We start from the raw sequence: 144,179 nt of genomic DNA on the forward strand, positions 1-144,179 counted from the left end.
AAAAACTGCCCTCAGCCCCTTTTTCTTCTCGAAATTAGGGATCTATGGCATGCCGTAGTGCCGCGCGACGAAAGATCCAAAGTACCCACAATTTCTTTAAATATAATTAATCAAGTGGAGCGTGTAACCTAATGAATGTATTTGATAACAGGGCCTATTCAAATATGAGCTTTATCTGGCTGCTGTTGGGTTTGCTAAACGCGTCTGCAGCGGCAGGAAACGCGGCGCCGTGATGCTTCCTGTTCGCGTCTCCTGCGTGTCAGCCGTTTACACGCTCGTCAACGAGAGGAGGGGAGACATGTGACAGCAAAGACGCTCACTTTAATTGCTGTAGATTAATAACAATTAGAGATGCTGGGTAGAGCAGAGAACTCGAGATGAGAAACATCACAGCCCTGGGATGATACACACACACACACGTCCAGCTTTCCTGAACTCTTATTATCTTGATGACATTCAAGATCTTCAGATCAATTAGGGACATGAATAAGACAATAATACAGAACAAAGTAGTGTGGTGTTACCATGGTGCAGTGATGGTACATGATATAATGCACTGGTACTTCTGTATTATACAGTATATACATTGTGCTGACTGATTACCATATCACAAAAGCATTATGGTATATATACCATGGTATATGCATGTGATATAATAATGCCATTGTATTGCCAGGGTATGTATGTATGAATGCATATGAATCCATGTATGTATGAATGAATGTATGAATACATATATATATATATATATATATATCATAGTAGATTTATTTTAATAATCTTTAAATAATATTATATAAACATTTAAAAATAATAATAAAAATTACAAAAACACACCAATTGACTAAAAATATAACTTACTAAAATAAAAATGAAAAATAAATAAATAAATACAAATTAATTCAAAATATCACAATGATAGTAAACTAACACTGCATCACCATCACCATTTTAGGTTGCGGTTGTTAGAATTATTTATAATAATTATTATTTAGTGGTATATCTATTAAAAAATAGTTATGGCACTGTTAAATAAGTAAATAAATAAAGAAATGTGTAAATATGTATGGTGTATGTAGTTCATAACACTAACAGTTTTTTAATTAATTAATTTTAAGTGTTAAAAGTGCAAATAAAAATCAGGATGAATCTATGTGCTGGTATACAGACAGTTACTTGCCCCCAGTATGAAGTGCTGTACTGTGTTAAAGTCCAGTTGGGGGTAAACTGCCCTGGCAGCCGCTGCTGGTCCAGCGCCCAGAATCTGAAAGGATGATGCCCATCGCCAAGCAGCACCCAGCGGGTAACTGGAGACATGAGCCTGGAACTCTGGACAGACTGCAGCTAGGAGGAACATGCACTTATAAAACATACATTTGAGCACTGTTTTCGTCTGAATTGATCTACTTTTTAATCTATCTGTGCACTATTTTTTAAATGTTCTGCACTGACAGTTTTTGAAATGGATTTAAATATAGCGAAATTTACAGTAGAGAGCCTTGAACTGTGCTGAAAAAGTGCTTTAACCAGTTATTGTTTCATATGGTTCCACTGGCTCTCCCAGCACCTGTCTCCAGTGTGATAAGTCTGTCTGACATGATAGTATGTGTTTCATCTCCCCGCTGATGGTGTGACTGGAGCTCCTCGTGAACTCCACCTCTGCGCTAATGACGCGGCTGGGAAGTTTTCTGTAATGAGGTCCCACGCAGGAGCTCTTGCAGTTGGGATTGCACATGCAGCCATATGTGGGGCCATTGTTGCATGCATTAACATACGGCAGGTCAAGTTAACATATGCAGACTAAGAAATGACTAATGACTTATCACATGCATATTATTTTTGGACTTTCCTAAGAGCGTGCAACATTTCAGAGGAGCAAGTGAGAACGCGAGAAGAAAAGAAATTAGTGTGTGCCTCCTCAACTGTCATGATTCCCATGAAGAAAGACAGGAGGAGGTAAAAATGACATGTTTAGAATGAGTCACAAGGATCTAATTACAGCATCAATTATTAAAAGAAGCTAAATCCAATTAAAGTTAAATTTAGCTAAATCTATCTATCTATCTATCTATCTCAAAGAGACTTTTGCCATGTCTTGTTTTGAACTTTTCTAGTTAAAAACTGGTCATATAAATTTCAAAACATTTTAATTCTGCGTCATTACATTCAAATTCGAATAGTGATTAAATTAACTTCAGGAACTGAACTGGAAATTAAAATGCATTCTCAGCAGTTGCAGCATAATTTTGATAAAACCACAAAAACTCATTTTCCACCTGTCCCTCCTTTTCTTAAAATAAATAAATAAATAATAAAAATAAATAATACATTCATAAATTATATAATTATACACACACACACACACACACACACACACACATATATATATATATATATATATATATATAATTTATTTATTATATATTATAATTATGTATTATATAATCTATCATATAATGATATATGTTTTGTTATATAATATAGCATTTTAAAATATTTATTTATTTATAATAAATATATATTAAATATAAATAATTGTACTCTTTGAGATCAAACTTGTTGTATTTGGTTGTTGTTGTATATATATATTTTTGGGAAGCACGTTAAAACCCAGAAACCCTAAAACCTAAATGACTGTAGGAAAAATGATTATTTACACAGCTTTACAAACCCAAATTTGTATGTTTTAGGATAATAAATAATGTAAGTGTTTTTATAAAACTATAAACTTCACTTTTCTGTTTTAAATCCTGCAAAAATTGTCCCTATTCTCTGGAATTGAGCTTAACTTGTATTTAACCCAGAATACACCCACACTAAAAATTAAAAAAAGGTGAAGAAAAAATTCCTAGTAAATTATTACAAAGAATCGGCAAGTGGCACATTGAATTAAACATGAAATTCTGAAGTAAAAAAAAAAAAGCTGAAATAGTATTTTCTTGTATAATAATCTTTGTTTAATATACAGCTTCAAAACATATATGTATATTTTTTTTATAGTGCAATATGCACTAATATGCTCCCTTTAGGGGTAGATAAGTTACGCAAGTGAGGGTGCTGTTACGGGTACAAGTTTTGAACATTTGTTTCAGAGAGTGTTGGATGTATTCGGTGTATGAGGTTTATTGCTTGTATTGAGTGTATTGGCGGTGAGGAGAAGCTTTCATTTGGCAGGCTGTAAAAATGTCTGTTTGTGTGTGTGTGTGTGTCAGGGCTTGAGTTTTTGTGATGGAGGAAGCAGGTATTAGCTCAGAGACCTCGGTGGTCCCTGCTAGCCATTAGTTTCCCCTACAGCTGCAGTAAGATCCGCACAGTGAATCTGCCACACTGCCTCATTCATCAGCCACCCCATCCGCACCAGCACACACACATTCCAATAACACACACACACGTACAGCTCGCCGCTCGCTAAAACTTCAGCACGTCCACTGCAAAGCGTTCCAACACAGAGAGAGATGAGCAGAAAGAAAAACACGGCGTGATGAAAGCCGTTGTTTATTACTTACGATCGGCACGCTTGCGGTTCTTTCATGCTCTTGACTGAAGCGTCTCCGGTCAACGGTGCAACTTCCTGCCGCCCGCCTGTCTTACAGGAAGTGTTTAAATGTTGGCAGGAGAGTTGTGGAATGGCCTGTGGAAACAGAGAGGACGGGGTCAGACCGGAGAGGTCAGCTGTCGAGACCCGCTGTATCTTTGTCTTTCTGTGGGCCTGATGCTACATCATTTGGTAGAGCACATTTGTACCGTCAAATCAGCCGGTTGCACAAAACTTAGTTAAGATCACTGGTTTATATGTTTATTTACTTTCAGATTAAGGGGTGTTGTGCTTCTGTGTCATATTCAGTTTATGTGCTTAAACTTTAGTTGCAGTTTTCAGTGAAGAACATTTCACCTTCAAAGGGATCAAATAACATGAAAACTACTTGAAAAAAATCTTTATATGAAAATAGACATAAGCTTTCACTTTAAAACATTATAAAGCATTTAAGAAAGCATTGTTTCAAGTTTAAATTTTGATTGGTTGCAACATTGTCTGGCAAACAGCCTACAATTCGGCACCTGGACAATTTTATAAGAGTATTGTTTTGTAAATCTGTCACAATAATGCAGTTGTTTCCCTTGCAATTTGAATGTTAGTATTTGTGTTATTACAGATCGTTTCAACCAAAGAGGTCAAATGTTCATTATTATATAAAATAAACAAAAGCTTGCACCTTAAAACACCATGAAGGATTACTGAATTATTGCAAAACATACAGAAACTTGCACTTTTACTTTCACATTCGAAAGTATTATAATAATGATTGTTCAAACTCCAAATTCTGATTGGTTGCAACATTGTCTAGTAATCATAAACAGTCTATATTTGTCTTATGAACTATATATTACTAAGCAGATTGTTTTGTGAATCTGTCACAGTATAATGCAACTTTGCAAAAATAATGTTTTGTGCAAGCAGCACTGTCATATTTCTGCTCTTGACCTCAAGAATCCACTTTATTGCAGAAAAACTACTTCATTCTTTATATTTTGTGATAAAAGAGATCACTACTGTGTGAAAATGTACTGAAACTTTCAATGTTAGTAAGCATTATAAAAAGAATTGTTCACTGGTTGCAGCATCGTCTGGTAATCAACCTATAAACAGCCTAGAATTCTGCTCATGAACTACTAAGCTGGTTGTTTTGTGAATCTGTCACAGTTTAATGCAACGTTGCAAAGGCAATGTTTTTGTGCGGCTGGCCCTACTTGCCATATTTACGCTCTTAAACTTTAATATCCATTTGATTGCAGAACATTTCACTTTTAAAGGGGTCAAATCACGTGAAAACTACTTTTTCCTAAATCTTTTGCAACAAAAGGGTTCATTGCAATGTGAAAATAACTATAAAAAGGATTGTCCAACTCTAAATTCTGGTTGGTTGCAACATTTCTTGACAACCGTAAACAGCTTACAATTCAGCTCATAAACTGTAAATGGATTGTTTTGTGAATCTGTCACAGTATAATGCAATTTTGCAAAGGAGCTCTACTTCTCTGTCATGTGCAGTTTATGCTCTTGAAATTTAGTATGCATTTAATTGCACAACGTTTAACTTTTAAAGGGGTCAGATTTACTTTTTCATTCATCTTTTGGGATAAAAGAGTTCACCGCAATATGAAAATATACAGAAACATACAGTATTATAAAAAAGGTTTGTTCACACTGTAATTTCTGATTGATTGCAATATTGCCTGGCAATAGTGAACAGCCACAGTTCAGCTCATAAACTATTTTTCTATGCGGGTTATTTTGTGAATCTGTCACAGCATAATGCAACTTTGCAAAATAAACTTTTTTTATTTTGCAATCGGGGCCTACTTTTCTGTCATATGCAGTTGATGCTCTTGAACTTTAGTACCTATTTAACCACAGAACACTTGACTTTTAAAGCGGTCAAACTACTTTTTCCTCAATCTTTTGAGATAAAAGTATTCATTGCAATATGAAAATATATATATATAAAAAAAAAAAAACACAACTTTTAAATGGGTCAAAAAGTGTTCATTACAGTGTGAAAATACACAGAAATGTTCCCCTTACAACATCATAAAGCACTATAGAAAGAATTTCTCCAACTCCAATCTGATTGTTTGTAATTGTGAACGGTTTAGAATTTGGCTCATAAACTACATTACCAAGCGAATTGTTTTGCAAAATTGTCACAGTAAATTGCAATCTTGCAAAGGAGCTGTTTTTGAAAGGCAAAAACAGTTTTTTTGAGGAGTGCAAACCACATTAGACCTGAAAACAAAGCATTCTTACTCTTTATTTTCACAATGCATGTTTGGAATCATCAAATAATCCATGCATAATATTCTTAATATACATACTGTAATATTTAATACAAATGATTTGGCCACATATTAAAAAACTTTCCTTGGCTGCCTGACGTCACCAAGAGTTGAGGGCAGTGAACATTTTAACCAGTAAGCGTTACCTGTCGACTCTTCACAATCCAATCAATTCCCGATAAAATGATGTCCTTCCCCTTATTGAATGGAACACGTCTGTGAGAATGATACAGAAAGTAAGACATATCACATTACAGCAATATAATTGTGCAGTAAAATACAGTTTCACATTGACAAAAATGCCTAGTTTAAGTGTTAAAAAATAAATTATGACTGCTTTGGTGCAAAAAAACACTAACATTATAAGTGGACCTCAGGGGAAAAAAATAAAACAAAATATATATTTATGATATGACCCCTTTAATAAACTGCAGTGAGGTTACAATTACGAATAAAAACATTTTTTTGATTTGTGCCAAGATAATTGCAGCTCTCGCAAATAAAACACAAAGCCCTGGCCCTTAATTTTGATCCTGGAATGAGCATTTCTTTGTCACACTTCACAAACACCCAGATAAATTAAATAACCGTGTGTGCAGTAAAAGGAAAATATGTGCATTCAAAGATGGCCTATACTGCCGGAGCAGTCTTATTTAAATTGGATGGGAAATTAGTGAAAAAGGCCTGGTCATTTTCGTGGAGAGAGCCGATCTGATGGCTGGGGTAATTATCCCGCTAAAGCGGCTAACTGACATGTATGGTCACATAGGTCAGTTAGTGTAAGACAGATTTTTCCCCTCTCCCAGTGCTTACTGAGACTCATTAAGTCCTTTAGACCAAACAGAAATAAAGAGTATTGTTAACATACAGAAGCCCTGGAAACTTACAGACTGTGGCGGAGAGAGAAAGCACGCCATCCGCACTGATTTGCTTTGTTTTGTTTTTTTCCCACAGAAAAAATATCTTGATGAGGCGATGAAATAAATCACAGGGGCTGAAATCCAGAGGTAACATCTTTTATGGACTTCTTCATGTCATCCATCTCCGGGCCAGGAGTGAATTATCAGAGCCACAAAAAAAGATCTATGTTTTCTGAGTTCCAATAATGGCTCGGGACAGAGATATATATTTATTTCCTCATAAGCTCGACAGGGCGACGGTGAGTGATAAGTATCATTATTGTTTGGCGAGATTGTAGTTTATGTCTCATCACCCGAGATGTTGGCACACGCGTTTTCAAAGGAGGAAACAGATCAATTTCAGCCTGACATCTAGGAACATATGCAGAATGTAATGAGGAAGAGAGAGACGATTACAGACCAATGCATCTCACATATACCTCCATAAACTCACATATGGATGCAATTTCTCTCTTCGTTTTGCATCTAGAGGAAGGCCGCGCAATATATCATGAACAAAAAGTCAATTTTGAAGTATAATCAGCCACTATATGAAGTATTCACTATCATATTCAATGTCACCTAAACAATCTAATAAGTTTTATTTGCGTGTTTGTGTTTGGGCAGTTCACATGAGAGGTCATTTTAATGTCCGTAATATTATTATATCATGTATTTTCATAATTTAGTTGGACAGTAAAAAAACAAAACCGATTTTGCCCATAAACACAAACTTTCATTTTCACACTTTTTAATTTCAATAAAATGTATAAATTGTCCCCAACTTTGAAATACTGAAATGTACCAAAAATATATAAAAAAATATAAATAATAATAAAAATAATAATAAATAAAGTAATATGTAATTTGATGACCAGTCAGTTTTGAAATCACAGAAAAAAAAAAAAAAAAAAAAATATATATATATATATATATATATATATATATATATATATATATTTTTTTTTTTTTTAAGGGGCAGAATTTTTATTTTATTTATTTTATTATTATTTTTTTTTATTCTCTTCTAATTGGGCAGTCTTTTGGTGATCCTTCACAATGTCGCTACCCCAAAAATAAGTAAATAAGACATGTTCAAGGTTATGTACAGTATTTGTACATGGGAGAGATTTGCCTCCTACTATGAATTACATTTGTAATGTTTATGAGGAACTACTTTCAAGTTAATTTATTTAATTTTGTGGTGTGATGCCTCCACATAAAAAAAAAAAAAAAGAGATTTTCAGCAATGATAAGCATAAAATAAGCTAAAGCTAATTTATTATTTATATGAATGCATCATATGTTTAACTTTTGCCAACTGTCAAAAAACAAAGAAAATAAAATAAAAAATAAAGATAAAATAATCCACCTGAAATAATGAAATAAACTAGTCATCTATATATATATTTTTTTTTTAAGGGGCAGAATTTTTATTTTATTTTATATATATATATATTAGTAAAATAGCAGAGCAAAACTAATATTTTGTTGCCTGCAATCTGCCTGGTGCATCTTCATTATGGATTTGGGATGGCTGGCATCATATCAAATCTAAAAATTATTGACACGAAAATGAAAATGAGTACCGCACAATCCCATCCGAACCAGTAGATGAAATGACAGATGTCCTGTGTTAATAATTATAAATCAAACATCATTTAGTACACCAATCCCATCGGAATAGTGCTTTTGAACAGATGAAAAACAAGGAAGCACACAAATCAAGGAATCAGACTCTGCCAACAACCCAAAATCTTGACTGCATGAACTTCCTTTAATTTAATTTCCTCCTACATACACACACTCACTTTCAGATCCAGACTCAAATTGAAAAGGTGAAGTGTGCTTTATTTCACGCTGACCCTGTCTGGATTAATACAGAGTATTCATGAATATAAACAGCGGCGCATTAGCGTGCATTAATGGCAATAATAAATGCATAACCTGCTGGTTTGCGGCCTTGACCGGTATGAGGAGCGCCTCTGAAGAGCGTCGCTCACCTCAGCGCTATCGTCTTTGCTCAAGGGGGGCTGCACGGGGCGGGATTCTATTACCACAACTGACCCCTGTCTCTCCAAAATGCCCCCTTCCCTCTTACTCGGCTCTGTTCCCCCCTGAAGAGCATCTTGGCGCTCTCTGTCGCGCTTTGCTCCTCTTCACCTCACTGCTCCTGTAACTCTGAGCTCATTAACCGTGCGGTTCCAAACGGCTGCTGGCATACATTGGCGCCTTTATCTCCAGCAGCCCCTTCGGACGCAGGCATTGTCTCTTATTTTTAATTAGATTGGTTCATCAGCAAGCTGACGGGGATGTTTGTGCACTGGGCACTGGTACAACATTGAACACACTGATTTCTGTCTGCACAGTATATATATATAGGCCTATATCATTTTGCAGTATGTTTGCAAATGTGTCATATTTGCCATGGGAGACAGGAAAAAAACAAAAAATAAATAAAAACATGTTTAGCTTTGATACTGTGCCAAAATGAGAATGCACTAGGCAGTTTGCGGGCAACAAGAAAATGAGTTCTGATATTTTATAAAGTATATTTTTTTTATTATATAGTATATATCGTTTTTCCAGCCCTTTCAGTCAACTTTTTAATGTCATTATTTTATTAGCTCTGCAGCATGACAAATAAAATCCAGCCGTTAATATAAGATGTTAATATGAAAATACAGGTTATGTCAAGCATTTTTTTTTTCTTTAAAGAGTATTTGATTGAAGTAATTTGACTAAAATGATGAAAAACATTAAAAAAAACTATCATTGCTGTTGAAATGAAAATAACTAAATGGCATCTGAAAATGTATCTTTTCCACACAGATTGATACTTTTACAAAATATTTTAACAGAAAATACTGTCAACTAGTGCTTCAGTTTGTAAAAAAGTAACAAAATGTGATAGAAATGCACGTACAACCAACTTGATTTGTAAGTGCAGAACTGCTTTTACACACCTGTACAAGTCCAAATTGTTTTATATTAATGAAAGGACATTAAATGTAAAACTTTGTTGGCATACTGGCCCATTTCTCTAAAACAAGAAAATCAAAATTGAACCTATTTAAATACACATTCATGGTCTTAAACTAATTTAAAAAACAAAAAAACATGTTGGCGTATCAAATATGTAATCATGTTGTGGAACAGCTTAAAATTAGACTCTCGTTATTTTTTTTACTGCTGTTGCAATTACAATATTTGTAACACTAGCGGTGTAAAAGTGTTCCAAGATAAGCAAACATACAGGAAATGTCTTTTATTATAAGATCCTGTCATGTCACTTGTTTAACACTTGACCTGCTGACTCTCACATGCATAAATCATGAATGAATAAACATGAGGATTCATAATACGGTTGGCATGTGTGTTTATCCTTTGCCAAGTCAAGGTATTAATGAAATTAACTGAATTTAATTAAATATCACTGTATGTAAATTAGATTTCAGACATTTGCAAATTAGGAGCATCCATGTTTGTTTTGTACATTATTATTCTATATATTTTCATTTCTTTAACAAAAATAAATAAATAAAATAAATAAATGTAATTTAATGGCAATCAAATTCTTCACAAGAATATGCTATAGAGCACATATATTTCACGTCAACATGTTTCTCCACCAAAGAACAAACTTGTAAAAAACTCTGAATATCTTTACCTGGATTCTCTGAAAGCTATAAAATATTAATCATCCCAAAGATGGCTCTTAAATTAGGGTAAATTCCTGAGAGAATGGGATCAGTCATTAAAACAACATCATTAGGATGTCAGCAGAGCCCCAAGGAGAGACCGGGCCCGACTGTTGATCATTTCTGCTATATTTAATGAACAGTCAACGATACATAACTTCAATATTGGCAAAACATAATAATGAGGCAATTTCACGGAAAATATGTGCAACCCCCCTGTTTTGTCACACTTTGATAATACACTTGATTGCTTAATCAAGCAACTTTGTGTAAACAAACAGTCTTGGGATTTCAGGGTTGGCACATTTGTTCAGTCACTTCTTAAAAGGTACTTTTTTAACAATTAAACACATTGACAAAAAAAAGAAAAAATACTTTTACAGTTGATTGACGCTGATTTTGCACTTCTGATTTAGCTCAGGCTTGTGACAGAAAAGGGAGAAAGATGTATATTAATGCATTGCTGACGAAACATATAAACCAAGTCTCAAAAGCAACTGCATGAAAGTGTCTGTAAGGGGCCACACAGGAAACACTCACATTCATTTTTCATTCAATCTCTTGTCCTTTGCCCGAAGCACATTATAATTTGAATGCAAATATTAAACTTCCTTTCAAAATCTTTTTTTTTTTTTTCCTGAAGTATGCCTTTACAGTTATGATGTAAGACTATAGCTCTACATAGCATTAAATAGTCTTTAATGGGCCGTGGCTAACTCCAGCGGTGTAAATTTCTCATAAAGTGACACTTTTATACCTTATTTAAGGAGGAGTAACCTGTCTTGTGCAATCCTTTCCAAAACAAGGTCCAAAAACAACATCAGCGGGTCCATATTTCAGCCCAGCAGCTCAGACGAAAAAAAAAAAAAAGTTATTTTCTGAATTACAAAGATGGATTAGAGCCACCTGAGAGGAATTTGGTGTGTGTCCGTTGACTAATATATTTCAAAAGTTCAGCTGTATCTAAAACATATTTCATTACAAACCCAGAGAATGATTTGAACAGGTGTATCCGGCAACCCTTTGAGACCAACGTTAATTTGAGTAAAATTGATGAGAAATTAATTTAAGATGTTCATTTAACCTTAAAGGTGAAGTGTGTACTTTAAAATACTTTCTCCTATCTGAGCGTAATGTGTAGAGACTATACAATTATAAAAAAAGCTTATGTCATCTTCAAACAGTAAGCAAACTTATTTTACTTCTGTTGTGTGTTATATTTTGGAATGAAACAAATGTAAAATGTAAAATTTTAGTCAAATGGCCAAAATATAAAATAAAATAATTTCTGATTATTCATTCTAAAAATAAAACTGGTTTTCTTTGGAATTACATGTATTGATAAATAAACAACTGATAAACAATAACAAAAGGGTCAAGTTTGATTTTATTTATGAAGCAAATTGCATTAAATAAATTAAATGAGATCCCAAATAAATAAATAAATAAAATTGAGTTTAAAATTATAGATACTATTTATACATAAAAACACATATAAAGAGACTAATATAACACTACTACATATATTATTTATATAGTCAACTTAAATCATAATTTATTTTATTCTGAAGGGGTATTCTGATCTATTTGTACCTATATATGTATACATATATATATATATATATATATATATATATATATATATATATATATATATATATATATATATATATATATATATACACACACATACACATATATATATATATATATACACACACAAATCATTAAGTATATATTTTACAAAATTTTTATATACATTAAATAAATTAATTATCTTGATGGTGAGCGAATAATGGCAATTTTAATTTTCAGAATATTTCTTTGAAAAAGCAGGATCTGCACTCGTAAACTTCTTAATGATTTGTAGAATTTTTTTTTTTTTTTTTGAAAAAAAAATGCACTGGTTTTGAAGGTCTGGCTTTCGTTTTCTCCACAATATGAAGTAAATTGCATACAAATAAACAGTCTTGAGAGTGAGCAAATAACATAAAATTTTAATTTAGGTGAAATATTACTTCAAAATAAAATACATTTTAATTTGATGTTGACTTTAAGGAAATAAAATGCACTGGTTTTGAAGGCCTAGCTTTAGTTTCCTCCACAATCAATCAAAATACAAGCGTCAAGCTCCATGATGCCGAAACGAAGCCATGAAATATGTGTGGTTATTTATTATGTCGGACAAATGCAGCCATGCCAGGCCAACAATAAACATGTCTACCTCGTGTCAGGCCTGCGGAGTGATAAACGGAATTAAGCCATAACACTCCTGGTAACGTAACCCCTTTACTTCTTGTAAATCCAGTCAAGTGTGAAAAATAATAAGTGACCAGAGGATGACCCACTCCCCAGTCTCACGGTGGATAGAACCTCCGCTGCTGGCTAATAAAACCGCACACAGATCAAATGCAATAGTGTGGCATGACACATGAATCTCTGTTTGTGGTCTATTACCTGCGAGTCAGCATTTGCGTTTGTGTAATCGGCTTCAGAGAGAGACGGAGAGATTCGTAGATAACCTTTGAGGAGAGATGACAGTGTTAACGACCATTATTATCAAAAGCGCTGATGGGCAAACCAAAGGGAGACCTGTGCGTGAGAGAAAGGACACATGCTGTAAACACTGCAAGTTAACTAGCACATTGAAATCTGCTTAAACATTTTACATGACCGTTCTGAAGCTTAAATTGTGCAGATAAGAGAAATAAAGATATTAAATTAACCATTTACTCACCCTCATTTCGTCCAAAACCCGTATATGACTTTCTTTTTTTTTTTTTCTTCCAAATCATCACATGTAAATAGGGATGGGGACTGTTAATCTCAATAATTCTTTAAAATCGATTGTGTTGTTATATATTTTAATAATCACAAATAATATAATAATAATAAAAATGTGTAAAATAAAATTACTATTAATTAATAATAAAATAAATATAAAAAAAATAATGAAATGTATCAAGCAAATTGCATAAAAGTAATACAATTAATAATGATTAATGCTGAAATAATATTACAAAAAAATACAATTTATGGAGCAAATGGCACAAAAATAATTAAATGAGATCCAAATAAATAAGTAAATAAATAAATCAAATATTCTAATTATAATTCTACAAATGTTTTAATTATAAATATTATGATATTATGCATCATGTAATAGTTGTAATAGTATATAATATATAGACAGACATATGCAAATTTCGAATGAATGAATGGAACATGAGGGTGATCAAATGACAAAATAACAATAATCATAATTAATTTTCAGGTGAAGTATTCCTTTAACTGCACACTCTGAATTCTGCTTAAATTAGCCTGTAAAAAATATCTCATGTGACCTTTTTGAAGCTTAAATGTTGCAGATAAGAGAATTAAAGTCAGAAATAGCAGTGAAATTATTCATCTTTACCCTTACTGACGATGAGTTATGTCATATATGCCGAGTTTAACTATTCATATTATGGAACACGAGTGAAACATGGAACGCAAAGGCCACAAGATGTTTGTCTGACACCGAAAGAAGTCTCATCAAGCCTCCTCTACCTCCATTACAGATTATCATAAATGTTTCACATTCACCTTTACCGTGGTGGAGATATTAAATCAAAGCAGACTTTCCCTGTTCCTCTCAAGTCAGCATTGATTAAAGATCTCCCGATAAAGGGTAGGCAAATGTCAGCTTAGTAGTAATTGAAAGAGTGTCTGGAGTTCTGATGTGCTGACCTAGGAATACAACAGAAAGCTTTTCCTGAGGATGTGCGGATGGAGATAATGTACGTGTGTAAATGTCGAAGGTCTGTGTAGACCAGCAAACTGCTATTACACTCATTAACATGTAAACACATAGATAAAACTAATTATCACTTCATATGATATTAGTTTTTCACAGAATGTCACCTGTTGTGGATGGTGGCATGCCTCAAAATGGCACTTTTGTGCTACAGACATGAATCATAAAGGAAAAGTAAGCCATTACTAATTGGACTCGCCTGGTGGACCAATAAAATGGAATGAAGAGGCAAAATTATATTTTTATGGTGGTTTCTGGTGAGTTGATTAAGAGTAGTTCATTCACTTTATATGCTTTAAACATGTAAATTATTGGGTGCTTTAATATTAGATTGTAATAGTATTCAATGACCTGGTGAATTGATGATTTGAACCAGTTCACTGAAACAAATTGTCTCAAAAGAACCAATTCGTGGAAAATAATTGAATTTCCCTGTTTGCATAAAGCTATGGATTACAGGTAATAATGTTGTGAAAAATATTCAGTTTCTTGCACAGGCTGATCGTTTCGCTTCATAAGACCTCGGTATATCATCAGGAGCTATGGGTATTAATTTAGCGTTGCCTGCAATGCTTTTTTTTTTACTCTTAAAGTGCCAGAAGTTGCTGACTTGCATTTTATGAATCATTAAAACCACAGTTTTAGCAAAAAAATTAAAATCTTTACTGGTATAATAAGGGGGAGGCGGGGTTGGGAAGTTACCTACATCTCAGATGGCCCGAGGGTGAGTAAATTTACTGTTTACTACAATTTTTTACAATTTTTGTTGTGTTTTCCATTACAAATATCTAAACATTCTTAAATAAAGACACATTTACTTGAGAAGCAAAATGACTTAAATATTAGGTGTTGTTTCCTGAAAAAGCCTGATCAAAATTTGTTGGTTTTTGCTTAAAACAAGAAAAAATATCTGCCAAGATATTTGGCAAGAAAATAAATATGATTTAATATGAATATGAAGTAAGGTTATTTCTCTTACCCCATTGGCAGATTTTTTTTCTTTCTTGCTTTAAGAAAATGTACAAAATTAATACATTTTTAGAAAACAAGACTTCATATAGTAAACAGTAAATTCATCTTGATTCAAGAATGTTTAGATATTTACAACAGAAAACAAGACAAAAAATACTAGGAAAGAAAATCTTAGGGCACTGTAAAAAAATCCCGTAAAATTTACAGTAAAAAATACGGTAGCAACGTTTTTGGGTTTACAGATTTAACTTAAATTTACAATTAAAAATTGTATTTCTTTAACTGATGTAATGTTAATATACCATGCTATTGAAGTTCTGAAATCTGATTTGTACCTACACTGATAACCATCAAAATCAGGTGGTGATGAGAGAGTCACACAATGAATCAAAGCTCACCACAAGCAGCTTTTCCACAAGCTGAGAAGGCCAATACTAATATATATATACAGGTGCTGGTCATATAATTAGAATATGAAATTTGATTTATTTCACTAATTCCATTCAAAAAGTGAAACTTGTATATTATATTCATTCATTACACACAGACTGATATATTTCAAATGTTTATTTCTTTTAATTTTGATGATTATAACGGACAACTAAGGAAAATCCCAAATTCAATATCTCAGAAAATTAGAATATTGTGAAAAGGTTCAATATTCAAGACACCTGGTGCCACACTCTAATCAGCTAATTAACTCAAAACACCTGCAAAGGCCTTTAAATGGTCTCTCAGTCTAGTTCTGTAGGCTACACAATCATGGGGAAGACTGCTGACTTGACAGTTGACCACAGTCAGTGATGGTTTGGGGTGCCATGTCATCTGCTGGTGTTGGTCCACTGTGTTTTCTGAGGTCCAAGGTCAACGCAGTCGTATACCATGAAGTTTTAGAGCACTTCATGCTTCCTGCTGCTGACCAACTTTATGGAGATGCAGATTTCATTTTCCAACAGGACTTTGCACACAGTGCCAAAGCAACCAGTATCTGGTTTAAGGACCATGGTATCCCTGTTCTTAATTGGCCAGCAAAATAGAAAATCTATGGGGTATTGTGAAGAGGAAGATGCGATATGCCAGACCCAACAATGCAGAAGAGCTGAAGGCCACTATCAGAGCAACCTGGGCTCTCATAACACCTGAGCAGTGCCACAGACTGATCGACTCCATGCCACGCCGCATTGATTTAGTAATTCAGGCAAAAGGAGCCCCAACTAAGTATTGAGTGCTGTACATGCTCATATTTTTCATGTTCATACTTTTCAGTTGGCCAAGATTTCTAAAAATCATTTCTTTGCATTGGTCTAATATTCTAATTTTCTGAGATTCTGAATTTGGGATTTTCCTTAGTTGTCAGTTATAATCATCAAAATTAAAAGAAATAAACATTTGAAATATATCAGTCTGTGTGTAATGAATGAATATAATATACAAGTTTCACTTTTTAAATGGAATTAGTGAAATAAATCAACTTTTTGATGATATTCTAATTATATGACCAGCACCCACCTACATATATAGAAGGTGCACAATGTCATTCACACAAACACCATCATGGTGAGACTCATTAAACTGAAATATGCAATAAACATTAATTTAACAACATTAGATGTAACATACAACCCTAAAAAAAACAGAACTGATGAGAAAAAACTAAGAAACCGTTATTTCAAAGAAAACACATCAAATTTCAAATGCAGCGCAGGGAATTCTGGGAATGAAAATTTACGGTTTTTCCCTGTAAATTTTACATTCTTTTTCACTTCCAAAAATGGTATTTTACCATAAAATTGTCTGAAATGTATATTACAGTTTTTTACCATATATATTAGGAGAACTGACTGTTAACCATTTAACAGGTTTTTACTGTAGCATTTTCACAGTTTTTACCGTTAAAATCACAGTAATTGTTTGCAGTGTACGAAAGAAAAAGAGGTATAAAATGACCTTAACAATACAAAAAAAGAGAAGAAATGTCTGACCAAACCATCATTAACCTCTGTCGTTGAACTACAATGATGTATCCATGCCACATGGTGGGAAATCCAGACATCAGTGATGCAGATTATCCTGAACCGTCTCACACAAGCACACACCGGTTTATACCCTAGGTGGTTGGGTGAGCAGCCCTGATCAATAGTCTTTTCCATATTTTTCGGAGTAAAAAAGGAGCTCGACTCAAGGTAACAGACATGCGATTGAGCTCTTCCATTGAAGTTCCATCTGCTTGCCTGACACACAGATTTGTTTGAATTCTCACAATTATGAGTGGCCTGTGAAGTGAGCAGCGTCCGTTTGTAGTGCTGTCTTTGAGAGGCAAACCTGCCGTATTAAGGACACTATGAAGGTGGGGTAGAGTAATGTCTTCTCTCCAGAGGAGGTCTTCTTTTTCAAAATCATCCCTTTCTTTCGAATACCTTGACACATAACAAAGTCTGCTTCCCACCAACCCCCCAAAAAAAAGGTAGAGAGAGGTAAAGGGTAAACTTGGTAAAGTTTTTTCTCAAAGTCATTTAGGTGTCACTTCTACAACATCAGTTTCATGCATATTTCATCATGTTCCTCACCAGCTCTGCAGAGTTAAACTACCGGGCTGAAGTCTTACAGTGTTACGGCGAACACGGTGAGGACCGTCGGTGTGTATATATTGGATTTTGTGACTTGTTTCCTCACGAGAGAAATAACACAGCCACAAACGCGTCTCTGTGCCGAGCTGCACTTGTGCTTGTCAGGAACTCCATCAAGTTCATTGGTGTTATAGATTCACAGGCAAATCAATACGTCTTTGCACAACCAAGAGTGAGAGAGAGTACGAGCAGGAACAATTGAGACAAAATAAACATTTATGTTTGAAAATGTGCACATGCATGCAAGATTTTTATTCAATTGGGTTGTCAACAGCACTTAGGCCAATGCAAAGTGATGCCCTCTCAAGAACCAGATGTAATATGGAGCAACTCAACCTGGGACTTTTTTAGCGTGTTTGGTCAGCACAACACAGACTTGTAACAGTTTTATCTTAAAGAGGTTAAGAACTTATAAAATACAAATTAATCTGTTCTTTGAGCATTGCATGCACAGCAGGGATGAGAATCATAAGGAAAGTATCGATTCTAGTTCTGATTTCTTTACAACTACATTAACAATTCTTTTAAGAAGTAAGTATCCCTCCAAAAGTAATATTCTTTTTTTATATTAATGTATGTGTGCTTTTTACATTTAAGTGCCATTTATAACATTAATATATATATGTATATATATATATATATATATATATATATATATATATATATATATATGTGTGTATATATATATATATATATATATATATATATATATATATATATATATATATATATATATACATATACATACATATATACACACACACACACCTCTATTCTGAATGTGGATCTTTAAGTCAACATATGAATACCTATAGTGAAACTGACTAAACCGATGTATGTCTCACAAACATTAAGTAGGAGTTCCCTGCAAACTTAAAGTCAAACGTGACAAAAGTATCGACTTGTGGTTCAGTAAAGGAATCGCTATGACTGATTCTGTGGGTGACTAGAATGATTAAATTTGATAACTTGATAAGATCAAGACTGACTCATTAAAAAGAATTTGCTAATAGGAGTCATACAATCACGAGTCAAACTACACTTGTCATGCTGTAAGTTTGTTCTTGAATGCAAACCAGTGGAAACCACACATTATTATATTGAGGCACCCAGTATTTCTCTCTTCAAGTTGAATTCAGACTGCAAGCTCACAACTCAGCTGAATAATTATTTTGTTTGCCATAGATAAGCAGACATAAACAGCCATTATTCTGGCCAAGAACTACATACTTAAAAATCAATTAGAAATTAGACAATTACACAATTAGAAACCATATGATTGACACGTAATGTGATCAATCATAGTGTGTTTAGAGGATGGGTGGATGGATGGATGAATGGATGGATAGAGAGGTGGCAGTCACTGTAAATAGATGTACATAAAACATCTTTAAAAAAAAGAAAAAATGTATAGAAACTTTCACAGACATAACGTAAAATTCTCTGCTCATGGTTATTTAGTTAATATTAGCTTTGATATAACTAATGTGGCAGACAACTTGCAAACCCATGTGGAAATGTAATATATGACATATTGCTCTATATCAAGAATCATATAATATATGTTACATATAACATATATATATAATTTTCACATATGTACATTCTCTGGGTAGATGAAGATAGGTATATAACAAATAAAATCCCCATAGTAAAATTTGTATGTATGTGTGTATATATATATATATATATATATATATATATATATATATATATTAGTGCTGTCAATCAATTTTTATTGCGTTAAATCATGATTAATCACAAATTTAAAATACTAGGATTTACCTGTAAATGTGTTGAAATGAAGAAATGCATGGCAAACTAGTTTAAGGAAACAGAACCTTTCACACTTCTGCCAGGTATGAGACATAATCCTTATTATTCTTTTATCATTATTCTTTTGTTTTTATTCAGCCATTATCAGCCTTTAAACTGGCAATAAAACGTTTACCAAGCCACATCACTTCAATCCCAGTATACATTTACCCAACTATTATCAAAAGTATTTCTAAATATATACAACAAAACATTTTCTTGCGACCTTACGTGAAGTATTATGACAAAATGCATTATGAAGAAGAAGACCTGTTCTGCAGATGCATTAGAGCTAACATTAGCATAATGCTTCATAAGACAATTTACTTCAAACCACCATCGAGTGTTTGTAATAACTTCCTTTTGAGATCACATGTGGAATTTGGTCGTTTACTGTTGTTAAAATATGCTATTTATAGCCTTATATATCGCTGCACAAATTAGCATTTCAGATGTACACATTTACTCAAGAAAATCACATACAAATATCATATCGTAATCGTGTGTTTATTATCTTATATAATCTATAGTGGCTGTTGTCATATTTATTTCTGCTGTGTAAAAGCCTTAACATGAATGCTCTGCTGAAACTCACATTGTCCGATGTTACAACCGCCTCTCCGTTCTTAAGTTGCCAGGGATACATTCCAAGTATAATACACATTAGTAAAAGGATCTATTTTAATTTTTATTTGTCTATATACACTTTGGGCGGCTGTGGTACCTTATAAAAGTAGCCCAAAAAACCGCAACCCACGGATCTGTAATTTTTAGATTAATTGCATGCGTTAACGCGTTAACTTTGACACCCCGAATATATATATATATATGTGTGTGTGTGTGTGTGTGTGTGTGTGTATGCATGTATGTATGTATATATATCCACTAATATTGGCACCCTTGGTAAATATGAGCAAAGGCGGCTGTGAAAATAAATCTGCATTGTTTATCTTTTTTATCTTTCATTCAAAAAAAAAACAAAAAAAACACAAAATTCCAACCTATCATTGAAGTAAAACAATTTTAAAGTGGGGAGAAAATCTCATTGTGAAATAAAGCTTTCTCTAGTTCATGTTGGCCACAATTATTGGCACACAATTATTGCAACGTCCTTTTCCCAGGGTAACAGCTCTGAGTTTTCTCCTGTAATGCCTGAAGAGTTTGGAGAACACCTGATAAGAGATCAGAGATCATTTTCTTCATACAGAATCTCTCCAGATCCTTCAGATTCCCAGCTCCACGTTAGTACTTCTCTTCAGTTCACCCCACTCATTTCCTGTAGGGTTCAGGTCAGAGGACTGGGACGGCCATGGTAAAAGATTCATTTTGTGCTCAGTGACCCATTTTTGTGTTTATTTTGAGTTTGTTGTCCTGGTGGAAGATCCAAACACGGCACATTATAAGATTTCTAACAGAGGCAGTCAGGTTTAGATTTTTTTTATCTGCTGGTATTTGATAGAATCCATGACGCCACGCATCTGAACAAGATGGTCAGGACCTCTGGCAGAAAAACAGGCCCACAACATTAAAGATCCAGCAGTATATTTAACCGTGGACATGGGGTACTTTTTTGTCCCTGTTTGTACTAAACTCATCTGGTGGGTTTGCTGCCAAAAAGCTTTTTTTCAGTTTCATCTGACCATAGAAGCCAGTGCCATTTGAAGTTCCAGTTGTGTCTGATAACTGAATTTGCTGGAGTTTGTTTTTGGATGAGTGAGGAGAATTTTCCTTGAAACCCTCCCGAACAACATGTGGTGATGTAGGGGATGTTTGATATAACTTTTTTTTGTAGGTTTCTGACCCCAAGACTCAACTAATCTCTGCAATTCTCCAGCTGTGATCCTTGAAGAGTCTTTAGCCAACTCTCCTTCTCACTGTGCATTAGGACGATATAGACACACGTCCTCTTCCAGGCAGATTTTTTACATCTTTAGTTGATTGGAACCACTTAGGGGCTGTTTAAACCTGGTCATTTCATGCGTTTTGTCTGATCGGATAGCTATCCGATCCTGAAAAGACCAGGTGTAAATGCCCTCCGAAACGCATTCGAGACGGATGAAAATCCTATCGCTCAAACCACTTCAGTAGGTGGTCTGGGCCGCATTCCAGACAAAACTGGACAAGTGTAAAGGCATCTGGTTGTTGAAACCAGTAACCAGGAGTAAATTTTACCCCTCCCAAAATGTTAAAATAATAAACTAATAAAAATGCCGCGAATGAAACTGAAAGTAAGATGCAGATGCTCAACACACAATCATCTTCATTAAAAGTAGTAAGACAAACTTATCTTTCCAGTGCTGATGCCGCGTGCTCTCCTATTGCGGTCTTTGAAGTTGAAATGAGCTGATAATTAATAAAATGCAGCGCTTATCTTTTGATTTCGTTGATGGAAACTCCGTTAAATTTAAATATAGCGCAGGAATTGAAGATCGGATTTATATCCATTTTGCGACGGCACATTTATGTGGCCAAGTGTAAATGGAAACGTTTTAACAAATCAGATAGATATCCAATCAGCGAAAACGCATGAAATGACCAAGTGTAAACAGGCCCCAGTTATTACCCTGATGGTGGAAATAGGGATTTTCAATGCTTTAACTCTTTTTCTTACAGCCACTTTCTATTTTGTGATGCTCAACAATCTTGTTCTGCACAGAACTATATTCTTAGGTTTTACTCCTTGTGATAGATGATTAAGGGAATTTGGCCTTTGTGTTCCTCATATTTATAATCCTGTGGAACAGGAAGTCATGGCTGGACAATGTCATGCTCCTGTTAAAAAAATGTAAATATGAATGGGAATATACTTCAGAGATATTTTACTCATAAGAATGTCTATGGGTGCCAATAATTGTGGCCAACATTCATTGGAGAAAAACATTTATTTCATCATAAGATTTTCTCCCCACTTTCAATTGTTTTACTTCAATGATAGGTTAGAATTTTGTGAATTTTTTTTGAGTGAGAGATCAAAAGGATAAACAATGCAGATTTATTTTCACAGCTGCCTTTGCTCATATTTATCAAAGGTGCCAATATTAGAGGAGAGCACTGTATATACATATACATTATATATATATATATATATATATATATATATATACTGTATATATGGTTTCTTATTCTTGAAAGTCAGCCAATCAGATTAAAGCTTACTAGATCGAGAAAGTGATTTGTGTAAACTAAGCAAACACTTTTATAGTATTTTACTACAATAGTACAGGAAGAATGCAGGTGTTTAAGAACCATTACCAAAATATTGGTTAAATGGTATTTTTTATTTTTTTTATTTACAAAAAGGTTAAAGTTCTCTGGTGTGCACATATAAGTATCTCAAAAAGACCTATCGTATTGAAAAGAAATCATGAGGATATCTGTTTTCCTTCCCTCTTTCCTTCTCTGCATCGTTCTGACACGGCACATCACCTGTCACCATGCGCAGATTCTGTTTGTTTAGTTGCTTTCTTCACAACTCCAGGAGGATTTTTTTCTTCCTAACACGTAAAACGCGCCTATAGTTGCTCTGTTTTCTGTTTTTTCAGACTTTTCACTTCCCAGAATCCTCTTGTGTCTCTTCTTGCATCCAACTCAATCAATACCTCACACTATGCCTGGGGCGCCATTCTGCAAAATACTACATCCAATTTACACACAGAAATAAGCAACTTTCCAGTGGGTAGTACATAATCACACAAAACAAAAACAGCCAAGACACACCGGCCACAGATTCTAAAGATGCCGCTGACCTCCATTTACATGGGAAAATCACACCTCAGCCTCTGTGCGGCTGGTGCCGGAGCCGCCCGCTCTCGTTTGGATAAAAGAGGCTGTTTTGGGTGTTGAGTCACACCTCGAAATGTTGCTCGGATGTGTTTGTGTCACGGTGGCGGAGCGGCTCGCTAGCGTGAACGTCGTCTTTATCCGCCGTGTTCTCTGAGGACCGTACCTGAGCCCCTCGCTGAGAGGAGAGCGCACTCGCTTTATCATCTCGTACACACGCCTGCACACACACACATAGATGCACATGCTTGTGTTATGAGCTTGTTCAAAGTAGGTAAACAGAAAAAGAAAGGTGGTTTGAGAAACAATAAGTTCCCTTTATGAAAATAAGGGAAAAGATGCGAAACTAAGTCAAATTAATGAGTCAACCAACATTATTTCATCGGAATGACTATAAATGCTACGAACTTTGTGAAAAAGATGAGTTTTATAAAAATCGTATGGTAAAAAAGTTGTTATCAGTAAGGTCCCTTACTAATTTTACACTACAATACTGTTAAACATACAGTTTTTGGAGGTGAAAAAGAAGCCATCTTATAATTTACTGTGAAAAAACTGAATTGACATTTGTGATACCTCACCATCATGATTGATGGTTTTTGACTGAAATAATTGTTGCAGTTTTGCACATGAGGGTTTCATGTTACATCTTATGTTGTTAAATTAATGTTTATTGCATTATTTAGTGTTTTCTTTGTTATGATGGTGCTTTGTATTTCAGTGCATCTTCTAGAGTATATAGTAGTATTTTTCTCTTTACCACCTGTGTTTCTAAGGAGGTTGTCAGTATATTATAAAGGTAAAAACAGAAATCTAGATACATTTACTTGAGAAGAAGTTGCTTGTTTTAAGCAAAAACTTCATTTTTATTAGTTTTTCAGAAAACAAGACTCAATATCTTAAGTCATTTTGCTTCAAGTAAATCTTGATTTATGAATGTTGAAATATTTATACTGGAAAACAAGAGTAAGAAAATAATTTTAGGCAGTGTAGTAATTTGGTACATTAACATTATTTCAGATAATATAATGTATGTTTTTTTACTGTAAATTTAATTTCTATATGTAAAATTTAAAATGATTCTATAGTATATTTTACAGTAAACCTCTTTTTCATCATACATTTCTCTGATTTAATATATATATATTTTTTTTACACTCACAGTTTATTCACACTCACACTGTTGTTTCAAACCGCCTCATGCTGCTATTGGACGGATTGTGTGTGACTGTCAAATTGTGAATAACAATAATTTATTTGTGTGTGTATGTGACATAAAGAAGAATGAATGGTCACCCCAAAATGCATTATTTATGGACCCCGAGTGTCAGACCAGACTGGTGAACTTGAACCGCCCCGTTTCTTCCCCTTAAATTGGTGAGATTTCATTTAGGACACTGCAAATGTGACGCGTTTCCCCGCCAAACATTCACAAAGACATGCATTACGCATTTGATTTACATTACTGGCCCTCTTACTGCAATAGAATAAGCCGTCAAATACAATGTAAGCCAATAAAACGGAACGGCGGCCGAATAAAACGCATAAAAGTGCACCTTGGAACCCTGTGAAATAAAGTTAGCACGAGCTTGACAACACAATGGTTCTCTCCTTGTGTGTACACATGTACCTCCTCTTGTCTCACCTCACGTCTGTGTCTAAATTTTCTTTGCATTGTGTTTACTGTATATGCCAATAGTGTAATATTAAACAAAACCAGTGTGTCCGGTGTCAGAATGATAGATTACGGCAGCCAGGCAAGGTCACCCCAGAGGGCCAAGGAGCCCTGTCTCACTCTTGCAGTTAACACTATATCCGTATTGTATGAGTGTCACGAGCAATCCAATGATTTATTGCTTGGAAGGGTCTGCTCAATTTTTTCCCCCCTCTCTCCCTGCCTCTCTTTTTCGTGCCTGACCAAATTGCACATTTTCTGGAGAAGGAGGCAAAAATATCCCAGCACATAGATTAGCCTGATCTTCTGCTTTGTTTGGATGGATTCGCCGTGTTGGGAGGAAAATTTAGGCATGCTGATGTGTCTGGGCCATTGTTAACAGTTTTTCATAGCTGATGTTTGCCAATGACGAATCATTTGTATGGCAAAGAGGACGACTGCGTTCCTGAGTGAATTTCATGAAACCTGTCAACAACGTGCCAGAATCATATTTCAGTCCACAATCAAACAAAATAAATAAGAAATTATAGTTTATATATATATATATATGAGTTTATTTGCAAAAACATAACGGTTTTTTTTCAAAAATCATGTTTTTTATTGTTTTGTGTTAGCTGTTTTTTAAAGTTATTTTTAACCTATTCTACATATATATATATATATATATATATTTATTTATTTTTTATTTTCTTAAAACTATTTTACTAAAATATTTTAAATACTTAAAATTATAGTAAAATGCTTATTAGAAAATGCCACCATACTCTTAATCGTATTAAATTCCTTTCAAACTGTTAAGTATTCATATATCATGGTTTAAATAAATAAATACATACATACCTTAATTATAATGATGATTTAATGAGGAAAAAAATGTCAGTATTTGTAAATAAAAACTAATTACATTAATGAGAAAATTAGAGGGTAAATTTAGCTGTCATAAAAATGCATAAAACCTAAAGGTCCTAAAACAAGTTTCATTTCCTTTAAACAAAATGTCATTTCCTAATGATTTTTAGGGGGATTTTGAGGTGAAATGTCAAATTCCATTAAAAACCAACTAAATAAATGCATAAACACTCATAATTACATAACCATCATACTGCAAATGATCATCCAATGAAGAAAACATTAGCACTGACCTCAGAATGAGCATTGTGTCACATTTCGGCGGCCCTGCACCAGGCCCATGATAAGATGAAGTATCGTTGCCTCAAAGGGGTTTCAGGCGGCCTGGAAAATAATGGTTTGCCACTTATCAAGCTGTAGTCACTCCTCACTTGCAAGCCATTTTCCTACAATCAATAAAAACACGAGGCTCTGATGCAATTAAATTGATTGCATTTCTTCTTCTTCATCTTCTAGGACAGCAAACAAACGCTCTGCCAAACCGAATAAGTTTAGAAGTGCTTACAATTAGACGCCCATATTTAACATTTAACATTTAATTGCTTATTAATGACACTTTAACCAGATCATGGACTGAATGTGTATGTCTGTGACTTACAGGATCTCTTCACTGAAGTGCACACATCTATGGAAACTTGTAAGTATGGCAAGTATGACTTTGTATCTCACAATTCTAACTGATCTCAGATTTCTAAGAAAAGAGTCCAAATTTTGAGACTAAACTCTAATTCTGACTTTTTAACAATTCTGAGTTTACATCTCACAGCATTATAAAATAAAAAATAAAATAAAAAATAATATATATATATATATATATATATATATATATATATATATATATATATACAGTATATATAATATTGCAACTTTTATCTCACAGTTCTGACTTGTTCTTGCAACGCAGTTTATATCTTGCAATTCTGACTTATTTTATTAGAGTTTTTAATCTCACAGTTCTAAGACTAAATCTGGCAAGTTTTTTTGTTCTTAGAACTGAGAGTAAAAATCAGAATTATGAGATATGAAATAAAAAATTGCGAGATATAAACTATAATTTAGTATTTATCTTGTTGTGAAAACAAGCTTCTGTGCAAATCTGTCTATTCAATATGCACTTTTTTCAATGTTTGCTTGTATGCAATACGTCTGTTGAAAGTTTGAACATGAAAATTTTGTGAATTTCCTCCCTTTTTAGATGTTTTGTACAGAATATGAAGGCAACCAGAACATGAAACTCTTTCTCTGCCCTGACCGTGGCTAACTCATACGTCTTTTACTTTCGGCCTGTAAATCTTGAATTTCCAGGCCCACGGTGGCTATTTTACAATCCTTTTTCAGTTATCACTATAACACATTGCAACGGACTTGGTCCACTTGGTGTGTACCAGAATAAGAGGTGAAACCTTATTCAAAAAGCCCCTAAAAAATCAAAACAAACCTCTCATACCAACAATCAATAAGTAAATTGATCAATAATTCAATTTCCCCCTGAAGTCTGACTGAAAATGAGGGTATTATAACCCCAGCTATAGTTAGACCAACATTTTCATAGGTTTCATGCGTTTTAAACTCCTCTCTTTTTTAATAAATGCACCCAATGTGAAGTCAAGATTCATGCTCACTTATTGAATTTCCAGCCATCTGCTCTGTTTAGATACTCGCAGCGTTTGGCCTTAATGAGTCCAATAGAGAGAGAACCTGTTGAATTATTAATCAAGATGAGCCAGAGATTAAAACAGCCCTCTTAACCACTCATCTTCAGATTAGTTACTGTAAAAACATATATGACGGTTATATAGGTGTTGCAGATCAGTTCAGCTGGCGCTAAACTTTAAAAACACAGTAGGCTATATTTTAAAGCAACTGCATGTAAGTTTTTACCTTGACATATCAGTTTCAAAAACATTCTGATGGCACATTGACTTCTAATAAGGCGAATAGCTTCTGTTTTATTCCTACGTTTTCTTTCAAACGTCTGTTCTGGAAGTATGTAAGTTTGAAATTCCGCGAAATAAGCGAATTGCTTTACGGCAGCAACAAATGCACGTAACCGCTTCACGACAGTGATTTACAACAGGGAATTCCATTCCCTTACTGTAGGGGGCTCTAAAGTCGCAAAAATACACAAAACTACATACAGTTGCTTTAAAGGAATAGTTCAAGCAAAAAAAAAAACATAATAAAAGATGTACAGTATGTTTGACATCAGCATTTATTCTGGTATCTCGTAACCAAATGACGTCACACGTGTGCCACATGAACTATATCTAAAAGAAAGAGAAGAAAATGTCTTCAATTTTAGTCTGTTTCTCACATAAATATATATTTAGACTTGGGAAGACAGTGCTTTTTGGGGCTCTATGAACTGCATGAAGATTTTTTTCTGAAAAAACTAACAGCATGCAGGTTGTAAACAACATGTGAATGAATACATTTTCATTTATTTATTAAAAACAACATGGAATATGGACTTTATGCAATGTGTCAGTTCAATCACTTTTTTCTTGTGCATTGGCACCGTTTAATTAACTGCAAATGCACTTCCTGTATTGCACATGTTGGCGTCAGACGGGGTTTGACGCAAACAGAAAGTGGAAACAGTAGTTTTGGGCTAAAGGGCAGATTTGTGTTGCCCTGATTTTCTAATTGAGATGAAATTATTCATTGAACGTTTGAAAATTACACCGCCCACTGTTCCCGCACAAACGCCTGAACTACCTAGGGCTTACAGAATTTAACATGTAAATTGCAGAAGAACATAGAAATCTCGCTCCAAGTCCCAGAAGATCGAGATTAAAATCGAACACACGGCAGCGGTTTCCTTTCCTCTCTGACACTGTTGTGTTGAAAAACTCTTCTGAAATGAGATGTAGGCAAGGTGAAGATGAGCCCTATAATGAGATTTTGAGAGGGAGAAAAAGCCGTCTGTCTTTATCTGTTTAACAGATTAACTAAGGATATTCACACACTTCAGATGTCTTTTCTCCTGAAAGTCCATAAGAATTAGCCAGTGTTTCATGCGGTTGAACACTTCAGATGTTGCTTTATGAGAATGAGAAAATACTGTTGTTAAGATAAACAAGAAAGATGCCAAACTTACACATGATGTTGTTTACAGATGGATCCAGCTGCATGATGATAATAATAATGCATATACAGTTCTTTATTGTTGTTTTTTTGCCTTACCTGTAGATTTCATGAGTCATGATTGTGATCATCTTTTACAGTGGGATATTCCCAAACAATAATAAGACAGAAAAGTATATTAGCAGATAAATTGTCTCAAAGGTTCATACTTTTTACTAACTAGTGTCTAAAATACTTTTAAAATAATTATACTATTCTTATTTAAATATATATTTTACTAAAATATTTTATGAAAATCCGTACAATTACACAAAAAAAACTACTTATAATTATACTTCACTGCAAAATCAAAAGTAAAACATTATATTAATAAAGTGAATTATATTTTACATATAATAAAGTGAATTATTGTTCATTAAGGAAGAACAATGAAGCAGTTTATTTATTTATTTATTTTGCACTGTGGCATTACTTTAAGTATATCTAAGCACTTTTTTATTGTATTACCATAGAATAGTCTGTTCTAAAATATTTCACAACTCAAACACATCTTTTTCTGCATCCTAGGCATGTTATTGACAGGTTTCGTGAGGTTCGACCTTTAATTGTTCTTTCTGAAGGGGTTAAAGCAGATAAAGACATTTCTCAAAGATAAGACCCTCGGTGCAAACACCTCGACATCGTTGCGAGTTCTTTTTGAGCAAATCAGATGCAGCGATATGCATTTTTCATGGTCACAAGGATGTCATACAGACGCCTTGCACTCAAAGCCTGAAACACGATGTTATCATACGCTCACAGGAAGGACAGTACAAGCAGTCAGAAGACCCAACCAAAGTCTCGGCTCAATGCCACCACAGGCGGCACGTCCCGCGGGAGAGAGATGGAGAGGAGCATTAAACCTTATCAAGTTTCCTCATGTAAATATTTCAGAGCCTTTGCCTTTTATTCCACTCGGATGCTCGCACCAGTCTAAAAGTGAAATGCTAAATTTTAATATTGATCAATTTTTAATGGTTGATAAATTATAGGCTGCTAGAGTGGCAGGGTAAAGTAATTGTTAATAGATCAGTGGTATTTGCAGCAGAGGATGGGGATAAAGCATCCGACTGCTGTAAAGATGACACGCTTAAATAATGCAGGGGAGTCTGAGCCGTCAAATAATTGACCTAAAATATGTCGCCGGGCTGAATCTGCTGAAGCGTGAGAGTGGATCTCTTCACGTTAGCCGTGCTTGCTCACTGTCCTATTAACTTTAATGCTCTTTTTTCTGATGTTTAAGATGTCTCAAACATGGGCTAAAGCTCACTTAATACATTCTCAAATTGACTCAATCTGTGTATTACCAAATAATTCTGTCTGCGTTCAACTTCCATTAGAGCTCGACACAGTTGCGCTGAATTTTGAATGAACTCTGGAGCAGAAGCAGACGTGTGACGCTGAACGGAGCCCTTTGCCAATAACCACTAAATCCCTGAGGTTTTGATTTTATCTATCAGCAGAAAATGGATTTGGGAGACTTTTCATGTTCTCCCGGCAATAATAATAAATCATTTGTTAGGTTCATCATGATGCTGAAATTAAAATTAATATATTGGAAATGAAGATAAAGTTGGTGAAAAGAGTTATACGCAGTTATCTTGGGATCAGAATATCCTTAAGACGTATTTGGAAAAGTAAGCATCAACCCTAGCAACCGCATTGTAGAAGATGGCATTCATATTTGCAGTCGGTATTTTATTTTATTTTTTATATTCTTGAGAAAATTCCCACCGAGCCTGCATTTATTTGATCAAAAAATACAATAAAATCATTATGAAATATTAGGTTACACTTTATTTTAAGGTGTCCTTGTTACAGTGTAATTATACATTTAAGTACTGAGTAATATTAATTAACTACATGTTAATTAAATCATATATGTTTAGGGTTAGGATTAGGGTTTGGTTTAGGGTTACTTGATATGTAATTATGCATCATTTACTGTTATTATAATAGTAAGTACTTGTAACGTGTAAAAAATAAAGTGTTACCAAATATTATTACAAATTTCAATGACTGTTTCCTATTTGAATATATGTAAAAATGTAATTTATTCCTGTGATGCAAAATTAATTTTTAGCATAATTACTCCAGAGAGCCACATGTTCCTTCAGAAATCATTCTAATATGCTGATTTGCTGCTCAAGAAACATTTATTATTATTATCAATGTTAAAAACAGTTGTGCAGCATCATATTTTTGTCATAATATTTTTTTTTTTCAGGATTATCTGATAAAAACATTTATTTAAAATAGGAATATTTGTAAAATTGTATTATTATTATGATTAATTAATTAATTATAATTTTTTTAACTCTCACCTTTGATCAGTTTTGATGTCCCTTTGATCAATTTAATGTCCTAATAAATGTTATTGACCCTAAACTTTGAATGGTATATATATATGTATATATATATATATATGTTCACATTTCAAACGCATTTACTATTGATTTACAAATCTAACCAACAGCAATGACATCACAGTGCTATTAGCGTACTGAATTGTGATTGGTCTCCTTTCTTGCATTTATATGCATCTTTCCTCTCATCTGTTTAACCCTCTCTAGACACCTTAACACTTTTAAGACAGTCTCAGGTTATGCAACAGAAAACAATACGTATGCTGAATTTCATGAAAATCTGATGCAAAGCAAATTTACACAAAAACAAAGCTTACCTAAAACTTCACCATTATTCTTTTGCCACTGCCAATTACTTTACAAAATGCCAATTTAAGTTAGTTAGCATTAGTGTTTACAAATAAAACATACATCTCAACACAATGTGGAGCACTGGAGTAGAATACGAATGAAATGTCGGGGTTATGCGGTGGTGAAGATGAGTTCAGCTGCTAGCAGGGGGCTGTGTAAAGGGGGTGCTGGGCTGGTTTAATGGTAGCTGTGTCCCCATGACCTCTGTGTCCACATTCATAAATTTTTCAGTGCATGAAATAGTCAGGCCACCCTGCTTAATGATGTCTGTTTTAGTGAGCACGGCAAGTCTCTCTCTCTTTTTCTTTCTCCCTGTTTTTCTTTCTCTCTTCCACAGATTGTCTTTGTGTAGATTGATGAAACCAGTGCAATTATTTCTTTGAAAGAAGTAAAATGTAAGATGTACTGTAAGAGACCGGGGCTAGTGTTATAAGTAACAATAAGGTTTCTTACCATGTTTACATCCATTCTGCAGGTAGATTGTTGCAACATATGCAAAAAAAAAAATAAAAAAAATTCCTGTAGATTCCATCTGGATCTGCTCATTAGTGACAGAAAGAGATGTAAATACAGAAAGAGAGAGAGAGAAAGAGAGAAAGAGGGGATGATGAATAATCGGAGGCGCTCATATTGGTGTGTAATGAATTACAGAGCTCACACCCTAACCTGCCTAACATTTTACAGAGGTTGTGCTTCTCTCCACAGCAACCAATTATATCATCATCCTGGCATTTACCTGGACGTGATGATTCACGGCCTCGTCCCTTCTCTGGCATAATTCACCGGCAGCCAACGGACAGCCTAAAATAAAATATTCATTATTGGCTAACTTCTGTCCAGTAATTAAGACTTCTCTCGCTGTTGTCCTTTAAATTCTGAGCAGCTGTCTCTATTAAGCACAGGGGAGTATGGGATAGCTGATTATTCTGCCATCACCAATGCCTGGCCTGGATTCATTTGGACCCGAGCTCTATTTTAAGACCTCCTGTTTGTCACTACAAATGCCATGTAATTTGTTACATGAAGAAATATGATGAATTTAGTTTTTGTTTTGCATGTTAATATTCACCTAACATACTTTAAAATGACAGGAAAAAAAGAGAAAAAAAGGAGTGTGAGGTTACTTAGGGGCCTCTTCTTATTATTTTAGTTTATTCAGAGGCACTTTGAATCTGACTTGGGCCATTTGCCAATCTGAACATCCTTCTTTTTTTCAATTGTTTCCTGTTACTACTACACTATACTATACTATTTCCAAACAGTGGCTATAAAAATAAATCCTACATGCAGACAGTTTTGTACAAACTCAATATTAACTTACATTAAATTCTTTAAACAAACCATTTAAAAGTTTGGGCTCAGTAAGGTTTTTTAGTCTCTTATGCTCACCAAGGCTGCATTTATTTGATGAAAAATACAGAAAAATCAGTTTAAATGTGAAATACTATTACAATTTAAAATAACTGTTTTCTATTTTAATCAAATTTAAAATTCATTTTATTCCTGCGATGGAAAGCTGAATTTTTAGCACCATTACTCCAGTCTTCAGTGTCACATGATCCTTCAGAAATAATTCTAATATGTTAATAACAGAAATAGGAAGACCTTTGAACTGTACTCTATTGGTACAGGATGGTTAAAATATCAAGAAACAAGTATTACACAAATTAACAACTCAAGCACATTCTGAAAACTTTTTAAACTTTATTTTTATATTACCTGAACAAAATTGGATGTTTGCACATTTTTAGGGTGTTCTGAGTAGTTTCTTGCTATTAAAGTATTTGGGTAGAAATTGTTCCTAAAGTTTAAGCTTATCCAATGAAAAAGCATGTGAGAACAGTTTTAATTAGACATCCATGTCATACAGAAGCACAAACACAAACATACAACATCTAAGAATTCACATCAGTCATAGTCTTATTCAATCCACTAAAGCATCTGGGACTAGCACAACTGGAGAAGAAAATCATCTTGTGAGGAGAAAAAAAGCAGACGGGGGAAAGTTGGAGAGCAGAGAGGCGTGCACCACATGGATCCTGCAGGTCTTGAGATGTAACAAAGAGGTTTGTGAGTTCCTGTGAAGGAAATAATGGGTCTAGCTGGAGACAGCAGCGCAGCAGTAACGACTTCACACTCCAGTCTATTCAAGACGAGAATGACAAATAACTCTCTAATAAATGCTGACCCACATAACATCATTTGGTGACAGGAAAGGCTGCTTCCTGCCGGCACGGCCGACACCTCGTCTTCTTTCTGGGTCACGCGGTCCACACATACATGTGCAAACGCACATACACACACTCGTGCACGCATAGGCAAACTAAGGTTATCTCTCGGGCATCAATAACGCATGCAATTTCCACCATGACGGGACGAAACACAAATTTTTACCACCCACAAAAAAACAGCCACGTGATAAGAAGTACTTGCTATGATTTGTGTTGTTACTGTAGCAAATACACAGTAAAAAGTATAAAGATGTAGTTCTTAGCTAAAGGAGCTTTTTCTACTTGACATTATCGTTAGCTCATGTAGATAGCTTGGTTCAGTCATATAAAATAATCCAAAAAACAAGACAACAGTAAAGCTTTAGAACTGCATTAATGAACATTTTACTCTAACAATAATAGAAATAGTAGTATATATATATATATATATATATATATATATATATATATATATATATAGTAGTTTATATATATATTCATAAGCTAGTATAAATAAGCATTCATATAAATAAGCATTAATAACCTTTAGCATTGTTTCTTTATTTATATGTGTGTGTATAATTGTAACGTTTTATTATATATTTACACAATTGTCTGATTAAACAATTTTTGTGTGCATAAAGTTCTTCACAGTAGTCTGTTTGCGACTGCATATTGATATGCATCACAAGTGTGGATTTATTGCATGTTTTCTATGTGTTGCATCTTATACTTTTCTGATAATATTTTTAGATGTTACATGAAACATTTTTATAAATGACCTGACAAAACATCCAAAAGCTCCTATTTGATTCCAAAGATGTGATGTACGAACAAAGTGAAATGACAAGCGATATAAATGACAGCGCAAACACTCTTGGCACCGACTGCAGAGCAGTCGTACAACGGCGTACGTAATGACTGTAGGCTACAGTGCGCAGATGCATCGGTGGCGACCCGGGGTGCGACTGTACTGGCAGCTGCCTGGCAACCGCCGGGGCCCCCACATGAGGGAGAGGGGCCGAGCTCATTATGAAGGATGGCTCCTGCGCGCACAGGCCGGGGGGAGGCACTTTAAAACATATACCATATGCAGTCAGGATAGAACTCATTTATCAGGGTGGAAATACTATTTTTTGCACCTCAGGTCCCTCCTCTCCACTCGCTCACCCCCTCCTCTACCTCTCGCCTTCTCACCGGGAGATTTGACAGGTTTCAAGAGGCAAAAATTTCATCTCAAGTGCCGAGTGGCCCCTTCGAGTGCTCCATCTCTCAATAGTGGGCGACTCTGCGTCGGGAAGATCGTAGCGCGCCTCCATGTAAATTAAGGTTCACCTGAAGAATGGGAGAGTGAACAGAGAGAGCGTCCCCGCTCTAATGAGGTCTCGCAACCAGGGATCGGGCCTCTGTTCCAGACACGAGGAGGGGAAAACACTCATAAAATCGTATCATTTGCAAGCGAGATGCTTCCGACAGTAAAATCTGGCTATTTGTTTTGGCACGTCAGAAATAATGCGCTTCGAAAATCGGCAACAGGCGCGTGGACCCGGTTGGGTCATCTGTTATTCCTAATGGTCTAATTGTTCTCCTGGCAGACATAAAAAATTAGAGCCACTTTATGTCATTTACCAAAATTCCTAATTAATTCAAAAGTATTACACAGAGGCAAGGCTGTAGAGGAGCGTTTGGCGGGGAAAGATGGCGTCTGAAAAATGTCCTGCTCCCCTCGTGCTCCATTTGTCTGGAGCGCGGGGTGACGGTGGCTTTATCCTAAGCAGCGGGAGCTTTAATCAGGGTAAGTGGCAGGCAGTGTTTCTCCACAGGATGAAGGCCTCCAATATATCATGCCACTCTGCCCGGTGGTAACAGCATCACGCCGACACCAGCATACGCCGATTGTGCCGAGGGACGAGGGCCTGCTGGGATCAAACCCAACCGATTTCTGCCTCTCGTTGCAAATAGTGGTAAAATTATAAACCTGAACAGTGACTCTGGTTTTTCACACCAAAAGTGTGTCTCCAAACAGTATTTAAACACTTCAAGGGATTCAAGGATTATATTAATATTCTTGGTAACGCTTTACAATAAGGTCTCATTTGTTAACATCAGTTAATGCATTAACTATCATGAACTAGCAATGAGCACAATATTTGCATAGCATTTATTCTCTTTTGTTAATGTTAGTTAAGAAAAATAACAACATGTCCGTTGTTCATATTAGTTCCGAGTGCATTACTGTTAATAGATCCAACTTTTACTCTTGAAAATATATTAGCAAAGGTTGAAATTAACACTATTAAAAAAAAAAAACAACATCTATGTTTGTATGTATGAATGAATGAATGAATGAATATTTCAACCAGCCTGATACAGCATCCAACCAATGGCATGACTTTGGAGGCAGAGCTATTTGTTTGTCTGATCAATGGCAGGGTGTTTGGAAAACCTATTTGAAAACAGTCATTATTTTTGCAAATCCATTTGGGGATGCTAGTAGGTCAGAAATTACACTTAAAAATGTCTGAATGTCACGGTATTTCATAAACTGCCAAACCAAGTGGGATCAAGACAACACAAACACACTTTTGAAAGAAAAGATAATAGTTTGCTATGTTTTAGATTTTAACTGTAGATATAGTGTTAAAAATAGTATTTGAACCCTTTGTGGTTAAATATAGACGAGGTCAATTTACTAGCAACTTGTGAGCCTTATTAGTCCTTTTAAATAAAAATTTCATATTTGATTGAATGTGCTACTTATTAATTATTGGGGAAATTTACTAGCAATAAAATTGTGTAAAAGTAAATACTCTTTCAGAAAAACTTTCAGAAACAAGCTTCAGCATTGTTTGTTTGCAGAAGCCACATGTTTTATATTTTATTATCTAATGCAATGACATTCAGACGTTTTTAAGTGCGTCTTAAGTGTCCCAATATATTTTAGGGCCAACGTAGAAGGTTATTTTTCAATTGTCGAGTCTCCCAGAACTCCTCCAAAATTGTATCTGAACCACTTTGCCGAGCATTTGAGTACTAATTTATTTCTGAAAGTGGCTCCTTTAAAGGCAAGTAATGGTTACATTTTTCTCTGTCCTTCCTGTAGCGCCTCAAGGCAGTTCCTCTCTCTCCGTCTGCCTTGCTTCTCTCATCCAACGACCTCAACCCCGGCACCTCCGTTACATAACACGCACGGCGTAAGAACGAGTCAGGACCGCAGACAAACTCCTTTTTGAAACGCGCTCCCCACCTTGGCCTTATTCGCTTTCTTGCTGTTTACAGTTCCCAAACAGGAGGAGGCGGAAAATAGACCGTGCGACTGCGCGGCAACAATGCGGCGATGTTAAAGGCCACTCTCCTGGAAACACACCTCCATCCCGGATTCAAAAAATGTATTTAATGCAATTAATAATTGAAGACGTGAGAGCACATGCTTGTCAAGATGATAGATGCATGCTCCGCCAACAATGCAGGGCTCTGCGGGAGCTACAGGACTCGGTGCGCTGACCTTGAGTGGCGGCGTACAGGAGCCAGGCCTTCTCTCTGCCTGCGAACGGGCCTCTCATCAGTAACTGCCCTTATCCCAATTAGAGAACTGTAAAAACATTCAAATTAATGCAGCCTTAACTCCAGGAGCAGGCCCCACTCTCTTAATTAGGGAATAATTATTCACATTTTGATTTCTAGGGGAGTGATCACACAGAAATTATTTCAGGCGCAGTAACAATGGCCTGGCACAGAAAAACTCCACTCCAAAAAACTCCATTAGCATAAGGAAGTGATTAACACTTAATTACAGTGGAAGCAGCATCACTATGAATGTTTGATAGCTGCTGTCAATCACCACATAGGGCACTGGACTATGGACTACAGCTAAGAAGCTAAGGAAGAAGTCTCCAATCGACTTTAAATATGGACGCTGTTCGTCCAGGCTCACGCAGTTTGAAAGGGTATTTCTTTCTTTTTTTTCTTGGTCGTGATGTCTAGATTCAGTTTTGGTGACTCTGGAATTCAAATGAAACTTTGGAAAACTGGAAAAAAAAGACAGTAAGGAAACAGAAATGTGAAATAAAAGAATGATTGTGCATGATTGTGTACTTTAAAAAAGTGATTTAAAAAAACAAACAAAAAAAAAACATCTCAGCTAAGCATTTAGATAGGAAAATATAAAAATATATGATTTTTTTTTTTTTATATATAAATAAATAAATGAACAAACAAGAAAAAGAAAGAAAGAAAGAAAAAATACTGTAAGCTTCAGCATTATTTATTTGCTCGTGCAACTTGCTTTGATATATTTTTTTATGACAATCAGACATTTTAAGTCATTTACATTTGACACATTTTAAATATCAAAAAAATATTTTAAGGCCAATGTAGGTTCAATTTCAATTAAGTCTCCCAGAATTCGTTGATTAAATGAAATGAAATGAAATATTAAATATAAATCATTCAATTTGTTGGATGAACTACTGGTTAGTTTTTGCTCCATGTAAACAGCTACGAACACTTACGTCACAAAATGAAAGTCTGGATATAACTTTACACAGACAAGGTCAAAAGTCATTCTATCTTACAGTCTCATGTTAACACATGTAAGTCTGACTTTAAGGCTATACTTAAAGAGTGTATGTTGGCCTCATGTGCTTCCATTGTAAATGCCTTACTTTGACTAATATTTTTGAAGGATGATTGAGAATTATTTCCATCAGACATTATGCTACAAATGCTGTCAATAGGCCTTCACTTACAAGCTATTTAACCCAGAATGTTCCTTCAGCGTTGTACCCAAAGCACATGTGTTTTCCTTCGTTCCTCCTGTAACCCCTAACCTCAACAGTTTCTACTGTACAGGCCATTTAAAGGACGATTTAGTGAGAGGGCCATATCCTCTGTATTTGAAGGGGCTCTCAAGGAAATGACCCCTACAGAGGCGCGCACACACGTACGCTCACACGTGCTCAGTTATCTCGCCAGCAGCTGGGCTTTGAACTTCTGACCCCTCCACTTTCAGGGTCAACAAATTAGCGCTCTGGTGCATTGACCCTCTGGAACGCAAGCGCTTTTCTTCTGCTGCCCGAATGTTGATACAAGCATAGGGCTTTAATAAGGCGATGTCATCCGGCTGGAGAGAAACGTGTCATTTTATCGGAGGTGAGCTAATGCAGAAACAATATTGACATTTTATGGCAAATCAAAATAACCGCGGCTCACGGAACAGTCAGAATGCATGGGAATGAGGTACATCCTCGTAAACCGCCTATGGCATTCGCAGAGAAATTCCTGCCTGTAAGGTAAGCGAGAGCGGCTGAGAGACACAGGGACATGCTTTGGTTTCCATCCAGCGGAAATTTAAATCCACATCAGAGATTTTGGGGCTCGCTGTCTGATGGAATAACACTTCACCATTGCACTGATTCCTCTGGTCCTGGTGCTGCAGAGGAACATCTGCTGAGCTCTGGGCGGATATAAAAGGTTTCTACGCATAACATCTTTTTCAGAAAGGTTAAAGGAGCTTTCGGCCTTTCTCTCAATTGGCTATTAGCCACAGTTGCTGCCCCAAGGAAAGGAAAATAATTAGTAATCTTCATAATAGCTGGAAAGAATGGTCAATAATAAGTTGAGGCAAGTCACCATCCACTTTCACTGTATGATAACCAGTACATAGACACTACAGAAAATACATTTTATTTTTAAAGACAAACAAACAAATATTTCATTTTTTTTTATTTAAATGAACCCTCTTATGCTCACCAAAGCTAAATTTATTTGATTAAAAATACAATAAAACCAGTAATTTTGTGAAATATATATATTTTTTATTTATTTAAAATAATTATTTTTATTTGCAATATATTATAAAATGCAATTTATTTTTGTGAAGCAAAGCTGAATTTTCAGCATCACTACTCCAGTCTTCAGTGTCCCATGATCCTTCAGAAATCATACTAAAATATATACATTACATGAATATATTCTACTTTCAAATAGAAAACAGTTCTTGTAAAATAAAAGTGAAAAGTGAAAAAAGGTTGTAATAATGTAATAATATTTTGTAAAGGTAATAATTCACAATAAAATTTTCAATTCTTAAATATTCCAAACGTTTTACTGATATATAGCATTTTCATGAGTGGCCACTAAAAATGTGACGAAAGCATGTCTAACACTGTAACAATGTTGAGACAATTTCGACTTTACGCAAATGAGCAGCAAGGACCATGAATGAACTAATAATTTTGCTGTATGTGTGAACGCTCCATTATTCAGAATGAACCATTCTTTTCCTAATCGTGTGAAAACACACAAAGCACAGAAAGCCTCATTTCTGAACAGTGGAAAATGAAAAGCTCATCCATGTCAATTAGGATGACATTTATAATTAATAACTGTAGAATTGGTCCATTCACAGACATAATGGTGAATATGGCAGAACGGGTTATTTGATTATTCTGTGACATTTTTATTCTATATTATTATTTATTTATTTGAACTCCTACGACAGATGGCATTAACCGCATTACAGTAATTCACGCTGTATTCTGAGAGGATTTTCATGAATCCTTCTAAAAGAGCTTATTAGAAAATGATTAAACGTATATCCATACACGCCGTACAGTTCATTCCAGAGAAATGTGCCACTTTGTCAAAAAATTACAATCAGGGCCATGAATATGGCATATCAAGGCAGATAAATTGCCTCACGCTTCCCTCTAATAAGGGAACAGGACGGTACGAAATGTAAAAATCAATTAATGCACTTGGTCTGGCCATAAATTAGGGGAGCACTATTGTCAGATGTCTTTATCATAGAAACCACAGGGGGCGAAAAGTGCTCTTTAAATTAAGCCTGTACTTCTGTCACCTTTTTGCATCAGGCTACAGACAGAGCCCGCAGAGGCCAGAGTCACGGCTATTTTCATCGTCTAAAGCTCACCTAGTTAAACGACCGAGGCACGTTTGCCATAATAAAAGACGTGTGGACTTTATTTTACGAACGGCCTGCTGCCTGGTCCACTTGTTCTGTTATGTAAATCAAAATAAATCATCCCGTCTCTGAGGTGTTCAACTAATTAATCCTCTGAGGCCTCGATGTTGCAGATTTTCATTATTCTGGAGTGCAGAGGTGGGACTGCAGGTAATAATGCCTTTCACTAAGGTATGGATAGCTCCTTCTCGTCCTTGGGAAACACCATCTTATTGTCTTCAAAAACTCAGCTGAAACCACCCAAACTTTAATCTCAGGCATCTGTGAAATAATCAGTATTTGATCATAGAGTCTGCAAACATTACCAATAATGTCTTTGGACAACGTGCCACCCGAGCCCAAGGTTGAATCACCAAAGCCAACATCACAGACCCCTGGTGTGAATGCTGGAACGATAAGGAGGGGAATTTATTACAGTTCATCATATCAAAGGTGCGTTTTGCTAATGGAGACTCATTCAGGAGAAGAGAATCTCACAGCAGGAGAACAGTCTCTCAACGCATAATAAGCCAAAATGTTGAATGGAGCACAACTTTTCAAAGTTGCTAATAATCAGAATTGTTTCTTGAGCAGCAAATCAGCATGTTAGAATGATTTCTGGAGGATAACGTGACACTGAAGACTGGAGTAATGATGCTGAAAATTCAGCTTTGATCACAGGAATGAATTACATTTTGAAATATATTCAAATAAAAATATTTCACAATATTAATGCTTTTACTATATTTTTTATCCAATACATGCAGCCTTGATGACCATTAAAAAGAAAACACTGATGTTAATTCTTCCAGTAGTGTATAAATGGGCATAAAACATAGTTTATCATCTACTAAATACATCTATTAGATTATAGCTTCCACTAACTAGCACTGGATTGTAAGAAAATGTTGCCTGGGAAAAAAAGATTAGCGATCATAATACAAAAGTATTTCCAAAATAAAAATAGTTAATTGATCAATCAGTATCAGATATTCAAGAAATTTTATGAATGAAATTAGTTATTATAAATTGAATAACTGCAAATAAATTGAATTACACACATTTAAATGCAGACAGCTGACATGAACTATTTTTGGAAAGTTTTCTGTGAACTAAAAGCTAATTTTTTTATACATATTATGCATGAAACTTTAAATGCTGACCAGTTACAGATATACAAACTTTCTCTTGTACACATTCATGAACATGCGAACCTAAAATCTTTCAAATTGAATTTCTAATATCCAATGATTTATTCCTAAAAAGCACTAAAACAATCATTGATGGAATTATTTAAGAACCAGGATCATTAAATTCCTTATAAGTTGGATTCATAATTAAAAGTATGTTTATTATGTTTTATTTTTTTAATAACTGTTTGTGAAGCCTTTAAACTTGCAATGACATCCACCTTTTAATTCCCCAGACGCTTGCTTCACTTTGCATCACACTGCTTGTGCTTTTAACTTCCCATTCCTGAAGTCAAAGTATCATTGCTTCAAAAAAGGCATGGATAAAATAAAAAGTACAGAAATAAATATTAAACAGATAAATGCCTACAGCAAGCTGATTTAAACATGCAAGCGTGTTAAAACCGTGACACAGTGCGCATGTACAAGTGTGAATGTGTGTTTGACTTAAAAAGAGAAACCTTCAGAGTGTCACATTCTCACCACACCTTCAGCCATTTCCTGCCCCGTCCTCCTCCTATAAGTATGACGCCCTGCGAAGACACACAAACAGAGGGACTCGAAAAAAAAAAAAAAAATCTGCATAAGTGAGATGGTGAGCGACAGGACGGGTCAGCCTCTGTCTGCTTAATGACAGAACCCCTCACACGCTCCGGATTGTTTAAATACGACTCGCCAGTTTCAACAATCATCATATCTCTCACTTTCACCCTTCATACCCAGCAGCCAGCGAGCTGACACATAATTACACACTTGCTGATAGTAGAGCCGTGCCGATAATTAAAACTGCCACTGGAGGATTACTACCGCTAGTCTACAGCTGCGATGCTGTCAAGAGGTGGAAGTCGCAGTCGTTCCTGATGCTATTTCAGCGTGGTTTTAACGTTATATTAGCTCTCGCGTCGTATGTCGCCGTCTGGCTTCCGCTCGGGCCGGTAATGGAAAGGTCTCGGCCGAGTGTTTGCGGTGTCTCGCACAAATGAGGAAAATCTATTAACAATTCTGCAAGTGACACGCAAACAACGTCACCGGAGGGGTTGCACAACACCGCCGTGGCCGTCTGTCCACCGATCAATCCCGCGCTATTACCTCAACACTCACAGATCTGATTTGGCAAGGTGTCGCTTTCCAAAAGGCGATTTTAGCACCATTAGAGCCCAGGCCACACACGTCTAACTGGAACAAAAGGGACGAACGGTGTGCATATGCACACACCTTTTAAACACCGGCTACCACCTGCATCAGCGCCATCTGCTCCATGTCAAAGAGAGCCTGATAATAATGCGATATATAAATATACCGCAGGTGAAATTCATATCAGGCGTGTGAAGCGAGCCCTCGCTCTGCCTCGTACCTGCAAACACAAAGGAAATGCCAAGAAAAGCATGCAACGCTGTGCTATATTGTGAGTTTGTTAGGAAAGATTGAGTGGATTCACAATAAAGCACAGCTTTGAGTTTCTTACTGCGTTAGGACAAAATTAGAGATGCGAATGTTATCAGAAATAGTAGACATCTTAGGTAAACTATTATAAAAATTATCTAGCATGAAAAGTAGATAGTTTTAAACTCTGAAAATGGAGATTGTGGCTTGTCCCATCCAAGAGGTCTTGACCTTTCTCAATTTTTTACATAAACGTTAGCGTTGACCGCATTCGTTAAGCTCAAACATTCAACCCTGTTATACTTGAGTAAAACAAACAAACTTAATTTTTTTATAAAAATATCTTAATCAGTAATCATTGAAACTGAACCAGTATTTGATTTCAAACATTGTGCATACTTTGGGTGCAATCTATTGATTTAACTTTGGATTTTATAAATATAATTTGATGATTATTTAATGCTTAATGCTGGAAAATTACCAAAAATCACAACAACAATATTCAGACATGTTCAAACAGGAGCAGAAGAGACTTCGTTCAGAAACATTAAACAAATCTTATCAAACTTTTGAACACTACTGTGCTGCCCTACCGTGGTTGTCTGTCAACATTTTTTTTGATGGTTAAACACCTACTTTCCCTAAAACAGAAAACTATTTCATCTTTCTGCCCCTACTTTGGGTCAAATATAGTCTTTGACATGTAAACTAAGCTGTATAGTCGAGCCCTATTTGCTGTGATATAGCGAACAGGTGTTTCAAATCGTAAGTGCTGCTGTGTTGTGTATTTCAGCACAGCTGAATGAGCTACACAGCTACAATCATCATCATCAAGGAACTATCAATTTTATAATTTAGCTTATAATTTTGAAATTGCCAGACTGGGTCTCTGGCATTTTCCACGAAACACATTGATGCATTTTCCTCATTTTTCCCACCCTCACTCCCTCCGACTGTATCCAATATTGGAAAAGAGAGAAAGAAAGATCTCTTCAGTCTTGTAACGGAATGGAACAAGCAGCCAACTGTGCGAGTGTAATATCTTGTTTTATCCAAGTCTTTGTTCTGATTTCATAATTGCCTCCCGCAGTAAGGGCCTCCCTGGGGAACGGCTGATCGATAAAACGACAACCAAAAAAGTATTACAGAAAGTACCTTCATGTTTTATCAAAATCCTCACTCTAACGTATTAGGAAAAAATTGACTGTGAACACAAATAGCCACCTGGAAAGACACGCGTTCAAAATTTGGACTCAGGTGCACGTCGTCCCGCTTTCGGCAGCCTCAAGCCGTCAAGAAACAATTAAATGCAAATCAATTATTACGAGGATATAAAGGGGCTTCGCAGCATGGGGCTTATTTTATCTACGGTACGACATGAAAACCCAAACAGAAGAGAACACAGGCAGATCGCGAACAGGACGGGGTGCCGTTTTAACACGCCACTGATCTCGCTGTGTTTACGCCCGGTGGGTGAAGGCGGGAAGGAGGCCGTGGTGCAAAGAGTGGGGATTCAGTCGGTGAACATCTGAAGAGCCATCGCTACAGAGAAACAGCCACCCAACCTGACTCCACGCTCCACGTTTTCTCTTTTATCTCCCTATGAAAATCCGTCCCGCTGTGAAAACAAATCATTCTTGCCGCCTTTCCCTTTCTACCTCATTCCCATTGGTGAATGCTAGCGCAACATTGCTAATCAGCTCCGGATATGCACATTTTAACGTGCCGCCGCTGACCTGGACCTAAAAGAGTGAGGTTCTCGTTCACGGTCCAGTCCACTAACGTCCCGATATACCTTTCAATTTATATTCATTCATGCCAACAACACTTGCCACCAGACAACTCAATTCCGGCCTCGCCATTCCAGTTATTACTTCTGCTTCCCTCTTCAGTTGAGGGCAATTTACTCACTAAAAATAAAAAGACAAATCAGGCTGGAATATGTAAAAGGATATTCTATGTAAGAAGGCAGCATGCTAAAAGACTGGAAGGTACAGAACGGTGTTTAATTCATGTCATGTCTTGCAGGTAAGTGTCACTTACACACAAATAACATGGGCTGTGACACCACAGAGCTTCATATTGAAGTATTCCCAGAGGACACCCTCCATCTAATGACTCTTTAATATCCCTGAACGAGCTGTAGGCTACAGAGAGGAGACTCACACACTGCCAAGATATGGGCCCTCGGAGACGGTTTTTATATTATATTATTTTATTTTATATTATTTTTTATTTTTTATTTTTTGAAAGGAGGAAAGAAGGTAATCTTAAATTTTAAATATTGTAAACATTTATTCCTACAAAACATTATGCCACAGTACTGAATTACTGACAGTGACTAGTTGACAAATGAGTTGTTGTTTTCTATAACTGCATAGCTATGAATTAGTTTGAATGTCATACAGCTCACTTCACCACAAATTCTTACAAAATTGCTACAACATTTTGGAGTAACTAAACCTTTAAAAGCCATACGGTCTACTTTAGATGCATGGTTTACTTTTTAAAAAAAAGAGAGAGAAAGAGAAAAAATATTTCAATTATGGGTATGAAGTTAAAGGAATACCTAAACATACAATTCTATCATCATTTACTCACGTTCTGGTATCACAAAACTGGTATGATTTGCATTTTCTTTCATGAAAAAAAAGGAAACTTTTTAGGTCACTTTGCATGCACTTTGCAACAATAAACAAGACAAGGTTTCTGCAAAATCTGCATAAAAGCATCATGAATGCAATCCACATGACAGCTTTGTGTGTAGAATAGACCCATATTAATTCACAGTTAACTGAACTTGACAACTAAATCAGTACAATTCATGAATTAATGGTTTTGTAAACCGATTCATTGAACAGATTTGACTCAAAAGAACAATTCATTCACAACTCAGACCTACATCTTTCAAAAATACTCCTCACACAAAGCCAGATATTTCATATGACTTTGAACACTTTTCAGCACAAGTGCATGAACCATATTGACTTTTTCATCATTATGGAGATCAACAGTTCTCTTCAACTTTTTATTATATTGAAAGGATAGTCAACTGATTTATAGAACATATTTGACTCAAAAAGCAATTCATTTATGAATCACACATGGCTACTTCACTTATGAACGTGTCAAGGTGAGATTATCATTATGACATGAAAAAACAAATTGAATAAAGTGCTATATTGACTTTTTTGATAGTGCTTTTTTGTAAGTGTAGAGCTCGACAGCCTCAGTTGTCCTTTATTCATGTTGAAAAGAGTAGCCAGGATATTCTTAAAAAAACACAGGTCAGATTGAGTAAAAAGGACAGAATCTGTGGTTTAACTTCCATATTGTTCACAAACCACATGCGACATTCATTGAGTGATGGCCTCCACAAATACACAAATGCTCTGCGCCCAGTCCCAGCATGCCCTCTGTCTCTCGGCCCGGAGTCAGATGTGCCGACTGTCTGTCCAACCCGGCGACACGTCCTGGCCGCAGCATAGTCGCAGACTCGTGGAGGCCAGGGTCACGTTGAGTAATGATGATAAAGTAAACAGCATGGCTGCTAAACGTGTCTTGGCTCGGGCTCCCGTCCTCATTAGAGTGGCTCGGCAAGGACCCGGCATGCACCCGGCAAGAGCCCACAGGCTTTTCACTCCCGGGTTAGCGCCTCATTTCCCGCTGACGGCTCTTTAGGGCGGGCGCTGATGGCTCCTGGAGGTGCAGGGAGTGGACAGGTGTCCACCGCAGAGAGCGTTTCGCCGCAGCTGGTACCATCTGGCACGGGTTTGTGCCATTCAGCTCGCTGGCACCGCACCCCTCTGTCCCACCGTCCATGGAGAAGGCATGTCAAGGGCAGGCACGGTACAAGCTTACTCACAGGGCAGTGCGGACCCCCCTCGGGAGGGCCTACAGCCTGGGGTAGAGGCTAATTTAGCTTCCACACCCACTAACCGCACCACCTCCACAGGACTGGCAACAATGAGGCCCGGCGGTGCCAAGTGTGGGCCGAGTCGCTCATTGTGTGTGCGATTTGTATTTGAAAAGAAAGAGAGCGAACCGCGGTACCTATTCATTAAGAGCTGGGCGGCATCTATCGTGTTCCTGTGAAAGCAAAACAAATAAAAAAGTGCTTAATTACCTCTACTCTGGACTACATGTTAAACTCATGCATCTCCCTCTGCTGCTGTCCTTTTTTATGCTGTGTTTACATCCGAGTCTCTGACTGATGTTTACATGTACAGATTTCCATCGATACTAAATAAATTCCATCCGACTACAGATTCTGAATGCATTTTTTATATGCGATGAACACAATGGTGGTTGGTCACTATAGATGTTGATTGCAATAGTTGCAATACGAAACAGACTTTATGCTGTCAGTCAAAAGTCAGGCTTTTATGCATTACATGGTACTTTCTAACAAAAATATACCAGGAAATCTTTATTGGCATGTTGCTAACTTTACTTAAAGGGACAGATGGAAATGAAATGAATATTGCATTATTGTTCAAAAGGTTGGGGTCTGATGCATTTATTTGATCAGAAATACAGTGAAAACGGTAATATTGTGAACTATTATTACAATATAAAATAACTGTTTTCTATTTGAATATATTGTAAAATGTAATTTATTCCTGTGACGCAAAGCTACATTTTCAGCATCATTACTCCAGTCTTCAGAGTCACATGATCCTTCTAATATGCCGATTTGCTGCTCAAGAAAAAATTCTTATTATTATCAATCATGTACTGCTTCAATTTTGTGCTAAAACTTTTTTCAGGTTTCTTAGATGAATAAGGAGTTCAAAGTAACAGCATTTATTAGAAATGTATACTTTTACAACATTATAATCATTGACTGATTTTATGTATCCTTGTTAAATAAAAAAAAATAAAAAAATAAAAAATCACTTGTTTGACAAAATAAATATTGGCTGTAATAAATGAATACTAAAAACTAAACTTGAAAAAATAATGACATTTTGAATATTAATTAAACTTTTGAATGGACCACCATTCAGTCTGCTTCAGCTGGACTGAAATTTTATCAGACTGAGGTGTTTACATCATGCCTTTTTATTATGATTAAGCTATAAGTGACATTATTGACAGATTATTAGGTTGCATGCAGTAAATGTAGCTGTTGTGTTCAAAACACCGAAGACCCAAATGGAAAAAAATGTACATAATATAAAAGGAGATTCTACTTACAGACAGTATTATCTGTCAAAGGCATCACTCTTGAGGTAATAACTATAGATCAAGTGGGATATCCTCTCGTCTGAACAACAATAACTGATATGGAATGGAAATAAGCCTGTACATTCAACCGTATAGCACTGGAAGATAGTCCTATTTGTAAGCGCCCACTTCTGACTTATATTCATAACAATTTCAGTGGATTGCCGTGAACAATGCCGGTCATAATTTGGCAGAGCCCTTCACAGCCAGCTTTGATAGACACTTATGAAATGCCTGCATTCGTTCAAATGCATCTGCATCCTTTCAAGTGTTTAAACTCCAGTCGTCTACATCACCTGGTCGTGCAAAGGGGGGAAATACCAATTGAAGCTATAGTGACATTGAAATGTGAGATTCTTTCAGAATGATGAATGATTTTATCCTGAAACATTTCCTTTACTTGCACTGAACCATATTAGCCAGCACTGCTCAAAACCCTCAATTTCACGTATAATTGTTCTACTACCCTTCCAAATCCTCTGAATGACATGGTGGCAGATTCAGGAAAAACAGCTCTTGCGATTGTTAACTGCTCTTGTAATGAAGCCTATGATCATCGCATTTCACACAGAATGCTTCTGTCAAAACGTCAGGCATTTGTGATGGTAGCTTTAGTCGATTAGCCACGCTCACACTAACTGATATAAGAGTGCTGATCTCTTTAAAATGGAGGGCTTGTTTCTCGTATTGAAATTGGATTATCAACTTGAACAGAGTCGTTGTTTTCTACAATTATGCAGCGTGCAATAAACAGATGTGAACAATCATACATGAGAATAATTGACAGCCATAAACGCTAATCCTGAAGAATCAATAAGGTATAAAAGCAATCAGATAGGCAGTCTTAGAGAAATCGATCAGCGTTTGTAGTGAGTGGGTAATGTGTTTCCCTGAGAGAAAAGCAGCTAATCACAGCAAAGAAGGCTGGGTTGTTTCAGCTGTGCAATACTAACGCAATGCATAATGGGAGAGACCTATATGATGTTCAATGAGAATGCATGATTATAAAGAATAATCCAAAAAAAAAAAAATGATATATGAAGAAATGGGCAGAGTCTTGTACAGTGATACACTAGAGCTTTTCAATCATCACAGTTCCAGGGACTCGTTAATAATAATAATAATAATATTAAACAAAATGTTAAATACACACACACACACATACACACACACACACACACACACACATATATATATATATATATATATACACACACACACACACACACACACATATACACACTTCATTGTATATTAAATAAACATAATATGTACACATTAAAAAATATATTTATTTTTATAATTTCTAATGAATTAAATTTTGAGTACAAACGTGTACTCTCTCTATATATAAACTATGCATTATATTATTAAAGAAACAATATATCAAAATAAAATAAAAAATAAGAATATTATAAATTTATGTATGAATTAGAATGAACAAAATGTGTACATAAATGTTTTTGTTTCAGTTATTATGAATGTATTAATTATGAATTAATTATTATTTATTAATTATTTGACTCAATTATTTACTTATTAAAAAAATAACTTGTTTACAAAACTAAACTAATTATAATGAATATAATTTAAATAAATAAATATATTGTAGTTGCATTTGTTCTTTTATATAATATTATTATAACCATTAAATTTACATTTATTCATCTGGCAGATGCTTTAATCCAAAGCAATTAATAACTTTTAAAGTGTGACCTAATAGTACGTTAGTAAGTTGTTAAGTTTAGGTTTTGGGTAGGGGATGTAGAATATGGTCATGCAGATATGTGCTTTATAAGTACTAATAAACAGCCAATATGTTAATAATAGGCATGCTAATAAGCAACTGGTGAGAATTGGTCCCTATACTAAATTGTTACCATTTATACTCTATTATTATATTAAACTAAATCAAATTGAATCTAAAATTAAATCAATGAAATTTATTTTAATTTCTGCCCAACTGGAAAGCAAGGCCAGAAGAAAGGCACACAAATGGAACAGTGCAGGTTACGGTGAAGCTTCATCTGACCACAATAACAAGGGTTGAATCCCTAGCAAGGTCACCGCTGAGCTCTCACCTTCCCTGTGAAGTGTGAGGTCAGACAGCACAGCATTATGGGAGGGCATTCCCAATGATGCGTCACAAAGTGCCGTTTATTGAGGACCCTGACACCTCTCCCTCCTCTTTCCTGACCACCTCTCCTTCCATCTGCCTTCTCGTCTGTCTTTATCAATTTTAAAGTGAGCAGGAGATATATTTGCCGGTTGACTCTTGACCCTTGCCCAGGTCGCCGGTGACGTTTTCAGCAGGAGGTCTGGCCTGCCTTATCACACATTCTCCTTACACACGCTCAGCCACGTCAAGGCCGTTCTGATGGAGGCAAAAGCCAGACACCACTTTAAATTTCATAAGCCCCGGACATATGATTTGGAGGGGGAAAAAAGAAAGATAACAGACGAGGCCCGCCGTCTACACGCTGGCCTGCTCTCTCTCTCTCACTCTCGCTTTCTCTCCTGTCATTCATTACCGGCAGATTTCTGCGAGCCTTCACTAAGTTGGTAATTTGATAAATGGGGCAGTCCTGCTCTCATGGTTATCACTTTAACAATCAAACAAGCCGGTTATTGTATTTCAAAACACTGGAAAGACCTTCAACCCAAAGTGGCCCAGGAAATGTTTAGTGCCGTCAGAGTCAGCTCGCAAAAACTCCACCTGAACAAGAGCTGTTTCTGATTAGAGAGAAAGTGGTATGTCAAAACCTATGTGATGGGAAAGCCTGCTAGTATACATGGTGAGCTTGTGTCCAAAAGCAAAACAACCAATAAAAAAAAATTAAATACAATGAAGTAATAATAAATGCAATTCATACAAACTAAATGCATGTTGATCTGATTATAATTAGTATATTGATAATAAAATTTGTATAATTAGTATATGGTATATAGCATATATGTACATATACAAATCAAATTAAATCTTAAATCTAACATTAAATAAATGAAATATATTTTAATTTGTGCAATTCATATCTACTAAATGTATATGAGATAGGCTTATTTGTTTATGAGATATATTTATATATGTATTTACATACGAGTTAGGCCTAAAAACAACATTTGCCTCAATCCTAAATGTATTTTATTTTATTTAAATTTTAATTTGTGTGTTTTGTGTGCATGTGTGTGTATATATATATATATATATATATATATATATATATATATATATATATATATATATATACTCAAAATAAGTAATTTATGTTTTCTCATTGTATAACACTTGACTTATATCTCAAAGACTCAAAAACAGTGAAATTAATAAATAAAATTACCACATACAACTCTAAATGGAGGCCACAAATGAAACCACTGTAAAAGAGCCGATAAACACACTCACACACACACACACAAAAATGACTGTACATCTATGTATATTATGGCAAATTGCAATGTAGCCATCTGTAAACAACTGAACTCATCTTGACCTGTTGACTTGTAAATAATATAAAGTAGTTCTGGCCACAGTCTATAGTATAAATAAGGTATAGCAAAATCCACCAGCTGAAAACCTTCACAGTGCATTTTTGTTGCATCAGGCCACACACTTTACCATACAGTGTGTGTTTATAATTCCAGCTGCCTTGTGTGTCTCTCCCTCATATGTTCAGAGAGAGTGAGAGAGACGGATAATCACGTCTGGCTACACATTTTAATCAGTTCGCCCAATCAAAGAGATAATTGGATTGCATTGCCTGATTGCAAGACTCGCTGAAATTGGATCGCAAATAAATTGCCTCAAACTTGTGGAAAAAAGGGGAGGATTGGAAAACAAAGAGCCTTCTCCATAAACAAAGGGGTCTCACATGCACAAACATCCATTACCAAGTCTAACCGATCTCCTCGTCCGAAAGCCAAACTATTAGGTTGCACTTTTCTTTCTGGCCGAAGCGTTCACCTGACACAGATCCAAAGCAGCTCAGTAGACAATTAAAGGATCTGTGCTGAGCCAGTAATGACCTACTAACCCTATCCTGTGCCGTTCCCCCCCCGTCCGGCCCTCCCGGCCCTCCCGGGACCGCCCTTGTCACAGAGTTATCAATGGCTTCCTCTCCAGCGGTGGAAATAAGCGAGAACGTATGGACTCCAGACCGACCGAACACTCTCCACTGCAGGCTAAGAGAGAGTCGCCTCAGATTTATATGTTTATACCGCATTAAAGCCAAGCCACCGGGCTCGACGACACCAGCGCTCGGTAATAAAGAGAGCGTGGGCGTGCGCGCGTGTGCATCCGAAATCCATCAACCTGTACCAAACAATAACAGCCCCAGCTCGGCCCCTCTGTCATCAGAGCTAATAAACTCGGCAGCACTCATTAGAGTGAACAAGACACACATTAGAACGGCATTATGTTCTGGGCAATGCACTATATTAATTTCACCACCATAATGTGTGTTTTATTGCATCCAATAAGCATTTTTAATAAGCAAAGTGATAAGTGCTTCCCTTGTAAAACATCGCCAATTAGAGCGGCGTCTCCAAATGCTCTCGCTCAACAAAGTTAGCGCTCTGGCTCGGCTAATGACCGCCTGCGCAACAACTTCGAGAGACAAAAGAAACTCGACGCGAGTAAATAGACGCAAATATACAGCCCCGCTCTGGAGAGAACAAAGGGGGCCCAGCGGCGAAGCGAGCCGGGCGAAATTACGTCTTACATCATAGTGAACGTGCGCCTTCCTCTCGGAACGTGAAAACGATACTCTCGCAAAGCCGCGGCCACGAAGACAAAGAGAAAAACCGCAAGGTTTCTCTTTCCCTGACAATTTCGAGATCTTGTAGGAGGCTTAATTGTGTAATTGGGTGTCTCAGCTGGCTGGTGCTTCCCCCGGCTGCTCGCAAAATCCAGGCGGCGCGGCATCACTTTAATTAGCCGAGGCAGACAAAAGGGGTGATCTCTAAACACAAATAAACGGCGTACACCTAAGAACCATTGGAGAGGGGCCTTTTGTTGGAAAACTTTGCTTTTTTCCCTTTCAAATGACTCGGCCTACTGTGGGTTGTTATTCTTACAACTGCATGACAGCTTATTTTAATGGATGTTATGATGTCGCGGGGCAAAGCGCGTAGTCTGGCCCGGCCTGCCGCTAATGAGACGGTGAGATGGTTCTCCTGCTGTTATCGTTACCAGCACTGGCAGAAAGAGGGGCTCATCTTTAATCTCAGGCCCTTGTCCTTTGGGTCCAATGTTAAGGCATCTCCAAAATCATAACATACTAATTAATTTTATTTTTCAGGAGGGTTTCAATAAGCACGCCTGCCGCAGTACTTTGTGTGACTTACAAACACTGTTTGCTTTCAGAGAAGGGCAGCTAATTGCTTCCCGGCTTGACATCATTATATGGCTATGCGAGGGGATGTAGACTGTTTAATTAAGGTTGGATGCAAGTTCATTATTAGATTCACACAGAGTCTGTGTGCACAGGCTTCGTTCCTGCAAAGCCCCCACTGTAATTTAATACAAAGGGCCTTTTGATTTGCAGTTTTATTTTATTTTTCCAATATACGAGCCCCCTGCCGCCCACCCCCTTCGCGAAATGCCACACAGCGCCTTGCGCTGACTGTACTCTCCACTTGGCCTTCCGGTTTAAGTGTGATGCCTTTAAACCCTACAAGTCCTTCTGCACCATCCTCCCTCTGTGCGCGGTGACAAAAGATATTTATCAGCGAGTCCGAAATGCAAAATGATCGCTCTAATTGAAAAGTACACGGTTAACTAATGCTAATAGTCTTTAGATTAAGTCACTGCCTTACTGCGCTGGCTTTTAACCCTACAATGCGTTTCGCAGCTCATCTAGTTTTTCACCCAGACAGCCGGCCGCAGCGTGTCATTTGTCTCAATTACTGATTGTTAGATTAATTTGATGTTACCTTTCCGCAAAGTGTTCCTCTTTAGATACATGCGCCGTGACAATGCAATTAGGTCATCGGAGGGCTAATCCAATTTAGCACGTTAGCGTCAGATGCGTAAGTGAAGACGTTAATATTTATTTAATCCTAATTGCACGCAACTGTCCGGGTGGCGTCCGCGAACTAGCGGGGTTATCCATCCTGCGTTAGGAAGCCATTTTCACTCTGTCAGAAAAAATAAACTCCCTTATTAACAACTCACTCTGAATAATATCCTCTCCGCCGCTTGAGTAATCGCCTACAAGAGTGGCCCTGTGTTTTACATTCGTGGGGCCCGCAAACGTGTCGCCTTGATCTAATGCACGGCGGTACATCACGGCGCAATCGCTGATCGCCGTAATCTAGCCTCTCTGTTTTGAGAATACGCTGTTGCCTCCGCGCTGGCTCGAGGCGCTGGTGCGATTCAAACAATTTATAATGAACGTGACACGGTGAGGTTAACAACTGCCTGGCGAAGATATTCACAAAGAAACATACAATATGAATATCGCTCAAAGCTGCAAATGTGGGTTGGTAGAGACATGCATTCTTGATGAAACACAAAAGCAAAAATCATTAGAATATAAAGCGTAATACCTCAAGAGCAACGCATCAGCTTCAAAGGTTGTTAGAATATAATTGACACTTTCAACTTTTAGTGTCCCGGAGTCATTTGCACCAGTGGAAAGAAACGAGCACTAGTTTTGATTTCTTCCAAGACTACTTGATTTGCATTCATCTGGAAAAACACATGGCGATTTAAAACGAACACATGAACAGCCAGTTTTGACCCTATTTGCCTTTCACGCACTCCCGTTTTTGTGCATGCTAATTTGGTATCATTATTCCAGCGGTTGTGCGTGTAATGTTTGCAAGAATACAGCATAAGTGTATGTGCCTCAGGGTGCTCGCACATGCATGCGTGCGCAAGTATGTATAGTATGTATGATGTGATGCAGTGCGGTGTATAAATAGCTGCTATGTGTTGGTCTTAATGACGGTGCAATGGCTTGCTGGTGCCCTAAGGGCCAGTGCGCTCAGAAGGAGCTTGTGTTCGGACTCACACACTTCTGCCAGTGTGTTTGTGTGTGTGTGTGTGTGCTCAATGACTCCAGGCTTCCAGCTTCAGATGACCTTGTACAGGTTCCCACAAATGGTTTTTCAAGCTCACTGCTGTGGAGGGAAATTGATATGTTTACACAAGGCGCAATTATTTATATGACATTACGCACTGCAGGTATGGATTCAATTTGGCTTGATTTGAACAGATCCTGACTGGAAAATTAGAAAATAGCAGTGCCAAGAGGATGGAGGTATTTCACAGTTTTTAAGTTATGCAACACATTTATCGTTAATGCAGATGTATACAAAAGCTAGTCAGTCATATAACACCTGGAGAAAGCTATCCGTAAGCAGTCTCACTCATCTCAATTACAGTCGCTCATCTAGTATGTGACCTTCTCAGGATTATGCATCTTGTTTTCTGCCATCTACACATGGGTGCTCAATTCTGGGCATAGAAGTTTCTGAGCCAATCTCCTAAATCAAAAAAGCCATGTGACCATGTGACCATGTGACACTCTGGAACAACTGGAAATTGATTGGTTAATGGCAAAACAAGAATGTGCACTCACTAGCAAATTTACTTCAAACACTATCAAATTATCATTTAAAAAAAGAATAATGAAACTAAAATTATTACAACAATTTATGAAACAAAATAATTAATTAAAGCCTAAATAAAATTTACCAAAAAATAAACTTATTTCTGTTAGTTGCCAAAGTAAAATGTCTAAAACTATATATATATATATATATATATATATTAGGGGTGTTAACGTTAACGTTAACGCATGAGATTAATCAAAAAAATGTAACACGTTAATATTTTTTTTACGCAAATTAATAATTTGATAAGGTTTGACCCCAACTTCTTCCCGTCATCGGAAGGTTATCTATCATTGTGTGATGAGGGTACAGTGAACCAGTGTTGCCAGGGCAGCGGCACAAGTGTGCTATTTTGAAAATACAGTCGCGGGAAAAAAATAGTCGTGAGTTGCGGTTTATTGGGCTACTTTTATAAAGTACCGCGGCCGCCCAAGGTGTATATAGACAAATAACAATTAAAATGGATCCTTTTACTAATGTGTATTATACTTGGAATGTATCCCTGGCAACTTAAGAACGGAGAGGCGGTTGTAACATCACAAACAACGTGAGTTTCAGCAGAGCATACATGTTCAGGCTTTTACACAGCAGAAATAAACATGACAACAGCCACTATAGATTATATAAGATAATAAGCACACGATTACGATATGATATTTGTATTTGATTTTATTGAGAGAATGTGTACATCTGAAATACTAATTTGTGTAGCGATATATAAATAGCATATTTTAACAACAGTAAACGACCAAATTCCACATGCAAAAAGAAGTTATTACAAACACTCAATGGTGGTTTAAAATGAGTTCTGAGTAAAAGTGCACTATTAATCTCATAAATTGTCTTATGAAGCATGATGCTAATGTTAGCTCTAATGCATCTGCAGAACAGGTCTTCTTCTTCTTCATAATGCATTTTGTCATAATACTTCATGTAATGTCGCAAGAAAATGTTTTGTTGTATTTATTTAGAAATACTTTTGATAATAGTTGGGTAAATGTATACTGGGATTGAAGTGATGTGGCTTGGTAAACGCTTTATTGCCAGTTTAAAGGCTGATAATGGCTGAATAAAAACAAAAGAATAATGATAAAAGAATAATGAGGATTATGTCTCATACCTGGCAGAAGTGAGAAAGGTTCTGTTTCCTTAAACTAGTTTGTCATGCATTTCTTCATTTCAACACATTTACAGGTAAATCCTAGTATTTTTAATTTGCGATTAATCATGATTAATCACAGTCCATGACTTAACGCGATTACATTTTTTACATTTAGTCATTTTTAATCATTTTTAATCAATTGACAGCACTAATATATATATATATATATATATATATATACAGGGCTCGAAATTAACTTTTTTACTTGGTAGCACTGGTGCTCCCAACTTTAAAAAGTTAGGAGCACCAGCAAAAATTAATGAGCACCATAACTACAAATTATATATTAACAGATTTCATCTTTACATTCTTAACTTTAATGCAGATGGGTTAATATATTAGCTGTCAATCACTCAGTCACTGCTTTCCACTGTCAGGTGAGAGGGAGCTATAACTACCGCGGGAAGTGCAAAGGGCTGAAGAAGAGAGAAAATGAAAAGAAACACTGACTGATTTCTTTCGTAAACCACCTAAGTTAATCTGAGTTTGGTTAAACACAGAGAGAGAGAGATCTCCTCTTTGGCGAGGGTTAGGACGGTGTATGCCGTGTTAAATTTTACATTCAGCTCTGCAAATTGCGCAGAATGGCTGGCAGCTAGGGGTGTGCAATATTGACAAAAATGTATATCTCTTTTTTATCGATAATGAGAATTAGATGAGATTTTGCTTGTGTTATTGTGCTGATCTTGTGTTATTGTGCTGGTAGTCTTAAGGACTACCGTGGGCAGCTGATTTTGATATTCTTCATATTCTGTGTGGTGGTCAGTTCACAGCAGTGATAGAAATTAATATTTTCCAATAAGTTTAAATTGATTTTTACCTTTTATGGTCATTTTCACAATTAAGCCATTTTTTCTAAAAGTGTGCATCATCATTTGAGTCAAATTCTTACATTTAATCAGTCAATTAGAATAAGAAGACATTTAGGCTGTTATCAAGCAAATGAAATCAGTATCAACAAAATTCATCTTTGAATTTGAATTTTGAATTTCTGAAGTGGCATTTAGATGCACTTACACCCTACTTAATGCAGGACATGAATGCATTTAACCTACAGTTACACATGCATATATAATGTTTTAATACTGTAAACATAAAACGTTGACTACTGATATTTGAAATTATTTTTTAAAAATTAAAAGATACCTTAAATGTGAAATTACAATCGCCAGTAGGTGGCATCAAGTCACTGTTAATAAGTGAGTCACTGCGATTGAACCGAATCATTTAAACGGTTGATTCATTCAGGAACGAAACACAGTCATGTTGCTTAGAGACGCAAAACAGTGCTGTGGCTTTGTTTGGAATTATTTTTGTTGTCGAAATGGAGCAAAAACAGGAAATATGGTGTCTAAGACGTAAGGCTCTTAATATTAACTTCTTGTTTATTGAACTGTTGTATAAAATCAATATCACATTTGTAATCATGCTGGTTTTTGGAGGAAAAAACGGCACTGTCCGTGTGATATTAACTATATGAAATGATATAAAGCCCCCATATCTTGAATTTTGTTATGCATTTTAATAGACTGAATCATGCAGTGAATACGCACTGTACATGCGCATGCGCACTAGTCTAACCTACTAGACTTCACGTCATGTGTGCGTGCACTCTCTGTAGGTGTTTGGATTGGTTTTTGCAATATACTCGATAATGTCAAATCGCACATCGTTAAAACAACAATTACGATATTATCGCAGCCCCTTAAGTGAGCATCCTGACAATTAAAGGCCTTAACGATTGAACCTGATGATCCTAAAAGTTTTGCCACACACTTGTCCCTGCATTTCTTGTATTTGGTACTCTCTCTGTATTTAACCAAGCTCTCGAGCTTAAAATGTGTAGATTCGGTGGAGAATGCTGTTAGTGTTACCTGCAAACTCCGTCCCACAGGCTTTAAAGTGAATGCAGTGCATAGAGCACAGTGCATTTTCATAGCTGAGCCACTCGAAGTCTTTCAACCATTCTCTCCGAAAACTGTAAGCCGCCTTTTCGGGCGTTATTAACCAATCTAAAATCTGCATTAAATTTAAGAACGTAAAGATGAAGTTATATAACGTTTGATAGAACGGCAGACCGGTCACCGTATCAGCACACAGAAGGCACATAACTGTGAACGTTTTTAGAGAAATGAAAACAGGTCGCACTACAACAATTATATGCACTCACACAAATGCGCCCAAATATATTTCGAGGTCGCACAGATTACATTATGGGAGCATATGCGACCAAAATGGTCGCAATTTCGAGCCTTGCTATATATATACACACACACACACACACACACACACACACACACACACACACACACACACACACATACATACATATATATATATACATACATACATATATATATATATATATATATATATATATATATATATATACACAGTACATAAATGACAAAACACATAGCAAAACTACTAAAAATTAAAACCTAAAAATACAATGAAAATATATAAACACAAGCTAATTAAAATATTACTAAATACCAGTATATAAATAATACTAAGAAAAAACTATACTTAATTTGTTGCTTGCAAAATGCAATACACAGTGACTTTTGGATGCATTTCAATGGGGGAAAAAAACAACATTTTTTAAAATACTATAACAGTATACAAATTATACTAAAATAACACTATTTGAGCTTAATATGTTGTTTGCAAATGCAATACACAGTAACTCTTGAATACAGTTCAATGGAGAAAAATGATTTTCAAGAGCATGATGGTGTAGTTACGACATCTACAAGCAGTGGCTAACTGACCCATTATAACTAGCCATAGCCAAATCTAAAAAGCAGCTATTTGTCTGTCTTCCCACTAGGAGACAATTCCTGATTGGATGAGAATCCACGTTACAACTTTTCCCTCCCCGCATCTCTCTCTTCTGCTTGTTTTCTTCATGCTCTCTTTAAAGCCCATTAAACTCTAATTGCATTCATTGATGCTGACTAACAATTTCAGCAAAACATTGCGGTTAGTGTAATACCATGCAAAAATAAATAACTACCAGCGATTCAGCCACATTATAAATCATTTGTGCTGTCTCTGCTTAGTCTAGCAATTAATTTTTAGGCTCTTGAGCATGTTGCTAAGAGGGTATAATAATACGAAGCACGTATTTATGCTTGCCATATTAACTTGTTAGCGTCATTGTCTACATATGGTGTGCCGGAGAAATCTGTCCCCACTACTTAGCAAACGATGAACGTCATGTTGCTGGAACACAAATGCATAAAGCAGGGCGTAGAGCATGTCAAAGCTAAGCTGCTGAAATGAAGCATTACAGCAGTGTTTATACATGCTATTTAGCTTTGTTAGAACAGCATACTGGCATTCTGTAAATGCAAATATGCAAGTTTTTGTATGCATGGAATATGCAGATTTACTGCATTTGCCAAAATGTGCAAAGCACAATGCATGGACTGTATCCCAAAGTCCAGCATGTTTGAATGCAAATTGACGAGGCTGTGTGACAACAGTATTGAAAATGCTAATGCTTGCTTACTTTTCACTTAATACGTAAGTGAACACCGCACGCTAGGTTTCCAATTTGAACAGAGCCATTTGTCCTTAAACGGATAAGTTGTTGTTTTCTAGCAGGCCAAGTCCCATGTCAATCTTATCTGTCAAATAAATACTCCTTTAAAGGGCGGCCGGGTTATCGTGTCGATCTGCCGGTAATGGTGGGATCCCTGGGCTAAACGTGTTTGGTTTAGCATGACATGTGCGTTTGTCTGCTCCGGTTTCTCAGTGCGGAGTGCGAATTTGCGGCCGTTGTTATCTGCTAGGATTAAGGGCCAGCGGCGGCTTGTCCGCTGTGATTATCCTGACAGCCAGTCCACTGACCACCGCTTCTCCTCTCTCGCTCGCCGTCTAATTGAAATGTAAGGACTCGCCTAGCCGGTTATCCTCCCTTATGGAAAATAAATGGATTGAGGAATATTTATTCCATGCCCTGACTGCGAAATTAGGGCGGAATGTAAGTTTGACTAACTCAATCAATGAATTTAGTAAAGATGTATTTCAGAGCGGTATTTAAGGATTAGTCGCACCGTTCGGAATTGAAAGCGGGGGGTGGGCGGCTGACGTTTTGACAAATCTATCTGGGACAAGATCAACAACTTAATGTTTAAACCAATCACTCTAAGTATATATTTGAGCTCGGATATGCAGATGCGATGTTCAACTCCCTGAGGTTCAAATATACACTCGAAGGATCAACAGCACTCTCGATGGCCAAATTACCCCGAAATCCTTCGAATTTATCAAACATGAATTTCAACAAGGAACCTCGTCTGAAGAAACACAAGAAGCGCCCATTAGCGCACATGGAAAATAAATGCCTTCAAGGTTTAACTACTTATTTTTGACATGCAATCAGCTTGACTGTGTTAATTTACATAGCCTGATAAATACCATCTGGACGGTAATGCAAAATAACTCAAGGTACGAAATTGAGCATTCGCCCCTGCAACCAATCAATGAAACAGCTATGGGCAGCCTCCTCCTCGGCCTGCCTAAATATGTTGAGGCATCTGATCTGAATTTTAATGATATAGCTGCGTCTTTCCATTATATCTGCACAGATGTGAAGCACAATGTTTTTTGCTGCTGTTTATTTTGTATTATTTTCCTTAAAGGGTTAGCTCTCACCAAAGAAATGAAGATTCTGGCATTATTTACTCACCCTCATGTCGGTCCAACTCATTCAGAATAAATGCAGTTATTTGTTTCCATGGAGCAGAACATTATTTTGGAAGAATCCTCCGTACAGTTCAGTTCATTCACCACAGGCTGTTAAGCTGAAAAAAGGACAAAGTATAAATGAATATGCATGTACATTCTATCTATCCATCTATTTTATTTATATTAATACAAATATACATATTTATAGAATTTATTTATAACAATAAGTAAGTTACAAATTAAGACCTGACCTTGACAGGTTTCATGAGATTTTTTTTTTGTATAAATAAATAAAGATTTAAAAATCTTGCACTTCAGTTTGAATATTCAGTTAATAACAACTTAAACCTCTATTTCTCACACAGAGCTATCATATGACTTCAGAAAGCTTTGAATAAAGTCATTATAAGAAGTCTTTGAGTAAAGTCATTAAAGTCATTTTATGGTGCTTGACATCTGTGGTTGCTTCATACTGTCATACTGCATGGAAAAAAAGACTCTTCATAAATTCTCATTTTGTGTTCCACTGAAAGAAAAGAACAGTGAGTAAATAAAGACAGAACTTTCATTTTAGATGAACAGTTCCTTTAAAGGGGTCATTGTGACTGGATCACAGAGCTGTACGCTTCCTCATGAATATCATACATTTTCTTATTTTGTTTGCAGAGCATCACATGACCTTGCTTTAGTTTAACTTGTCATGTTAGCCTGTCAGCGTTGCTTCCTGATGCTGTTTTGTTCTTGTCTGTTTGTGTCATTGCATATGTGTTTGTTTTTATGAAAACAAAGACCTTCCCAAAGTGTCAGTCACAAGATGTTAAATGTGTATTATTGTGCGCGTCTGACTGAAATTTGAATATCCAATAAGCAGAGACAGAGGAGGTGAAAACCCCCGGGGAATACCCTCCACCCCCAACATACACCAGCGCAACATAAAAAGAGGGAAAAAACGACTGAGCATGTTTGTTTCTCACCAAGATAAACAGATCAGAATTAGGAGGGAAAAAAAACAAAAACACAACAATAGGCCTCCCTGCTACTGCGAGACTTTAACTTCAAAACTGGAACAACGCTGTGAGAGATGTATGGCCGGGCGTTCATTATGTCAGTCAGTTCTTAATGATGTAGGGAGATTGGCTAAAGTTCATCGTCGTCGCTAATCAACAAAGCTGAGCTTATCAAGCACACGTCCTGCTGTTACATCTTAATTGAATTATACCTTTAACCCAGCTTTAACACTTTCTTTAAAATGGGTAAAGTTTAAAAGGTCATTTACTTCTAACAACTTTCTTTTTGCTGGAAATGTCTCTAATGTGCCCTGCTATAATTAATATAACACTAAGGACTCTATAGGCTACTGGATTTGACATCTTCATAACAGTTTGAGGTGTAATATAATGAAAACTTCATGTTAGCTGGAGCCACGGTGGTTACCATTACAAGAAAGAACTGTGGTACTGTATGTGTCAATATGTCCTTATTTCAATTATTTCAACTTGATTGAACGACATCAACACATTTGTTAAATGGGGTTATTAAATGTTACACTAAAGTACTTCAATGGTGATATCACCATGGTATATTATGCTTAACATGAGTTAATTTCCTGATCCTGCTGTCTCTCCATGTTCTATCCGTAATTTCCAGCCCTCACTCTACTATGGAGAACATAAAAGTGGCTAAAGACAATAAATGAATGAATGAATTAAAATAAATAAATAAATAAGTAATTAAATGCCAGTTTTCCATGCTAGTTTTAATAAAAAGGGAATAAGTTTATATGTATCCACAAGTAGCAGTATGTGTCACGATATAGTTATTTTGTCTTGTAAATTCAGTTAAAATGGTTTATGCATTAAACAAACGTGGCAATGCCTTTTTTGATAATTTGGATACTATTAAGTTTATAAATACTTTACAAATGACAGGTACAGTACTTCATCTCACATTATTTCATTATTTTGTCTTTTTATTTGAAACTAGTTTTATAATTTACATTTTTACTAAAGAATCAAAACAGCTAAACTAATATTAGTTGAAAAATGATAGGAATAATTTTCACTCAGAAATTATTAATAAATTGAACAATTAATTATAAAGAAATGATAAACACCTTGAATTAAACACAAAACTTTTAAGTATAAAGACTGAAACAGCATTTTTTTTTTTTTATAAAACATAATTCAATATCTTTTTCATTTACAAAATTGAAAAATGTATACAGTGTTCCAGTTGATGCATTTCTACATTAACATACGGTATGCTGCCCAGCTCTAACTAGTATAATGGCAATATGAAACTCAACATTTTGTTCTCTCTGTTTAGACCTCAAAACCACAGATACCCTCTGTTCAATACCATCGCATGTCTAGGTGTTCGTCTCGGCAGCTGTACCCACAGTAGTTTTGCACAGTCATATTTTATGGCATGTAGATCTTAAGCGTGCCACGTTTTTTCTTTCTCTGCCTGAGCAGATCCCACTTAAAGGCCTGAAGAGAAATCATGTTGTTGTCATGAGCAGGGCGACAGGCCAGTGGAGATGGATGATTCATTTCCATCCCCATTAATACTATGATTTGTTTACAGATGCATTGCTGGTCTGGAGAGAAGTACTCTCTTCTGCCTGAGAGTGAGAGATGATTTGTGTACCGCTGGCTTAGATTAGCTCCAGTCCCTATATTGGACATCATATTTCCCAAGGTATTTTTCCTGCAGGCCTAAGTGAAAACCAGATGTCACACACGTCAGCTGTGAGAGGGTATGAAGTATGCTTTTTTGTCACCGTGATAGTCGAGACCATAAAAAAAATGCGGCGATATCTTCCTGACACCTATATATATCCAGTTCTCACCCCTCGGCCAGGCTCTGAATTAAACAAACCCATCACAGAGAGTTTAAACACAAATCACTGTCTATCATGTTGTGTTATTGAGTCACAGCACTTTGCTTCACTAGGTTTGGCAACTCCACGACACTTAAAAGTGTGTTTCTAGTGCGTCTATTGAAATATCTTACATAGTCTTATATCATGCTAATGTAGAGCGGTACAAATCCTTGTCCTGAAACGGTTGCTTATAGCCAAACAAGTCAAACAGAAAAATACACAAGCATGCTAACACTGATTTGAATGCTCTACCAATGCACTGTAAACGTGTTGACCCTCTGAACACACTTGACCTGCACTCTTGCATTGATGTGACAAACTCCAGAACTCAAGGGGGCGGCAGAGTGACCTTCAAAAGTTTGTGCTATTAGACCACGTGCTATTATCTAGTTAGCTAACAATAAACTGCTTCTGAGAGTTCACGCTGATTCCCACTTAGCAAAAAACTTGCAGCAGTTCTGGGAATGTGTAATTACGTTGCACTACGAATTACTTTTGAACGCAACATTATGTAAAGTAAAACTTGCATTGCTATGGGTTGTAACGTCATGTAGGATGACTTTTGCCTTTCAGCATGGAATATTGCTTGTTTTGCAGCTTATTCCGACAACAAACCTGCTAAAAAAACAGCTAAAACCAGCCTAAGTTAGCTGGTTTAGCAAGTTGGTTTTAAAAGGGTTTTGACCACTTCTTTAGCTGGTCAAGATGGGAGACCAGCTGACCACCTTAAACCAGCTAAATCCTTTGTAAACCAGCTGAGACCAGCTAACCAGAATACAGATTTTTATTTTTATATTTATCTGTAAATAAAATAAATATAACTGGAGCACATTTTAAAAGAAAATACTATTTATTTTACTACTATTACCATTTACTATACTATTTATTTATTTCCGCTTCAAAATTTCACGTTTATTTCACATTGTTGGTTTCTTTGTAATTGTTTGTAAAATGTACGATCATTTTACAGGTGAAGAAATAGTTGTTACGCCAATATATTTTCAGTGTTGACAGTTTTTGGCTGTTTTTTTTTTGTTTTTTTTTTCAGCAGGGATCTACAGTAGACAAGAAAATGTTTGATTGACATAAAATGACCATTTTAATGTGAAGCTTAGGCAAAATCCATCGCTTTAATAAAAATGTATTCAAATAATGGCAGTTGTTAAACTAATGTAAAGAAAAATGAGGTAAAAAGTGTGTAAATTTGTGTTTGCAATTTTTGACCGAACAAACAAAGCAGACGTCTAGTTTACTTTCTAATAAGTGACTCAAACTAAACAAGGTTTATCTTTAAACAATCGAATGTGATCTGTTAAACTTTAGTAAACTGATTGAATATGTATTTCTAAAATCACAATTTTGCACCAGTGGATTGCTAAAAGCGTGCACTGTGACTTGCGTTCGAATCCAGGCGTTCCGATTGGATTTCGTGATTTTTGCAAGCGCTTGCCAGGTTTGTGTGCATCAGACAGTCAGCGAATGGACTGTGGGCGGTCCGTGGGCGAGACTAGAGCACGGATAACCTTCAATCACGCTAGCATGTGACAAAGTTAAAGCACACTTCAGGTTTGAAGAGAATTACGGTCCCATAATGCCTGAGGGCTGAAATGAAGGTTGTGCATGCCAGTTAGCGTTCCTGTGTGGTTAAGGGTAACAGCTAAGCACGTGCCAAGGCATGGCGGTATACGACAGCAGTGGCCCGTGCGTGGGGGTGTGGCGTGGCACTCGGAGCGACACGGCGTCAGATGGAGGAGCCGCTCTCTATTAGACGAGAGCTCCCCGGGGAACCGCCGCAGCTGACGAGCTGTAAGAAGTGTCTGCTAATTACGAAAGTCCAAATTCGAACCGCTTTGAAGATGGCGAGCTCAGAGAGTCTCAACAGGAGTCGTGCGCTAACCTTTCGTCTTGGTCGAAACGGGGGCCTTCTCTCGCTCGCTCTACACCCACTGACTCGTAAATCTACAGTCAGGAAGAGGTAACGGTCATGCAGAGTTCAGCCCGTGTTGTTTTTTCTTGCTCATGTATGTAATTTCATTTCATATAATTTTATTATCCCATGCTCACTCAAATTACACGCTACACACACTAAGGTACTGATAGACCGAAGGTCTGAGAGGAACACGCTAATGAGGTTGGGGAAAATATGCAGGTGGTCATTGCGCTAATGCATCGGGTTTATACAAGTGAAAGTATGGAGCTTTTAGCTTTTATTTCCTCCTTATGTCAATAGATTGGAAGCAGCTGCATGTAATGAATGAGACTATTAAAAAAAGCCCTCATCAGTTGGTGCCTCACTCAGTAGGAATGCCGGTTTGAAATAATCCACATATTTCGACGTAAATCGAAGTTGACTGTGACTTGCCCCTGCGTAATTGTCCGAACGTTGCGTTTTTACAGTGTCACCATATTTCTGCGCCATTAGAAATGAACAATCGGCAAGATTCAGCGCACACGTGTTTTACACAGTTATCTGCGACCTCCCGGCTGATTAATCTTAAAGAAACAGAAGTGACCAGTTTTTACCCTCGGCATTAAGCACAACAGTATGTAGAGCGAACCGAGCGTAACGAAACTTTTTTTTTTTTTTCAGTGGTTCAGTGTTCCAATGTGTCCCATGAGGCCTCCAGCAAATCACATAGCTCAGTAAAATCAGCACGAACCAGAGAAACTTCTGGAAATCTCATCAGCGAGGCGCACGACCGTCAATCAAATTCACAAATCGGAGGGGTTTGTGACCTTAGATTTGCGGGGAGTCGCTCCGGGCTGATCGAATTAGCTATCGGTCTATCGAAGGCAGGGATATTTTGGCATCTTAATACTTTATTGCTCTTGAGAGGAACAAACCCCCTGAACCTCATAGACGTTTCATGCCTGATAGACGTAAGCTCTGTAATTTATCCCAGTGAAAACATGCTGAAACCGCTGTGTGTTGTTTAAAACCAAAATGTGCGCAAAGACAGAGCGTAACTCCTATACATGTCCCATTTGCGGTGACTGAATGATGTGCGGGTTGTGTTTTCCTCTCCACACATACACTCTCTCTCTCTCTCTCTCTTTTTTTTTCTCCCATGGGTGCAGGAATGGAGTCCCAACAGCATGGTTCTCATAATTGTTCACAATCTACCCTGAAATCATTTTAATCTGGGGCCACTTTCACACTCATAACTAAACAAAATACACTCACACACTTGTTGTACATCATTTAGATGAGTAGAGATAAATTGATTCATCTGTATGATTTTGATTATTGTGGTAAATATATCTAGATAACAGTGAACATGATTGACATCTTTGATTTTCTTGTGAAAATGATGAGGAAACATGAAGAAAAGCTCAATTAAAAAGTGGGACATGCATCTCATCCAATGTCATCCAATCAGAATTCATTTAAAACAAACATCAGCGTTTAAAACAAACAAACAAATAAAAGCTATGTTTGCAGTGATGTCAGACTTAGTTTGCTATGAGTAATCTGATCTTTTGGTTTGACCCATTAAATAAACAGAAAATAAAAGAGGAAAATAACATTATAATATACTTAAATATTTAATATTAATTTGTATATTGTATTTAATATACATTTAATACGTAAATAACTGGAATATTTCAATAGAACTTTTTTGCACCATTAAATAATCAGAAAACAAATAAAATTATTATACATTTATAATATGATATAGTATATGTAATATTACGTACTATTACAAATTGTATTATATATTTAAGTTACTGGATACTATTATTTATTTAAGTTTCTTTCTCTCTTAATTGTATATATGTAGCAGCAATACTCATATCGCTCATATATCATATAAAAATAGGTCATGCTGCCTAATTCAAAATCTTTTCATCCTTCTTGTTTGCCTGAAATATAGTTTCATCTCTTAAATAAATAAATAAATGAAATAATAACAATTAATTACCAAAGCCATGAACTCAATATTTCAATCCATTATGTGTAGAAGAAAAGGTCAGCGTTCCCCGGTGGATGTTACAGAATAACACACAAATAGGACTTAACATATAGATCCATAAACAAATTTGTCATTGGAACCAAAGAGAAGTGTAAATGTGTGCTTTCACTTACTAATGTTTGGGTCGTTCTGTCGAGGCCTTACAGGGTGGATCATTTCCCGGAAACACTGTTAGATGAGTTAAAAAAAACAAACAAACACTCACAATAATGTCTGTATAGTTGGACTGTATATTTCCAAGCATTCAAGCTACACACAGACAATTCTGTAAGAATGTGCTTAAATAAAGTAACCTGGTAAAGTAAGCCTTGTGAATGACCCCCTCTGGCCTGCTTTATCCTATACACCCCACATATCAAATCGCTCCACCACTCTTCCTTGCAGTCCATAGAGGAGGAAATTCCCTGGAAAATGAGACACATCCTTTTGGCTGGGATATCCTGGATCAGTTTCATCCTCATCCGAACCTGATACTGAACTTGTGCAAACTCTCCCACCATGTGTGTTCATAACCCCGTGCTCCACTGCAGGAAAAAGGAAAAGGAGATTGAAGATATTCAACAACAATTGCGTAAAAAGACATTTATCATGTTTTTGTAAATACAATATTGCATATGCAAGCACGTCACATACAACAACGGTTTGTAAACTCTACTTGAAATGAAACAATGAAATGCATATTAAAAATAATTGCATAGGTCCAAAAATATGTAAAACTGTTAACATGTCAATGGCTGAACAAGCACATATATATATATATATATATATATATATATATATATATATATATATATATAAACTGAATTACTAATTTGTTTTTTTGTTTTAAATGAAGGGAGGTTAATTGAATTACTGAATTATTTTTGTAAATGCCTGAAATTATTTTTCTAGACAAATACAAATTGTGACTAATATATGTATTAATATATGTCTTTACAAAACTAGAATTCCTAGATCTAGAATTCATTTTAAGAAAATCATTTTAAATACATGGTTGTTATCAAGGAAAATCGTATATATTTTATGGCAATTACACTTCCTTTTTGTGCAAATAAATCATTATTACTAAAATAAATTAACTAATAAAAAAAATATAAAAATTAAACAAAAAGATTAATAATAATTATAAATTAATTAATAAAATCATAAAAAGTAAAAAAAATTATAAAATGATCATACATTCAATAATAATAATAATAATGTATTTGGCAGTTGAAGCATATTTTCTGCATGGCTGAACAGTCAGCAAGAAACAAGTGTTTTTCCCGTCAAACCTGGCCCATTATCACCTTGTTTTATTATCATTATTAAGCAGCGCAAACACAACAACATGCTGACTGCACATTTGAATCTTCATTTTCACCGTGAACCAACACCGACACGCGAAGAGTCTATAAAAATAATCAGAGTGTACGTGGAGGGTGAGAAGTCTGCTAATCAGAAGACGAGACCCCCGTCCTCCCCCACCACCTCCCTCCCTTCATTTTCCCTTCTAATTACTTTGTCTTCTGATAAAGGCATGGCTTTGGGATCATCAAAGGTCCTTGAAACAAAGAGCAATATATAGCAATTACTGAGCCTCTCATCTGCCGGGCTCAGATTAAAAAGCAGCACACAAGAACACTCCAAACTCTTGGCTCGTACGTTCAGAGCTGTCATAACACTGTGTCTGGAACGTTCTATGGAATTCTGCAGTCTTCCGAAGGCAATTAGGAGGAACAATTAACTCGTAATTGCTTAAGACTCGCTATGCACATCTTAACTTGAATTCATGTAAAAATTACTTTATACGGACGTGTAAATCTGAGCACTGTGTTGTTTTGAAGAGGTTCCTTTTGGGGTCATGATATAATGAGGACTTTTGTTTAGTTTGTGTCAACTATACTGGATACACATGTTGGCCTTCAAAGAACCAAAAATAAATAAATAAATATGAATAAATAAATAAATAAATACTGTAAATAAAAATTAAAAGCAACATAAATAGTTTACACTATTTTGAGTATTATTTACACTATAAGTCTTCTGAAGTCATACTTACTGTGAACAACAAAGTGAAATTTAAGGTGTTATTCACTGTTAACCTTACCTTCTGTCAAAACCCTCAAATATCATTTATGTTTGGAATGAAAATATTTTAAGCCGTATCGTGCCATGTTTGATGGCAATTAAACTAAATACTATTCATTTGAAACAATGTGTGCAAATAATAACAGAACTTTTTTTTTTTTTGCTAAAATATTATGTTAAAGTCACCATAGAAAGACATTCACAACCCATTTATTTCCAAAATGTGATATCAGTGTGAAATAGAATTTTAAACCACTAGAGAAAAAACAACAACTCAACGGCATCATAAAAGTTGTTTATGTTATATAAGTCTTCTTAAGTCATGCAGTGGCTTTCTGTGAGCAACAAACATGATCATAAAATTACAGAATTTTATTTTATTTTTGTTAGAACATTCAAATAAAGCCAACATGGAAAGACATTCACAACCAATTTTATTTCCATGTGATTTTAGAGTTCATGTTTGGAATAAAAAGTTTTTTATTATTTTTTAATTTAATTATTTTTATAAAAGGCACATGTGAACAATAACAACATTTTATTTTATTTTTTTTACTTATTTGCTTGCTTAAAATATTCTGTAAAGTCTACATGAAAAAATGTGCAACAGGATTTTCAACAAGAAAAAAAAAAACACATACAAGCAACATATAAGTAGTTACTCAGTATTTCCGGTCTTCTTAAGTCATGCAATAGTTTGCTGTGAACAACAGAATAAAAAATTAAGTTGTTATTCACTGTTAAACTTTCCATATTCTATCAAAACTCTCAAATATTAATCATGTTCGGAATTTTTAAAAAAAAGAGAAAAAACACATTGTGCCATGTTTGATGACGTTGATAATAAATGTCATTTGTCTGAAACAACATAAGGATAAAAATAATAATAATAAATAAATAATTGCAAACATATTCTGTCAAAGTCAACTTGAAAAGTCATTCACAACCCATTTTACTTCCAGAATGTGATTTCATATTTCAGATAACAAGATATTCAATGAGAGAGAGTGAGAGAGAAAAAAAGAGAAAAACAAAACAAAACAAAAAACTATTGATTCTGTCCATCTGAAAGTTATTGGATTATCTGCAGTAGTCTCTTAAATTAAAAGACTTTATAACTTGTACATAATTTGTGCACAATAAGACTGGACACATGCATTGACAAAGCAAACGGGGTCAATTATCTATGTCATGTTGACTTAAAGTGGTAAAATTACAGTTTCATTAAAGGACGCTACATGCAATCACAGACAGAACTAATTGTGACAGGTTTGCCATGTAGATCAAACGTGATAACAAGAGCTACACATAATCTGTCACCTAAATGTCTGTAACCTGAGCGCTGGTCTTATTAAGTCCTTATAGATGAAACCCAAGTGGTTAACATCTCTAATGAACAGGACTGTTCACAGCCCTGCCTGCACAGTGTGAACTTACATCGGAGTCATTAGCTGTTAAAAAGCTGATTATTGTGGAGGAAGTCTTTTCAAGGTTAAATACTGCAAGGTTCTGCTGTGAACACCCCTTAATTGCAATTATATTTGAAAATAGTTGAAACTCTTTTACGCCCGCACTTAGTGTGAACGGTGAAAGTGTTAAACATGAAAAAAGCACCATGCCTGTCAGAATTCAGTAGCCTTATTAAACATGATTAAGCAGCACATTTGTGTGATTTTCAGAATTACTGTTCATGGACTATTTATAAAAACGTTTCACATAGTGAGTGACGATGTACTGCAAGGAGAAAAAGTGGAGTAAATTCACCAAGAATTTTCTTGCAGGCTAGTTTTGAATGCTAGATTGTGATACTGTAGCAATTAAAGCATCTGAATGTTTAAAGGGGTCATATGATGTGATTTCATGTTTTCCTTTGTCTTTGGAGTGTTACAAGTTGTTTGTGCATATATAAGATCTGTAAAGTTGCAAAGATTAAAATCTCAAACCCAAAGAGATATTCTTTATAAAAGTTAAGACTCTGCCACGCCTTCCTAAAACGCCTCGTTTAAACATGTTCCCACATGTCTACGTCACGGTGTGGGAAGATTTGCATAACACCGCCCAAACGTATACGCAATGAATAAAGGCGTAACTTTTATTCACGCTGCAGTATTGTTGTTGCCGCCGCCATTCGCCTCCAAGAACTTTGTTTGGCCTTCCAAATGAGTTCACAACTAGAAATCAGTGGTTAAGTTATACAACACTGTTCCAAAACAGCACAACGCAAATATCCGAGTGTGTGCAGCGCATTTTACGGAGGACTGTTTCCTGAACCTGGGAGAGTAGCCTACAATGTGAACACTATGAATGGCTTTGAACAATATAAAGTATAAAATTCCAACGTCGCAAGGACAGTCTGGTGCTTCTGACTCACAGCTTGTAAGTATGTTTCGATATTTAAAGAATTTGCTACTGACTATTCAAACGCGAGTTTTGAGTAGTGTAGAGTAGTGCTTTTTTGCCGTTCATTATAATCAGTAATTATGTCCTCACTGAATGCAACAAATGCCTCATTTAGAGAGGGTTTTATTGTTTTAGTCTCGTTGCTCCGGGACACGGCATCACAACATGGTAAGGGGCGTAACATTTCCGTCACACGCTTGAGGTATTCGGCCAATCACAACGCACTGGATAGCTGGCCAATCAGAGCACGCCTCGCTTTTCAGAACGATGAGCTTTGTAAAAATGGACTCTTTTCAAAAAGGCGGGGCATAGAGGAACAACAATAATGTACAGTATGTGGAAAATAATGTGTTTTTTCAACCTAAAACCGCATAAACACATTGCATTACACCAAATACACAAAATAATGTTCTTTTTAGCAACATCATATGACCCCTTTAAATACCTTGCAACTGACAACAGTTGATCATTTGATCATTAATTACTGCTGCCATGATCTGCAAAAACAAAATGAACAGATTTGGATAAATTTAGCATTAGCATTGCACCAGTGAGCCCTTTGCAGTGAATGGGTGCCGTCAGAATGAGAGTCCAAACAGCTGATAAAAACATCACAATAATCCACAAGTAATCCACACCACTCCAGTCCATCAATTAACATCTCACGAAGCAAATATTTATTTTAAGATACAAATCCATCATTAAAGCGGTTTAACTTTAAACTGTCTCTTCTGGTCAAAATATGGGTCCATAATCCATAATAACACTTCCTCCAGTGAAAAAGTCCATCTCTTGTTGTCCGCTCTCATTAAAATTCACCCACATATTTGTTTAGAACTGTTTTGGTCTGTTTGGGCTTGTAAATGGTGCTTGATCTGTGCATATTTTGCTCCTGATTCAGACAAGATGAATTTATCATTGAAGAAAACAATATTATGGATATAGAAGACTTGTATTTTAGTTTCAGTTTGAAGCTAAAACCTCTTATTGATGGATTTGTTTCTCACAAACACAGCTTTTCACTTCACAATACATTAATTGATGGACTGGCGTGGTGTGGATTGCTTGTGGATTATTGTGATGTTTTTATCAGCTATTTGGACTCTCATTCTAATGGCACCCATTCACTACAGACGATCCACTGGTGAGCAAGTGATGTAATGTTAAATTTCTCCAAATCTGCTCCCATGAAGAAACAAACTCGTCTATATCTTGGATGGCCTGAGGATGAGAAAATTTTCAGTGCATTTTTATTTTTGGGTGAACTGTTCCTTTAAAGCAGTGTGTTCCTTGCCAGTTCTTTGTAATTATTTGTGAAATATTTCTATACCACTTTTTTCTTCAGTGTAGTCCCTGGTTAACCTGTTGGTTAGTAGATAAAACCGGATTTTGCACTGCAATAGTTGGTGCAACACTATGCAAAATCATTCACAGCAGTGTTTCTATCTCCCTGATCAGATCATGTGTGAATCTCATGCACGTCGCTTTGCTTCTGTATGTGGTGAAAAATGAGAAAGTGGGAGGACAGGAAACGCATCACCAGTCAGAGTCACAACTCCCTCCGAATTCCTCACAGTTCCTCGCACAATTACGTGGCGTGTGGAGCTGCTGCTTACACGCACACACTCCTCTGATGACAGCCCATCTACAGGGACATGTAGAATCAACGGCCATAAGACAGTAGGTTACAGTTCAGAAGAATTTGCAAGTTAAGTAGGCAGTGAGTGGGGAGGACATGCAGATGAACGGGAAGCCACATCATGCCGTTGTTAGCTTTGCATGTAGGTTAATCATGTGACAAACGCATGGAGAACATTTACTTATCGGGCCTCCCCATTGGAAGAATCGTGGAGACATGCAAATCCATGCAAACTTAACTATGGCGGTGAAGCCATCTAGAGGGATTTTAACTCCCGTGAAAAAGGTTTATGTACATTATACAATCACAAAGCACAATATTACAGCTGCATATGTATTGTAGGATACCATATTCATATCATTAGCACAAAAATACTAGAAGGCCCAAGATAATACAGTGAAATTAAATTTAATTGAAATGCTATTAGTATACACTAAATAGAATAGCCCACGCTGACCTCAAAAAGTACTGGGAACATTGATAAGAAATGTTTCTTGAGGATCAAATCAACATATTAGAATGATTTCTGAAGGATCATGTGACACAGAAACAGGTTTATTATAATTGGAACTAAAACCATAAAAACATTAAGTTAACTGAAATAACATGTAATAAAGCTAAATATTTTATTTTATTTTATTTGAACCCCCAATAGAAAAAAAAAAAAAAAAAGTTAGTTTAATTTGACCTAGTAAAATAACTAAAACTAAAGGGGGAAAAAAAATTCTAAAACTTATACATCATGACAAAAACACACAATGAAATCACTAAAATCTAACTTCGATCATTATTATTTGATCATGTCTTTGGCTATGTATGATATTGCATTAGATAATCATCAAACCAAGTGGCATTCGCAAACTTATTTTTTTTTTGCAAATTATGATTAATTATGAGGTTTAATTTAACTTATGAGAACCAGTACTTCTTATGTATGTATGGATGTATGTATTTAATGTATAAATGTATTTATTTATTCACTGTCAACACTTAAACCTAATAAACTTATTTTTATTAAATGTTTTGCTTGACAAGTGACAATTTTGTCTTGTTTTTCAGTACAAATACCTGATGCTAACTAACTTGCAAAATACCAAATAACACATAAATAATGTTTTGAAATATATATATATATATATATATATATATATATACACACACACACACACACACATACATACATATACACATAAATATATATGTATATTGTATAAAAAATAAGTGTCTGAAAAATCATAATCATACAATTTCATTGTGTATATATATATATATATATATATATATATATGACATTTTATGAATATGAAATGTTATGATTATGATTTTTTTCCAAAACTTTTTTAATACAATATATATATATATATATATATATATATATATATATATATATATATATATATATATATATATATATGTGTGTGTGTGTGTGTGTGTGTATATCAGGGTTTTTAGATAAGACTAATGTAATGGAAAACAAGACAAAAATACCAAGTAAGAAGAAAATACCAAGTAATTGCATCTAATGCAATGACATTTAGACACTAGGTCTTACACTAAGTGTCCAAATGCGTTTTGTGGCCACTGTAAATCATTTAGATAATTTAAGGCTATTAACATTACTAAACCACATCAAAGACCCAAAGGTGCTCAACAACATGATAAGGAACTGCACTGCCCACACACAAAGGTTACAGGTTCAATCCCAACAAGTAGTGACCCTGAATGAAGAGTCACTAACCGGCTCTATTACCATTGCGCTCTGGAGGAAGACACTTAACCTCAGGTTGCTCCAGAGGGACCGTCCATGAAATTAGCCTACTGTAATTTGCTTTAGATAACAAGTGCAAGCAACTAAACAAAGCATTTGACCCTATTGCATTACAACCTTTGATTTCTGTAGGATAAAATCATCAGGCAGTCGTATCAATCAGGTGAGACGTCCCTGTAGCATCTTGCTTCACTTCAGGAAGTGCCAACACATAAAAATGGAATTACATTCCCCGTTCACTCTACTCAATTAGTCCTCATCAAAAAAAGGAATATTCCCATGTAAAATATACAGAGGAAAGTCTTTTAATCATTTTAAAAAGGCCTGTGCTCCACATGTCTGGGAAGATTTCAAGGAAGCAGCCAATTAGAAGTGTGAAAGTCAGAATATACTTGGCGAGTTTAGTTAGGCTTACATATGGCATACACTGGCGTTTCTATAATTTAGCAGCGGTGCAATTAACAGTTATAATGTATGTACTTTCCCGTGAAGGTCTAATTTGAAGGTTTTGCACATCTGCATATGAAATAGGGAATATCGCAGCGGTCTTTGTTGGGACTGATGTCTAGTTTCTGAACACATTATCACAGAGCTGAGGTGATATAGAGAGACATCTAGGAAATTCTAATGATAATTTAATGGTTATTTTCTAAGCAGAAGTAAGTCTGTTTGATTTTATATTACTGAGGTGACATTTGAACTTTTACTCACAAAAAAACAAACAAAAAAAAACACGAAGAAATGTTTCATAAGTCTGAATATCAGAATGATTTCTGAAGTATAATATAATAAATTACAGTTATTTTAAAATTAAATAAAATTAAAAATTGAAATATATTTTTAACATAAATAATATGTAAATATTATATAAATTATTATAATATATATATATATATATATATATATATATATATATATAATTCCTGTTTTACTGTATTTTGATCAAATGAATGCAGCCTTGATGAGAATAAGACACTTCTTAAAAAACAAATTTAAAAAAAAACATTTGAATGGTGGTATATGCCAAATATTACTCATTACCTATGTAATGTCTAATATTTAAATTATAATAAAATAAATAAATAATACTCCAAAAAATATATATATATATAAAAATATTAATCAAAACAACTGTTAATAAGAAATGTTTCATAAGTCTGAATATCATAATGATTTCTGAAGTATAATATAATAAATTAGTTATTTTAAAAATAAATAAAACAAAAAATTGAAATATATTTTTAACATAAATATGTAAATATTATATAAATATATATATATATATATATATATATATATATATATATATATATAATTCCTGTTTTACTGTATTTTGATCAAATGAATGCAGCCTTGATGAGAATAAGACACTTCTTAAAAAACAAATAAAAAAAAACATTTGAATGGTGGTATATGCCAAATATTACTCATTACCTATGTAATGTCTAATATTTAAATTATAATAAAATAAATAAATAATACTCCCAAAAAAATATATATATATATATATATATAAAAATATTAATCAAAACAACTGTTAATAAGAAATGTTTCATAAGTCTGAATATCAGAATGATTTCTGAAGTATAATATAATAAATTAGTTATTTTAAAAATAAATAAAATAAAAAATTGAAATATATTTTTAACATAAATATGTAAATATTATATAAATTATTATATATATATATATATATATATATATATATATATATATATATATAATTCCTGTTTTTACTGTATTTTGATCAAATGAATGCAGCCTTGATGAGAATAAGACACTTCTTTAAAAAAAATTAAAAAAAAAATATTTGAATGGTGGTATATGCCAAATATTACTCATTACCTATGTAATGTCTAATATTTAAATTATAATAAAATATTTTACACAATTTAAATGTAATATATTTTAAGATAATATTTAGTGCTGTCAAACGATTAATTGTGATCGATTAGGATAGCAGTAAATAAATGTGTACATACAAAATAATAATATTAGTGCTGTCAAAGTTGAATCATATTCGAAATAAATGTTTTTGTGTATATTTAAATAAATAAATAAATACAAACACATGCATGTATATATATTTAAGAAAAATATTTTATGTTTATGTATTAAATATATTTATATATAATATAAAATATAATAATATAAATGTATATACATGTAAATATTTTCAAAATATATACTGTATGTGTGTGTATTTATATATACATAATAAAATAAACACAGTACACACATACATATATTATGTAAACAAAAACTTTTATTTTGGATGTGATTAATCGTTTGACAGCACTAATATTATTATTTTCTATGTACACATATATTTATTTACTGCTATCCTAATTACGGTTAAATGTATTATATGCACCATTGTCGGTGACCTGTGACCCATTTTTGTCTCTCGACGCACCCGTCGAGAAGCACTGCTGTAGACTGCACCGCAGGGGATTAAAAGACTCAGGTATCTTGGTGGGCGCCTATGCGTTTGTGTGTGTGTTTTTGGCTTTGCAAGGCTCCCGGAAGCCATCTGGCTGTTCGGGGTGGTTAATATCCAAGAAATAATCCATTTACAGCTTTAAATCTACCGCCTGAAGTGTTCACACACTCTCTTGTCCTCCTAAAGAGCCGCAGCCTCTGGTGAGAACCCAATAACAGCGGCCTGCACAGCCGACGTGCGCTGGGGACACGCAACTTTTCAAATGTATATGCACACTCACTAATCTGCCTCCATTCACTCTGATTATGTAAGCCAGCAGCCGGGCTCTGAAAAGAGAGAGGAAGAACAGGAGGCGCATTGTGCACCGCACTGTATTTTCTCCAGGGTGCGCGTCTACCTTGACATCGGAACCCGATTGAGCAGAAAATATCTTCTAATATTCACAGCGGTGCTCCAATATATCAAAACACGGGCTGGTAAATATTTGCCACATGTTATTAGAGCACATAAACCACAGGGTATTTGAAGAGGTGAAAGGTCACGCCTAATGCCGTCCCCGGAGGGAGGAGTTTTGTATATAACCAAATGGAGCCACGTCCAGGAATCCCCAACGGAGCAATGCAGGACATTGTAAATGGCCATATGCTAGTCTGTGTGGCTAAGGACAGTAAATATGTAAAGGAGATGGCTCATAAACCGTCATTATTAAACGAGTGACAAGGCTAATAGCGTATCTGTGTGTGGAAGCCCTCCTCCGCCGCGGATAGGCCCATTAAAAAGCTCGGCGAAGGCAAATAGAGAGTTAGGTTATAACCTAACAAGGTGCAATTTTATCCCCACAGATCTTGCACGTATTTTTTAAGGCTATTTAAAGTCAAGAATAGCTTCTGTTTAAGCCCTCTTGATCTACTCGGAAAAGAAAGCTGAATATTTAATGCCAAACTAGCTTTGATAGGACTTTTTCTCGCTAATTAAAGCCACATTTCAGCCGGGCTCGGGGTAAGGTGCGTATACGGGAGCGGAGGGTGGAATATTGAACATTTCTGGTCAGCAGTTCTTCCCTTAAAAAACTGCCCATTAAATCAGGCTTAGCCGTGCCCTCATCTATAGGGCTTTCGTTCAGGTTCGGATAGGTAAAGCTCGTTTATCTGCGCACTCAAGTCGATAACGGGCCAAACGGGAAACGGGAACGGGCAGGGACGTTATTGTAGCTCATCTGTCAGAGATTCTGTTGGATTAATAATGGATGCGATGTTTAAGTAGGCATGTCCATTAGGAAAGAGACATCATTTATTTATTCAGATTGGGTGAAACCATCCAGCCTCTGAAACGGGGACGATTCCGCATTTTCAGCTCAGTCGAACTAATAATGCAGCAAATTCACTGTGAACTAATGTTTTTAGAGCAATAATAACATTATCACCGGCTCTTGACAGATATTAAGTATTCCTGAATTTTGTATGTCTGAAGCGACGGGTAATGGATTTGCCTGGCCTGCCGTTACAGAAGCGTTAGGTGCGCCACGTTTATCATGCACTATGTTGAAACTGTAACTTAAATATAATAATAATCATAAGATGCGTGTGTTGTAGATTAAAGAAGCACTGGTGCAGTAGAATTATAAAAAAAACAATTTGCTGTGATTAAACTCAGGTGCTTACAAGGAAAACCTGGAATCTAATGATGAAATGAAATTAAAAGAAAATAAAGAAAAAAAATCATCCACTCAAACTAAAGAATTTAAAATTCTCTTCTGTATTTACTTTATTGTGATAGTGTGATGAAATAAAACTTAATAATAACATTTTAAATAAATAAATGAATAAAAATACATTTAAAACAGATATGATGGGGACATACAAATGTACTGCATCTTAGAAATTAGCAGAAAAATAATATTTGTCTTCACTCATCATCATTTACCCATATTGCCATTATTTGATTAAAATTTCTTAAAAAATCTAAATCTAAATGAATATAAAAAACAGCACTCGTCGGGCCACATATCACACTGCTGATATTTATTGATATTCATTGTTTTTTTAGCATGTTTACATATGTATGCTTTGTTATTGTGGCCCACTGACATTCCCAAATGGGAATTAAAACCAACTGCCCTCAGGACAAATGTTACTATTCATCCATGAATCTCAGGACCTTTTATTACATGGGGGTCTGATATCTAAAATGAGCCAATTACAAAGTCGTCCCAGACTGTTAAACATGCAGACGCTAAGCGTTTAGCTCCACTGAGTGTTTGCATGTTCTCTCATTGTTTCAAGTGAAGCAATCAAAATTCTGCATGATTTTTTTTGTGTGTTCTTTTGTGGGGTCAAATCAATCTAAAGTACATGTGTGTATCCTTAAAGGAAAAAGGAACACTAACGCGCTTGTTCTGGATAAGTTCAGACAACTGTAAGCCACTGCTGTGATACTGTCCTGCTTTGTATGTGCGTTCATTATCAGTTAATGAGGTTCAGACGGAATTAAAAGAACGAATAATTTCTCACCTCACAGGTGTTATCGAAATGAATGAGTTTACATCCGTTCTATTCAATGTTTCACACATTTAGATAGGCCACGTGAAATTACTTGATGAGATGTTTTCTTTGCCGTGTATACATATTTCCCATTGAAACAGGAAGTTGTGGTGGAGCATATAGAAGAACTTGTAACTTTTTGTTAAATAGCCTTTCCGCAACAGCTGTGAAGCATGATTTGCTACTTGCTATTGCTAGTCAGAAGCAGGTAAAAGGTCAAGGTTTGGCTGGTTAGCACTGTCCATTAGTGTCCACTGCTGGTGGATGCTGTAACTACACCATCTGGATGTAAAAAATGGGATGAGGAGAAGAAGAATTAATGAATAAAGCTGTTATTTTTGTTTACTTTTTGTGCGCAAAGTATTCTCGTAGCTTTGTAAAATTACGGTTGAACCACTGATGTCACATGGACTATTTTAGCGATGTCCTTGCTACGTTTCTGGACCTGGGAACATTGCAGTTGCGTTGCTGTCTATGGAGGGTCAGAGAGCTCTCGGATTTAATCTAAAATATCTTAATTTGTGTTCCGAAGATGAACGAAGGTCTCATGGGTTTGGAACGACATGAGGGTGAGAAATTAATGACTGGATTTTCATTTTTGGGTGAACTAACCCTTTAATCTTGTTGCTTAGTCTTTTTTGTCTGATTTTCAAATTTTTGAAAATGTTTTACTTCAAATAAAAGTATGTTGCGATTCTCCTCATAGCAGGTTAGTTTGGTTCATGGCTTACAATGCTTTAATGAAGACCTATGGAAAAAAATGAATGAAAAAAAAAAAAAACCTCCGGAACCAACGCTGCTGAAAAACTTGGCGGCACTAATGCACTCTATAGTTTTTAAATGCATTTCTTACTTCGAAACAATGCAACACAATGCAAATGTAAAGTCTATTATTGTATCACTGGCTGAATGTTATAGACATTGTTATAATTTTATGATTTGCTTATACTGTAAATACTTATGTCAACTTTTAGGAGTATAACAGCCTGTATTTACATTAAAGCTAACAGATATGAACATAAATCCACAAAAGTCCAATTATGATTTCATTTGGGTCTTTAATGGCATCCATATGAACATCATAAATGGTCTCTTTAACATCCCTGTCTCAGTTTTGCGGCTCTCGATCTATAAATTTCCCTTCAAATTTAAGCTTCGTATTGATTCACCGTGTCGCTACCACAGTCGTATAAGTTTAACATTCACGTCTGTTCAGACTTCCTCACACACCGTACGGTCAGAAACAGGAAAGCCCTGTTATTAAAAGCAGCGTAGTCGTGATTCCCTCCGCCAGGCTGTTTTCTGCTGAACGTGACCCACAACGTCCTGTGCTGTACTCTGTTAAAGTAGTCAGGGCTGGCCCGCGTGAGCTCTCTTTCTCTTGTTAAAGGTCAAGCAGCCCTTTTCTAAACAGTAATTGTGCATGATAGGTTAAGCATGTAATATGCAGCGGCGCTGAAAGCGGCTTCTCACCCGTTCACGTACTGACCTGTTCCACTTCATAATGGCGATGTTGTAAAAGCGCAGACGCCTGCTGGGTCGAGCTGTTAGCTGTGAGAGCAGCAGGCTGAATGGTGAATGGCTGTTTCAGTGTGTTTAAGCACTGTTCAGACTGTCCAGCGTCGAGTTCTGCTCTAATGAGCTGACTGTCAAAGACCGATCCCGGGCCAGAGCCGTTTCACTCTCATTCTTTCGTATTTATGGAGCACTCAGGCCCGACTGTCAAAAGTTCCACCATGACGTTTGATCATTTGGCAACAAATGCGATATATGAGCCAAACGGATATTGGGGAAGTTCCATTGAACTCTGTTCTGTTAAGAGTGCTGTTTTTATATGGTCACCTCATTGAAAGCACTACAGAAATATGATATATAAAACTAAACAGACCTTTCTTCTTGTTATTTATGTTTTGATGGAGAAATGTATTATTTCCTGGCCTGGTGGTTGTATTTTATATATATAAGTGATTTATTTTCAGTCCAAAAAAGAAATGTGTGAAGTGGTTTTATGGGGAGTTCACAGCTGAAGGTTTACTTTTTGCGTATTATTGTCCAAAAAGTCCAAAAAGTCTAGTGCAAGCTTGCCATGTATGTATATTGTCATATTATTTAAGTGCATGATATTTCAAGTGAAAATGTAGCGTCTATACTTGAATAAATGGTTTTCTTGCACGTCACAGTACAGACAGTATATACTGTGTTTGTCATTTGCTTTTAACTAATGTCAACTTTTAGGAGTATACAAGCTTATACATTAAAATATGTAAAAATGATGCATTGTCAGTACATTTCATTTAAACATTTTCTTCTGATTCAGCAAGCATGTGCTGGTGGTTGGTTTATATAGTCAGAAATGTAATTTAACCTGTTCTGAGAGAAGTCGTGTAGGTCATGTACACACTGCTGCTAAATATGGTCATATTCTGAATGCTTAAAGAAATAATTCATGCAAAAATGAAAACTGTGTGAAATGAATGTCATTTACTCACCATCATGTCATTCCAAACCCACATGGATTTCTTTGTTCTGTGGAACACACAAAGAGATGTGTTAAACAATATTTTGGCTGCTCTTTTCAGTATAAGTTATATATATATGCATTTATCAAAAGTAAACTGCATTGCAACCAAACTATGCATTTTTAACTACATTCATTCCCTGGGATTTGAACCCACAAAATTGTCTTTGCTAGCATACTGTTTGTATGGAAGCCCATTTTCACCACATAAGAAAAAATGTATTAAAAATTCAAAATTATGACATAAAAAGTCTAAAGTTTTAAATTCCAAGTCGAAAGTGGCTTATAAATTTGAAATTATGATATACTAAATTGAAATTATGAGATTAAAAAGTCAAAATTATGACTTTAAAAGTTAATTACGACTTGAAAAGTTGAAATTATAACTTGCTGACTTGCAAGCTCATTGATCTGACACGACAAGACAGAACAGTGAGAGACAAATTAAGCACATACCTTATTAATAAAGCAAACCATATACAGATGAGCAGAATAGCCCAGAACACGAACACGACACATTAAATTGCATGTTAAGCGTTTTCTCCCCCATAGAAAATGCTTTTTGTGGCTTAATGGACAAAGACTGTGATATAACAAGACCAAATCTGGTACACAGTTTATTAAAAATGTATACTGTGTACAGGCAAACAGATATGAACACAACATTCAAAATTTCCTCCACAACTGTTATATAGAAAATGCTGTCATTATTGTTATACAGCTGTGATATTGTGACTTCCCTATTCTCATACAATATGAATGATTATTAAAACTTTATAATTATTGTTATCATTATAGTTATCATCCTACAGGCCTTTGATAATGACATAATTGTCATTTCTGGGTGAACTACAAACTACTTTAATTCCATTCTGTACACAATTTCCAGGAGTGACAACCACATTTCACAACCAAAATTGCCAGCCAAAATAGTCCATTCCTCAACAAAGCATGTCAAATTTTATACTTGGACTTTGCAGTCTGTTCAAAACTCCAACCTTATTGAACTCCCTCACCTGTGTGTACAGTCCTGAATCTTTGATCAGACGTCGCAACGCACGTACAGCAGAAAAGAGAGATATCGTCGGGCTAATTTGAAGGTGCTATCTGGTGTAGGTATGTTAATGAGTCTTGGGGCACTTGGGTTTCTGTCTCTATGTGTATCGACTGCTGAGGAGAACCTGGCAGAACTAATCCGGCTGTCTGATCTCCCTCCTGCTCCATGCCACTCTGTTAATTACCGAGCTACTATTGACAAGCTCTCAGCTCAGCGCGCTGATCCATCAGCCAGCAGTACAGAGCGATTAGACGATCACTCCCCAAATTTCTAACGCCAGGAGAGAAGGGCTATTATTCACTTAAGAGAGGAATGACAATGCGTCTTCAAACCTGGATCACTTTTAGAGAGGGTGGGAAATTAGCTGTCTCCCCCTTCTCTGTGGAGAGTGAGACCCCTCGCTGGGCTTGGAAGGTGTTAGAAGAATAGAACTGAAATGACATGTAAATACTGTTAAACATTTTTTGTTTTGTTAACTGTAATAGAAGCGACTGTACTTACTTCATAACTATGTCTTTGTAATATTCATTAAAATAGTGGCTCTGCTTTCACTAAACAATATCAGCAATTAATGGCCAGTGTTTTATCCATTTAAAGATAGTTAAAATAAGCTACAGAATAAGCTACACATTTTCTTGCATTTCCTTTTGCTGCATAAATTAATTAATAATAAAAAAAAAAAAGAAATATATATATATATATATTCTTTTTTATAAATGTTATATAAAATATAACATTTATTTAGCTTCTATACACTATAAAGATAATTTTTTTTTATTATTTTATGCCATTTTGTGTTCTAGCACAAAAAAAAAAAAAAAAAAAAATCCCTAGTGGCTGATGATGTTACCACAAGCTACAAAATATACACATTTTTATGTGTTTCTCTTTTGTTGTATGCCAAGTTATGTCAAGTTGAATAAATAAATAAATAAATAAATGGTTAAAATAATAAATGCATTTAGTAAGACACTAACAGTTAATTAGCTTTGATACACTATAATATAGGAATAAACAAATGAATAAATATTGTATGCCGTTTTGTGTTGTACCACAAAATCAATCAATCAATATTATTTGATTCCATTTTTATGCTCCATTTGTGAAGCAATTTTACTTTTCTGCTGACATCCCATAGGCCACATAAGCTATTGGATAATGCTTTGATGTACTGGATTTCAGCAAACTCACAATCAAGTCTGGCTCCATTCTGAAATGAGCTAATAAATTACTAATGGAAAAAAAGAGACCTATTCTACATTCCTGTATCTCAGACAATAGTAACACCAACAATGTATAGCATTGAAAGCAATGCAAAATGCTTTGGATAAATTCATCTGCCAAATGCATAAATGTAATTTTTTACTCTGAAACAGAAGTAAAATGGTGAGTCGGGTGGCTCTAAGTTGTCAGTGTAGTGGAAACACACACATGCATATGTGCCTCAGGACTTCAGGACTTGTCCTGGCCCTTTATATCCCATGTTCTTTAATGGGACGGGGTCAATTCTGCTTTACCCACATAAGCACACCTGCCCTACCGCCTCGCTGCCCCTCTTTCCTCAGCCTGGGGGCGAAATCAACCTCCTTATTAAGATGGTAATGCCTGTGAACTGTAGGGAGGAGGGAAGGGCATCTTTCTCAGTCAGTCAAGCTCATCGTGTGTAACACACGCCTGAATCCACCAATTCACTCCAATCCTCACCAACACCAACCTCAGCAACAGCAACAGCCGACAGCCACGCAGACACACCAGAGCCGCTAGCTGGAATTTACATGCAAATAAAGTCCAAACGGTTGAGCATCTACATGTGCTTATTTATCGCAGGGCTTCTCAGAGTCTCAACTAATATGATGTGACACCAAAAATAATACTCAATTCGATTTACAATTCATCTAATAATGTTTAATTTTACTCTTCATTTAACATGATTTCCCAGCCAGTGATTACAAGACTGGATAGCATTAATTTGAGCAAGATGTACGACGTACCAGCGCAATCTTCTGTTCGGAAAAATGAATTCTGATCACATTCATAAGCACGAAAGCCAGAAAAGGCAGTAGCTTAATCATCTTTTGATGATGTTCATTTATGCTGGGTTATATTTGTCTATCTGGATTCAGTGTCTCATCAGTCTTATGAAGGTTGAGGTTTGTGTACAACTCCACAGACAGTGAAACGCTGAACATACAACACCATATTAATGATATATTAACCATTAGGGTGGGATGTCTGAGAACCCCTCACAAAAGCTGAGTTATGTTGGGTTATAACTGCCACGACTCGAGTTATTTCTGCCATATAAAACTTTATAGATGTAAATATGGAAACACAGAGGCCACTGGGTCTCGTCCCTGTGTATGTGTACGACAACAAAACAACAAAGGAGAGCAGTTTAAAACCTGCTACATATCTGAAAGTGTCTCAAATGCATACAACCTGATTTTATAAAGTTGTACTTTCATTTTTAGCTCGTTTAAGTCTATGAACTGACTCAAATCTATATTATTACTCTAACACAATGAGCGAAAGAGAGTAGCATACCAGCACAACTAAATGTGCTGACAGATTAAATTGTATCTGTAGAGCTTCAGTGCATGTTTAAATCACACAAAACCACAACAAGAACAAGCCTTTAGGTCATATTTCACCACAAACCAAAAGAAACTAAATTATTTATATGAAAAATTATATGAATATCGACATCATCAAGATGAATGGTTGAAACAACAACAAAAAATTATTAAAAAACAAAAACAAAATTTAATTATTTTAAATTTAATTTAATTTGTCATTCTGTAATTAAATAAATAGTGAATATATTTATTTATACGCTGTATATGTATATACGCACACTCATTTATGAATAATTGGACTAAAATATATAAATTCTATATATAAGGTGTATCATAGAATTTATAGGTGAAATGTGACCCGGGAATGATTTCATGATATTCAACCATGTAAAAATATGCTGAATATAATGAATCACAGTGATTACATGAGCAACATGTTTTCTTACAGATTCGGTCACACATGGCACACATTAAAATCATATCAGATGCGTCGGGTTCTCGTCATTCACATTGATGGCATGTGAGATCACTGAGCTTATCATCTGCTTATCATTGCGATGATTGCACGATGATGTTTCAGACAGACAGCCGAGCAGCATGGGAAAAGCAGAGCTGCTTTTCCAGCCCCTGAAGTCTCACACACTCCGGCGGGCTGGTTTGCTTCTAATTTCAGGGTGTTGTCAGTAAGAGCGCTGGCCTTGCACTGAAAAAGCCCGGGGATTGAATTACTCTCCCCTTCTCTCGCCGTGACCTCGTCAGAGGGGGGTTAGAGAAAGAAAGGGAGGCAGAACGGGCCCCTACCTCGCTACTTCAGGCCCCCCGCTTCTTACAATACCCCGCGGGCTCTCCCAGCGTCCAGCTTTCCTCGGATCTCCCTCCGCCATTTACACCCACTCCCGCCTAAATGACCCCACGCCACCCCGCGCGGCCCGACAGAAGGCCTGTCCCCATTAGTGCTGATTGCTGACCTGATTTTGTTTCCCTGGTGCCCCCATAGTCAGAATTTCAGGATTTGTGATCTTGTGACTTTGTTTTGAAAGAGTTTTTTTTTTTTCTTCTGCTCGAGTCTTCCTCACAGGCTTTGTGTTTCTCGACATTAGCAATTCCACAATACAAACAACAAAAGGATGAAAGCAGGGCAAGAAAGAACGAGAGAACATAGCTGCAGTAAAGAGAAAGAAAAAAACATGAGGGTAGCTGCGTGCATTCCAGAGAACGGCGAAACGCGTGTTACTCCAAATTAATTACAGCAGTTTCTCAACCATTTCTCTCGCCGTCTCAACGCGACTGTTGTTTTCCCTTCAATACCTCACGGAGTTCCACCTTCTGCCGTAAAAAATTCAGAAGCCCCGTTAGTCCCGTCTGGAGTCAAGGTCAGAATGCGCGCATGTTGATGACAGACAAATCTCTTTCATTTTTCATGAGTTGCTTAAAGGCATAGAGCGTTTTCTGCCAAAGCAGGGCCTGCGTAATGCGCGATCATTTTCCCCCCACCTCGCTCATTATGTCAAACCGCACACGCAACACAAAGACACATATTTGCTTTGAATTGATGTTTTTGGATTCGCGGGGTACACGCTGCTCGCTAACCGCCAGAGCAAGGACGTATAAATACATCCAGGCGGTCGGCGAAGGGTAATGATGTCTAGAACTGAAGTAATTTGTGGCCCAACAAAGTGTCAACCGCCGCACAGTTCATCATTACAAACACCCTCCATATGCATGCGCCCGTACAGTCCACAGAATTTGACAGCTCGGATATTAGCCCAAAAAATTGCTTCAAGACCTTAAACGTGAGATATTAAAGCAGGGAGGTGCGCGAGCGCGATTCATCTTGCCGTTCCGGGGCTGACGTCCCGCCGAACTGTAGCTGTCAGATGTGACTTACTGTCTTGATTATGTGTGGAATAAAGCAAACTGATCAAGACCAATGCTACGAACAAATGACTCCAAAGTCGAGTGAGATGTTTTGCGAGGGCACGGGCAGACTTTTCCATCTCTATTTGATCAAATTCCGGGTGTTTACTCCGAATTGTCACATGAAATAAATTTTATCATCAGGAATTCCCAAGACGCGCTGCGGAGCAGCTGAATTTGATTGTGCATTTCCATACAATATATTCATAATATCAAGTGCCGTTTTGTAGTTATTACATGTAATGAAACCGGAGATGTACACCTGTCAGTCATTAGAGTGCGGAACGTTCCGTATGCGAAGCGGCGTCTCAGAGGGTGAAATTACTCTCGGAGAGGGCCGTTCTCATTTTGGAAATCTGCTTCATGAGTCTGATGTTTGGCAGCTTCCATTTCAGCCCACGCTGGCAATGAAAAAGCATTATCCTCCTCTGAAACGCCCAGGAGGCTTTCACAATCATCTGCAAACTGAGAGTTATTCTTATTTGCCTCCAACCTGTCAGGGGCCTCTGTTATTAATGTTCATATGTCATCAATAACCTGACATTACAGCATTTTAGCGGGAAATAGCATTTTAATTGTTTCCTTTCATGCAGGTTGGCACGGTAAGTGGTGATTGACCTCAAATATTGTGATGGAACGCTTCATTTTACCTTGCGTTTGACGGACCGTTAGTTACAGGTGAAGTGTCTGCGCCGCTGCCGTCTCTAAACAGAACTGCAAAAATAATGATTGTTTGCAAACTGGTTTTCTTAACAATCCACTTGTTTGCCATTGATTGGGTGAACAGAACCTTTAATAAGGACCTGAAATGAGCAAATCAAATTGAGCTGAAAGTTACAGGTTTTTTTTCTTAATTTCATAGTTTTCATGAATTATTTTTTTAAGGAAAATTCCACATCAATTTTTAATATATTTTATTATTTTACTATTTATTATTTTACTATTAATTATTTTACGTCATTTATACAAATTTGGCTACAAATTATTAATAAATAGTAAATCAATCAATCAATCAATTAACCAATAAATAAAAGCTATTTAAAAATAAATAAAACTTTTTTTGTATTATTTTACTTTTGATTTTGTTTATTTTGTTATTTTCATACATTTGACTACAATGTAATATTAAATAGCAAATGAATTAATAAAAGCTGTTTAATAATAAATATTAGTTCCAATCCAAACAAATAGTTTATATATGCCACCAACATCAATAAGGACCTGAAATGAGCAATCAACTTCAGGTGAAACTTACAATATGTTTTCATAATTTCATATTTTTCAAACTTTTCAAAGAAAATTCCACATTAATTGTCAATATTCATTTATTTATTATTTTATCATCAACATTATCAATAAGGACCAACCATCAATGAGGACCTGAAATGAGCTAATCAAATTGAGGTGATTGAGGAGTTTTTAACAAAATATTTTTATAAGGATAATTCCACATTAATTGTTAATATGTATCCATTTTTTATTATTATTATTATTTTACTATTTATTGCTTATTTTATTTGGCAACTACTATTAAGCCGTAAATATAATAATAAATAAAAGTTTTTAATAATAATTTTCAGTTGTAATCTAAACAAACTGGCAACTACAGTATGTATTATATATATATATATATATATATATATATATATATATATATATATATATATAGAATTTATTTAAGACAACTTGTTTTTAATTCACAAGTCAATTGAGAGAATAAAATAGCACTATTTTTTAAAATTGACTTTGTAATATCAGCTCGTTGGCTTGTTTGCGAACACCTCTCTGAACACCTCTGTCTTCGTTAGGTGGGTTTCGTCTGCTGTTTGTCACAGTGCACACAAATACGAATACAAAACCCGCAACACCAAAAGCCATTTTGGCACCAAAGCCCCTCTGCCGTGCAACCTTGCGGTATGTCATCAGCTTCTCTCTTCACCTGCTGTCTGCCTGATACCTTCGTCTTGAGGACAACAACCATAGCAAATATTTTACATATCGCCTGTCTTTGATGCTTGAAAGGTGTGTGATTTCACAACACGGGCGACGTGTCTCGGCTTTTTACGCTCCCCGCCTATGCTGCGGGACGTCCCGCCAAGTGCTTTCATGTGTAGCGCGTGTACTTGAATCAAACGGGCCTCTGCGGTGGGGTCGTGTGTTTGTGAGAGTGAGAGAGAACAACAGCTTCCCGTGTTCCTGTCACCATCCTGCTGTATCCGTCTCTCATGTGCCATCTGGATGGATGTTGTGGAGTTAAGACGATGGAGCAGCGAAGCAGTCCTCTTTCACTTTCTTTCTCGCTTTCTAACTACCCGCTGTCAGTCTGCTGTCTGGCAGCGATGGTGGTGTGGAGGAGACGTTCCTGTGTTGAGGATGACACAGATGCAGAGAAACTCACAATCAGGACTGATTCATAAGTAGGTTTTTACATTTTTCGAAGAAAATCTGAGTGGTGCCTAACCATGAATAAGTGGCCGAAATGATGCCAGGGTTCTGAATGGTTTCTTGCAATCCAAAAGAGTTAATCTCATAGTCTCTATAACAAAAATCAACAATCAGCAATTGCAATTTTCACATAAATCAATACAATTAAAAACATGCATAACTGAGCATTAATATATGCATTTATAAAAAAATCACAATTATGTCTGAAACAATGAATTGGCTCAACACGTTGATTTGTATTCACAGGCGATGGAAAAGTTATATGCTGAACGTCACAAGGCTCACTTGTTGAAGAAAAGCCATGAAAAGAGATGTATGAAAACAGCTGCATTGAATTTACAAAAAAAGTCAGTTTAGCATTTAATTTATTTATGATTATATACTTGGAGAGGCAATCTTGATTATGTACCATTTACAGTATTATTTCTTCCATTCTTCCATTTAAAATATATTATGGCAATCAACTGTAACATTTACAAATAATTTAACAGCAATCTACATTTCTTATTTATTTTCTAAAATAAGTCTTGAAACCAGACGCATTTACTTAAGCATTATCGCAAGACGTGTTTTTAAAGAATGTATCTTCTTTATAATGGCTTGTTTCCACTGAGCAGTAAGGTACAGTACAGTTCAGTACAGTACGATTCGGTACGGGTAACCCTGATCAGGCTTGCGTTTCCACCAACAGTACCCTTACTTAGTAGGCGTGGTCTATGCGATTGACGATAAAGCACGACAATAAGCACAACTCTGCCTCTTTTTGTTAAATGTCAGTTTTAATGAACAATAATAGCCATTATAAAAGTATAAGTACAAAGTATAAGAGGCTTATATAAGAGGAAATAAAGACAAAAGCAAACAATTCAGTCAAACGTATGCTCCAGGTCAGCGCTGTGCTACGGTAAAGTTCAAAATAAATATATAAAGTTAAACATAACTTTGTGCTCAGCCAAAACGATATAACCAGGAACAAATAATAGATTCATGAGAGCACTAATGTCTGTTAAATATAGCCAATCCAAAACGAATTGTATCTCATGTTTAATCACTACAGAGACATCAGAGCCAGCGGCAAATGTCGTAAGGACTAGCTGAGATAAGGCTGCTCAAGGCGGATACATGAGCACTGAGCGCCCGGTGATCACATGGAGCTCCGAAATCGGCATGGCAAATTTTCAAATAGGCGCTATATCTTTATAAATAAACTACAGATTTGAGTTTTAAACAACTACATTCTCACCTAAAAAAACTCTTAAAACTACATTTCATGACATACTAACAGTATATTTAGAAAATTACGCGGGTTTTTGGGCAATGACGTTTCACCAAGAACAGACAAGAACGCATATTGAGAAACGGCTATTGTCTGTGTGAAAATATAAAATTATAAAATACACTGTTTTTTTGTGTGTGTGTGTTTGCGCACTCTGATGTAATTATAAGCCCAACACTCATGGACAGCAGAGCGGAACGAGTGAAGGAGAAGCTTTATCCCTTTGTATCACGCAAAAGTGACGATTCTAGTCAACCAATCAGCGTTCTGCAGTGAGTTTAGCTCCACCCTGTTGGTACCCTTTGCTGTGCTAGGTACCCCAACAGAAGGGTACCAAAAAAGTGGTATGGTACGATTCGCTATTTTGGTACCATTCACAACTTCTGACAGTGGAAACGGAAATAATTGCGTACCGTACCGAACCGTACCGCTCAGTGGAAACGAGACAAAAATGTAACTTGTCTTTTTTTTAAGTTCTGCCAGTGCATTAAGACAAAATATTCAAGATACAAGCTAAGAAACAAGTCTTCATATCTTATACAGTGTTGAGGTAAATGTATCTAGTTTTAAGGATTGGTAGAGGTTTTTATTTATTTATTTATTGCAGTGTACAAAATGTTGCCTCATTTTAAGTGTTTTTTTGTTTTTTTTTTACTGAAAAACAAGTCAAAAATGACTGCAATAATTAATTTTTTTTGCAGTGTACATCATGTTGCCTCTTGTTTTAAGAATTTTACATTTATGCATTTAGCAGACGCTTTTATCCAAAGCGATTTACATTGTATTCAAGTTACAGTTTTTACATTTTATCAGCTCTTGCTTTCCCTGGGAATCGAACCCATGATCTTGGCGTTGCTAGCACCATGCTCTACTATTTGAGCTACAGGACATTTTTAGAGTTTATTTACTGGAAAACAAGTCAATAAAACACTATAAGAAGTCCTTTTTTGCAGTACACATTATGTTGCCTCTTGTTTTAGGGAATTTTAGAGATTTATTTTATTTTATTTTTACTGGAAAACAAGTCAAAGAAGACCATACACCTGTCTGTACAAAGTGCTGCCTAATGAATCAGAGTAAATATTGAAAAAAAAAGAAACTGGACCTTTTTAATAACAAATATTTAATCAAATACCACTGTCGTGGGATCTTCTGGTCCACTGATGTGGCTCAGATGCCTCTTTTAATGTTAAAAACCGATTTGTTTGGATTTGTTCAGATTTGTTTGAAAGGTAACAGCTCTCCTCAAGATGATAACCATTCAATGTTTAATAACTTTGTATTGAATAACCATGTGTATGAGCGATAGTAGTGATGTAAACTCCACTCATTATACAGCACATTCTCTCTCACGAACACACTCAGATAATGTTTTCCTCCCCCTCTGCTTCCCAACTCTCAACAAAAAAGGAATAACTTAATCATTTCTGAATGTTTAAATAGTCTAATTGACTTAATCCTCTGTATTTGGGCAGCATTATTAAATGCGAGAGAGGCAGAAATACACAGGCAGACTGTTATTGACCGAAAGTCCCCGTGCAGCTTTTCAGGTGAATCGATCGCATGTCTCTCAGGCAAGTTTGAATCATACTAAACCTTTGACTGACAAAACTTCTCCCCATTGAAATGCAGTTGAAAACTCCCCTCTATTGATTCCCTCCTTGATGAATGGAGAAAAATTGAAGGAAAGCAAATCTCTCTTTCTCTCCCTTTCTCTTGTTTTCCCTCATCACGTTCTACGCTTAACCCACACAAACTGAGCTCCTCAATCGCATTTGGAAATAATGAATGGAGAAATGCTGCAGTGTTGTGGCAGAGTTGAATTTCATCCACAGTTCCACAAGTGAGTGCTCATTGGAAACTGATTATATTTGCATTGATTAGCTGACATCAGTGAGCAGCACAAATAAGACATCAACCGTAGAGAAATGAGACATGCCCACGCTAAATACTTGTTATGCAATATTATAACAAATTGCATATAGCAGACATGGATATTCATGTCTGTTGAACACACTGTAAAAATGATATAAGATCAATAAGTCAAAACACATGTTTTTCCTTTTACTCATCAAAATAATTTCAACAATTTCAACAATCTTTAAAGTTCAGCTATAGGGAAGATTTAAAAATGAGTTTGAATGACTTGTAGGGCCAAGCATAATTGCGATTATACTTAAAAATTTAAGACAGCAACTGCATTTTTCAAGTTGAAATAAGCAGATTTTTTATAAAATGCAGCTATATTTCAATTAAACTTTAGGTTAGTTTAAACAACATTCCGCTAATTCATTTTAATTATTATGCATGCAGTTTTAATATTATTTAAAAAAATATATAACTTTAAATAATTTATCAATAATAATAATAACAATAAAACACAAATTAGGTAATCATACATTTTCTACCTAAATCGTGATATTCATTAAAAAAAATAAAATAAAATGTTTTTTTACATTGTTTATTTACTATACCTGTCTTTTGAAAATAAAGACAAAATGAAACTAAATCAACCATACGTTTAACTGAAATAAACTATTTTACTAAATTTTATTATGTGAAAGGTGTGATATGGCATTGGTTAATATTTTACCAACAATATTATTGTAACCCTGGCAACGTGGTTTAGTTTAAGCTAAAAAATTGTATTGGAGGTGTAAAAGCTACTGCATTTTCATGAATAAAATGCACTGAATTGTGCAAAATCAAACCAGAGATATTTTCTAAGAAAGGGTTCATTGTAATTTCATGTCCTCTTGAAAAAAAAAAAGAAAAAAAAAATGATGCAAATTTCATCTGACATGCATTTGATGGCCTGCATGAATCTGTAAATGTGGCCAATCTAACTGCAACACCGTTTAAACAGCGGTATTCTGTGTGAGCAATGAAAGCAACTCACTTTCAGTCTCCACCGAGAGAGAGAGAGTGAGCCGGGGGGGATCTGAACCCCTGCTGCTCAGGTCCTTCAGAGAGGCCTCGGGGGCCGTGTTTCAGTCCAGCCCGGGGGGCCCGAGTCCCAGCCACGCCTGCAGGGCACTGGGTTTGTTTGTGGTGAAAGAGGAGAGGAGAGTGTGACAGCGTTTCTCTCTTCCATTTCTACAGATGTGCTCTGATGCTCTTACATAATGAGAGGAGGCAGAGGAGAGAGCTGGCACTCGCTTTTTCCTCAAGGCATGAAAATATGCTTCAAGGATGCTTGTAAATAAAATGATAATTGTGTTGAAACTTTTGCTTTATTTTTTTCTTTTTGAGAAAGTTTTTATTGCTAATATTTTAAGTATTTGAACAACCGATATTGCATCAGTCTTTGCACATGATTAAATTTTTAATAAACATAGGCTAGATAAGCATATTTGAGTTGTATATTGCAGAATACACCATGAAGTGTGTGAGTTTCTCATACTGTAATGTCATCAAATGCAGTCACTCTCAGCACCCTCAGGTTTGCCCGGGGCCAAAAACACTACCACACACACACACACACACACACACACATGGTCAAGGTCTCACTACAGAGACCAGCTGTGTGCTACTCAGGACGGTCAAAGTGATGTCACACAAGTTGAGACAGAGATTTCAAAACAAGTGATGTCATCAGTGTGCGCTAGAATTCCAAACGCAAGCAGAAGCGAAATATTTGAAGTATGTTTAAAGTCAACAAGAAGCATTTGTAACCGATTGTACTTCTGAAAGCACATATGTTCACAGGAGATTTCCAACAAAAAACAAAAACTGGATTTGTTAGTTCACTAAAGAAAAAAAGAAAGAAAAATCTGTCATTTACTCACCTTCATGTGACTCCAAAACTGTTCAAAACTGTCTGACTTTCTGTCGTCCACTGAATTTTACTGCATGGACAACAAAAAAACAAATAAATAATTAATTAAATATTCTTTTGTGCTCCATTTTCATTTTTGGATGAACTACTGTATCCCTTTAATTTATTCTGTTAATATAGTGAGCTTATTCTTTATATACTTTTTTAAAGCAAGTGTATACGATTAACCTTGTCCACTTACCTTTAGTTGATCTACTTTTAAACTTGACACGTTTTCTTACAAATGTAGCAATTGTGCAGAAAGATTCTGCAAAAACAGCCACAGACATCCATCTGCATGTGTACACAAGGAAAAAAATGATAACATTATGTAATTGATTCGTTTAACATTTCAGTCATTGACAGCCCTAGAAAAAGTATATGACAGGCAGTTCAAAATAAACAGGATTTATGACGCAAACTTAAAATGAGGAGAGGGGGGAGAAAGTTAATACATTTTGGTAAATGATTATGAAGACAAAAACAGTTGGTTTCACTGATGAATCGTTCACAATAAGACCAGGAACACGCATTAAGAAAGTAAAATGGGTCAATTTTGACTTCATGTTGACTTTAATAATAAAAAGTTATAGGAGAGACATGCGAGGCAAGCGAATCATCTGTGGACACATGAGACGGGGTGTGTAATAGAATAATTAAGGCCTCTGCAGTGGTAATGGCCCATGTGTTGAGTCAGCAAAATTTCCAGCCTTTTTAATCAACCCCGAACAAACGTTGTAAACTGCCTACATGCCACTGTCAATGTTTATTAAATCCCCAGTCACTGAATTTTAAATATTCCCACAAATTGAAGCAGTTGTTGAAAAACTAATATTTCAGTCACTCCGAGAGACATTAATATATTGGTTGCCACATGCCCTTTGCATTCACAAGAGCAATTACGGACCCCGGCGTAGGCAGGAGAGTAATGAGACAGAATAAATATTTTCTCTTTCTTCTTCAGCCACCCGTGTAAGCGGAGCACAGAGAGAGGGCCGCCGCGGATGACAGACGTCTGCGGCGAACACCCGGGAAATATATATCAAAGTCAGACTCATAATTTATGTAATGACATTTGCTTGGCCACTGATTAGCTGCCTTATCAACCTCGGTAATAAAGGAGACCTAACCCCCGAGTTTATCATTCATTTATCAGCAGTCGTTTTGAATAATATCACAGGATTGTAATGTAATCATTATGCGGCGTGGAGAGCGCGGACTGAGGCGGTGTCACGGACTGTCATAGTTCACGCCTCTTAATTTGCCTCCGCTCTCCGACGCCTGGGACAAATTGAGTCAACAGAAAAAAAAAAAAAAAAGACGACGAATAAAAAGGCGTATCAGAGGACTGGATCTCGAGGGCCGAGAGACAGAGCGGAGGAGGATGTAGGAAATGTTAAATACAAACTGGAGGCCGCTGAGGCTGCGGCCAATCGGATGCTACAGAAAGGGAGGGACAATTAATATCAAGAGCCAATTAAAAGCTGACAGGAGGGAGGAGGATGTTTACAGTGCTTTTGATGGTTTAAAATTAAGGCAAAAGAAAGAAAACAAATTTGTATGTCACTTTGGATAAAGGCATCTGTAGAATGTGAATATAACAAACAAACCTGGTCACAAACCCTTGAAGTGGGAGGGGCGAATTTCCAGTTCTTTTGATGATATAAGGACTGAAATGTTAAGAAGATGAAAAGAAAACAAACAGGGATAAAAGCATTTGGTGAATGAATAAACGTAGCAAACATTTGAAGGCCACTATGGTTGCAACCAATCAGAAGCAAGGAAATCATTTAAAAGCTGAGAAGAGGGAGGGGCCTATTTCCAGTTATTTTGATGATATAAGGGCTGAGAAGTAACAAACAATTTGTAAGTCATTCAATAAAAGTGACTGCAGAATGAATACAACAAACAAATCAGTGGCCACTTGGGTCGCAGCCAATCAGAAGCTACAAAATGAATACGGACAGCCAATTAGAAGCTGAGAGGAGAGAGGGACATATCAATATTTAACAGCGGGATTCTGCTCAAAACAACAGAACAAAGAATGGATGACAATTTTCATTGACACAAAACAAATAAACAAACAAACCTCAAAAGCAGCGTTTTGTCTTCTTGTCATATCAAAAGCCCCCGAAACCCATAAAGACTCCATAAAGTGAGGCTGACATGTTTTTCAAACTTTTCCACCTACAGATCAGATGACACACGGCATAATGGAGAGCGCAGGCAATATGATTGTTACACAGCACTTATCCATTTTCCCAGATATGATGGATTTTGTGCATCTGAAGCGAGAGGAATGAAAGAATATGAGAAATTACGGCGGCTCCAGGAACGCAGCGACGGTAAATGTAATTTGATCGACACAAATTACGGCTGGCATGTCGGGGAGTTTCGTCTAGTCCTCCAGTAATATTCCTGTCAGAAATCTCATATATCCTTTCCCATAAAACACTGTGTTTATTTATTCTCTCTCACTCGCACACATACACACGCTTGCTCTGTCTCTCATTCTCTCAAATTGCAGGATATTACATTTGTTTTGCTGCTGTTGGAGGGATAAACTGTGTCTCGAAGTGTGTAGTCGCATGTCACGGATACAATAAGGCACTAGTCAAAAGCGTTGATGAAAAGAGCAGCATCACATTTTCCCTTTAACTCCCTTTAGAATTAATACAATCACACATCTACATACAGTAACGTGCACATTTATCATCTTCTAACATTCTTATAAATCAAATGTTTTGTTTACTTTAAAAACCAGATAAAAAAAAAAAAAAAAAGAATTTCACACAAAAAAGGCGGCCGTTTACACAAGATGGTTTTAAAAGTTGAGCTTCTTATAGTATAAACGCAACACTCATGGCACAAGGTGCTGAAAATAAAAAGAGTAAAACACAACATCCAGCCTGTTTAGATAGAAAAAAACACATTTACTGTAAATAAATACATTTTAAAAAGGGATGTTTCAACCATCAAATAATTTGTCTTTATAAGCAAAATTTTGAATGCAAAAAGAATATATAAAATGTAAATAAAAAAATAAAATGAAAAAGATAACTATTATGCATATACGTAATATTTTAGAAATTACATTTATTTTAATGACCAAGGAAAAAAAAAAAAAAAACCTGATTTAAAAGGAACAGCACAGAACAGCTTATAACGCTTGTTGCTTTATTGTATTTGTTTAGGACATAAAATGCTAATATATATATATATATATATATATATATATTTTTTTTTTTTTTTTTTTATGTGCTCTTGTGTGAAATTCATGTGTTTTTCATTTATGAAAGGTATTATTATAGGCAGTGGTGTAAAATGATGCTATTTACACGGAGCATAAATAGTCTTAGATATTGTTTGCAGCAAGTAAATATAGCAACAAATAGCATCTTGTTTACACTAAATGCAAATAATGTGAATTGAAGCAATATGTTATTTGCACTAACGGTAAAATATGTAAGCAGCGGGTGGAGTACATGAAAATAGCCTTTTCCAACAAGGTTATTTGCACTCAGTGTAGCACTGCATTTATTATTTGAGAAAATTTGGTAACACTTTACTTGGTGTCTTTATATACCATATAATGCGTTATAAATGTATTCATGAAATTCATTGTAATGCATTATATATTTTCTTAAAAAATTGTAACTAAAGTTAAAATGCATTGTAGGTTCCTTATCTGAAATTGTTTGTTTAACATGTTTTAATGGTTATACTGTTCTTCGGGTATTATAACTGTGGTTACAATTATTCATGAAATCATAATTAATGCAAAATGAATGCATTCATAATCCTTTTAGAATGCATTTTATATAGAACGCTTCATTTTGGGAGCAAAACTTGCAGTAAACATTCATTGTCAGTCTGTTCTTTATATTGAAACCTGGCGAGGTCGTATCACAGGAGGGCATCCTAAACATCTGGAGCCGAGGAGGAAGTCAAGCTCGGTAAGTCTGTCAGCACTTTAACCAAACACACAAGAGGAAAACCCAACGAGAATAACAAACCAGCCCGTCTTACAAAACAGACAGAGGACCACACCGCACACAATAAAATACCTCGTACAATAAACGGAAGGGCCGCTGGAATACACAATAAGATGGAATCATCCATTGAGCATAAAAAAACAAAAAAACAATAGGATCTGGAAGCTTTGCACATAAAGTCCAAGAACACCACTAATTTTACACCTCAGTGTCCTTAAGGACATTTCCTGTTGTTTCTGATGCTTTGCGGTCTGTCAGACACCCGGAATCATGGGAAGAGCGGCGAGCGAGTCCACGCTGGAAAATTTCACTTCGATTTCACGGCGATCCACAAACAAACGCTTCCCTCTAAGGTGAGACAGTACAGGGAAGAAAAAATCTCAATTTCAGCAGGCTTCGTGACTGCAGAAGAGCAGGGTGTGTGAGAACGTGCTCTTATTACCCCAGTAGAGGGGGCTCCTCGCTCTAAATCAATAATAATGACGGTGATTAATGAAGGGAGATTCTCAGTCTGTGGAAGTCTGTCTCCGTCCCCTACGGAAGATTCAGACTCCGATCGGATCCTCCAAAGTGCTAAACCACCAAATCCTCTTGCAACGGCTTGTCAATTCAACAGGGACGTCAGCTTCATCTTACACCCTCCAACAGACACTCATAAACGCACGCAGACAAACTCACACACTTATTAGGCTATGAAAACACACTTTCTCTTTTCATCACTGGGACTTTTATGAAGTATCCAGAATCAGCTTTACAAAAAAGCGCTATCACCAATTATCACGCGGCTTTACGGAGCATCAATTTCTCTTTTGCTTTATATTTTTTCCCTCTCCCTCTCAGTCTAAAACCCTTGTGTTCAGCCGTTTAAGCAAATGGCTTTTGTTGCCATCACAGAATTTTATACATTTCCATGCTGTTCACATGAATCCATCAGAGCTAGTTTTATTACGGTATGCTTTAATGATATTTATATAATCCCTCTTTACCGTGGCCTGTAAATAGGACGGTAGCCCAAGGGTGAGTCCTCACAAAGAGCTGTGTTACGAGATGAATATCACAATGGAATTCATCTTCAATTGTCCTCTTGAGTCCTAATGTCGGACAGAACATGCAAATATTATACTGTGCAAGAGATTAAATATCATTTACACAGCTTTAATTTTCATGTTCTGTTTTTTTTTAATGGCTTCAGGACAGAATTTAAGAGATTTATGTAAAAATCTTAATTCCAAAGCAGATCAAAACAAAAGGTGGTCCCATGGTAATTTATAACGTGCAAGTTTGATGTTAAATGTCTAATGTTTGACAACTAGAAAATGTCATAAAATGTATATTAATATATGAAGTTATGCTTTATTTATTCTATTAATATTTTAAATGTTATTAATATTACTTTAATTCATAATAATATATAATATATGAATATAAAAACTACATTTTAATTTATTTGGTTTTTATTTTTAAATTATTAATAATAACAATAATAAAATAAATATTACATATTTCCATACTATACTAATTAATAAACCATTTTAAACAATGTATATTCATACAATATATAAATGAATTATACAATGATTTACATATTTATTTATAAATTAATGAATAGTTTAAATACATTTAAATCACACTTTAATATGTATAACTGTTTAATTATATACATTATACACACAAATATTTATATATATATATATATATATATATAAATATATATAAATATTTGTGTGTATAATGTATATAATTAAACAGTTATACATATTAAAGTGTGATTTAATGTATTGATATTTGTGTATATATATATATATATATATATATATATATATACACAAATATCAAACCAAGGGCAACTTAAAGTAGGAAAAGCATATTTTTCAAGCTAAATATTGTTTGGTTTGAAATATACAAACATTTAAAACATCTTGTTCTGTTTGTTTAGTTTTGCTTTGCTTGAAATGTTTTACTTTTAAAATCACTCTATACTTATACATTTTTATACATTTTCCAAATGACAGTCCAAATACCAAATACAAATCTTACAAATTGCATATTTAAAGTTTACAAAGATTTTACACTAAAAAAATATATATTAAATCTCACTTTGTCTTGGTTTGGGGTGATTTGCACGTAAAGGAGAGGGTTTGTGTGTCCATATGGCCATGTGATCCTCAGATATGTCAAAGTCGACACATGGGAATTTTGACCCGAGCTGCTCCTTTATACTCAGCATGATCCTTCATTACATACAGCCTGTCTAAATTAGCATCAGCTGCAAAAACACAATTCACACATGCAAAGACTGTATCATACAGTATTTACTTCCCCAGTAAGGATACCTTACCCAAGTCGATTCTGTCATCAATTACTCACCATCAAACTGGTATGCACTGGTTTCCCTTTTTTTCTCCTGTGGAACACAAAATAATATATTTTGAAAAATGTCTTGTAAAAAGATTTTATACGAATATAAACATATATATATATAGTGATTTAGGTTGAACTGCGTGATACGGCTAGATACACAAGGTCAATGCAGCCTGAATAACATGTGCATCACAAACCAAGTGAATCGATGTGCTTGTCAAAACAGATATGCATTAAACATGAAAAAGCATCGCAAACAGACCACTGTTAAAACCAGGGATATATACATTTCTCCTAGGTAAAGGAATGCAAATGAGGGGACGGTGCGTAGGCCTCCAGAAATGCCAGCGATAAAGGGTAAAATGTCACTTCGATTTAAAGAGAGGACAGTTAGCAGTTCATTAAAGGGAGGGCCATATTGCGCTACGGAGGCCTGCTGGCAACCTCCCCGATCTGGGCTACTCACAGCCCGTCCAGATGGCATGAGAATCCGTGCGGAGTTTAAAAAGATCTTAGAGAGGGTGGCAGCGTGCTTCCCCTGCCCGTCACTGACATGGTGCGGCTTGCCAGAGCCCAGAGTTTCTCTCTCTCGCTCTCTGTCTCTCTGCAAAGTGTCATCGTCTGAGTGGGAATATGCTTGTACTAAAGAGCTGTTGGAAATGCTGATTTATGAGCACTGAAATGTATTCTGCTAGTTAGTATGGAGATCAGTGCTGAAGACGATTAGTACAGACATTGTCTCTTCTAGGAAAGCAAATATCACTGTATCACTGGAGGAAGTCCACATTCAATCAGCGCTGCCAACTGCTATTTAACTAAATGTGCCACATCAACAGCCGTTGTTTATCATAATGCAATAAAAAGAGTTTTGCATCCCAGCGTTGGGAAGAAACTAAATGAGAGAATAGCAATATCTTATCCAGTAAAGAACTACTAACCAACATTTCTATTTTTATCAGGAAAGTAATCACTGCATTGCATTGAGTATGAGTGAACCTATCAGCTAAAGTCATATGATTTTTAATCTTTGAGGAGCAGAAAATACTTACAGTAGTTTTAAATGTATGAAGGATGGATTTCCAGAAGGTTTCTTTCTATCTGTTTATCTCTCTCGCTCTTCTGCAGGGCTCCTGGGGGTCCTGGACTCCACAGCGCTGGAAGGCTGCATTTATTCAGGTGAGTTCTAGGGTCAGGAATAAAAACACAGAGAAAAACTAGCAAAAACACAACATACACATTAGACTAGATAGATATATTTTACATGTTTTATTAATTAGTAGACTTTGCTAAGGCAATCATTACTACTGATAGAGTAAAACAAATACGTCCCATACCATTTGTGCAATGTACAGTACATGAAGGATTCCTCAGATTATGTGGCTTGTAAAGAAATGTAAGTATTAGTGTTCAATAAACGATTCTCACGTGGTACATATTAAAACGGCCGAAAAATCCACACAGACTTACACAGCAGAGACCCGAGTTATATCTAGAGACCATAATATCAGATACGTTTATTTTTATTTTTTTCTTGCGCTAGAAAGTAAACACCTAACAACTACCCAGAATACTTTTGCAACCGCACAGAACACACTAGCAACCGCATTCCAGCTTGCTAAAATATAAAATATAAACAGTTTAGCATCAGCAAAACAACGTAACAGCAAACATCCTCAACACAACATCCTTTGTAGGGACAAACACCATTCTGAAAATATAGTTATATATTTAATTTAGATTGGTGAGCGGTCACGAAACTCCGCGAAGAGGGCGGATTGCTTTACAGCGTCAACAAATGCACGTGCACAGCTATCCACTGTAATTAGATATTTACGACAGTAAATACTCAACTGTAGGGGGCTCCACAGTCGCAGAAATACACAAAACTGCATACAGTTGCTTAGACTTTATATTTAATGAAACTTTTAAAAAACTAACTTTCAAAAAGTGGAAAGTCTTTCAGAAATGTGAAGAAAACCACAGTTTTCCCCGTAATGACAGCAATCTTCTGAAATATTAGGTTAAACATTATAAACACATATCTGGTCTCATTATGTGTATCAATCATAATATGGATTTGTCAAATTAAATGCTCATATAGCAGAGTCAGATTGACCAAGAATGCTCAAGGAACATAAAACATGACAAATTACATGAGTTTATGTCCCAGCAGACCGGCATGATTCACTGCTGGACTTGACCACTTCAGCAATAAGGCGGAAAACACAGTTATAACAGATGGCCTGACACAACATAACCCAAAACCCTCAAAAGTGTGGGCTTATCTGTCATGCTCGGAGTTCTAGATATTGACTCTAAAAGCCAGCAAACTTTAGCTGACGTCTCCACGGCTTACAGGAAGTTGCTTGAGAGATGAGAGAGCAAATATTAAGCTTGACTACTTTTTTTTTTTTTTTTCCCGAAGTGTTTGATCAAACTTTTTGTGAATATATGACCCACTGCTTTTGACTTATTGACCTTTGCAGCTCATATCCCTTTGGGTCGTAACACCATCACTTGTAAATATACGGTACCAAAAGATTTGCTCATGGAAGAATCCGTCTCTTTCTCCATCTTCAGCGCTTCGAGCTTGGACTCTTCGGATGGCAGGGCATAGTTGGAGGGCCGGTATCTAATTGATCTCCTTAACCTGTATAAATAGTTTGTGTGTTCGGCGGTCACAGCGCCATGCACGGTCACAAGTGGGAATTAATAACAAAATCACCGTGGGGGTGGATGAACTGACAGCTAGCGAGTCCTTCGAATCGGCCCAGCTCATTTCTCCGGTACCTGCTGACCTCCGAGGCACTGCCTGCCATCATTTACAGTATCGGACCTGAATTATTTATGTCACGTTCCCTCCGCTGAGAGGAAATCAATGCAGGTGGTCATTCCGTTTGTGCATCCTCTCCGTAGCCATTATTCCGAACTCACTGGCCATCAACGTTCCTCACAGTCGAGGACTTGTTTGAAGGGCTACATCTCTGTAACAATGAGGTTTTAGCCAAAAGCGAACACAAGAAAACTAACAATCTTACTGGCCCTTGAGGAAAGTGTGACAACTAATCCCGTTTTTACTGTCTACATTATGTGTAACATGGATGCTGTAATGCAAACAAATTAGCCCAACTAGTCTATTTGTGGTCATAGAAGGGGAAATGATATGCTAAAATTATCTTTACAACAAAAAAATCGACACAAATGCTGCGAGAAAGAGAAATCCAGTTGGCTCTGAATGATTAATTCATCCTTCCCACTCCTTTTTACTCTCACTGGTTTAATACAAATCTCCCAGGCCCTTCTGAAAAGCCTCAGAATATCTTTAAATATTAATCTGGATTAGAAACCATGTAATTATGTCAATCTAGCAGTTCACTTGAGTTTAACCTGGTATTTAGGTCATTATTCTACCTGAATTTAAGAGCAGGCACTGAGTGATTTCTTTTTTGACAGGAGACGGGGAATATCCTGAGCACAGACACACGGCCTCTGAAGATCACCGAGTTGCTCAAAGGAGAGGCGTGGAGGGTTGTTAAGCCTCATTAAAAGAGTCACGCATATTAATGACTGGAACTCAAATCTGACTGGCCCAGTCAAAAGGCAGGTTAATGAATATGGCCGCAGGGGTTCATGGGAAATTACTCACATTTTGCAGCTGGAAGAGCAAGTGATTTGCCCTACCTTTGTATAACAGATGCATACAGTACAAGCAAGTACCAATTAGTATAAATTTGTTTAAATTGTTGTTCAATATATTTGTAACAATTTGTATTATGTATTTTGTCAAACCAACAGAATGTATAGAAAATAAATAACTGAATAGTATGAATATTAAATAGATAGATAGATAGATAGATAGACAGACAGACAGACAGACAGACAGAGACAGACAGACAGACAGACAGATAGATTGATTTAAACAAACAAACATGCATAATTACTGTATATGCTGCTTTAAAATAGCAGGGTTTACAATTAAGCAGCAATTTCTGCTTTTCTTTCTTCTTTAAATATCTTGTTTGTTTGGAAATGTGCAACATCAGATTAATAAAAAAGTCAAACAATTGGAGTTTCCAGAGAGTGTGATGGTAATAAAATTCATGCAAATGCAAACCAAAACAGGATGGCAGGCACTCCGGCAGCTAGTGACCTTTAAGTTCATGATGAAAAACAAATGTCAAGTGTCTAAGAGGGTGGACTGTTCCAGGCTTTGCAGGGATTTGGTGTGTTGTCTTATAGGACACATTAATTCAACCCACCATCAATATCTTGGAAAACAGGGGTGTTTGTGCTCAAATCCAGCTCCTTATTTATATAGAAAACAAGATTGGGACTCTTTGATCCTCTCTTAGTGATGTAGATGAGGGCGATGTAACCCCGCTTAGACACAGTCATTAGGCACCGCATTGATTATAAAGATGGGTGTGATTTAAATTGCAATTGTACACAGTTGCCACATGCACAGCTCGTGAGTTTTTTTTTTTTTACATTTTGCGAAGTCAGAATGCCACGCAAAACGGTAATCTGACATTTTGCATTGCTAGGGAGTTGTTCTGCGGGTATTTACTCAGTGTTGTCTATATAGGGTTACTAAGGTGTTTTCTTACTGGCCCATGTCAAATTATGTTGTAAAAAATGATTTTTCAAAGTTGTAAAGATTATTGGAGTGCTTGCCATTTCTTTGTAATTATTTGTGAGATTAACAATCATTTTCTGAGGGAAAATTGTTTCTACACCAAGTCTCTGAGATACTACAGACTCTACATATGGCTCAGGCCCAGCCTTGAATGTAAGGGACTGTTATATTGTGTGCAAGGACAAAAAAACTTCAATCCAATTGCTCAACAAGCCTCACATTTTGAGATATCATTCACAGGACGAGTCATGAACAGAAGCTCGAAACTTCATTTAGAAGTTTGTTCAAATCCCCAACCCTGAGTATGAAGTTTAACAAACATGTCTAATTTGGAAAGTGTGAGGCTACATGTATGACACTCAACACCTCGTCCGCCTCTGCGAGCACATGATGAGAAATAAAATAAAAGTTGAGCGCTTATTTTATAAATATGTCAATTTATAATAACATATGCCTGTGCAGATGACGTGCCAAGCTGGAGTTATATTTCATCCTGAGGAGCAAGGCCTTGGTAACGTTCTTATTGAAACGAGAAAAAGATTGATAACTCTGAGCTTATTGTCGACAGAGTTTATACAGATCATGTCATACAAACTCACTGTATAGAGTCCCACATCTCCACAGAGAGCGACCGTTTGGCGTGGAAGGAGCAAACGCGCAACGGGAGGAGAATTCGTCCCTGCAAAAGCAAGCAGAATCACATCTGAGATTTGACAGTGATAGAATTGCATTAAAATAACTGGGTAAAATACAATGACTATGTCCGATAATTCAGTCTTCCCAAACGTCTCGGGTATACTTATAGGGACAGATATATACAATGTTTTTGGCGCAACCAAACAAATCTGCTCACTCTCTCTCTTTACTTCCCAACGAAGTCAGTCTCTGAACAATAAAATCAAATGATGAATTCTTTTCAGGAGGTCAGAGGGTTCTTGGTAGTTTGTTCATTTACGCCCAACGTTCAATGCACTAAAGAAAATCCCCAAATTTAATAGAAACTCGGAGGTGGAAATGCCTGTCACTAGTCTTCAAAGCAGCTCCTTCCACAACATAAAGACCGGATTGGACTATTTTATGACTTACAGTGCCCACAAATAAATGTTCCAAGTACACAAAGACAACTCTTTCAACATAGTGAGGAAGGAAAGACATTTGTATATCCTGCAGCATGTAGAAAGGTTACATGGCCTCTTGTTTGAGAGTATGGAAACCATTGTTTTGATAGATCCATCCACCTCATAACAAACCCAACGCATCCTATGCAGATCGTTTCGAGGACAACCGGCGCTTAAAATGTCCTGTTTACGTCTGATAAACATATCAGATATCCAGCGGCTCATTTTCCGAAGTTGACTCCCAACAAATATTTTGTAACTCTATCAGCCTCTGCTTTTATTTCCCTCACTCGTCCGGCGACTGGAAGTCGACTTCGGCTAAATGCGGGCAATTTGGTTCACTTTTCTCCACCTTCACCCTATTTCTGTCAACCGGCGCGCAAATGGATTGTGGGAAAAGCGATGTGTCCCCAACAATTCCATCATGAAGAAATGAGGAAAGGCAACATTACAGATGAGTTCACATATACAGTAGTCAGGCTGAACCCCCCTTCGCTCTCCTCCTCGCCTCTGACAGTTATTGTTTGCCGAACGGATGACAAGATTGATGCTTCTCTGTAAATCAGGAGCGGGCATGAGTGACTCCTTCCCTTTCTCGTATCTATCATCGGCAGAATGGAGATTAATAGGAGAGAGTCCTATTCTTGGATTTGTTGAGGGCACTTGCTCCCTGACCTCTGGTAAATAATTAGATATCTTTGAGACCCAGTGCACCGTGGCGATGGACAGACAGGGCCTGCAGACGGACTCTAATGGCCTGTGGGCTGAATTCATGTGCAAATGGTCTAGTCTACGCCAGACAAGAAAAGGCGATGTAGTTTGTCTTTTGTGTGTGTTTATATACGCAAACATACCTGCATATAGAGGGCAAATATGCGTGCAGGTATGCTGTATATTTGCATGCATTGCAATCTACCTTAAATATTCTTATTTTCCACAGTTGCATGATATTTTTAAATTGAAAAAAAAAAAAAAAAATCTTATTTTGCCATGGCTTACATAAATAAGTAAGTAAATAAATAAATAAAAAGTATGTCAATGTTTGTTGTATGCTTCTTGCAGAAATAATTATCAATGTCTGGAGAGTGAAAATCCAGAGAAAGCTGGTAGGAAAGTATGAAGAAACGCGGCATGATCTAAAACAAAAGAGAACAATCACAAAGCTTGTTAAACATGCATCCTTTAGCTCCACAACATGTTCATTAAACTCTTTGCAAGCAGTTTTTATTTGTTTGTTTTCTTGTTTGCTTTTGTTTTGTTTGTTTTTTGGGAGGGAATGCCTTATAGCACTGCGTGTAAGACGAAATCTGCATAAGAAAGTTGTATTCTAATTGGCTGTAAGGTTTCATTCTTCCAGCAATTAATAAGAGAATGCAAGTTTCATGGATGCCTTGTTAAAAGGTATTAGAATATCTGTGCCATTGCTGCTGCTACAGAAAGAAGTGCATCCCAACAAAATATTATCAAAGACTCAGGGCCCAGGGGCCTTTTGGATATTTTTATTTTCTTATAATTGAGTTGTAATGTGCCTATATGGGCCATGTTTTCCTGCTTTATAGAGGTTTTTAATGCTTTCCATTATCACTCTACAAAACTTGAGGTTTATGCTTTAAAACTTAGAAAGACTTTCATTAACAATGGAAAATTTGACAAAGAAAAAAATCATATAAATCCACAGGAAAGCGTTGTATACCAAAATAAATCCTTTCTTAGAGTGGAGCAAAAATAAAAGGAAAACAATGCAACATGTTTGAAACAGTTTTCTTTGAGACAAGCAAAAAATAAAAATGTAATTATTAAAAAAAAAAAAAAAAAAAAAAAAAATTAATAATAATAATAAATTGTTAGCTTTTCATGTCAAAATCATTTGAAGACATGGCAGAAATGACAACATCCTCTTAAAACTATGTTCACTTAATTGTGATATTGTACGAAAAACAAACAAATTGCCAGTTTAATATTTCATCCAATAAAATGTATGGCACATAAGGAATGACCCAACTGCTCCTCTGTTCAAAGCCAACGTCAGCGGCAAACATGACAGAGAGCAGTTCCAGCCAATGTTCTCACCCTTCATTAATGCCTTTAGACTTCTAGCGCTGGCTTCTGCTTTGGATTGCTGTCGAGGTGAAGTGCTTAGGCAAGAACGGAGTGATGGATGATCAGGCAGTGAAAAGGGGGACTTCTGGGCAGGAGAGGGTGGGGGTGAATGATTCACTATTTCCCTCGTTCAAAGGCTTCTGTGATAATGACACATCTCCTGCTGCAGCGTCCTTTATTACTGCTACTAATAGAAACAACAATAATAAAAACAATAAAACTAATACAATAACACATACTAATAACCACCCTCCACATTACCGTCATCATTATAAACTTAATTTGTCCCATTAATTGTCAGGCATTATGCTGAAAATACACAGCTCTTCCTTATAAACTGCGGTAATAATCTACGAATAGCTCTGCTATCGCTGTGAGGTGAAATTGTGCTGTAATGTAATATTATTTGATATTTAAGGGTTTACTTTTATAGCGCACTTCTGTTTTTAAAATTAGGCCGCAATGATTCCGGCATTATTGCGTAATAATCCAATGTAATATGTTTTATTGTATTTTTGCCAATTACATTACTCGCGGCCGAGTGCACCTGGATGTCACCTTTGAGGAGGTTGTTATAGGTTTATTATAAAGGTTTATTATTGCGGACCTGTTTACCTCCAGAAAATAATATTTTCTCCTGATAAGCAATTTTGTTTATTACTTTTAATGATTTCATTAGGAGGACGCCTCAGAGGTGGGCTGCGGTGTTGGGCAGATCACTCGTCTTTCTTTGAGAAAATACAAACACATGCAAGGCACATGATGAAATTAACTATTAAAACTGCAAATGTTAATAATACTGGACAACGTACCTGATAACAATGCTATAACGGCCATCAATAAAACAACATAATTTACTTAAAATTCACAACACACCACCCCAAAAGCAATAACTGTGTTTGTTGTCCTAAAATTCAACCGGAGGATGTTAGTGATACATGATACATAAGAGTGAGTTGCATTGTTTTGGTAGCTTTGTTGTTTAAATAATCAAGTTTTTAATATACTGAGGGAGAAAAGTAACTGTTGGCGATTCGATTCCTCTCAAAGGCAGTTGCTTGGTTGGCACATGCTACCATCATTGCTTCATTGGCAATCAGTTCCATAAACGTTCCTAAAATGCAAATGATCACGGTGTATCAGCAGACAGGGTAAAATTATTCTTACATGCTGGTAAGAACCTTGCAAAAATTCCCTTACCTAAATTATAATAAAATATTTGTGAATTATATACTGGACATGTTGCCATTTATACACTCAATATTTACGGGTAAATGTAAGATTTATTTATTTGAATGGCTTATAAAATTTTTGACATAACCTAATAAACTTAATGTGATGCATATTTGTCAATCATACATATACAATTTTGGTAATGTAAATCATGCCATAGTTTATTATTAACTGTGCATCTATTTAGTTTTAAATAATCATATTTTCAAAATAAATGTATTAAAATTTCTTAGAATCAGCATAAATCTGTTTAACAATTTTTTTTTTCAGTTAATGAGTATGAATTTAGCTAAAATATTGTCGATTATTGTATATTTAAAATATTTGTTTATTGCAGATATCTGATAAATATGCATTACATTTTATTAGTTTATTAGTTTTTGTTAAAACTTTTTTATATGTAATTAAAATACGTAAATCTTTATGCGTAAATATGTTGTGTATGCATTTTCAGTTTAATGTTTTTTAATATATATAATATGTATATGATAATATACATATATGTATATGTATATATATATATATATGTATATATAATGATAATACTGAATTATATAGGAATAAAAATATATATTGAAATCACTTTTTGTAATATCTATTAAATGATTTAATTGTCTGTCAAAATACTGTTTTAATTTTAAAAATATTTATAAATGCCATTTATTTAATTGATCATTGTATCATGCAATTAATTTGGTTACATTTGGTTTTGACCACGCAAGAATGGCCATCAGTGGAGTAAGTTGCTTTTTGCCCCAGATGGTTTAGTTAACATTATCTACCAGCTTCTAACTGCTGAAGTAACTAAACTAGCCAAATCTTGACCCCTTGTAGATAACTAATGGGCTAAATCGACAACTACAGTCAACTACGGTTCATTAAGATCTGTTCTTTGATTGCAAAATCCGGTCAAAAATCACAGCATTAGTGCACAGCGAATGTAAATGCATCCATCATGGCTTTAAAGCATTCCACACCAGGTTTGGTTTTGACACAGTTATGCTGCATGAGATTTCCAGTAATAAAATCATCCATGGGAGCTTATCTAAACATGCACAAATTAATTTACATCTTATTTAAGGCTCCATTTGTAAATACGCCAAAGTGATGGCTCACCCCAGTACATCCACTGAGCATGTTCAGATTAGAATCATCCAGTTAAGCTATAAGCAACAGTAATTGCCGTTCAAAGCACCTTGTCACTTGACAGTCACATTCAGTCGGGCGTATCGGCGCTCCATTGAAGTACCCTCCACTCAACGGCGTTCGCCTTCATACAAAGAGTGATTGTGTTGGGTGCAGAGTGGTTTACATGCTGTCGCTTTGACTCTGCCAGCGGCTTCATGGGAAAGCGGCGTGGGGTTCTGCCAGCCGTTCTCCGCTGCTCGATGCGATTCCGTTAAGCAGCCCAGGCATCATGCCATCACGCTGTAAAGCCTCCTCTGCTCATTCTTTCCTTTTCTCTGAAAGAAAGTCTGTTGACCTCAGATAGACAGGCTGAAATTTCCAGAGCATTAAATCAGGCCTGCTACTCGATGCCTTCGCAGAGAGCTGACCCATGTAATCGCTATGCTGCACTGGAGTCGTATTGTTTTTAAGGCGTCGTCTTCGATGTGAGAGACGGGACCGGGCTTTCCTTGACAATGACGGCGCGTGGAAGTGTGACAAGGCTCTGCCGCTGTCGTCCATGGTTCAAGCACTTCAGATTGGGAAAATGTCATAGTTTGGCTGAGAGCAAAGTGCAGTGGATAATCTTGTGTTGGCCTCTACTCACTTTACCGCTCCGGGTGTCCTGCCAAGAACGGGTGGTAAAAGGAAGGCCATCGCACCATGTTTTACTTCCTGAGATGCATGTACCTGAAACTGGCACTGCTAAAGTTTCTCTACTTGGTCATTTATTTGCTGTTGTACACGTAATAGTGTTGTAAGTGATTTGGAACAGCAGCTGCCAACTTTGTCCAGGAAACAAGGTTCAAGAAGGGTTTTCCTATCATTTACAACATATGGCTGTACAGTACAGTTCCAAGCCTTTCACCAAACCAACCATTTCCAAGATTAAACACAACAACAACATTGACAACTAAAGACAACAACAACTGCAATAGATGCAAGACAGTATAGTTGAATTTTACTATAAAGAAATTAACTACACCAACAAAAGTATTGATTATGATTATCGATTATGAATATTAAAACAAAATGGAATATATAAGCTTACTGCAGAAAAAAAAAATCGTTTAATGTTGTTGCCACATATATTTTCATGTCATATATATATATATATATATATATATACATTAGGGGTGGCACGGTACATGTATTCGTACCGAACCGTCACGGTATGGGCGTCTCGGTTTGGTGCATGAGGCCTAAGGACCAATACAGGCAATTCACCCCATCCCAGAAGGGGACGCCCGCAGCAATGCAACACTGTTTGATAACCGCCAGCAGAAGAACAGCGAATGCCATGAGTTGCGCACTTGAATACAAAGCCCCCTAGACAGTGACCATGTGCTGATTCTGACGCGTCTCTCACATAGACTGACAAGGGAGTATACTTTAAAGGCTTGCGCACTCAATCGTTTGCGAAATGGGGCTTTGTGCTCTTGTATCCTACCTCTTCTCATTCGGCACAAATCCAAATATTCCATAATATTTCCATATTTGCGATGTAATGTATCTGAATGCTAAACTATTATTTATTATGTAAATGATAGGCTTTGTAATTCAGTCGCGTTCCAACGGTGGCACAGAGGCGCGCGCGCTGATGTTTGGGTCACTGTATTTTATTTTGATAAAGTACCAACTGCGCTGTCAAGTTAGCAATGCTGGAACTGATGTGTTTTGTGTGTGTGTGTGTGTGTGTGTGTGCACTCCTGCGCGATCACTTCAACTGTTCCCTTATACCAGCAGAATCAACTTTAAACACTTATTGTCTTATTAATAATCACTGTATAAAGGTCTGCTTTTATGTGTGTACACTCACAATGAAAACAATACAAATTTTATATATATAGAACATGTAATAATATTTAGTATTTTCACATCTAGATGGAAAAAATTGTAATTTGCACTACTGTCTGTTCAAAATAAATGAAAAGAAACTGAGCATAGTAGATTTATTTTTTCCCCGTTGTACCGAAATCGTATCGAACCGTGACCTCCGAACCAAGGTACGTACCGAACCGTGACATCTGTGTACCGTGCCACCCCTAATATATATATATATATAATGAATAATCTGTATATTTATAATCATTGACTCATAAGTCTAATTAACTAACAAATCAAATAACAAAGGGGTACTTTATTTTAGAATTTAAATACACAGACTTGAATTTTATATTTAATGTTTGAAATAATTAATCTGAATTATAGGAGTGGGAAATCACTTTTTTTTCTTTAACTAGGAACTTTGCTATTAAAATGTCACTTCTGCAGAAGATCACGTAACCTCAGTAATAAACTCTAGTAAATCTGTCCTTAAGGTTTACATGAGACAAAACCTTAGACAAAGGTTTATATGCTAAAAATCAATTACTCTAATGAAAAAACTTAATGTGAACGCTACTGCAGTAGACAACAATACAGCAGCTATAACCTGTCAGCTGACACAACTACTATTTTCCTCAACCATAAAGTACAAGCATATGCTCACCAGATAAATATTATTTCTTGAGAATATTTATATTGAAGGAAAAGTTTACTTAAATTTTTACTTTGTGTAAGTCTCCTGTGTGCAAACAGCCCAAAATGTGTGTAGTCAGATTATTTTCAACATCTATTTTGGTCATCAAAGAAACTAAATTATTGTAGTTGTTAAGAACCGAATCCCACTCCCTTAAGGTTTACACCCCGAGGACAGCATTCAGCGCGAAGAAAACAGTTCATGCATTCTCTCTGAATGACGTATTGAAAATAATCCCATCCCAAGTGGGACTTCAGTTAGCACATAAGCAGGACCAATACGCACTTCCTCCTCCCTCCCTCTGTGTTTGTGTCTCTTTCCTGCACTTGAGCCGCATACAAAGAAAGGAATTAAAAGCAGTGTTGGTTTGGAATGTGTTCCCAATTTCATACACTAAGGATTTGGCTAGATTGAGCAAATTCAGCGAAATAACTACTTAAGTCAGCAATTTGACTGTGTCGGAAATTCTTCAACATCTTTTGGCTGTGGAAATTCATTCTTGAGTGTTTACTTCAACCATGGCATTAAAAACATATTGAACAGTACCTCTGATTGAAATGAGCTGGTACTTTGATATCACAGAGTGATCGTCTTTGAATGCGGTTGTTAGTGCTGGGTATAGTAACTGATTATGTAATCTGGATTACTTGTAATAAGATTAGGCCTATTTTACATTTGAAAATACTCTGAACCAGACTACAGTTATACTTTCCATTGATTACATATTATTCTCAAAATAGCAATAAATGATTCATAATTTATTGATTCTCCCAAATTACTCTTTTTCATCTTTTAAATTGTCCCTTCTAAAATAGCCTACATCTTATATACATTTAAAAACATTTCAACATTGCATCTAACACTGCTGAACACATACATTTTTATTTACCCTGCACTTCCTTCGCAAACCACAGTTTGGGAAACCTTGACGTAATGGAACGTTTAAACGTCCAAAACATACTGCACGATTTTAGCAATTCAACGGCTCTGGCTACGACAAACGTAGAATAAAACATCGTCAGCATGCGCTAGCGGTAAACAAAAAGAGCATGATAAATCACACTTTAGCAGTTGCATTTTCATGTGTGCTGAAAAAGCGAAGCGTGGAAAGAGGAAGGGATAAGAGCTTGAGGTAAACAGTTTTATGTTTTAGCGCCATGTCGCGTTGATTTCATGTCGCATTGTTATGGGTTGGTCAGTAAACGTGGATCGTACCAGCAAACACACTGTGCGATGATCGTGCTGTCATTCATCTTTGGTCGCAAAACCGTGACAACAGCACGATTGTTTCACGATGACAATCTTTCGTCTGGGACAGCCGGAAATCGTGCAGTGTGTGTAGGGCTTAATGCACTTCATGCTGTTAACTACGAAAGGAATATGTTTTTATATTTTTTTTTTCTTCTCTTCTCTGTGTTTTTATATCAATATGTGACCCTGGACCACAAAACCAGTCATAAGGGTCAATTTTTGGAAACTGAGATTTATACATCATCTGAAAGCTGAATAAATAAGCTTTACACTGATGTATGGTTTGTTAGGATATATGACCGAGATACAACTATTTGAATATCTGGAATCTGAGGGTGCAACAAAATTCGAAATATTAAGAAAATTACCTTTAAATTTGTTCAAATTAAGTTAAGTTTAGAAATATTTACAGTAGGAATTTTACAAAATATCTTCATGGAACATGATCTTTACTTAATATCCTAATGATTTTTGGCGTAAAAAAAAAAAAGATAATTTTGACCCCGTATTGTTGGCTATTGCTACAAATACCTGTGCTACTTATAACTGGTTTTGTGGTCCAGGATCACATATGGTACAAGATTATCTTATTTAATCAATAATCAATGTGATAAACAAATTAGATTAAAAGTAATCTAAAAGTAATCCGATTATATTACCTAAAATGTGTAATGCAATTGATTACTTTGCTAACTACAATTTTTTGTCATGTAATTTGGAATCACTTACACACCAATTTTGCAATTAATCTACGCAGCACTGAAAACATTTGAAACAAAGACTTTAATGTGCATACAACCATATTTCATTAACTACAGTCAAAATATGCTACAAAATTCATGAACTCAGTATTCTGTAAATAACAAATGACTAGATGCTGTCAAGTCATTGCTATTGTAAGATACAATAACGGAACCATACTTTACATATGAATGAGATCCCGTTGGATATCTTCAGAGAGAAAGATTGTGGCAGAAACACTAGCCAGCTCTTTAAAGCTCTCACCTCTCTGACTCTCTCCCATGGGTGAAGATGCTGTGAGCACAACACCCAATTCAAACCAGGACACTCCAGCACACCTCCACCGCATGGCTGGCGGGGGGTCGGGAGGGGTGCGGCAATGATTTGATTAATAAAAGTCAGAAATTTACAGGCAGAAAATAATCTATAGATGTGATGGAGTGGAACATTTCTCATCAAACTGTGAAAATTCTCAGATCCCAGAAGAACTGCGGCTCGGCAAAGTTCCATCTGCGCAAATACGAGCTCTGAGGAACACAGACTTGAGCTCAAAATGAGAAATTTGATGGCACGCGCGGTGAGTGTCGCAAACCTAATTTTAACATCTGAGAGTAGATTGAATACCTCCATTCATTTTTGGATAATTTAAAACGCTTCAGACCGACTATTTTTTTTCACAGGGCCAACTCCCCTGTGCAGCCTCTCAAAATTGATGGAGAATCTAAAACAATTAAACGCAGCAGCAACATTAACCCATTTTCACACCACTCTGAAAGGGTTTATACCCCCCCCCCCCAATAATTTCAAATATACTGGCATTTCATAGCCGTTTTAATTTTGTTTTTCTCTTTTAAAGGGTAAAACCACAGTTGGTTAAAGATATTCAAGTAAAGGTTAAGTGTGTAATTTCTGCACCACTTGCAGAAACAATTCACCTCCCACTCACACCATTGGTTAAGACAATGTTGTTATTGTCCAGCCTGGTCAAGAGGCTAACAAAAATTCAGTTTGGTGCCAGAAATACTATACTCTCTGCCTTTAAGTAAATATGTTACTTGTTTAAGTTTTTATTTTCAGCATTTGAAGATGCTTTTAAAAAAGTACACTTCTGACAACACTTTAAATTTTATTATAGTAAGTCTATATATCTCCAATGAACACCACTCACTCAGTTATAGTAAAATCATCATAATTGAGGTCTTTGCTGACTGCTTTTTTTCAGCATTTCAGGCCATGATATGACTAATAAATACATAAGCATCTCAAAAGCACTAAATCCACAACCTGTTGAATAAATGTTGAATGGTGGTTGAACTAGTCAACATTCAAAACTTAATCCCCATAAAACTAGCAGTCTAGACGTGACATGGCATGGCCTATAGACTCTACTGCATTATACTGAATACTACATTAGTCTAGGGAGACAGAGAAAGAGGCCTGTGCAGAGGAGAAAAAAACACACAAGATGAGAAACTGTCAGAGAAATCAATGTGCCCACACTTGCACACAAATCTCCAAGTGATCATTAGTTTGTATGCGAGCTCAGTCTCCATAAAAGACCTTGAGGATCCTTATTGTAATTCCAAATTGCTCAGGCAGGTATATTTATTTATATTTGGAAGGGGGAGCGGCAGCAGTCGGGACGACCCTTAACTCTCAGATACCCCAGCCACCCTGCAGCCACCTAGTAGCTGGATTACGCAGATCTGACAAGTGTGCCCAGCGCTGTCAGATTTTGTGATGTCGGGAATCTATTGCTGTAATTGACAATGCGTTGAGATGCTGAAAAGCTAATCATTCCAGATCACCCTTCTCTTCAGTGTCAGCCTCCCGTAAGCCTTGCGGACAATGGCTGGAGGGCAGATACTCAAGTGCGGTGAATCGTAACAGTTTATTAGCCAGATTCACTCAATATGGGGCACTGATGGAACTTTCTGCTCATAACGGTTGTGGCCGAATTACAATTTGTGGCTAATTTAAATCACTGCATATTTGATAAAACTTTAAGAGGCCACTGGATGATTATTAGTCAACTGTTACGTGATATGTTTTCTGATGTGTCTTTATCGTTTATATTTCACCAAATACATGCTGGTGTTGGGGGACTTGTTGATAAAATGATAATAAAACTTTGACTTACAGTGCTCTAAAATTATTAAAAAATAGTTTTAATTATTTTAAATAAAGCTGAAATGAAATATAAGGAATAGATGAAAAACATAAAAATCGTCAACTTGAAGCATATATACTTTATGGCTATATATAATTTTAGTAATTCAGTTATATGACATACCTGTATGTATGTATGTATGTATGTATGTATATATATGTATATGTATAACAGCTCTTTCTGGTCCTCAATTCTGATTGGCTGATAAGAGTGCAATATGCAAGCGATATCGTAACTTGCTTATAACAGAATATTACTACAACTTTGAAATAAAAGAGTACAATCCTACAATACACTGATAGACTGCAGTGTATAATATATTTTACTCATTCTATATCAAAATGTGCATCTGTGCAAGTATTTATATGTTTACTAGAGTGCATGTTAACAGCAAACTCTATTGAAATCAACTGTACAAAGATATATTAGTATGCATGGACTTTGATGCCTATGTAGAATGATCTAAATCGGACCCTTATGCAGTTCCATTCCAGTTTAGATGCTGCCTTAGAAGGCAGTTGCCTTTGTAGGGTGTAGACATAAGGCATCTCACTAGGTTTTGGAACAGTCTTGATGTTTGTCAAACAGGTTGCAAGATCACTTGACAAACAGAGTGTAGCTGTTTCCAATGAATCATTAACTCAAGATTAGTAAAAGAACAAAAAGTACCTCCTGTGAAAGTTTTAAAAATAAATGCATACCTTCATTTTTTTCATCACTGAATGAGTGCAATGATATAGGCCTGTCGTTTTTCTTAAAATGAACAGAAATGTTGAAAAACAAGGACATATCTTTCTGATCTACCTATTCTCACCTGACTTTTTTCTTTCTCTCCCCCACACTCTTTCGCTCTCTGTTCAGGAGTTTAATTTCTGTGATAGGCTTCAGTAAGCAAATGCAAATGTGTTTAATGATTTGCATCACTAGATCATTTCTGGGTTTAATATGCTTTGGTATTCTGGTCAAGAACCCAAATTTGATTTGGAGGCCTTTGCTAGCTCCCAAAGACAGACCTAATCGCATATGCCATATTAGCATGGGCCAAAATGAGGAAGAAATTACACAATAGGTCCCCAATGATCCAATCATTCCACACGTAGGTTACTCCATGCTACCACAGCTTATAAAGCAACCACCACCGTTTAATGCAATTTTCTTCAGCTTAGAGCTAAATTGTAAAAATTCACTCCAACTGCACTTTTTATGAGACATTGTTACTGGGAGTGTGCTCACAATTGCAATTTGCTTAAAGGAATACCACCCAATAATTTTGTCATCATTTACTCACCCTCATGTCATTCCAAATCTGTGTGACTCTATTCCTTGGCAGTGATGGGAATAACGGCGTTATAAATAAACGGCGTTACTAACGGCGTTATTTTTTTCAGTAACGAGTAATCAAACGAATTACTGTTTCCCCCGTTACAACGCCGTTACCGTTACTGACAATAAAATGTGGCGTTACTATACTATATTATTATAATTTAATTTTTCAGTTCATCTGAATGGACGCGCAGTGTAGCTGTATTTGACGTACCATAAACTCTAGTGTGAAGGCGCACAACTCGCCGTCGCTTTCTCTCACATACTCGCACACAAAGAAAGATAAAGAGCAAGAGAGTCTTTCATAACATGCAGAAGTGACGCGCTACATGTAAACGATATTCTTTGTTGTATTTTCCTGTCAAAATAACGGAGTTCCTTTGGAATTCTTCAGCTTTTAAGAACTGCCGGTTTCTCTGGTAGTGGGCGGAACTTATGCGCAAACGACAATCTCATTGGCTGGCGCTCACCTATTATCCTCCCTGTTTTGATTTCAGCAAATCAATTCGAGCGAACGCAGACAGCGTGATTAATATTCATGAACCCAGCAGCTCATTAATCCTTAGTGCGCTTTATATTGATGACAAATATGCAGAGGCGGACAAAGTACACAACTTCCTTACTTGAGTGAAAGTACAGGTACTACTGGTCAAATACTACTCCACTACAAGTGAAAGTTGTAAAGACAGATTTTCACTTAAGTGAAAGTACGGAAGTACATGTTTTTAAAAGTACTTAAGTATCAAAAGTAAAAAGTAAATGCATTGTCGTATTGTTGTATATTTACAATACCATATGCCACTAATGCAACCTACTGAATACACTGATTAGCTTGTATTATCTTTGGAATTAAGAGCTTTTATGTTACAAAACATATTAAAAGGGAACAACTGAATGAAGATAATCATATTTATTTTTATCTAACACTCCTACAGCTACATTGAACTCATTTTAATACTTGTTTAAAAGTTACAAAGTTCTTTTTCAAAGAGATATTGAAGTCTATGATATGGTTCATTTTAGGCAAACAAAGCAAACATTGAAAAAACTAAAATAAAAAAACTATAGGTTACTATAGTGAGATAATAGTAAATTTGTGAATACTGTGATTTTACAGCAAATACCATAGTTATGGTTAATTTTCTAAAGGGCTTTAATGAGTTAACACATGCCTTTTTAGAGCTCTTTTAGCTGTGCAGTAGCGAGGACGTTTACATTAGTTTAGTGGGGAAGATCCCGAGGTTGCCATATTTGCGTAAAAATATCAGCCAAATGTTAATTCAAAGCTAGGCGGAAAACTGCAGGCTTAGAAATACTGTAAGACTTGGCAACATAGGAAGGTCCTGGCAGATCGCAGGCCGGATTTTCGCAGAAAAAAAAGGGTTCAGTGAATCTGAAAATGCACTCATTGTAAAAACTGCTACATATAACGACTTTCTACTTGGGGACCTTTATATAAATGTAGTTGAGTAAAAAGTACGATATTTGTCTTTCAAATGTAGTGAAGTTAAAGTCGCAAGTTTCCAGAAAAAATTATACTCGAGTAACGTACAGATACTCAAAAAGTGTACTTAAGTACAGTACTCAAGTAAATTTACTTCGTTACTGTCCACCTCTGCAAATATGCATTCATACTTGGTTATTCTAATTACTAAAGTTCTATCATCATATAATATTAAATTATCATAATATTATATTATAATGCTTGACTGACTGATACTAAGTGTCAGTAGATAAATAGTGTAGATTAATGTACAATGTTTTATAATAATACTTTATTCTTTTTAGTGTCCATTTCATTAATTTAACATATTTAATATTGGGGGCATCCAAAGTTTTGAAATTTTGACATTTGAATTTTTTTTTAAAAAAGTAACGCAATAGTTACTTTCCCTGGTAATTAGTTACTTTTATAATGATGTAACTCAGTTACTAACTCAGTTACTATTTGTGAGAAGTAACTAGTAACTATAACTAATTACTTTTTTAAAGTAACGTGCCCAACACTGTTCCTTGGAACGCAAAAAGAGAAGTATATATATATCACAGTTTTCACAAAATAGTTTTCAACATTGATAATAAGAAGAAATGTTTCTGAAGTATCATGTAACACTAAAGACTGGAGTAATGATGCTGAAAATTCAGCTTTGATCCAGGAATAAATTATATTTTATAAAATATTCAAATAGAAAACATTTATTTAAAATTTGAATGATATTTCACAATATTACTGTATTTACTGCATTTTTTAACCAATAAATACAGCCTTCTTTAAATATAGACATCTTTAAAAATAATCATCAAAAAATATTATAAAATCATATTATAATAACAAAATTAAAAAAAGAAAGGTCAGGATAGATTTTTTTGTTTTTTTTGTTTTTGAGAATACATCTAGAGTCATCCGATGTATGGTGAAGCGCTTCTGTTTTGGGTGCAGAAAGGTCAGTTGTTAAAATAGACTCCATGTGACATTATGTGGCTAAAGGTGTTTTAATTAATCATTGTGAAACTGTCACAGTGCAGCGAGTTAACGAGCTACTGAGGCCCGACCCGGGGCTCCCTACTGAAATGAATCTGGAGAAACCATTTTGACCAAGTCTATAAACTGACGGCACAAAATCTGCTAATGACCTTTCTGACACTCAAAATCGCAAAGGATCTGCAAACATCCAGATATGAAGATCTCATTTTAAGGACTATCTTGTAATATATTCACTGTTCCTTGTGACATTGCTCCATTGGCATCAAATATTATAGGAAATATGCCAAGTAAGCATGATACATCAGCCATGTAATTTTTATTAACCACAGCGTAATGCATACTTAATGTCTGTTTTTTGCTACATTGACTTAGGGTATGGATTGCTTAACAAACATCATGCTGCCCTTTTATAATTAAACTGAAATAATACTGATTAAAATGCCATGCAACACCCTTCTTGAGTTTGTTACATTAGTTTGGATCATTAACTCTGGAAAAGCTTATGTTGACAGACATCAGGAAGGCGGTAATGGAAAGGCCTGCTCCGACCCCGGAGCCGTGAAGCGCTGTAGCTGAAATATGGAAGAAACAGTTGATTCTGGAAACACTTCCACAGATGGTACGTGGTTCTGGCGGACATATGAAATGCCACATGGCATCAGTAAGCCATACGTAACTTATGCAAGCAAACACACGTCTGACACTACATGAGAATTCACAGTATATACCACCTCGGAGTGGAACTGCTGTTTAGATCAATCACAATCTAATTATGTTTATATACACAATTATTCATCAGTGTTTTTGTGAGATTGTGAAAAGTCTGAGAGATAATTTTACATGACAGCAATTAAGCCTGTATTTGCCATTAATTTCATCACAGTTAAACACATTCCCATCAAAATAATTTCTATTTTAGATTTTTTTTAAAGCTACTATAATCTCTCAAAATTAAGTTAAAATAAGTAGGGTAAAAAAAAAAAAAAAACTTAGCAGTAAAGACTTACCAGTAAATCTGGTCATTTTTACACACACACACACACACACACACACAATTATATATATATATATATATATATATATAATTATATATGTGTGTAATCATATATATATATACACACACATAATTACATACTTTACTAATTACTTACTTTCCATTAAATAAAAAAAGAAATAAAAAAAAAAAGAAAGAAATGTAAGGGGTGAATGTTTAATTGCCATAAAATATCATGAAAGAAAGAAAGAAAGAAAAAAGCAAATAAATAAATAAAATAAAATTCATGGCCCTAAAATAAGTTTTTAAAATGTCCACTTAATACAAATATAATTTTGCATGCTTGTTTATTTTTGTTTCTTGATTTATTTTGATTCTTTTTTTTTTTTTTTTTTTTGGTGCAAATTAAGACCTGACCATGTTCTTGAGAATTTTTATTTATTTATTTTTTTTAAGATAAAAACATTTTCAAATTAGACAAAATACATAAAAATACATATAACGGGAGATGTAAAGAACCTTTTGAATGGCATTTAGAATTGAGTTTTCTGCGGTTTTCTGCATGCACAGATCCCGTGTAAGTCCACCCACAGGTCAAACGAGCATCAAGAAGAACTCCTAATCACCAAAAAGAACAAAGCTGGAGGTTGAATTAGATTTACACCAGATGCATCTGTCTAGTCTGATGCCACACCAATCATAAAGCTGTTCAGCGACTACAGTAAGTTTGTAGTATCACCAGCACACCTATATTAGAGCCCTCTCGCTATTCCCAGCGTCCAGGGACAAATAAAACTGCTGAGAGAAGATGATGTTGGGGCTGAGGATATACAGGCCTGCGAGTGTGTGTGTGTGTGTGTGTGTGTGTGTGTTTGTGTGATAGATGGGGGGAAATGTGCATGGTTCAACACTATCACAGTCATTACACATATCTGGCCGGTGTAGCAGAAAAGCAAAAAGAGAAACCCTGCACTTTACATTGTCACTAGCATCTCTGCTTTTAACAAGGCTGCTGGGTGGCTTCTAGCACAGACCATTTATATTGGCCACTGAATAGGAAGGATCCTTATGAGGGAAATCAGTTTGGATGCGTGGTAATACACCTAGAAGCAAGAGAAAAAAAACGCAGCCAGGATGCGATTTGTTTCGGCATATAAGCAGGACTTCTGGAAATTGTACGAACACGGCGGGAGACCAGAAACTAAAGGGTGTATTAGTGTGTGTGTTGTTGTTTTCAGTTCAGGGGTTGCTTTTATTGTTGCTGTGATACCATACAAATCACCGCTATATCACAAAATGTCCCTGGTCAAAATTGGCTGGAGGCAAGTGATATCTCCGAGTAAACAGTATATGAAGACCATATCTTAAAATGATAGATCACCTCATTTTCCTGTGACAGAGGTCTTTCCTGCCACAAACATCCGTCACTGAAACTTCACTTCGCAGATGGAGAGACGCGCATAGGCTCCGTTACAAAACCTAGTAAGCTGCCTACATAGACAGCATTTTAAAGGGGTTACAGGCTCACTCAAATCTATTTAGAAATATTTTTTAATTGTTTTGCCCCGCAGATTTGAAGGAAGCATTACATGTATCCTTCATGCAGAAGGAATCCCAGAATGCACTGCAACAAGCTCAGTGAATAGCAAGTGAGAAAATGTTGGTAAACCTATCATTTATAAACATAAATAAGTATAATAAAAATTCAACTAGTATATGTTAATAATCAAATCATTTTAATTATAATATGATCAGATTACAGTTCCTTTTTTATGGATTACATGATTACATATTAAATAATAATTTATTAATTCTCCCTAATTGTTCTTCATTATATCAAGAGTGACCTTCATTTACTGTTGATTCTGGAAGTCTGGAGAAAAAAATATTCAAAACTGAAAGATTTTGAGCATGCGATATCATTGCTATTTTCATGTTTATTAACACATTCACATACACAAATTATTTATATTTTTAGTGTTCAAAAAGCTCATCTCACAAACCCAGTTCACTGTAGCCCAGTTTGGGAAACCTTTGGTTTAATGTAATTTTTAATGCATTTTATGCATTGTTGCTATCATAAAATGGAATTTATATTTTTTTCTCTCTCTTTCTTTTTTCTTTCTTTCTCTTTTTTATATCAATATTTTGTATGTTTAAAAAGTAATCTAAAAGTAATCTATAAGCAGTCACAATACATTACCTAAAAAGAGCAACCTAGATTATGTTACTAACATGTAATCTGTAATGGACTATAATTTGTAAATAATCCATCCAGCTCTGTAGCATATATATATATATATATATATATATAAAACAGTCAAACACTACTGAAAACAGTTGTTATTTGAGTCACTTATGAGGTTCCATTTAAGTCAAGATGCTGCCTATGTAGGTTCTAGACAACAAGTTTGTACTTTAGAACAGAGCTGTTGTGTTTTATACGCTGGCTTATAACTAGCTCAACCAATAAAATGTTCAGCTTCATCAGGAAAAGCATGCAACTGCAATTTCAGATTTAATTAGTCAAGCTCAAATTAAAGAGCACATAATTGGAAGTCGAACAATTTCTTGCTACTTTACCATAAGATTCACTTCAAATATTGAGAAAAAAAAAAAAAAAGTCATAGCATCATCCAATTAAATGTATCTATTTAAATAAGGACCAAATTTCACAATCAGCCTGAAAACTTGCAAGTGTCCAATTCTTCATCAGCTTAAAGAGGATCTGCAAATTATTTCGCCTTCTTCATCTGGCATGTGGTTCTTATTCAATCGCCCTGACAAGCTTCAAAAGATGATTTCTTTTAACTGATACCAGCAACACTAACCGTAATAAAGATTTCTGCATCTAATGAGGCCCTGAAGGGCAGTGTCAGATTTATAGATTTATTGAAGCTCGGCAACATTATTTTCAGGCCAATAGACTCCCTACTTGACTTCCTGTGCTTACAATGATTTGGGACCATTGAAAAAAAAAAGAAAAAAAGCGCCACATTCTGTTTACAGCGCACACAGCGTTTGATGTATGGGCCGACCTTATTGCAAATGAGCACTACATAATTGTGTAGGAAAGGGAGGAAGGAAAAACACATCAAAACCGTTTTTCATTTTGTTCCCGTATGAAAAATTCAAAAGACTGGAAATCAAGGTTCAACGAGTTTGGGCAGGATATTATTTTCCAATATTTCGATCAATTTATCTGTCATCCAATGCTGGCGAGTGAAGGCACCAGCAGAGGCAATTTCGCCGCTGAGGTCCGAGGCGGAGATGTTTTTAGAGCTCCGTGTCACATGCTAGAGGAGTGTTGGGAAGAGATCCTGATATCAATCACTCAGACTTACTCCCAGCTAATGGCTCTTATTTCCAGCACATTTTCTCATTTGGATGGAATTTTGAGGGTACGGTGAAGCACACAGGGGTTAAATTATGTATGTATGCATTTTATAACATGCATGCACACATAAACGTCTTGTATTCATGTTTATTATGGCCTTCTGGTAATTCTGGCTTCCTTCTGCCTACATTGCCTACTACTTTCTAGCAACCTTCCTACGACCACCTACTCACCTGTCCTACGGCACTGCACTAAAATGAGAGGTAGCTGCCGTTTACATGAAACTTTGAAACAAAAACAGAAAAAAAAAACCCTCATATGTATACATTAGCTTATATTATGTGCACCTTAAAAGGACAGTTCACCCAAAAACTTAAAATACTGTCGTCATTTATGGTACTTAACCTCATGTCATTCCAAACCTATGACTTTCTTTCTTCACAACACAAAAGAAGACATTTTGGAGAGCACTGGGGGACAAACAACACTGGATCCCATTGACTTTCATTATATGGACCAAAAAACACAGAGACATTTTTTTTTTTTTTCAAAATATCTTCTTTTATGCTTTACGGAAGAAATAAAGTGTTGGCAACAATGTGAGAAAGCAACAAAAGAACTATCCCTTAAATGCAGTTAATATACGAGATTATAACTACAGATTTTCTTGATTGATATTGTCACATTTGTAGTTATAATTTCAAAAGTGCTCTTTTAGTCATAATTATACTAAGTGGGTCCAGGGATAAGAGCACTTATAATATGTAAATCTGATTGGACAAGCCAGGTGTAAATCCAAATAGCCAATACACACACACACACACACACTTGTGACCTTGTGACCACATGACAATTAAAGAGATAGTTGACCCAAAAAAATGAAAACTGTGTCATCGTTTACTCACCCAAATGTTGTTCCAAACCTTTTTTTGAGTATATTTTCCTTTGTTGAACACAAAAAGACACACAAGAAGATATTTTGAAGAATGTTGGTAACAGAACAGTTGCTGGAAGCCAATGACTTCCATAGTATGAAAAAACAAACAAACAAACAATGGAAGTCAATGGGTACCGGTAACTATTTGGTTACCAACATTCTTCAAAATAACTTCTTTTGTGTTCAGCAGAAGAAAGAAACTCATACAGGTTTGAAACAACATGAGGGTGAGTAAATGATGATAAAACATTCATTTCTGGGTAAACTATCCCTTTAAATCTTAAGGTAATGCGACTAGTTTGATACAAACCGAAGAGGTTAAAATCTACAGTTTTGCTAATTGCCATAACTTTATGGATATACACACTTTAAGGGAACTGTATTCAGATCTTATCTTCCTCTTTTATCAGTGCATATGCCATGGTAGCAATATTTAAGATGTCATCACACATAAACTGACAAGATTAAAGGCAAACATGACCTTGCATCATTTATCCTCAGGACAGAAAACGCAAGCGCGCGGTTGCAGGAGGACAGCCGCGTGTGCCTGTTTGTGCTTTCCCGTCTCCGGGAAATGGAGGGAACCAAATTAATTCGGTCCATCTGTGTCATCTCCTGTAACACATGTGAAAAACTAATTAGACTTTCAAGTGTTTCTTTTAAAACAAACATGACCTTACAACCATCAAATATGAAAATGTTCTGTGAACAAAAAAAAAAAAAAATGCATTTAATTGATTAATAGAAAAATGTGTTTTGATACAAGCAGGCTTAAATATTCCAGCATAGGCCCGTGTCTTATTAACATAGCACGCATAAACAATAAACATGCCCCCTCATTTGCATATAAATATAAACAATTCATTGGCGTATCAGGATTCCAGTCACACATACACTGTGCTATCAGCTTAAATTTCTAAGTGGCAAGGGCTGACAAACAATGATTATTTTTTTTATAGGCTAAGGATTCGGCTTTTTGTCTGGCTAAAGCTACCCCTGATTTTATGCACATTGTTTTTAGTTAATGATTCTCAGCTGCTTGTTGTGCCTCTGATAGCATGAAAACCTACCATATGCTCCGCCAAAAGACAAATGATTAGCAAATGAAATTCTGGACAGCTGTCTGACTGAAAGTGTTTGGTTGATAGCATTCTGCTATCATAATTAGCTTAAGCTTTGGGTTAATTAACTTTCTACCTGGATATGCATAATAATAGCTCAAAGTGTGCACGCGCGAGAGAGAGACGGGAGCGAAAGAAAGAGAAAACGCACAGCTTCCATCACATCAACAACAGCGCCAGCTTTTTATTCGCCATTTCAAGAGCATATTAGAATTTGGAGAGTGATTAATCCTGGGAATATTGTGGAATACAGTAGATTTTATTTGCACGGTAGATAATGCTGAAACAATCGGAATCTATTATATGGAAGAATGCCATTTTCCAGTCGTAATTAAAGTTTCTGAAAGCAATCACTGATTTTAACTGCTTTTGTTGCTGGAGAGAGGCGCTCTGGCAGGCTTGTAAGGAAGAAGTGTACAAAAGGCGTCTTAAAATGTGACTAAAATAGGAGCGGCGCGTATCAAATGTGTTTTACCAATGTAAAATATGTTCAAGCATATCAATGATGTGAGCCTTTGTCAGAGTCACAGAGCTGGGATTGGCATTGTTGCCATGTCGAGTTTCTTTCCTTCTAACTTTCTGCTCTTTTTGTGCGATTTGGCCTTGAATTCAAAACACTACTTAAAGGTTTAAAGCATATTAATCTCTATTGACAGCATATAGGACATGCATGTAAAATAATATACAGTAATGCACTAATCAAAATTTAAAAATAGGCCAAAATACATTTGGAGGACCGAAATCGTTATCGTTTAATTACCCAAACTTTATTGTGGTTTTGGTGTTTTGGAAAAAAAAAAATTTTGATGCACCACTAATTAGAATGGAGGTCTATAAGGCAAGGCAATGATTTTTTTGCTTTTGAATTAGACAGGTTTATTGTGGGTTGAATGCTCGTTAGTTTGGTCATGAAGACTCAAGTGCTCAATGTGACTCCTCATTCATAAGGCAGCTTCCTCATGTTTTCTCTGACGTACCGCAGGTTCATTTTTGGGACCTTTGCGGTTTGTAAATCAATTTTCGGAATGCAGTGGAAGGCAGAGGGGAGGCCCGTGTCCCTCTCCGCTCTTGTTTGCATGATTTACCAAAGCTCACAGTAAGACGCTTGTCATGTTAAGGGGACGCTGAGGGAACGTGCAGGTCAGCAGGCAGGATTGTGAATTTAGAGTAAAAAAAAAAAGGGGTTTACATGTCCCAAAGCACCACAGATCTACAGAGCACGCCACTTAATTCTCCAGAATAAGTCATGCTTGTGAACAACACACTTAAGATACATTGCCTCCTTCTGAAGGAGAAGTACGATGAAAGAGAGAATACAAGACTGAACAATAATTTAATTTCCAACCAGAGAGAGAAATTTTACACATATGGGCATGTATGTATATACAGACACACAAAATCTTTTTGGGGACATTTTGATGCGAAAGAACAAAAATTAGAGTGATCAATAATTAATTTTTCAATATCTACTTTACAATAAATGCCATAATTTAGTGTGTTTACAAGGAAATAAATAATTTGATAATTATGTTAAAGTAAAAAAAAAAAAAAAAAAGCTTTTATTTAAAAACTATTTAATTTGCGTGAAATAATAATAATAATTATTATTATTATTATTATTTTATACATTTTTGCACATTTATTTTCATAATTTATTATTATTACTGCTACTACTACTACTACTATTATTATTATTATACAAATGATTTTGAACTTTTCTTTTTTTAATAATATATTATTATTATATTCCATGTATCAGTTATTAGGCAATTAATCAATCAGTATCATGTTTATATGAATATAAAATAAATAATAAATAGCAGCCTATTGGTCGATCTCTAAAATAAACTCCTCCTCTCCCCTGTTCACTCTTGAGACATGAGGATGGCATCAGTCAAGAGACGACATCCCATAATATTAATGCGAGCTCCAAAAGTCCTTCTGCCTGTCTACAAAACCTACAAACCCTCCTGATTCATTAAAACTTCAGTATATTGCAAGCCAGGTGAAAATGTCACTTTTATTTATTCTCCTCTCCTCATGTCTTTCTATTCTGGTAAGTTCAAATAAATGTCACAACTTGCATTCCTGCATGTGAGAGAAATCTGCATTTAATGACTTGAATGTAGCTTGAACATAGATGTATGGTCACAGGAGGCTGTGTCGTTTGGTGTACTTTAAATTTACATATCGATTAGTGCGATTAGCACCCGCTCGACTCCAATGCACCATGGCAAACGCCTGTAATTGAACATGTGTGCTGACATTCATTTTATTTGTCTTTGATTCATCTTTAATAAAGCGCTCTCCGCGGCTCCAAACACTCTTGACTCGGGCGACCCGGCCCTCCTCTCTGTTTCAGAGTTCTCATATGCACAGTGTCTATGAATCTCAAGCGCAGTCTTGCGGGAGCTCACCTATGCGTGCTGGAGATTTCATTTGCCCGTTTGCCATCGTACTCCTCTCTCTCTCCCTCTCTCTCTCTTTTTCCCCGGCCGCTTGAGACCTGCGCGGATTTTACAGGACCACACAATCATCCAGAGGGAAGCCTGAAATGCAGCCACTCTCAGGGACGATATTGCCTGCAGTGTGGGCCTGACCCATGATGCAATGCAGAGGTCTTAAAGAAACACAATTTGTCTCACTGTCAAGAAGCATTTTAATTCTGAGTCTGTGCTTGACTTTTTTCACATGACTGTCATCACACTGATTAGCTCGATAATAAAACCTAGCAAACTGCCCACCTACACGGCATTTTTAAGGCACTTGAAGGCTATTGCAAAAGATAGACAGAGAGTTACCACTTATTTTGTCAAAAGGATGATTTTTAGCAACCATAAAAATTGAATTTCTGTAAGTGGAATTTTTTTAATTATATGAAAACTTGTAGTCACACTGCAATATAAATATGCACGCCTTTCAGCTTTTCCATGATTGAAAATCACTACTTAAAAATTCCCTGATATTTTCAGGTTTTCAGTAAGCGTGGGAAGCCTTATAGGAAGCAAAATATTACTGTCTACTAAGATTTTGGACAAATTCTAAAGCACCACTGTATGTAAGGTAATCCCAGAATGCTTTGCAAATGCATTGCTTTGCAGATGTTGCAGATGGACTATAAATATTCTTACTGTATTCATTCAATACATATTTTGAATTAACTTTTATTTTTATGTTTCCATTTTTCCTTTTAATTTTCTTAAATTTAAATAATAATTATTAAATTAACTTGATAAATTACAAGTTTTTAGTAATAAACTTAATTACGAGTTTTAGTAATTTTGTTATGTGTGCTTGTCATTTTCATTATTATTATTTTTTTATATATTTATTTTCAGATTTATTAATGTTTTAGTAATTTTAGTCCTTAAACGGATAATGAAAATTAATAAATGTACATTTTCATCTAATATTAATATTTTATTTTATCTTACCTTTTTTTTCAATTAATCATTTTTAGTTTTAGTAATTTTGCAACTTTAATTTTAACACTTATTTAATTTTTAATTTTCATTATAAGTTTAAGTTTTCATCTATTTTATTTCATTGTTTAATTTTTGTTCAAAGTTTGATTGTCATCTAATTATATTTTAACTCACCTTTATTTCAATTTACAAATTTTTTTTTTTTTTTTTACTTTTAGTAATTTTAGTACTTCAGCTTATACTCTTTTTGTTGTCGTTTTTACTTTTTGTTCTAAGTTTTTTTTTTTTTTTTTTTAGTTCATGACAAAGACACAGATATTTTTAAATAATTAATTAACCACTATTTGTGTAAGTAACATCTGGTCAGTTTATACTGATGTGGATCAATGTGTATATATGTATAAAACAATTTCAACTCTGAGCACAACACTTAAACTAGTACAATAAAAAAAAATAAAAAAAACACCTATTCATTGAGCGAAACAAACAAATCAAGCATTAAATAAACAACAAAAACACATTTAAAAGTTTTCTTTCCCAGGGTGATGCGTGCAGTGTTTACTGCGGTGAGGCAGGATAACAGTTTCCACTAAAACAAAACACTAATAGAGCTGGATAATGCCTTTCTCCGATATCCTTCAACTAAAGAGGGATACGCGTCAATTATAGTGGCAGCCTGTGCTTAGCGCTTATCTGCAGCAGCCACTAAACATGGATTTGGAGAGCAGCTTTAGGAAAGGAGGGGGAACTGCCTTTGCACCCAAAACTCAGGAGGGAATTACAGTAATTTCCCATCAACTGTTAGTGTGCAAGTGCGTGCGGGTCTTAGCTTTGGGTTCAACTGCTGGTATTTGTGTATGTTGAAGATTACCTTCCCTTAAGAGTAATCAAGGTGTGAGCCGGTGGGGTGGGCCGTACAGAGAGCGTAATACGGAGGTCTTCACGGTGGGATTTGTAAAGCAATTGTGCTGCTGACACGGGCAAGACTTAAAGCAACATGCCTGGCTTCCTCCCTGTTCACGACATTCTTTATGCGCCCCACAAATCTGGTGTCATTAACGCTGTCTGTTAGCGCAGGGACGGGAGGTCCTGAAAGGACACCTTCCCTGTCCAGGTCAGCTGCTGTGGAACAATGGATGGACGTGTCTTTATTAGACTGCGGTTTGCGGTGTTTGAGGTTGGATCATGTGACTTATGAGCGTAATGATTGGGCGAAGCTCACGAAAAGACAATTAAGATTGTTTGCACATTAATTAAACACATTTTCCTCAAAATTCTCATTACTCATCAATTGTGTTCCCAAATAATATCTAAACATCCCTAAAACAAAATGATGTTTAAACAGAATTTGTGTAAGACAAATTTTAACCAAAATCTTTTTCTAGATTTATTAAAAATGTTTTAATGTTCCAATATTCCAATATTAAAATGTTATGAAACATTTTAAATGTTTCTTATATTATATATATATATATATATATATATATATATATATATATTGTATTTTTATGAAAAAGTAGTCTTCATTTTCCTTGTAAATAGATACAAGGAAATATAGAGAGAGAGAGAGAATTTATATAAAATATTTTATAATTGTCAAGACAAACAAACACCTTTTATATAAAATTTTCTTTTTTTATATAATAATAATAATAATCAAATATTTAATATTTGTCTGACCTGACCTGAGAATTTGGACCACAAAAGTGTGAATGAGAATGCAATTTTTCTTTGATTAACAGATCTATATTTCATATATTTTAGCACAAAGGCTCTTTGTTCATGCATTAACGATCTTTAAATGATTAACCAAACCTGATTCTTCCCACAGGAATGCTTATTTCTCTCTTGAAAAGGATCATTGGGTTAACCGAAGGGTCATGACCTGCGGCTACAAGTCCTTTTCTCCTCTAACTAATCCTGGCTGTCATTCACGGATCTTCACGTCTGACTCTCTTCCGGCATCATGTACGGTCCATCATGCATCCATTGCTCGCCTCCCTCTGAAATTTCAAGTGCAGAAGATGCAGAATTAGAAACATGCTTGATGCTGCAACAGGAGCGAGGCTGAAGGTATGCTGATGACAGAACAATTCCATTTTTGACAGTTTAATTTGCCCCCTCCTCTTTTTTCCGATGGACAAGAGCAAAAGGAGAGCGAGTGCAGAGCCTTCTGCCCCCTGCACAAAGTGTGTCAAAAAAACCTGACACCCTCCACCCGAAACGATCAAAAGAAAATCGAATATATCAAGAGTGGTGATGTCACATAACCTTATATATATTACAAAGAAAAAAAAGCTACACTCAGAATAGGCCTGACAACTATCATGAATCTAATATCATAAAAAACTAGACAAGCGAGCGAGAGGTGGAGTTCACAGCTATGATGGAAAGAGAGAATGAAAGACGGAGTGTCAGCGCTGCCCCGTCAAGTCCCTCAGCGCCTCAGAGAAATGCATACAGTGGCCGTTTAAGAAACTACTGGATGTTTATCAATCTGTGAGTGATGCAGTTGCTCTGGACGGTTTATTCAGCCTCTAACAGTGAATAGAAAGTGGAAGAAATATCAACTTTCATGCACAATTTTAAATTAGGGATGAAACTCATTTCTGCGATAGCGTGTTTTCAAAACAAGTTATTTGAATAAGCAACATTCCTTTTTAAGGCAAGGTAGTTCACTTGGTGGTCATCCTGGAAACGCCCTCAGGCTGCTATTTTCTATGTTATATTAATAGCCATATAAATACTCTAAATGGGGAAATACCACAATCTCAAAAACTGCTAGTCAGGATAAATTTCAAGGGTTGTTTCCCCCAATTACTATGGCTTAATTCTTGAATGAGAATAAGTTCAAAACAGTAAGTTAAGATCTCTTTCTTGTTCACAATTAGTTATTAATTTAAGCAAATTGCACATTTTGGCACATGTTTGCAAAAGAGTAAGCAACTGTCTACAATTTGCACAATAACTAAATGCACATGGCTTGCTGATCTAAAATGATGAGTTTATTCTTAGTGAAATTGTCTTTTCACAACTTCATCACATGATGCAAAATTCTCCAATTATCACACTCTGCCACACAAACGTTTATTCCATCTATAACACTGAATGCTTTCTGTTTGCACGCTACAAAATTAATTGTACTGTATATGTGCAAATGATTTTTCTATGTACTACGAAGTTAAAGTTTCCCTGTAAACTTTTACCTATGCAAAACAGCCTTCAGCTAGACAAAATGAACACTCAGCGTCAACAAAAAGGTCCAGTTTGGCTCACGTGATCAAAAAAACATTTCATTTTGGTGGCACTGGACAATTAACTGACAAGTTTTGCAGCATGAATTAAATGTTTTGGATGAGTTACTACATTTTGCAGACAGTTAAACCAGTCGTGACAACTGCACATACAATTTGAGCCGTGATTTTAGAAAATCTGTAACATATTCCAAATCAGCAATAAAATCTGACAATAATGATATAATTTAGCTCAAACGACAGTGGAAAAGTGGTTTTGTTGTCTAAAAGTCAGAATTAATTAAACTTTTATTTATTTATTTATTAGAATTTGATTTATTTGGCAATTTATTTGCCAAATTTAATGAAAATGTATGATTGCAGGGTTATATTTGAATATTTGAATCATGTTGGGTTTGACATTACCAGCGTCCCTAGAAGGCAAATGTGTAGAGCAGCAGATGTACCGCTGATGTAAGTCATCACGGCTCTTTTGTCATATCCTTCCCTCCCCCCCGTTCTCCGGCTCTGGGTTAATTAGACTGGCGAATGTGCGTGCAGGTTATCCGGGAACACTTTCCCCTCTGACATTTACCCACTCTTCAGCCTGAGGAGCATGTTTGATATGGGGCCCGTCTCCTCCGACCAGCCCCTTGTTTGCCAGGCCTGTGGTGCGCTTGAATCTAATTGAACCTCATGAATAGAACAGAGGTGTCAACACGTCGAGATCTGGGGTCAACTGCTCGGGGTGTGACTTTATCCCACATAAGCAGAGAGAAGAGCAAAAAGTGCAAGCTAATCAATCTTGACATACCGGATAGAAAAAGAAAAAAAAAAAGAAGCAAAGCCAAAAAAATAAAATAAAATTGTGTAAAGCAAATAGATAGAATATGAACTCGGGGTAAAGTTACGTTTAGAAAATGTCACAATGACAGCATAACTCAAAGAATTTTTACAGACAACATAAAATCCAACTTGACATGATCAACATAATATTGCTCATGATTCATCAGTGTAAATTTATAATTCACAATCTTTCAACAAAATATAACTTTATCCATGACTTTTTTTTTTTTTTTTCTGCTTAAATACCCAGGGCAACACACAGTGGCAAAATAATATACCTAATATGTTTTTATCAGACATTGTACATGCATTGAATAAGTTGTGTTTGTAATTCATTTGCAAATCATATTATTCTGTTTTACAGGGAAATGTTGGATATTAGCCAATGATCAAATAGAATGTATGTAAAAAAAAAACAAGAATTATGAGTCACATTATAAGTGACGTCACAAATAATGAACGTTCTGTTTGTTTCTATTTACTTCCTATTTCACTCTCAAAAAATTTGAATCCTTACAAACTATACATCATTGACAGAGTATTAGACTTAAGCTTCGAAACGTGATCAATTTTATGATAAAAAATAAATAAAAATAGTCATACCTGTATTTGTGACAGATGTACAAATCAAGCATGCAAAATCCAAACGGGTTTTATAATGAAATACAGATGTACATACCTGTTCAGTCATGCCTTTCAGTGCAGTTGTTTGATCCTTTACGGTTTCCCTCGGTAAAATATTAATGGATGCTTGTATGTTTACTTTTTATATTATCATTGTTGTCCATTTCGACTTCAGTGTTTGACGTATTTTATAGGCCTTTCTTTGTTTGAAACTCTCTAATGGTCATTCATACACGTACACGTGACCAGCGAAGAAGAACACAGATAGGGATGATTCATTCCAGTGATTCGAATCATTTGAGTCTTTTCATTCAATGGCTGTTTCTGCAGTGTAGATTTGTGCCAGTAGATGGCGCGTTTTTTTTTGTTTTTTTTAATCATTGAATCAGTCACTGTGCACAAATGTGAAACACGGTTAGATTTGTGGCTTTTCACTGTACAATCAACAGTTCTTTGTGCATTTAAATGCATTTTAAAGATTTTTTTAATGTTGTGGTTTTCAGCTGATGAATCTGCTTGTCACACACTTTTTATTTGTCAAAGGTTGTGCATCCAGTCAAACTCAACTGTATTTCAGTCTGACACTTGGTAGAAGCAAATTAGTCAAATCAGACAGATGGCAGCATGGACAGATGTGCCCACATCCTCAAAAAAAAAAAAAAAACACTAAAAAAACATGAACAAAACCATGCAAGGTAAAAAGAAAACAGACTTAAGCATAAACATGGTTTGTGCCGATCACAATGAGTTTTGTGCGGTGAATTATTGGCTGCTGAGAGCATGAAACCATTGAAATACAATTTCACACAATAAACAATTCCGGTGCAGCGTTGAGTTGCTTGGACTTGATGTCCAATATAAAATCTCCTGAAGCAAAGCCAAGAATGACTGTTTTAATATATTCAAGATACATGTGACTTTGGCTCACAAAGCCAAAGTTAAGCATTCGTTCCCACCCTGGTATGGTGTTAGGGACACTTTTGGCCTTTTGCTTCCCTGGCTGTCAGAGCACAGTCCCAGCGATCCTGACATCCCTCGCTAAAGAAATGAGATAGAATGGAAGAGAGTTACTTTTCTCCTTCCCTTCACTCGTTCTGCAGCATTTGTTTTTCTGGCAGCTAGTTTTAACCCAGCCTCTCCTGTCATTTCTGAGTTCAGTGTCTGCTGAGAGGAGAAGAAAAAAAGAAGAAGGATGGTTTGGCCCGTTGTACTTGCTCTTTTGACCCCCATGTTGTCCATGAGCAGTGAAGGAGAACTTCTGACAAGCGATGTCAGGAGTGACAGCCGATCTGGTCGGGTTGAACGGGGACGTGGAGCAGCAGCATTTGATTTTGGGGCCATTTTTTGAAGCCGCCTGCATGTGGGGCCACACCTGCCTCAGGGGCCCGTGCTGACAGAGAATCACGTGTGTGTGTGTATGCCAGTCGGGTGCTTATGCTAAATAGATGCAAGGAAGCCACCTGCTCTCCTCTGACGTAACAGTCCAACTGTGTGTCCAACATCACACATTCATTTTACATTCTCATCACCTTCACAATAGATGATACAAATTGGAAAATCATAGAAAGCATACAATAAATTGACAGTGAAACACAGACCACAGAAAAAGACAATGATGTAGAACATGTCTGTTGATAAATTAAGGTTTTCAGTGTGTTTCGATTCAGGTTTTGCTATACTTGTGTGGATATTTCTGAAATGTCTGTTCATATGTTAAAGAAAAGTGGCTTATAAACTAAAAAAATATCAACTAAATAATGAATCTATATACTTCTTAAAGGGCCAAAAGCTGTATTTTCAGGCAGCTATGGGAAGGATAAGTATATTAGTATCTAATAAATTAGTAATTAATAAACTTTAATAATAATTACATTAACATCAATACACACACACACACACACACATAAGTCTGAGAAAAAACACACACTAAAATACACTGTTTTGAAACTACAGTTGCAAGACATTGCATTGATTATATAAAATATTCTGATATATTTTTGTAATGATAATCTTTCACATACAGGCTACTCGAGAATACAAGAAATTTTACATTGTTTAATCATCTTAGAAGTAAAAATTATGATTTGGGTAACTTTGCTTCTCATATAATTTGCCTTCTTAGTGGAAGATATCATATACAGTAAGTGCTTTAATTTTAAGTGTTTTAACCTTGAAGTCCCCCATTTAATTCTATTGCAATTGCCTTACTCTCTGTGTGTTTGTTTTATAAATGGACAAATCAAATTTGTGAAGGAATGTGAAGTTCTACTGACAATGCAATTCAGTAGGAATTCCCCGTTTCGATAGTTAATATATGTGTGAAAGTGTTGGGTCTGCACTCTTTCCTTTAGTTTTTCAGAGGCTTGATTAAGGCTGATGTTTTAGCAGTATTGAGACGCCTATAATGTGAAAACTGGCCTGGTGACTTGGCTTTCGCATGGTGGATTTTGGCATCCTTTGTAAAATGAGTATATGACAGCATTCTAATGGGATACAGGGGGAGACAGACAGAAAGAGCAAGAACGAGGTTGGTCACAGCGAGTGGTTACACAAGCAGGCACAAGTAGAAGAATTGTGACAACCCCCTACTAGCTGTTTCTTACACATGCAGTAGACACACACACACACACACACACATACAGTTTCAGCTCCCTAAATCCCTGAATGAGTTCAGATATATCTAGTTTCCTACTGAAGAGGAAGTTAACTGACTACATTCGCTACCAACTGATCGAGCCGCTGGCCAGCCACCATTTTAAACACAAATCCTATTGAAACATGACATTTCAAAACTCATTTCCTATTAGTTTTTCCTTTAGCATAAAATAAAGGCCTTTTTATGAGTTTGTGGATGACTGCACATTAAAAGAGCCTTGTAAAGGCTTCGCTCTCTTCCTTTCTTTCTCTCTCTTCCCGTCTTCTATCCTTCCCCTTGCCTTGTCCGTGGAAAGCTGACCCTGAGTGCCGTGGTCTTTGTGTCGTATTAAAAGGTCACCGTTGCTGGCAGCTCTTAGCACTTGGCAGGACTCTGTGGGCTTCGGTGGAGCTGTGAAAACCAGTCTGTCATAATTCCTCCACACAACCCCAGCACTTCATGTGGAAAGGGCCTGTCACAAAATATGAACCACCCTGCTCTTTGTTTTGCTTTTTTTTTTTCGCAATGACTCACATTTCGTTTTCTTTTCCAGCCCTGAAGTCAAATGACCCACGGCGAGGGGGAATTGTGGGTAAAGGATATATGTTAGATTTACGGCACTGATAAGGCGGCTTGTACTGACAGATGGAGAAAAAATAAAATACTCGTCTGAACATATATAGTTAATGAAAATGCTTCAGGAAATGTTCCAAGTTGTTTCACAGTGATATAAAAACTTTAATATATTTTAGTGATTTAGTGTGTCGATTGAACAATGTCTGATCTTAAATTACGGTTAAGGCATTCTTTATTCCAACAAATATAAGAAATACTAAAATATAGCCAAATTAAAAATTCTCTGCACCTAATAGTATCTCCATTGTTTTTACTTTGCAATGTGACATGATATACTTCATCTCAAATGCATTTTGATTACTCTTTTATATTCATAATGCATGCAGATTTTGTGTCCTCATAATGCTTGTGGGGCTATATTTAATACTTGTTTAAAAAATGCACTTTAAAGGACTACACTGTAAAAAAATAAATTCTGTAGTTTTTACGAAATAACTTTGGCAGCTGTGGTTTCCAGAATAATTTGGTAAAAAAATACAGAAAAACTGTAAACACATTTACGGCCAAAAACTGTACATTTTACAGTATAAAACTGTAATTTACAAACAAGAAAATGTGAATGTAAACCAGTAAATTCAACAACGCACACTGCTATTAAAATCTGTATTGTACATTAAACATACTGACAACCACCATAATAATGCCGGTGGTAAAAGAGAAAGCCACATGAAGAATCAAAGCTCATCACAAGTAGCTTCGCCAACAGCAGAATACTAATATAAAGAAGGTGCACAGAGTCATTCACGCAAACACAAAACACCACCATGCTAACACACACGACACTTAAACAATACAATAAACATTCATTTAACAACAGAAGATGTAACATAAAGCCCAAACGTACATAACCGATAACAAAAAACCATGATTATTTAAACAAAATACTTTCAAATGTGGAGTGTCACGCAGGGAATTCTGGGAATATCAGTTTACAGATTTTGACTGTAAATTATACATTGATTTGTTATTTTTTACTTCTAAAAACTGTACAATTAACAGCATTTTACTGTAAATAACATAAAATGTCTGGTTAGTTCTTTTACAGTTTTCCCCTGTATATAGTACAGGAACTTACTGTATTAACCTATTAACAGTTTTTTTCCGTAGTGTTTTTACAGAATTTTACAGTTAAAATTACATATATTTTTACAGTGTAGTAGTGAAAGTTCAAATATGATAATTCTTTAAAAAAAAAGTTTGTGGGCAGGTTATGTGTCCAACTACTCATCTACTTACATTTTTGTGCATCGATTATTACATAAATTGTAAATGTATAATTCAAGTCTCAGAGCTGTACGTTCCAATTATGTTCTGTTATTGTCACCTTATGATTATCAAATGTAGATTTAGCTTTTTTCACACCGTGGATCTGACCTGTCTGATCTTTATCACTTAATTTGTACTTTACCAAACCAAAGGAGCAAGTGAACTCGTGTGTGTGGTGCGTATCTTCATATCTCTTTCTTTTTCGCACCTTCAATCCTTTCGCTTCCCAGTTTCTCCACGACACCCTCTTTTCCAGCCTTTTCCCGCGACTTCATTTGCACGTGCTGTACATTTCCGAATCCATCGGCAGCCTCTCTTTACCTCTGACTCGCTCTCTGTCTTTCTCTCTGTCACCTTCTTGCATACTACATTAAACCAGGTGTCACGTCATTAAA

At 35.9% G+C, this 144,179-nt stretch overlaps 3 long non-coding RNA genes across 3 annotated transcripts; all 3 read right to left on the reverse strand.

Moving 5' to 3' along the window:
• Positions 1–22,962: 22,962 nt before the first annotated feature.
• On the reverse strand, positions 22,963–88,320 carry LOC131551359 (uncharacterized). Its single transcript, XR_009273736.1, has 9 exons — positions 85,931–88,320; positions 84,513–84,549; positions 69,457–69,687; positions 69,277–69,331; positions 62,307–62,421; positions 32,589–32,653; positions 32,306–32,390; positions 26,243–26,333; positions 22,963–23,645 (listed from the first exon to the last, which is right to left on the reverse strand). It is a non-coding gene; the product is annotated as an uncharacterized LOC131551359 (long non-coding RNA).
• Positions 88,321–91,834: 3,514 nt separating this feature from the next.
• LOC131551388 (uncharacterized) lies at positions 91,835–97,926 on the reverse strand. The gene is made up of 4 exons (XR_009273744.1): positions 97,832–97,926; positions 97,601–97,660; positions 92,553–92,627; positions 91,835–92,453 (listed from the first exon to the last, which is right to left on the reverse strand). It is a non-coding gene; the product is annotated as an uncharacterized LOC131551388 (long non-coding RNA).
• A 5,816-nt stretch (positions 97,927–103,742) lies between these two features.
• Positions 103,743–105,738, reverse strand: LOC131551387 (uncharacterized). Its single transcript, XR_009273743.1, has 5 exons — positions 105,453–105,738; positions 105,320–105,365; positions 105,035–105,168; positions 103,992–104,028; positions 103,743–103,890 (listed from the first exon to the last, which is right to left on the reverse strand). It is a non-coding gene; the product is annotated as an uncharacterized LOC131551387 (long non-coding RNA).
• Between the last annotated feature and the right edge of the window lie 38,441 nt (positions 105,739–144,179).

The sequence above is a fragment of the Onychostoma macrolepis genome, chromosome 12, assembly GCF_012432095.1.
Source record: "Onychostoma macrolepis isolate SWU-2019 chromosome 12, ASM1243209v1, whole genome shotgun sequence".
Classification (NCBI taxonomy): Eukaryota; Metazoa; Chordata; class Actinopteri; order Cypriniformes; family Cyprinidae; genus Onychostoma; species Onychostoma macrolepis.